This window comes from Chelonia mydas, chromosome 13 (assembly GCF_015237465.2).
Source record: "Chelonia mydas isolate rCheMyd1 chromosome 13, rCheMyd1.pri.v2, whole genome shotgun sequence".
NCBI lineage: Eukaryota > Metazoa > Chordata > Testudines > Cheloniidae > Chelonia > Chelonia mydas.
In genome coordinates this window covers 3,343,089-3,459,333 of record NC_051253.2, presented here as the reverse complement: position 1 = coordinate 3,459,333, position 116,245 = coordinate 3,343,089, and the positions used below count along the sequence as shown (strand labels likewise).

Sequence of the window (116,245 nt, the reverse complement as noted above, 5' to 3'; positions counted from 1 at the left end):
GTGGCTGTTCGGTAGCAGAAGTTGCGCAGCACTCTTCTCTCCCTGCAAGGAGATTTGCCGAATCAAAAGCCATCTCTCGAGCCTCTGTATGACCGCTGTGCTCGTGTTCGCGTATTGCTGAGTTCACTTCGCTCCTGGTCCATGGTGGTGGCTTTATTTTATTTTATTTTGTCCAAGGCATGAGAGAAATTTTAAGTCTTGAATTTGTTGAGGGGGAGATGATTGCTAGTGAGCTATAGATGGTCTAGTCTTCAGCACCCTCATGCAGAACAAAACAGCCCATAAACAAAACCCTGGGGAGGAAAATCTGCATGTGTGTACCAGGTAGTTTTGATCCAAAATGAGATTTGTTTACCTAAGAACGGCCATATTGGCTCAGACCAATGGTCCATTTAGCCCAGTATCCTGTGTCTGACTGGTCGGTGCCAGATGCTTCAGAGGGAATGAACAGAACAGGGCAATCATTGAGTGATGGCAGGAGAGAGATCACTAGATCATTACCTGTTAGGTTCACTCCCTCTGGGGCACCTGGCATTGGCCACTGTTGGTAGACAGGATACTGGGCTGGATGGACCTTTGATCTGACCCAGTCTGGCCATTCTTATGATCTAAGTCCAGCTTCTGGCAGTCGGAGATTTAGGGACATCCACACCATGAAGTTACATCACTGATTATCTTGCTTTGTGGGGGAAATCTGAAAATTCAGTTTTGGTTTGAAACAAACCAACTGGTTTTGGTTTGGGGATTTTTCAGTTGTTACTGGAAAAAATCCAGCCATTATCCACAAGACTGTATCCTATTCTGCAATCTGATCAGCCGCAGCCCCAGGCTCCTTGTGACTAGATCCGGGCCACACTCCTGGCTCCTCGTGAAATTGCCAAAGACCTCTGATATTTATCCGTTTCAGTAACGTACTGATTGCTTAAAGCAGGCAAAGCACGTGATCCAGAGTTGACTTTTTGATAGAAGCAGAAGATTCCATCTTGAGGGTAACTCATCCAGCAAAGGACAGAATAGTCGTAATTACTAAAATGCTTCATTTAATGAATACATTTTTTCCTGGCTTTAAATGTGAAACCATTCCTGCTTTCTGCCCAGGTTCTCTGAGAATGCCTGTCCTGCTCCGGTGCAAGTTCAGGGCAAGATCCTTAGAAGAGCTGAATTAGAGGTGCCACATCAGGTCTATCTTGTAAGCTGGGCTGTGCATGGAAGCACTCTGTAGTTCACATCTAAATAGAATTGTGCATGTAAAGGCCCTTTATTTTCACTCAGAAAGCGATGGTCCTAAGTTGCAGAGTTGACTGAGCTGAGCTAAATCTGCTTTTCCCCTTCCCCAAACCCCCGCCTGGGTGCTCTTTGGGTTTGTTACTGGAGAGCTGGCTGGCTCTGGGCCGGGGGTGCTATCATTTGTGGACATCAAAGATAGCAACAGCTCAGCTTATCAGATTCTTCTGGGGTAAGAAAATAGCAGTTGACCCCTTCTCAAGCTCTATCAAAGGGGGAAATGGGCAGACAACTTCTAAAGAGCTTTACCCCGAGAGAGGGAATGGAGATCTAGAGCAGCAAACATAAAGTCGCTTGGACAGAAGTCAGATTTGATCCCTTACACAGGGAGTCCTCCATTGCCCTGTGACTTTGGCAGGGCAGCGAGTGGAGGTGGTGCTTAGGGATCTGGCCCCAGGAGCCATTGATTAACTGCACTATGAGCGTGGATCTCACGCTACCTTGTGAAGGTGGGTAACCAGGGGCATGGCCCAGCAGAGGAGATTGGGGTGTGGAGAAGTTGGGTGACTTGCTCAAGGCCACGTGAGGAAGCAGTGGTACAGCTGAGCACACTGAATCAAGCTTTCCTGAATCCCAGCTTCCTTGCCCATCCACCAATTATCCCACGCCTGAGTCCCTGCATCAGACTGTCGTTCTGTGCCTCGCCTCTAGAAATTGTCACTATTTAGAGTGCCAGTGATTCAGAACTCGGGGGGGGGGTCGGGTCACACTTTATAACAGCGTCTGAGTCACCACCTCGCCTCTCAGCTCCTAACAGCGATAATGATCCTGTGAGCCCTGCTGCCCTCACCTGGAAAGGCTCTGGCCTGTCACTGACACCTGTCGCCGCCCCCCCGACGGCATGACCTGAACTGGGGGTAGAGGAAATTGAGTGGGGTTTTCTAAAGCATCTGTCGCCAGCTCCATCTTCCTCTGAGCCGGGTTAGCCTGAGCCTGCGGCAATGAACGCCACAGCGTGGCTCCAGCACCGCTCGGCTGCCCAGCACAGATTGGCCATAGTCCTGAAACTTCTCCCCAGGCTCCTATCCAGGCTCAGCGGCCGGGTGCATCCCGGTGCTGCTGTCGGATCCCAGAACGGCAGTGCCTTTTTCCTCCAGGCGCCTGGGTGCAAACGCTGCCGGCTGCTGCTCAGCGTTCCTTGCAGAGGGAGCGACTCTAGCTGGGGGCTGGAGGCACATATTAAAAAACAGGCTGCAGGTTTCTTGGCTTTAATTATTAACCAGCGCCTGGCAGTGCTGCGTTCCGCAGATCGGGCTGAGTGAAGGCCGCAGGTCCATGCGGGCTGAGCGAAGGCCGCGGGCGCGGGTCCGTGGGGGCTGAGTGAAGGCCGTCTGGCTGTAGAGGTGGAGTCTGGTTTCTGGCTTTTTGGGTGGGTTATTCTGAGACCAACTATGGCTCATTTTTAGCAGTGAAAGTGGAGTTTTGAGGTATTTTCCCGTAGGTTGCATCAAGCCCTGACATCCTGCCCTCAGTGAGGCACCCATGGACGCCCCAAACCCCACACATGGCCAGTTCTGGATAGCTCCTCGCTGTGCGTCCCCAGCCCAGCTTGTGTATGTGCGAAGTAAGGGATGAGTTTTCGGTCCGTGCCAGAGCCCACAGAGGAATCCACCTCCTGCTTTTCAGTCTACGTTTCCCCTTCCCTCCCTCCCTCCCTCTTTGGCCTGCCCCCCCTTTTATATAACGAATGCATGAGTCATTGGGTGGTGAATCTATCTAAATGGCACAAGTGTGACCTTTTGGTGCTGCACTCATGTTCTGCCTCCATTTATCATGGCTGTGAAAATACAGTAATCTGCCTCCTTATTTTCTATGGGGTTCGTAAGTGACCCCTCTGGCGCGCAGCCCCCATTCCTGTGCTACTTAGCAACAGTTGCCATACAGGCCAAGTGTAGCGACGTTAAGGAAGCGCTGGCCGGGCCATGTCTCTTAGCCCATTGGCCCTCGGATGGTTCATTTACACTCCTGGAGCCCAGGTGCCGGATGAAGGGCTTGAACAGGGAGCTGATGTCATGAGCAGAGCGGGGCAACGTCACCGCAGCTGGAAAGAACGGGCGTCCTATGTGGCTGTTCCCCTCGGGGGGCTGTGCTCAAAGGGAGAGTGTGGGGGTGATTTGGGGTGTGGGAGGAGAGGCTGATGCACTAGGGATACATGCAGTTCCCTTCAGTGATTGTTGTCTCCCCCAAATCCTGGTGTATCCCCAACACTGGGAGGTATGCATAGAGCGAATTTGGCCCTGGGCCTGGGGGTAAGTGAAGGAGCTCGGAGGCCAGAAGCTGCCCCCCTGCTGTTCTTCCCTGTGTGGCTCAGACAGCAGCTGCCAATCTCTCCACGCTGACCCTGCATCTCCGCTGTGGGAAAAGCCAGGTGCTCGATGCACCCCGGGTGGGTTGGACAGCAGTCCCGGCTCCCACCCAGCCACCTCTCCACAGAGCTTGTTCCTCCAGGCGTGAGGGGCTCTGTGTTCCCGTTCCAGAGTGCAGGGCCCTAGCGCTAGCAGGAGGAGGGCATCTATTTCTCTGCAACACCCACAAACAGCCCAGGTCGGATGACTCCTCCAGCACATCCCAGGGCCTTTGGCATGTCACGTCCATGGCTAGTGCACTGGGGCGTGGACCATTCGTGGGCCCCATCCTGCTGCCGGAGAAGCCAACAGGATTTTTTCTGTTGGCGTCAGTATGATCAGGCTTGAGCTCTGTGTCTGTGTGCAGGGCTGAGCACAGGGGTAGTGCCTAACAAGCAATCCTCCTAATTCTCTTGGGGGTACGAGTCCATCCCGGAAGGTGAGAGGAAGAGGCACCTGCAGAGTCTGGCCAGTTATCCCAAGCAGTGTCCTCACTGGAGGGTGGAAGCCGAGAGCGGGAAACTCAGTGTGCCCAAGGCCTCTTATTCTACTCTTGCTAAAGTAGGTCAGGGCGCTCAGCTGCCAGGAGAGAGATGAACAATGGCCAGCTGTCTGAACTCCATTGTTGTAGCTTTTTCCGGGGCTGGCCCTCTCTGAACAGACAGGGCCGGGTCCTGGCGACAGGATGCAGCCTGCAGGGACTGTGTGTGTTCCCATTTCTCTCAGCAGGGTTTGTGGAGGGAGCCCTGGCTGCATTCTGGCATGTGGCACGTAGATTCCCACACGCAACGTGACAGGCAGCAGCAAGGACCTGACCGAGGGACTCCTTCAAAGTAGGGATGGTTTTTAAAACCTGCTTTCTTTAGCGTGAAATAGAAATCTGTGTCCTGCCTGGCACTTCTTGCTCTTCTTCTCCCTTAGTTATTGTTCCAGGCCGCCGGGGTCACGTGGACACTGTCTGGTTAAAACAAATATATAATGGATACAAAAAATTCATTATGTTACAAACAGAACCTCTGATTAGTGAGACGCTGACATCAGATGCATTTGTCACTCCATGTACGCGGAGTGTTTACTTTTTGCTAAGTTTGGACAATAAATAAAAAGTGAGTCTATATTTTTTTTAAAAGCCCAGTAAGGGAAAAAGCCTGAAATGCATGGGATTGTCTTTATTACTACAGCTATTGTAATGCTGATAGATTACTGTCTGCTAGAGAGGCAGTGAGGGCTAGTGGATAGAGCAAGAGTCAAGGACTCAGGGTGGGTTCTAGTCCCAGCTCTGGTAGTGGCCTGCCAGATGACCTTGGACAAGCCATGTCACCCCTCTGTGCCTCAGTTTCCCCATCTGTGAAGCAAGGATGATACTGACCAACTTTGTAAAGTGCTTTGAGATCCCTGGATTAAAAGTTCTGTATGGCCCTGATCCTGTGAAGTCTTTGCAAGACCATGGTCGGTAAGAGCTGGGTATTATTACTGTTACCCAGCTGAGTATTTCTACTGGGGTCTGCATGGGTACAATGCTCATCTTGTGGGATCAAGTTACTGCCAGCTCAAAATGCTCAAAAATCCTGGGCCAAGCCCCCTAAAATAATGAGCTTTTTAAAACGAAGAACATTGGCTTTTGTGGAGTTTTGCCTGCTGGTTTTGAACCTTTAGGGGTCGCCCTTTCAAGCTTTTCTCTGCAGAAACAAGAGCTAGAACAGTCTTACTTTTTAAAAACTAAAATGAAAGCTGAGAGTCGCCCAGGACTCTCACTGAGGTGCTGGGATTTAAGAGAAAAACCAATTCTCTTACAACTCTATGGGGAGGGGGTGATGCTGTGGACTGGTAGCGTCACTGACTCCAGCGTGGCTACCCAGAGTGCGTAAAGCTGCACGTCTCTTGATGTCTTTGCAGAGTCGGGCCGGGGCCTAAGTGAGCTGCAGAGGTGGAGTGACCAGACATCCGAATATTAGGGACTTTGGCTCAGAGAGGCAACTATGCCCCCCCTTCCCCCCGAAAAAAGACATGCCTCTATTTTTCACACTTGCAATCTGGTCACCCTCTGTGGAGGCACGGCTAGTGAAAACCCTTGTGCAAACTGGCCGGTGTGTGAACAGCCCGCACTTTTCAAAGCCTCAGCACTCAGTCAAATCAAATTCAGTTACACCGCAGCTCTCAAAGGCCTTTCTCCTCAAGAGCAGCTATTTCCTTGCCCTGTTTTAGCTTCTTACACAAACTAGTTTTAGCTGTAAAGTTATCGGAACAACTTTGTATGTTTTGGGGGGGTGGGGGGGTTCTTTGGTCATAGGAGAAGTTCATTCCCCCCCCCCCCGAACCTTCTTCTCCAAAATGGCTCAACTGTTTCTTTCTTTCTGTTTTTTACCGGACCCCAAACCTGGGCAATTTCAGTCCAAAAGGTGCGAGTTTGGGAACGTTAAGAGCAACCCAGAAGAGGCAGTTGCAACCTTAACTGCGGCAGTCCCTTCCCTCTGGCTAGCACAGCTGCACTGTCAAAGCCCTGTGCCGATATTAACGAATGCATGAAAATAGCCTCTTCCCTGTAGCCGCCTTTAGCATTGCCAAGAATCTCAGAATGGTGAAAGACACAAACTCCTGGGTGAGGTTCTTCGGCCTGTGTTATGCCTGAAATCAAATGAGATCATCACGATAGTCTCTTCTGCTCTTAAAAATCTATGAAACAGAAAAATGTTCAAACACTTATTTAATTGACAGAAATCAATGCACCTGCATGAGCAGGAGAGCGGCTGGCGCGTGGGCTGAGCAGGAGACAGTCCCATCGCAGGCTGGAATGACGCTACCCCAACAAATGCCCCCAGCGGCGCGGCAACTGACAATACACTGGGCCAATGAGACACACGATACGGCACAGACGTGCGCTCCTTGGTTGTGCTGTAATCCACAGGGTGGGTCACTGTTGCCTAGCAGCTGTTCGGAGGCAGCTGTTATGAAGTAACCTTTCCCTGGGTGTTGCCTCGCCAAGTGTTGCTGTGGTTTCTAGCCAGGTTCACTTTCTGGCTCTCATGCCGCAGCAAGAGGCTGCAATGTTTGGGCTGCAGAGGAATGATGCAACCTGGACGATTTCCCTTTCACTTAACTCAAGCAGGGCAGGTGGGCTTCTGCAGCGCGTCCCCTTGAGTGTATCACTGCAGAAGCTGAGCCTCTCTGGAGTTTTACAAATCGAGCCAGGGGCTCAGCTCCTGACCTGTAGCAAGCCTCTCACCGTGGCCGGAAGCAGGGCGTGTGCCCGATGTAGTTTCAGGAGGCTGTGACATAACCGACCCGCTGCCTGGCAGTGCTCTAGGCCTTGTGCGCTGTGGGACTGGCAGGGCTGGAGATTCAGGAGCAAGCTTTGAGCCTGGCAGAGCTGGGTTTGAATGTGTCGGGGCAGCAGTAGCCGTGTGGCAGGCACAGCTGCTTCCGGCAGTATCAATTTCAGTGTCAGTTTTAATTTGAGCAATTAGGGGCTCAGGACCCATCGATAGCCCTAAAAAACCTCCCCTTCTCTTCCACTGGCGACAGATTGAGTCCCTGCATCCCGGGGGTCCTGCTTTGTTAAGGTCTTTTCCTCATTGTGCCGGGGTATCCCCTTTCCTCTGTGTGGCTTTTGGATATTTTTAATCCCCAGCAGTTTAACCTTTGCTACAACCACTGTCATAGCGAGCAGCACTGGCACAGGGCCAGGGGAATTCCTGCAGCATTTCCCTGTGGCTTCAGCCCTGCAGTTTGGGGGTTGGCGACACTCTGACCTTGCACCGGTTTTGCTCAAGTGTGATGATGAGAAACCTGTGCAGGTCTGTGCACGGACACGCTTATCTGGGCCAGCTAGGCCACTCTAAGCCAAGTTTAAACAGCGATAAAATTCTCCACACTTTTGAACGAATGAATCTGTCCGGGTTTCTCTCACTGCCAGCCTTGAAAACTGCCCTGGCATCTGGAAATCAAGCTGGGCCCTTTCTGGCCCAGCCAGAAGACCCTCAGGGGGACCCTGACTAAGAGCACTGTGGGTGGAGGAACACAGCCTCACCGGCCCTCCCGTCACCCCTGCAGCTAGCTACGGGTTACTCTCATAGAGGCCCAGGTTACAGCACGGGTGTTATGGAAAAAGCTTATCAGGGCTTCAGTGGCAGTGACGCTCTTCCGGGGCACTCCTTCCCACGGCTGCTGCTAAGAATAGCCTGCTCCCCATTTGTCCTCCCCGGCTGAGGTTCCCTCCTGCAGTGATGTCCCAGAGCCGGCAGGGCAGCATTCCACGGCCTTTGGAGAACTGACTCCCGGTGTCTAATACACACAGAGGGCATCAGGGTGACTTTGCACACAAGGGGTGGTCTTGCCAAACAACAAACAGGTCCCCACACCTCTGTTATTGCCCCCGATTTTGTGCCCAACATCAGAGCAGCAGAGAAAATCTGGGGGCAGTTATGGCCTGACAGTTGACCCTCGCTCCCTGACCCTTTCTGATTTATGCTGCGGTTTGCCCTATGCAAAAAATACTTATCAGCCTCTTTCCCCACTGTGTTCAAACTGAACACACCCTTTGTAACCAAGGAGGAAGCCGATCACAAGGGGGAAGCTCATTTAAATTCTGCTCAGACCAAATTTGCATTTAACCTGAGCATGAACCTTGTGTTCCCTTTCTATCTTTGAAATTCAGTGTGCGCCCAACACCCCTAGATGCCATAGAAATCCACAGCCCACCTCCCCTTTCACATCAGAGGGACCCAGATGAGCCATCGCAGTGAATATTTGTGAGGACTTCTAGGCGACAAGCACCATTACAAGAAAGTCTCACTAGCTACTGATGTTTCTTCTTGGTTTCAAAGGCCTCGTGGAATTACTACATTGGCTGTTACGCAGGCTGCTGTAGTGAAGGCATGTGATCGCTCCCTCAGTGGTGTCATACGCACGTGCCCATGTCCAAAGACAGAGGAGTGTCTAGCAGATAAGCACAGGCCTGAGCATCAGGAATCCTGGGTTCTGTTCCTGACTCTGCCACTGACTCATGCAGCCTGGAGTAACTCAGTTTTCCCATCTGTAGAATGGGCTGCCTGCAGTGGGGGTGGTGAGGATTAATTAACATTTGTGAAGTGCCACTTAATAAAGGGAGTTGGGTACAGCTGTATCCAATACCAGACCGGGGGCAGTTCTAATGCAAAGAGGGGAGAGCAACAAAAAACACCCCATTGCATTCTTGCATACACCCCCAATTGAACAAAACTACCCTGTCAGAGAATGAGTGTGCAATGGGGCGGTCAAACAGTTAAACCATTAGCTGTGCAACAGAAAATTAGGGTAACAGATCACTCCCCAATCAAACCCAAAGGTACCAGCTCTAGGCATTGTGCTGGAGCATAGCACTGCAAGAATAGCACCTGGAGACTGTGCCCATCAAAGGGAAAGCAAACGTGGTAGGAGACACCCTGGCCAGAAAAGAGAGCCCAGACCTGCGCCCACAGGCTAGCCACTGGCTAACCTACTGCATCAATGTCAGGGCAGAGGGGGGTCCCCTGAGCTTTGCAAACAACTCTGACCTCAGACTTGACAAACCCACTACACCAAACACGTCTTACAGGCTATTTAGCCCAAAAGAGTCACATGTAGCTACAGAAAGCTCAGAACATGTCAAGCGTCACAATCATTACAAGATGTATGTACAGGTAATATTTAAGGAGTAATGTATTTATATTGAAAGTGTGCTTTATAGACTGGGGGCTAGAAATTAGACCCAGGGGATAATGTGTCTCAGTGATGGCTCATTTGGGTAGAGTGGTGTTGTCACCCCGTCCTTTTTAGCTGGTGATGTAATGCATGGCTCAATTGTGTAGCCTTGTGCAATACAAGGATGTTCAATGGAAAAAAACACCAGATGCAACAGCAAACAAGTGAAACCACATGAAGGTGAAAAAGGAAACTCACAACAAGGCAGGGGTTCACCCTGGCTGTTTTTAGTATAACACAGAGGAGGGAGACACACTCTGTATCCATTCACTAAGGAAACCCTTTGGGGAGCAGGGCTGTTTTCATGGCCTTTTGGACACTGGTTCCTGGGAAGCCAGCCAGCTCAGCAACAAACTGACCTTTGTGGGGATGGGGGAAGGACTTATTTTATTAGCTAGGAAAGGGAACTATTAATAAGAGTAGGCCCAGGTTGGTATTTTGTTGTTTTGTATTGTAACCATTTGTTTCCACCAGGCTCTCTTGTTTCTAGTTAAAGCTTTATTCTTTCTTAAATCAACCTACGTTTGTTTTATGATAAATGCTCACAAGTGCTGTGTGCTATACAGGAATGGTGATTTAAGATAAACCTAGTCAACTGGGGTACACAGCACCTTTGGGAGCAGAGGGTCTGGGATTTCTGTGAGTAGTCAGTGTCAGGGGCTGGATATCACAGGGGGATGAGTCAAAGGGTCTTGAAGTCTGGGGTGCACGTATTGTTAACCAGCTAGGCATAGCCAGGACTGGCATAGCCCAGAGGAGAGGGAGTGGCTGATAGGCTGGTGGTGGTAGGAGCTGCCACCCAGCCAAGAACAAGCGAGTCTCCCGCACTCTGGAGGCAGAGTGACTCACAGTCCTGGGTACCCCGAGAACCGTCACAGTGTCATATCAATGCTGAGCATTTAGAATACTATGTAATAAATTAGTAGCCAGGGACACATTGTCCCTGACTGCAGGGCTTTGACACCATCAGGCTTCATGCTGGAAGTAGCGGTGATACTCCAGAGCACAGACGGAGCTCTTTAAAGCCAATGGAATCTGACATGCATTTCTCACCTTCAGCAACTGGGCGGTCAGGCAGCTCTGGTATCAACTGCTCCCTGGGTGTGTCTGTTTGTGTTGCTTTGTATCAACGTTACCAGGCCACACAACTTGCAGCCATGGCCCCAAATGCAGATTTGGGGCCATTGTATGTTCTGTTCTCATCAGGATGGCTAAGGTACTGATCACCATGCTGTCCCAGCCCTCGTGTCTTGTTGCTATCTGTGGTGCCCAGGCTGTGCGACGTGCTAGATGAAGCCGGGACGTCGTTGCCAGAGAAAACATGGCTCTCTGGGGGGAAATAAGACTTTGCAACAGCTTTAAAAATGTCCCAAATGGTCTCATTCAGATGCAAAGAATTTTCAACCAGTGCGCTGAAGCGTGGGAGCGATGGGTTGTGTATCATCAACCCCAGTGTAGAGCTGGGAGGTGACTTACTCAAGGCCACAGCATGCGTGTCAGAGCCAGGAGTCAGCCCTGGTCCCATGACCTGCATCCACAGCACTAGGCCACACTGCCTCCCTGAGGGGTGCCAATGACTGACCTAGACCTTGCAGATAGGCTAGGAGAAGCTGTTCCCCCAGACTAGTCCTGCCTTCCAGCTAGACCCTGAATCCTGGAGCCAATGGGCCATTTTAGTTCCTGTGACTTGTGTGATACAAACCGTCTGTGCTAGAAAAAGAGCCAGGATCGTGCCCCGTTGAAGCCATGCACCCAAGAGTCCGTGACTCCAGGTTTGCTGCACGGAGCAACCTGAGTCTCAGACCCACACATATTCCACGCATGCTCCTTGCTTCGGGCCTGGGTGATCCTCACACATTTTGCCAGCGTGGAGCAGGGACAGAGCTTGGCTTCCTCTTTCCTGCACCTGCCTGTTTCCTAGGCTGCTGAATTCCTCTCTGGTGACTATGTTGTCGTCAGCTGACGGGGTGACGCCCCTCCCAGGCAGGCGGCACCTGTGTTTTGCTTCTATTATAAAATCACAGACCTTTGGAAGACGAAGGCAGAGTGTGCTGGAGAAGAGAAACCTGCTCCAGAGCTGTTCGCCAGGTAAGGAGGGACACCCCTTCAACAAGGGAGGGGGAGGGATGCGCTCAGCTTCACCTGGCTCTCCCACCCCATTGCTCCTTCTTTGGGCTGTCGGTTTCCTTAGGGTTGGTAATCAAGCCCAGGTGTTTGCTGTGGGCTCAGGTTCAGCCCAGCTCTGCATTCAACTCCCCGGAGCAGTAAAGGTTGGTTGTCCCAGCTGGGGTTCTCCTCTCTGGGACGCTTGGCTGGGGGCTTGTCTGGCGGGTGCTGTATGGGATGCAGTCTGGTTTTTTCAACCAGGCTGAGACAAGGTGCTTTCACCTGCTGTAACTGAGCATGTTATAGGCACAGATTCTGCTCTCTGGTGGCAGCCCTTCCCTTGGGACCAGTGCGAGCCCCCAGTGCTCGTGTCACAACAGGATTAGGCTCAGAGGGCCAGATTGTCAAAAGGGAGCATCACCTGGGGTGCACAGTGGGAGCTCAGCGCCTTCAAAAAGCTGGCCTGAAGAGTCAGCCGGGGAGCTGCTGGGCGCCGAGCACGGGAACCTCTGGGCCCAGCCATGGGCGCTGAGCACGGAACCTCTGGGCCCAGCTGTGCGTGTGACGCACTGGAACATCGGGAGACGGGCCCTCAGCTGATGTAAATTGTCCTAGGTCCATGGACTCCAACTGAATTCTGACAATTTCCACATGTTGAGGAGTTTCAGAGTAGCAGCCGTGTTAGTCTGTATCTGCAAAAAGAACAGGAGGACTTGTGGCACCTTAGAGACTAACCAGTTTATTTGAGCATGAGCTTTCATGAGCTACAGAATGCATCCGATTAAGTGAGCTGTAGCTCACGAAAGCTTATGCTAAGGTGCCACAAGTCCTCCTTTTCATGTTGAGGAGGTGGCCCGAGCCCTTTGCCCCACAGTGTTAAATTGCTGAGGTCCCTGTGAGGCTTGTGTGAAGGGAGCTCTGTTCTTTTTGCTGGGAAATCACTCTGTTTGGCTTTGGGATCTGCTTCCCTTGATGGTTATCGCGCGTCCACAGCTGGTGGAATGGTGCTAGAACGAGGGGGATTTTTGTTCCTGGTACATTTTCCATCCACCCTGGAGTCATGTTGAGGGCCCAATCTGCTCCCACTGGAGTCACTCAGCAACTGACTTCACTGGACTCAGGCTTGATCCCGAAGTTTCTCCTCCAGGATTAGTGCCAGGGACGGGGAAGATGGTAACGTTAACGCAGCTCAGGCTGGAGTCTGTTTTCCAGATGCCCTCACTGGCTGGATCTGTGAGTGGAGTTAGTGAATTCCTGCTACTTCTGTGCTTTCCAGCTCTGAACTCCTGGGCACTTGAGTGTTTTTGGGTACTTCCATGTTCCAGAAGGGCTGAGGTTTAGCTGAGTGTGGGGCATCAGGACCCAGGGTGGTTGTTTTCTCTCTGGCCTCAGGTGTGTGCTGCTGTTCTGAGATCTTGGCCCTTTTCGTCAGTGGCCATTGTCATGGCATTTATTCCAGCAGTTCACGTCATTCGGGAGACCCTGATCTTTTGGGCTGTGTTTTCAGAGCCAGGGGCTGTTTCCCAGCATTCGACACGCCCTTGGAAGCAGGAGCCCTGCTAGTGGGGGGAAATAGTGACCCCTCCAGAACATGCTCTGTTCTGTTCTGACTAATCCCTGACTTGGGCAATCGCTGACCTGCAGAGCGGTAGCGGAACAGAAGGGCGGCTGATGTCACCATGTCAATAAAGTGGGCAGGGATAGCCTTTGCCTTTGCTATTAGATCAGCTGATAGTTTCTTAGGGACGTGGGTGGAAAAAACCAACCTCTGCATCACTGGGACATTGAAAACCAGGCTGGACAGCTCAACAAGGAAGAGTGTGACGGGCAGGGACTCAGGCTCAGAGCTGTATTTAGGTGAGTTCAATGGGAGTTGGGCACCTAGGATCTTGGCGTGAGTGCCCTAGCAGCTGGTTTTTGTTCTGTAGGATCAGAATGGGCAGAAGGCCAGATTCTTTCCAGGTGTACCCAGGAGAATCGCACGCATTTACACCCACTGAGAACTTGGCCCAGAATCTTTAGGAGAGGTTCAGGCCAGACTGCAAGAAGGGTAGAAAGTAAAGCTACACCGCAGAGTAAACCAGGAGTCTCATCTGTCTAACCCTCCGCGCCACCGCTCCCTGCCACCACTCTCCTTCCCTGGTTGGTTTCCCATCACTCCAGCTGCAGACAATGGCAGCTTTGCCTGAGGCCAGCCTGCAGGGTTACAGGCAGTGATGAGCTGCCAAAATCTTAAACCAGTTCCCTATAAAACGTTCTGATTTAAGGGACGTGCCCCAGTATGTATTTTTTGTACCCACAGGGTTACCAACCGTCCATATCTTCCCGGGAGGAATTTTTAAAATTTAAAAATTCCTCCCGGACAGCGATTTAAGAACCAAAAAGCCTGACCTGTCTGGGAAAATATAGGTGTGTGTTAACCCTGCCGAAAGCTCTTTGTTAAAAAGATGGGCCTGAGGTAGAAATGAGCTCCGTTTCCCATGTGTGGGGCCCCGCCACGCCCTGGGGGTGTGCTAGGGGGACCAGATGTCCTGATTTTATAGGGACAGTCCCAATTTTGGGTCTTTTTCTTATATAGGCTCCTATTACCCCGCACCCCCGTCCTGATTTTTCACACTTGCTGTCTGGTCACCCTAGGGTGTGCACATGTGGGTCCCAGCTGCTCCCTGCCCCCTCATTGAAGCAGGTGTGCAGGGTTACTGCCCTGGGAACTGCAGGGCACCAGTGGATGTGGGGCCAGCTGCAGACAGGGGCGTGGGGCAGGGCTAACTGGAGGCAGGGGGTGCGGGGCTGGCTGCAGGCAGGGCAGGGGATGCGGGGGTGGCTGGAGACAGGGGCTGGTGCAAGCAGGGCAGGGGGTGCGGGGGTGGCTGGAGACAGGGGCTGGCTGCAGTCAGGGGGTGCAGGGGCTGGCTGGAGACGGGGCTGGCTGCAGGCAGGGGATGCGGGGGTGGCTGGAGGCAGGGGCTGGCTGCCGGCAGGGGGTGCGGGGGTGGCTGGAGGCAGGGGCTGGCTGCCGGCAGGGGGTGCGGGGCTGGCTGCGGGCAAGGCAGGGGGTGCTGGGGTGGCTGTGGGCAAGGCAGGGGGTGCAGAGGTGGCTGGAGGCAGGCTGGCTGCAGCCAGGGGGTGCGGGGGTGGCTGGAGGCATAGGCTGGCTGCGGGCAGGGAGTGCGGGGCTAGCTGCGGGCAAGGCAGGGGGTGCTGGGGTGGCTGTGGGCAAGGGGTGCGGGGGTGGCTGCAGGCAGGGGCTGGCTGTGGGCAGGGGGTGCAGGGGTGGCTGGAGGCAGGGCAGGGGGTGCAGGGGTGGCTGCGGGCAGGGGGTGCGGGGGTGGCTGGAGGCAGGGGCTGGCTGCAGGCAGGGGTTGCAGGGGTGGCTGGAGGCAGGGGCTGGCTGCGGGCAGGGGGTGCGGGGGTGGCTGCGGGCAAGGCAGGGGGTGCAGGGGCTGGCTGCAGGCAGGGGGTGCAAGGGTGGCTGCACGCATGGGCTGGCTGCGGACAGGGGGTGCTGGGGTGGCTGCAGGCAGGGCAGGGGGTGCGGGGGTGGCTACAGGCAGGGGCTGGCTGCGGGCAGGGGGTGCGGGGCTAGCTGCGGGCAGGGCAGGAGGTGCTGGGGTGGCTGCGGGCAGGGGGTGGCTGCAGGGCAGGGGGTGCAGGGGGTGGCTGCAGGGCAGGGGGTGCAGGGGGTGGCTGCAGGGCAGGGGGTGCAGGGGGTGGCTGCAGGGCAGGGGGTGCAGGGGGTGGCTGCAGGCAGGGCAGGGGGTGGCTGGAGGCAGGGGGTGCAGGACGCTGCAGGCAGGGCAGGGGCTGGCTGGAGGCAGGGGGTGCGGGGGTGGCTGGAGGCAGGCAGGGCAGGGGCTGGCTGGAGGCGGGCAGGGCAGGGGCTGGCTGGAGGCGGGCAGGGCAGGGGCTGGCTGCGAGCAGGGGGTGCAGGGCTGGCTGCAGGCAGGGGCTGGCTGCGGGCAAGGGGTGCGGGGCTGGCTGCGGGCAGGGGGTGCGGGGCTGGCTGCGGGCAGGGCAGGGGGTGGCTGGAGACAGGGGCTGGCTGCGGGCAGGGGATGCAGGGGTGGCTGCAGGCAGGAGGTGCGGGGCTGGCTGCGGGCAGGGGGTGGCTGCAGGCAGGGGATGCAGGGGTGGCTGCAGGCAGGGGGTGCGGGGCTGGCTGCGGGCAGGGGCTGGCTGCAGGCAGGGCAGGGGGTGGCTGGAGGCAGGGGGTGGCTGCGGGCAGGGCAGGGGGTGGCTGCGGGCAGGGGGTGCGGGGCTGGCTACAGGCAGGGGCTGGCTGCAGGCAGGGCGTGCGGGGGTGGCTGGAGGCAGGGCAGCGGGTGGCTGCAGGCAGGGGGTGCGGGGCTGGCTGCGGGCAGGGGCTGGCTGCGGGCAGGGCAGGGGGTGGCTGCGGGCAGGGCAGGGGGTGGCTGCGGGCAGGGGCTGGCTGCAGGCAGGGCAGGGGGTGGCTGCGGGCAGGGGGTGCGGGGGTGGCTGGAGGCAGGGCAGGGGGTGGCTGGAGGCAGGGCAGGGGGTGGCTGCAAGCAGGGGGTGCGGGGCTGGCTGGAGGCAGGGGGTGGCTGCGGACAGGGCAGGGGCTGGCTGCGGGCAGGGGCTGGTTGCAGGGGGTGGCTGGAGGCAGGGTGGGGGGCGCTCACGGGCAGAGCGGCTCGGAGCAGCCCAGGCCCAGCAGAGCAGCCGGGGACCCACCCGGCAGCAGCGGGAGCCCCAGGGCCGGCGAGCAGCAGCTCCACGGCTCGTGCCCAGGCCCAGGCGGCAGCCCACGTGGCTCCCACAGCGCAGCGCCCCCGGCGGCCGGAGGAGGAATTACATCACTTCCCCGCCGGAGTCCGGGAAAGCCTCAGCGCCCCCTGCTGGGAAGCGGGTTAACAACCGGCTCCAGCTCCCGACTGGTTACGGGTTCGGGCCCCCGTCGGACTCGGGGAGATTCCTCCGCTGCTTTCCGTGCCATTGGGGTCTGGGCCCCTGTCTCGTGCCCTCTGTCAGTGTCACTGGGGGAGGTGGGGGTGGGAGCGTGGCACGGTAAAAAGCTGGTTGTCACTTGGTCCTTCGGGGAAAGCCGTCACAGCTCTACCCTGGGATTGACAAGAAGCCGGACAGAGAAAAACCCGCAGTTCTGCACCTCGTCGGGCTGGAGTCCCAGCACAGCAATCAACCCCAGGTTGCTGCTGTCATCTCAAGCCCCCTCCCACCAGTGGGGCTGCTGGCAGAGGTTGCTTCCACGGGCAGCGGACAGCAGTGCGTGCTTGGCCATCAGACCGAGTTTTAACAGGGCCATGTTAACTTAAACCCCGTGACCAGCGCCCACTCCAATGGACTCTCATGGATCTATGCCAATTGATACCATATCTATAAAACCAGCCACACCCAGTGTCCGGGCCTGTGCTACGAACAGTACCTACAACTGAGAGGGCTGGTCAGCCAGATTTTACTAGTCACACAGTTTGTGTCCTTTTTGCATCTCAGACAAGGGAAGTGACTAGTCAGTTTCACGTGTGCTGATGGTCCCTTTCGCCTTCTGACTCCCCTGCCTCCCTTGCCTTGTTCGCCCTGCTGAAACGTTTGGGTTGTGGAGTCTGCAGGGGAACTTTTTTGGAAGACCCAGGTCTTGCCAGGGAGGGCAAACTGGCAAATTTGATCTGAGAATTTTCCTTGGAGCAGGATGTGAATTTACCTGCAGCATCTTCCAACAGGTGGGTAAGGGGTGTGTGTGCGAGAGAGAGAGAGCCTGACTGTACCCTGGGTTTTGTGTGTGCATCTCTCTCTGTCTATGGAGGTCAGGGGCTGAGGCTGCGAACCGTATTGTCGTATCCTCCCCTGTGCTTCATTTGTAGGCTCCATTTCGGGCTCTCTCTCTCTCTCACACATGCAGAGGGACAGATGTGCTTGTACACACACACGTACACAGAGGGACATGTCATTTGGGCACAGAAAGACATTAAAACACCCAGTCATAAGCCCACTGGAGTGCCCTGCAGGCGAGGAGTTTTAAGGAGCTGTGCCAGCCTTTGCGGGTGGTGGAGGTGCCTAGGCGAGAGAGAAAAGGGATCCTATCACTTTAAGATGTTCTGGCATTAGGGCTCCTTCCCTTGATGTGCAGAAACCAATCATGTGATGCTGCAGAAACTTGGCCCGGACCCAAAGCTGTATCAGTTCCAGGCCTCACGTGACCAACCTGTTTGAATGGGATCTTTTCATGGGCAGTGCCTGCTGACACAGGCCTCCTGTGCTCTGAGCTCCCAGCGCTGGGGGTGGCTCACAGCTGCGGGGAAATTGGACCCCGGGGCAGGCGCCCGCCCCACTGCCTGTTTATTATGGGGGTATTAATGGCACAGAGGCAGGTATTCAGCCAGCAGGTCACACCAGCTAAAGCCACAGCACTTGGGTAGTTACTGGTAGGGGTTGGAAGCCAGCAAAACACAGAAAACAAATGTATGAGGCATGGCGCCAATCTTCTACAGCAGCTACCTCTTGGTGTGTAGCCCCCCCCCAACCCTCGGCCCCCCCCTCCGGCCAGGGCTGCAGTCATTCGAATGCAATGGCAGGCTGGTCTGGTGGTGTTGGTGTTGAACCAGGTGCTGTGGGTCTATTCCTGGCTCTGCCACAGACTTCCTGTGCAACCTTGGGCCAGGTCCGAGACCACAGTCTGCCTCAGTTTCCCCACCTGGCTATAAATAGCTTGTGGAACTGACTGGATATGTGATACATGTGCACCAAATGAGAGCGTCAAGCGGCAGGAGGGGACAATGCGGTTTTAATTGCACGGGGTGGTACGGGCACTGACGTTGACGTGACAAGGGAAGAATTTTAACCAGGCACAACTCAGCCTGACAAAAACCTTATTGCCCTGGCAATTTCCACTGAAACCCTGATGCCTTATGTGCTCCATGTGCAGAGTGTGTGTGCGTGTGTGCATCGCATGCTTGCGTTTGTGTGCCTGCGTGTGCGTGTGTGCACAGTCTCTGTTCTGTTGTGCCAATGTGCATCACGTGTGGGGGACTGGCCATGATGCCATGATCCTGTCCTAAGCTCATGCCCCCGCTGGGCTTTTTGCCCATGAAGCTGAGCGGGTTACAGGGGGATGATTGGGCTGATCTCTTTTGCTTTGGCTGCTTGGAGCAGAATTGTGCCCAGCTTGGCTAAGAGAACCCAGACAGAGCTCACGTTCCAAACTAGACACTTGGGCCAGGTGCCTCTTTCTTGCAGATTGGTGAACCTGGTCTGAATTATCCTTCCTGTGGCTGTAGCCCAGAGGGAGGTGAACCATAGTGGTTTGGACTCAGGTTTTGCTTTGAGCTGCTGGGTTCGTTTTGTGGTGTATTTGAAAACTGCTAGAATTGTAGGCTGTCATTTTAATTTGCATGGGGTTTCCTGGTCCTGCTTGCAAGCTAGGGGATGCTGTAGCAAAGTGTGCAGGAGAGAAAGAAACAGCTTAAAGCAAGACGGGGGGTGAGTTGTGCATCCCTGATTTGGGGAGCAGCCTGCTTTGTCTCTCTCTGGTTTTGGTTCTGCTACGTGAGGGTTCTGGAGTCTAAGAACAGAGCAATGTTACCTTGCAACTAGCAACACTCCAGTAAGAGTGTTTTATGTTTGATCTGACATCTTGGGCTGTGTGTCGTGAACATACCACATTGGAACCTGAAACTTGGGAACTGTGGGGCAGTACTTGCCCAGCCCCATGTAGACTGCCCTGCAGCGTCCTGACTCTGGACATTAGTGTAGCAGTGTGTGGAGCTTTGTGCCCTGAGAGGCTGGGCCTTTCCTTGCACTGGTACATCAGGCAGCTCGGAATAAGGTTTGACAATGAATTGGGGGTGGGGGGGAGGAATGTAACCTTTGCTCTCTGCTTCAGAGCATCCATCTCACTCTTGCCTTCACATGCTCACTTACAGGTGGTTCCTGTGGACGAAGCAGCCATGTCAACTCTGTACCCGTCACTGGAGGACATGAAGGTGGATCAAACCTTGCAGGTAAGAGGCTGGGTTTTGGGTCCAGTTGACACCGAGCTCAGCTGTTGGAGCAGCTTCTGCCAAGCCTCCAGTTTGGCCTGCCCATGTGGAGGGGTGGTGACGGTGTGCCCTGACGGCCTTGCGCCGAGTGATGCGCTATGTCCCTTTTCAAGCGAAGGCCTCGGACACTGAGTGAGCAGGGTCCCCACCTTGCCTGTGGTTTGGTTTCAGTGACCAGCTCAGCTTTGTCGCCCAGCACCCTGCCTTGAGAACGTGTTTCCCAGCCCATTACATGGTGCTGAAAGGGAAGGCGTGGATTCACTCCAGCCACTGACAGAGCGCAAGGACAATCCCAGCTCCCCAGGAGCTGGGGCGGTGGGGTGATAAAATGCGCCCACCCTTCCCGCTCTCCATGCCCACATAGTGAGGTCTGTCTTCTCTTCACAGGCTCAGGCGAATGCAGCCACCAGGGCTCTGGCTGGGGCTGCAGAGAAGTCAGAGCCAGCCAAGGCGACTGGTAAGTCCCAGCTGAGACTCAGCCTCTCGCCACGAGAGCTGGTTTCGAGGGACAGTCTTCTAGACCAGGAGTGGTTTCCATAGCAGCTCAGGGGGCAGGGGAAAGCAATTATGCCCCAGTGACCAAAGAGTCAATCTCAGCTGCACTCCCCTGCCAGGCCAAGCACAGTGAGGAGGGGCTGTGAATTGGCTGCTTGGGGTGACACAGCGGGGAGGGACCATCTGGGGGAAGGTCCGATCGTTGCCCTGAGGCTATAGGACAGGGGTGGCCAAACTTCCGAGCTGCCTATGACAATGCTCAGCCGTTCGAGAGCCAGGGCGCACCTGCCGGCGCTCAGAGCATCAGTCCTGCAGTGGGGCGAAGGGCTTCTGTCTTGCACGGTCGGGTGGTCTCGGGGTTGCAGGACGTGGGTAATTGCTGTTCGTCTCAAGGGAGGCACTCAAATCCTGTGGCAGGAGGACAGGGCCCCAGGGCGGTGCCTGGTCAGCTTAGCTCTCTGAATGGACAATGTTCTTCTCTCTTCCCCCCTCAGCCCCACCTGTTCTGTACCCAAACCTCAGGGAGCTTGGGGATTACATGGGGCTCTCGCTCTCCAGTGAAGAGGTCCAGAAGGACCTAGCCCTGGTCCCAGCAAGTGGCAACGTACGTATCGCTGTCTGGCCAGAGAATGTAACTGTGTCTGTCTGTCCCCCCGCTCGCACTACTTGCGTCCTAGGCCCCAGTAAGCTGTGTCCTTGTCCCCACCCCCACCCCGCCGGACACTCTGTAGCATCTCCTGCTAGGAGGGGAAGGAACCGGCAGGCCAGACGCAGGCAAAAATACTCTTGAAGAAGCAGATGGGTGCCTGAGGAGTGGCCCTGGGAGAGCCAGCCTGAGTCTTGCTTCCTGGCCGGCCCATAGATCTCTCGGGGATTAAGCTGATGCCGGGGATTGGGCTGTCCCTCATTTCTGGGGAATGTGCCGTATCCTTGTCTCCTTCGCCGCTTGGAATCCCGCCTTCCCACACTTTTGCCCCTGCCACCATTGCTGGGTCTTGAACTTGGCATCTGCAACATTCTGCAGCAGTTCTGGAGGAAAGAGCTTTGTCTGAGTCCTGGCCCAGTTGGGTGCAAGGGGCTGGGGGATGTGCATGGGGGGAGGGGGTCACGTCCCTTTTCTGCTGCCTGGCTCTGCTACCAGAGAGTCTCCCATCTCCCCCCACCCGTGGCCCCCCACTGCCCACTCCGGTGTTAGACACTTGTGAGGGACCAGCCCTGGTGCCAAATTCCGCCCCCCCCCCCCACTCTCATTCCACCCCATGGACCATCTGCCCTTGAGTCAACTCAGATTGTTCATGTGCCGGGTGGATTCTCCAGCAGGCAGGGGCCCTGGTCCCTTCCTCCCCGGGTGTGCTGGTCGCTCCACTGACGGGAAACAACCTCGGGCTGCGCAGGGCAGAGATCAGGCCGGGCCTGCGGGAGCTCCATCTCTGCAAGGACGAGCGTGGGAAGACTGGGCTCAAGCTGAAAAGCATCGACCAGGTGGGTTCTGAGGCCAGTGTGCGCCGCTCACCTTGGTTTCACTGGGGTCCCATCAGGCCTGGCTCCTGAGCGCCGGGGCTGGGACCTGCAGAGCAACCTCAGCGTTAATAAGAACCAAGACAAGGAGAAGAAGGACCCCTTTGTGATAGTGATCTGTTTGGTCTGAGGATGCACTTTGCTGTGCTCTGACCGTGAGATGGGATACCAGGAGACAAACTCCCTGGAGCCAGCCTGGTGCCAGGCTCGTACTGGCAGCGCCCACTGTGGTCCTTTAGCTCTGTCACAAACCCTCACATTGCAGCCCCAGGTCTTTCCAGCTGAGGGCTGGCCAGCGTCCCTTGCTGAGCTGCTCCACAGTCAGCTGGAGTGGTCACCGTTGAGCGATGCGAGCGTTGTCCCGGGCACGGGATGCCTGGTGCACCCAGCGCCGCCCACGTGACAGTCTGACTCCTCCTCATCCCGCAGGGGGTGTTTGTGCAGCTGGTTAAGGCCAACTCCCCGGCGTCCCTCGTCGGGCTGCGCTTCGGGGACCAGGTGCTGCAGATCAACGGGAAGGACTGCGCTGGCTGGAGCACGGACAAGGCCAACAGGGCCCTGAAAAAGGCCTCCCCGGAAAAAATCGTCGTGATCGTGCGAGACAGGTGCGTGGGGTGGGGGGGTGCGCTCGGCCTGCGTCCGGCTTTCTCAGCAGCGTGTCAGGTCCCGACTAACCGCCCGTGTCCTGCTGCCTCCCCCAGGCCCTTCCAGCGCACGGTGACAATGCACAAGGACAGCACGGGCCACGTGGGGTTCGTCATCAAGAAGGGGAAGATTGTTTCTCTCACCAAAGGCGGCTCTGCAGCCCGGAACGGCCTCCTCATCAACCACTACATCTGTGAGCTGAACGGGCAGAATGTCATCGGCCTGAAGGTAAAGGCCCCCGACGAGACGTGCCGGGAGGGGTGCGCGTGTGAGACTCCCTGAGCCAGGCCCCTGGCCAGGAAAGGGACCTGCTTGTGACCATCCCTCGCTCGGGGCCTGGTCCCACAGAGGGAGAATCCCGCTTCTCTGGGGCAGCCGTAGGAAGCCCCTTGCATCGGGCTATGGTGCCCTACAGCTGAAGATTTGTCTCTCTCCTGAGAAACGGGACTGAGTGGTCTGAGACGCTGCCACTGTGGGTTACTGATGCCTCCTCGCAAATTGCTGCTGTTGAAGTGTTTCCTGTGGAGATGGGTCAGACCAGACAAAGCAGCTGGGTACTGAGGAGTTTGCGGGGAAGATTTTCTAGAGCCACCCAGCCCCTTTCAGTGGGACTCGGGTCCCGAACGCCCCCTTGTGGCTTTGAAAATCTCCCCCAGACGGTGTCTTTGATTAAAAGAAAGAACTGGCAGTTGGAGGCTGAAGGAAGCTGATCTCTTGTTAAACGTAGCGGAACTGAAAATATAAACTGGAGTAGTTGGCTGCAGAACACACTCAGTGGCTGTTTTGGTCCCTCTTCCCAGGCCTCCCTTTTACTGGGGGCCCAGCGTGGCCCCAGCACGGGGGTGAAACAAAGTCTTTTTTCATGTCATGCAGTGAAGTTAACTGGTGTGATGTCAGCCTGAATAAGGGCTGGTTTGTGGGAGGTCCCTGCAGCTGCCCCTAGTGCGAGAGTCTTTTGGTTTTAAAGGCTGCCGGGTTAAAATTTTTTTTAAAAAATCAAGGCTGACGGGTTTTTTTTTTTACTAGCGAGGTTTGCACAGCAAATAGCCGCCCCGTGCATGCCTAACTCACACCTAGCAGGGAACTGACAGGCCTACGCTCTGGCCACGCTACATCTCCCTGGGCTGCTGCAGGAGCGCCCAGCGGAGTGGCAGGTGTGCGTTCGCTCGGCCTACGGGGGAGCCCTTGGCCTGTGCAGTAGCTGGGTCTGTGATATTGTGTTTCTCAACTCTTCCCCCCTCAAGGACAAACAAATCCTGGATATCCTGGCTACAGCTGGTAACGCTGTCACCATCACCATCATCCCCACAGTGATCTATGAGCACATGGTCAAACGGTAGGGACATTGGCTTCCCACACACACACAATGGCAAAGTGAGTGCCTCCTGGCCCGGCGTGTCCCAGCTGGAGGCATCTGTGAGACCTTCATAGCGTTCTGTTAGAATTTAGAGCCTGGGCTCCAGCCCGAACCTGACCCAGGCCAGCCACAGCCGTGCCCCGGGGCTTTTATTACAGTGTAGGCATGCCCTCAGTGCCGCTGCGCTGGTCCCGTTTGCGCACCGCGGATCAGCCTTCCTGACCCCACGGGGAGCCTCTGAGCTGAAATTAACACGTTTGTGAAGTGCTGGGTGCTTTCAGTCACCGGTGCTAGAGAAGGGTCTGGTTAATTACTTTAAATTTAACAAATTATGCCTTTCGTAGGTGCCAACAATCCCCCACAGCCTCTGCATGGTGCTTAGCACAATGGGGCCGCTGGCTGCCGCTGGCCTCTTGCATCTTTCCCTTTTCAATTAAAAGGGTCAGAACCCACGGTGCCAAGAACGCTCATGCAAAGTCCCAAGGCTCCCTCAGCAGGCTTTCTGCAGGCCCGTTCCTCCACCGTCCTCTGTACCTTGCGTGGTTAGAGTCGAGGCTGTTCGAGGGACCAGGTCATGCTCCTTTTCTGACAGCACTGGGCGCACTCTGTGCTACGTACATTGGTTTACCTAGTACAGTTTTTTTGGTGCTGTTCATGAAGTCAATTCCTGCCCTCTCCACCCCCCAAACATGTACGGCAGGTAGGCGCTGTCCAAGGGACGGAGGAGGTGTGCTAGGCAAAGATATTGGGCAGATCCTTGGCACAAACACTTCCTAACTGACCTTTTTTCCATCTACTAACTAGGCTGTCACCTGGGCAGATCAAGTCGTCCATGGACCACTCTCTTCCTGATGTTTAAAGCCAGGCACCTGGTCAGTGGGAGCTCAGAGAATCTTCCTTCCTTTTATTAAATGCAATATAACAAAGACTTCCTACAATGCCTGGGAAAACAGGTGCATCTCTACGGGGAATATTCTAGAGCAAAGACCAACTGTTTCCTTTAATCTTTTATTCATTCACCTGGACAGGCTTGAGCCTTGTTTTGTCCATCGATCGGCTGGAGTCCGAAGGAGTGTGGGGAGGTGGATGTGGGTAGAGATGCGGGTGTACACACACAGAAGAGAGGTGAGTGGTTGTGGGGGGCCTCCCTGGTGGAGGCCATGTGATGCAACTCTTTCAAGACCCCACACACAGAGAGCTATTTTAATAAACTAAATTAAAGATGTTCCTCTTTGCCTGTTCTCAAACCGAGGGAAGTGAGGGTAGTTTTAGGAGCTAATGAATCACTCAGTTGAGTGGCCATTGGCTCAGTGGCCACTCCAGCATCGAGTGTGCCCAAACCACTGTGCAATATTGCCCCAAAGTAGTTTACTATTGAAGGGTGAGCCCTGCGGCTGGATAGCAATGCATTCGCACTTGTTCCTCTTTGCACAAGTTGGGACGTGACAAACTGGGGTGGGGGGGAACCATGGGCATGAGTTCTTCCTCAGTTAAATCCCAGGCCAGCTTGAGGGAGGTGTTTGCAGAGCAGGTCAGATCAGAGGGGGTTTGTCCCATCACAGATTAAGGCGTAGAGGAGGTGAGAATGGGAAAGGCCTCAAGGCAGAAAGACAGGTGCATGTCAATACACCCAGGCTGCTACCCAAAGAGACGTAGTGGGGACTGGTGGACTGAAGTCCTAACACCCTGCAGCATAAACTCCCCAGTCCTGGCGCAGAACGCTGTACTCAACACTAGCAGAAGTTGTCTTATTCCTTTCTCCACGGTCCACGAGAGCCACCCCTGGCAAGGGATGTTGTGCTGGGCCTCTGCCATGCTGAGAATCAAGGAGTTAGACGAGAAGTGCCCTATCCCCTGTCTGCTTTATCAGCCTTCCTACTTCCCCAGCCCTCCCTGAGACACACACCACAGAAGGAAACGGGACCCCACCAATGCAGCTTGCCTGAAAGCCTCCGCTGAGCCCTCAAGCACAAGGCTCTCTGGGCGTTGCTGCTTCTCCATCCCTGGCTCGGGTTTGACTGCCCAGGCCTGAGAGCTCGTTAGTGCCCCAGGAGCAGAATGCACATTCTGGGTCCAGGCTTCAAGTCCGTGCAGCAGGGGCTAGGCCAGGGGTGGCCAGCCTAAACCTGAGAAGGAGCCAGAATTTACCAATGTACATTGCCGAAGAGCCGCAGTGATACGTCAGCAGCCCCCCGTCAGCTCCCCCTCCCCGCACCTCCCGCCCACCGGCAGCCCTGCCAATCAGCGCCTCCCCCTCCCTCCCCGCACCCCCCGATCCGCTGTTCCGTGGCGTGCAGGAGGCTCCGGGGCGGGGGGGCATGGCAGGCTCAGGGGAGGGGGCGGGAAGGGGTGGAGTGGGGGCAGGGCCTGTGCAGTGAGCACCCCCCGGCCCATGGGAAAGTTGGCGCCTGTAGCCCCAGCCCCGGAGCCGGTGCCTAGACAAGGAGCCGCACGTTAACTTCTGAGGAGCCGCATGGGGCTCCGGAGCCATGGGTTGGCCACCCCTGGGCTGGGCCCTCACCCTAGCAGTGTTTCGCCACTCAGAGGCGGGGACACTTTGAAAGGGGAACATCTGCGGAACGTGCGCTCCAGCCCAGCTCTCTCCAGAGCAGAAGCCTACGGCTGGCTACATGGAAACAGACACGGCAGAGACCCAATGCCATTTATTACATCCACCAACAGACAAAGATTACAGGCCCCTGGGAACAAAAAGTGGTTACAGCTTTTAAGTTCTGTATTTAAAAAATATATAGATTTCTCTTTCAAATATAACCCTACACTGATTTCTCGGCAGAGCTTTGGATCGTCTAACAGACATGTACACACATTCACAAATACATTGCACAAGAGCCTTAGATCCTAGTTCCAATTACAGCTGCCATTTTGACTGGATTTTGTCCATTTCTCCCCAAATGCTTTATATTACATTATCAAACCCAAGGCTCCTTCACTCCAGGCTCCCCCGCTGGCTACCATATTTTGAAAATCAGTAGCCCACTTTTACCCTGCAACAAGCGCTTGTCTCAAAGGGATATTGATTTGCGACAGTCCAGACATGCTGGACACAGGTTGTGAAAGTACGAGCATGTGGCATCATCAACACATGCAGCAACACCCCTCTGCCCCCCCCGCCCCCCACAACAAATGGGGGGGGGCACATGACCAAGGTAGCCAGCCACCTCTGGTAAAGTCTAAATAAAGCTGTTTGACAGTCTGACCAAAGGGCAAAAAACCCTGGGAGGTGTACCAATGTGATCAGCCCCAGATGATTGGACCCTGCCAGAAAACTCGCTTTAAACCATCACAAAATGAAACTATTAAAATAAATACTCCCTCGCCCAATGTGTGTGGAGGAGATGGCAGCGGGACCGGGGGTGGCTGTGGGGGGACGTAAAAGAAGAAACATTGTTCAAGTAATCGTCAAGGTAAACAAAACCTTTGCAGCCAGATTCAGAAACACGTGTGCAATTCTGTAAACAAAGTATACGTGCATAGTTATCACTGTGCATGCGTGTGTGTGTGAGTGTGTGTACACAAAAATGCACTCGCCATTCTGAAAGCCTGGCCCTTCGGGTCACTCACTTCACAGAGAAGACAGGGGCAAGGCCACCCAAACCCCAAGTTGACTTTATGCACTCTCAGGGCTGAACACTGCAGATAACCCCGAGCCGATTACCCGTCGGAGCGCTGGAGCGTACGCCAGCAGGCTTGCGCTGAACATCTAGATTGGCAGAGGAACTGGTTTGGATGAGGCCTCATTTTCTCTAGGCATTTGTCCCCAGCTGATCAATCTCGGCAGTGAAATTTGGCTTTTAAAGGGATTTCAGGAGGCCACTTGAAGATGTTTTCTGCCAGCCTAAGTTTTAGACAAGCTGCCTCCAGAGAACAGGGCTACGCGCTCCCTGTGCCCTGCATGGCCCTCTGCCTTCTCTGTTCTGTCCCCGCCACCACTGAAAACAAATCACCACGCCATGCCCGTTTCAGGCATCTCCAGCTGTCAGAATCAGCACTGAAAGCTCTGCGGCAATGGGCAGCCAGATGCCCGCCCACCCCTAGTGTAACCAAAACACTCTCACCCTGCACTCCTATCGGACATTCCAGTACTGAAGGGAGCCGCGGCTCCGGCCTGAGGAAACCCCAGCTGCTTCTCCCTGCCCCAGGACGAAGAGCTGGGATGGAAGCAGAGCAGCATCAAAGGACTCCGGGGCCTTGGCTCGTCCTTGTCTGAGTGTAACCCTAAACCCTGCACCTGCAGTGCAGATGTCAGCCTGTCTTTGAAACCTGCAGCCATTTGAGGTGTGCAGCAGAGAAATTTCCACAATGGAGCTTCTGTTTGCAAAAAGTGAACATGGTGCAAAGCACGGAATGAAAGATACAGAATTTAAGGAGTTCTCACCATGGGCAACCTGGGTACATATGCAACACTGCACAGAGATACAGTAGGTGGCTCTGGCTATGGAGATTCACATGAGGTATATCTGGCTTCTCTTGCTTGGCCACTGGGCCCTTACTGTCACATCTTCCAGGAGGCGAAAAGCTTTAGAACTGGGTCAGCAAAGCAGGACTTGAACCAACAGGTCCAAATCCCCAGGAGGGGACAAGGATAAGGGAGTGACGTTCACGTGGTTTCCAAAGTCAATTTGTAAGCAAGCATCTGTCCACTCTGTCCTCTGAGCCCATCCTCTGGGGGAAGGGATTCTGAGTCACTGACTCTGCCACTGGCAACGGGAGCAGACTTGGGCAACCCTCGTTGCTCCACCCTGCTCCTAGAAGGAGGGAAGCCACGTTCTGCACCTGCTCTCACACTGATTTAGACTAGACTCCTCTCTGCAAACCGGGAATTCAGTCCTCTCCCTGTTTATTCTGCAAAGCATGTTGGGAATAAGGACATCTATTCTAGAGAGGCACCTCCCCCATTCTAGCCCTTGTCCCCATCTCTCCTGCCCATGCCGTCTTGATTTCCCCTTTGTTCTCGACACGTTAAAATGAGTCTCTGCAAGCAACGTCACTTGAGAGCTACAGCCACTTCAACCATTAACCTGTGTCCCCAGAGCCCTGGGCAGGGTTTTACCCGCAGGGCGCCCCTCACGCTGACGGCAGGCATGGTGTTTTCCTCTTGGGACTCAGGAACAACTGTAAGAACAAGTACGATACAATAAAAGGCCAGCTGGGCAGCTAGCCTTTCAAATGACCCAGCCATGTCCCGAGGGAACAATAGAAGAGGACTAGTCAGGGGAGGAACGGTGTAGGGGGAAGGGATCCATCAGTCCAGGAAAGGGTTTGTAGTGCTCTTTCTCCCTAGATGAAGTGACCGTGGGTACATCTACACAGCAAAAAAGGGTCCCCTGGCAGCAAGTCTCAGAGTATAAGGTTAACGGACTCGGGCTTCTGCAGCAGGGTTCAAAACAGCAAGTTGGGGTTGTGCTGGAGTCTGGGCTCCGATACCTGGTGCGGGGAGGGTCTCACAGCCTGAGCAGGAATGCTGACACTGCAATATGTAGCCCTGCAGCGCGAGCCTGAGACAGCTGACCCGGGCTCTGAGCCTTGCTGCCGCAGGAGGTTGCGCTGTGTAGACGCACCCTGTACATACACATCTGTGCTACACAGACTTCACTTGTGGACAGTGCAGAATCCATCAGCTACATCGCCTGCCGGGCAAGTGTCCTTCAGCAGGAGGCTGGGGTGGCCCCCCCTCAACTCTGCGCTTCCAGAATTGGCCTTTTTTAATTCCTCAAACATCTCAGAAGCCAAAGCAAACCCAGAAGCTCATTTCCTCAGGCCCCTGGCAGGCCCCCTGGAAGTGCAGATTCCAGATACAGCAGATCAGAGGATGTCAAGGTGCATCCGATGAAGTGAGCTGTAGCTCCCGAAAGCTGCTGCTCAAATAAATTGGTGAGTCTCTAAGGTGCCACAAGTCCTCCGTTTCAAGTTGCCCATGTACTTCGAATAAATAAAACGAACGTTTCGTGTGTCTGGAATTTACAATCAGTGGTCAAATAAATTCTGGTCGTTTCGCAAAGTCGTACCTTGAAGCACGTGCAATGTGTTTGGCTGGTGGAAGAGGAGCGTTAGGGCTGGGAGCTGCGGCTGCTATCTCGCACGCTGCCAACGGAACGGCAGTTGATTTTCCGTAAGGAGTGCAGAGCGACCGTGCAGCACCCGCGGAGCAGCGAGCTGATATTGTATATGGGCTGGCCCTGCCTCCGCTGAGTACGGCACAGCCAGGCTACCGTGGGCACCGCCGGCACCACCACGGCCAACAGATCCACAAGGAAATGACGGCTCCAGTAGTGTTTCGGGGCTGCGGGCTCTTGGCTCAGCTCGGCAGCGTCTTCCTCCAGGGTGCAAACGACGCTCACCGACTGGCTAGTGCTCGAGGGCTGGTGCACAGCAGGGTTGTTGGTCACCAGACCCTGGCAGCCCTCTTGCCCCTCCGGAGTCTCTGGCCCATCTCCTGCAGTCACCACCACAGCGGAGTTGGGTTCAGTCGCCATCAAGTCCGTGGTCCCGGAGAAGTTCTGGGCCTGAGTCTCTGAGCTGGGCACTATGTCTTCCATTTCGGACACCCACACTGAAGTGGGGCTGCCCAGACTGCAAGCCTGGGACTTCATGACCTTTTCCAGGATAGTGTCCAGGTCCGGTTCGTAATGCACAAAGTCAGTTTGGATGGCCTGCTCCTGCATGCAGCTCGCCTGCACTCCAGCCTCCACGCTGCCTTGTGTGCCCAGAAGTTTCTCATAGGTGGAGCTGGTGGGAAGTCTGGAGCCCAGCGTGAAGGAGCTCTGTAGAGACCCCTCCTCTGTGCAGAACTCTACCCCTGATGAGAGCAGGCTGCTGTGCTCCAGCAAGTCCGTCCGGCTCAGCGAGTCATCTGCAGCCACGAAGCCACTGTCCCCCACCTCCTCAGCTGACAGGGTCTGTGAGTCCCCAGCGTTTCGGTCCCCTGCTGCCTGGTCACTCAGCTTGGTGTAGGTGGAGCTGCGGGTGAGCGACCGGGCTGGAGAGCCCCCCACTGACTCCCCAGCCCCTTCCTCCTTCACAGCCCCATTCTGTGCTATCTCCATGCTGTGCAGCAGTGTCTCCAGCTTCTTATTCTGGATGTTGATGTCCACAAAGTATTTCTGAAGGCCTTTGTCCTTCTCCATCAGGTTGTTCTTCACGGTGTCAATCACCTGCTTTAGCTGTTTGATCTCCTTCCGGGCCTCCTTGAGTGCCAGCTGGGCCTCCACACGGTGGCACTCTTCCTCGATCCAGTCCTCCTGCATCCTTGAGAGCTGGGTCTTCAGATCCTCAATCTCAGTATCCCTGCACCAGATAGACAGACAATCACCACCACTTCAACCGGAGGGGGCCGGCGTGACACGCCTGGAGGTCGGAATTTTGCATAGGTGTTGACAATCCACGCTAACAGTTTGGACGGTGCATTTCTGGGGTCACTCTCTGAGGGCAATTTATTGTCCAAACCCCCTAATCACCATCTTTCTCCTCTCACCTACGCAAGGACCCTCTATACAAGGAGAAGGGCAGAGAGGACTTATATGGGTAAAAACGGTCGTAAACCAAAACACAAAGTATTTTGGCACAAAGTTGTTCTGTGATTAGATTCTCCAATCCCAGGTTCCCTTGGGTAACAGCAGCACTGTGGAGGTGTGTGTGTTCAGTGGGGAAGGGGCTTAGAAAGCACATAGGGGCCTTGGGGATACTTTCTGAGGGAAGCAAAGTGCGGGGACAGCCAAATAGAAACCCTGTGACCATCTCTTACTGTGGTCCCTTCAGATGAGAATCTTCTTAGCTCTGCAGGTTTAAACTAGTGTAAATGGTGGATTCTCTGTAACTTGAAGTCTTTAAACCATGATTTAAGGCCTTCAGTACCTCTGCCAGAGGTTAGGGGTCTGTGACAGGAGTGGGTGGGCGAGGTTCTGTGGCCTGAGATGTGCAGGAGGTCAGACTAGATGATCACAATGGTCCCTGCTGACCTTAGACTCTATGAGTCTAGTTCACAACTCCATCCCTTTTCCTACACCACCAAGATATTAGGTATTGGGGGGACGAGGACGGGGGGATGTGGATTTGTATTCATATACAATGCTCAATAAATATACAGTATACAGGTAGAAATATAAGAACACCACAGTGTACTAATATCTGCTGCTCAAGAAAATCAGATCAGAGAGCAACTTGATGGAGAATGGGAGAGTCAAAAACCTGCCAGGTGAAAATCACGGTCTCTGCAATCTCCAAATTTGGCAACAAACTTAAAACTGATAAAAAGAAACACTTTGTTTTACACAACTCCTGACTAACCTGTGGAACTCACTGCCACAGGATGTTACTGACTGCTTAGTCAGATTAGCACAAGGATTAGACATTCATGTGGATAATGAGATCATCCACAGCTACACATTTTTATCCTATATACGGGATACAAACTCTCATGCTTCAGGGCACAAACCAACCACAAATTGCCTGCAGCTGGGAAGGCTGTTTCCCCTATGGTCATAGTTGTCCACTACATGGATTCTGGCGCCCCCCTCTGAAGCAGTGGATACTGGCCACTGTCAGAGACTAGACACTGATTTGGAGGTTCCTATGCATTCAGTTACAACCTTCCCATTTCCTCATCCCCACTGGTGTTGGGACCCTCCTGTTACCTGCTCATCTGCGTCAGCACTTACCTGTCCTGGAGTCTCTCTTGGGTGTCCTTCAGCCGGGCCTTCAGGTGTCTAATGCAGACCTCCTTCTGCTGGAGGGGGGTCAGGTACTGCTCAGGAGTGGGGGGCTTTATCCCATGGTTATCGCTGCACAGACTATACTTGATGGGCCGCCTAGGAAAACAGGACAGTCAACAGCCCCACCAAGCACTACAAGTAAAACAATCCCAACCACGTCAGTGCTGCTCCGCACAGAGCCGTTCCAACCTGGACCTCAGCTCAGCTCATTCCCTTGCCTTTGCTGGCAGGAATTCTAGCACAGCCAGGCACAGGGACACAGGCTGATAGGAGCCAGGAGTCTCAAAGGGAGAGAGGCGTTTCACCAAGTGGGGAACTTTAACCTTTTCCTCCCCACTTCTCAGATCTGAAGTACAAACCCCCTGGACTACACACCTTCCTGGACTCCTGTGAGACATCCCAGCGTGCGCTCAGCTGACCACACCTAGAGCACTCCAGGTCGGTACTGGAGAAAGGAGCCTGTCTGTGCGACTAACAGAAGACCCCCCTCACCCCCCAACACCCAGCAGTGTAAGAGCCCTGATATTCCTAAAGTGGGACACATGGTAAGACTATTAAGAACTGCTGAATATCACATATTTTCATTCAGAAATTAAAGCAGGTGTCCTCTGACCAGGCTCCTTTAGGACACCCCCCCGCCCCCCGGCCTAGGTAGACAGTATTTGTGCAGCAGCCCTGAGCTATGGTGGTGGTGATTATTACTAGAGCTTCATGGGGGTACAAAGCATCGTACGGACACACTGAAGACAGGCCCTTGCCCCCAAGCAGCCGACAGTCCCTCTGCTATCAGCAGACTGGGCGCTGGGGCATCTCCCAGGAGAGGGACTTCACTTTAGCCCTGGAAAATACAACCACCAGAAGCAAAAGAAAGGGTTCATTATAAAAAAAAGATGTTTATTACAGAAACATCGCCGGCCCTGGTTACTGACACATTCGAACGCTAACACTAAAGCTGGACCTATAAGAAGGGTAGATCCGTCGCAGAGCTCTGCTAGGAGAGAGGGGAACCCTGCAGACAGCAAACACCCTGACCTCTTTGAGCGAGCTCCCATGGCAATGCAAGATTCTTAGTGGTTTTCTAAAGAGAGCCCAAGGTGGGATCTCGCTCCTGGAATACGTCACCAGGAGCACGTTTCCAAGAGGCAGAGAGCTCTGGATTAGAACTTGCTTGAGGCAGTTGCTCATCGTGGCCACGAAGGGTCACCCAGAGGACTCTAAGGGGCGGGGTGAGTAGTCAGTCACGGGTTAGCTTTTTGCTCCTGCACTCCTATGTTCAAATCCTGGTGGCATCAGACGCGCAAATCAAGGCTGATGGCGGCCACCTGTCCACAGCACAAAGCCACTGGACAATGGGGCATGATTAGCAGCCGCTGCTCAAGAAGGCCAGGGCTGAACTAGAAGAGGGGGTTGCCTCTCAGGATGGAAATGTATTGACATGCCTGCATGGGTGCCTGGGACTGGAAAAACAGGGAGTGAACCATGGATGAGAGTTGTGGGTCACTGTCAGAGCTACGGGAGGAAGCCCAGTGCAGTGTCCAGCCGCAGACTCTAGCTAGTATCATTAGTCCATCGTTGTCCCAAACAGTGAATTCATTCAGAAATTCAAAGCAGAATATCTATCCTAACAGGGCACCCTTGGGCTGTGTGTGCCTCTGGAGAACCAAGGAGATTTGGGGGCCCATCTGCAAAGGGCTTCGATACAGCCCCCAACCCCAAACACACAAAACACAGCAGACAACGAGTCATATTCTCCGCTGGGGCTAATCAGCACAGCTTTAACTGGGGAGCAAAGCGTGGCAATGGGGGGACAGGAAAAGTAGAAATATCTTCTCAGCTGTTAAACCCCACTCCCTGTATCCCCTGGCCACAGCGCCGACGTTTACCCAGTCCTGACACTTCCTGTTGTATTGGCTGAGTCAAGCACGACAAGACACAAGTGACGCAGCAAGGCCCAGATCTGATGTGCAACACAAGAAGGGCGAAGAGGCACGCGACAAACCAAGCCAGCTGGGCACTGCGTCTGCAAAGTGTTCTTGCTACAGCACTGGAGAGCTGGTCCGTTAGCTGCAGCGCACGCAGGCGACATGTAAGCAAAGAATTGGTGCCAGGCAGGGAGCAGAGGGGCTCACAGTAGCTGTAATGCAGAGAGTGCGGTTTCTGAGCCGCTAAGTCCTTGTCAGCAAACTCGGAGGGGGCCATATGTTTACTTATAGCGAGAAGTTGGTCAGTTTCTCCATGATGAGCTTGGGCCATTCGCTGAGGAACCAGCGACTAGGTTTGGGAGTGGAGAAGAGGGATAGAAACGATCCATTACAGCCCTGGGACCAACTTAGCTGTCTGCAGCAGGTATCACAGCATTTCACGGCATCCCCAGGGGGAATTCTACTCCCAAGAGGGAAAGAAATGCAATGTGAGCTGTGTTTAATATTTGGGGCCATTTCACGTGCTCCATGCTCAACTGTCCTTTATCCCAGGGTAGAGTCAAAATTCTCCTCTTCCAACAAGTCCACCGGTCTCCTGCTTTCCAGTCCAACATCCTCCGGGCATCACAAAGGGACAATAACAACAACCTCTTGTGTGCATGGTGCCGTTCCTCCTGAAGGATCTCACGCTAGGTCACCAGGGCGTGGGGGAGGAGAGCAGACAAGTGGTGCACAGTGCTCTATGCAACACCGCGTGTGGTGGCGGGGAAGGCGACAAAGGAAAAGGGTGCTTGGAAATCAAGGTGATGGAAGGGAAAGAAAATGGAGCAGAGAGGGGGAAATTTTTGGACAAGGACACCAGGGCAAAACCTTCCTCTGACACGACCTACCGGCAGATTGGCCGTTCAAAACCCTCATCGCGCCACGCCTTGCCTTACTGCACATGCACAATTCCCGCAAGCGTCCTGCCGGGACGTCAACCTATGGGACTAAGGGATTTGTGGGGTTTCAAGCCCTTGGCTCAGACTCTAACGCTGCTCTTTGCCAGCAGAGCCAGTGACCAGGCAAGGGCTTTCAGACTCTGCGTAGCAGTCCACTTTAGAGGCTTCCACACACAAGACCCCCGTGGGGAAATCTCACTGAGCCACTGAAGGGCCCGGGTCCCTGTTCCATGTGCCCGGACGGCTAGTCAATGGAGCAGGTGGGCGAGGCTAGGCGGCCTCCCCGTGGCGCTCTGGACTGGTTACCTTGGGGTGGGGCTGCTGTCGCTGCCCTTGCAGGAGCCCGAGTTGCTGCTGCTGCTGAGCGAAGAGGTGCCGTAGGTGTCCCGCATGCTCACGGGGGGAGAGGGGCGCCTGGAGGCAGGAAGAAGAGGCTGTTTCTCAGTCGGAGTGGCAGGGGGCGCTGAAGACTTAAAGAACGAGGCCAAGCCACTCCGTCCATAAAACCCCCGGCTTCCAAACCACCACAGACACAAGGACACACAAGACAAAAGGACAAAACAAACAGCGGGGATCAAGATGGAACAGAGCAAGGCTGTCTCACAACGGTTACTGCGACAATAGCAAAGGGAGGGCCGAGGGGCGCTGCACACCGGGCGCTGCCCTCGTTCCCTGGGCCAGGCCCAGGGAGGCTGCGCCCCATCTCCCATGTCTACTGCCCATCGCAACCAAGAGCTCCTACCTCTCCTGAGCAGCCCTACAGAGGGCACTGCAGACGGGGGCTGGGCTAAAGGGCCCCAATCCACCCCATCTTACAGCCAGGGTCTTGCGCCCAAAGACAGCCATGGTGAATTTTGCCTTGGGTGCCATTTTGGTTTGGAGCCACTCTGCACTCTCCTCCCCCACCCCCGTTCTGTTATAACGAGAGCGCCTTGTCCCGTCACACCACAAGCCCAACACTCTCCTGAGCCTGCTGGAATCTCATTGGGTTTTATTTAGAGCGAAGTCAACCCTCCTACTCCCAAAACATCTGTCTGATGGGCCACCTCCGGGCTCCTCTTCTTCGACAGCATCATGTCGCACTCTGGAGGTACGGCTAGCAAGGCATTGACACAATCAATAGTGAAATAACCCCTGTCCGGGAAGGATGTGAACAATGAACAAACTCTGGTGTGAACAAGCATTTCTCCCCTGTTCTCTGATTGTACCCAGAGTACGGCAGCCTAGGGAACATTTCTTCAAAGAGCAAACCCCTTAAAGCCCCACACCCTCCACACCAGTGGCTGAGGACAAGTACTCTCCATCAACACCTGCCTTTGGCCCAAGAGAACTGAAGAGATAATCCCGACTTCACGCACTGCAATGCAGAGACAAAGGCCAGCGTGCATGCAGGAACGTGGGCCCTTGTGCCAGTGCTGTGCAGAAGACAAGGTATTTCAGCAGCTGCCAGAACAAATGCCCGACCCTGGAGTCTGGTCTGTACACAATGCTGCCGGTCCAGGTCCAGAAAATGACCTTGCTAGCTGCCCTTCTTAAATGAAAGCTCTTGGATCTACTCCTGCACTCTGGCTGCGCTAATGCATTTGGGAGGAGAGGGAAAATGGCCTCTAGATTGTATTTTTTATTGGCAAAGGCACTGCACGGATTCCATTGTCATCTACAATAATGGGTTGGACGTACTCACCTTCGAGAGCCAGTGGAGGACCGTCTGCTTCCCGGCAGGGACATAGCAATAGTGCTGCAGGTCCCGGCAGTGAGGATAATCGGCACGCCAGCTAAATAAAGAGAAAGATAGGAGGAAAGAGAGGGAGAGCTGGAAGTGTGGACGACGTCAACACTTGACGCCACTTGAGAGGCACCCCGACTGGAGGGCTGGAGTGTGGTTAGTAATCTGTCTGGGGCAAGGTCCAGCTTTTTCATTGTGTGTGTCCCGTACCTACTGCTCTGGGGCCTGATCCCTGCCTGGAGCCTGTCGGGTGCTACAGTAACACAAACAAATAATGGAAGCACTGTCGGATGCTTAGCCTCTCCAATACCCGGGGAAAGGCCAAGTCCCATCTGAGCAGAGCTCTGCTGAGTTACACCACATGAAGATTTGGTTCAACATGTTTTTTTTTTAAACTAACCATTCCTGTGCTCTGAATTATTCATCCTCCTTCAGTTCTATCCCCAGCCAGCTAATACTGTATACTCTGCTCTGTGCCTTCCATGCAAGGAACTCAAAACACTTTACACATATTAACCTCCGTTCCCCTGCACACATTTTACTCCTGTTTTACAGATGAGAAACTGAGGCCCAGAGAAGTGAAGCAACTTGCCTAAGGTTGCAGAGTGAGTCAGTCGCACAATTGGGAGTAGAAGTAACTCCCAGCTCTGGGCTTCAGCCAGACCTCTCTCTTCTGTCCGTACCAGAGGGCCTGGTCACGTGCATTCCTCAAGAGAGGTTATGTTCTCTTACTGTTTATTCCTCAATTAAATCAAAATCATCCATAGCACAAAGAAACCAGACGTGGAAATAGAGGATTCCAGGCAATGCAGCGTGAGCAGAGAATCTCGTGAAAAATCAAAAATCCTGGTTTTAATGCAAATAATGGGCCTGATCTAGAGCCCATCGAATCCAATTGGAATCTTTCCTTTGGATCAGGCCCCTGGGTGGGAATAAGAAACTGCGTGGGAAGAGAAATCTAGAAAATATGGGGTCAGCATTTAAATTCTCCTTTGATGATATTTTCTAGACCAGGGGTCTCCAACCTTTTTATACCCAAGATAACTTTTTGAATCTTAGGGCCACCCAGGATCTACCCTACCCCTTCCGCGAGGACCCACCCCTTTCCCTAAGCCCCACCCTGCTCACTCCATCCCCCCTTCTCTCCGTCACTCGCTCTTCCCCTCCCTCAGTCACTTTCACCGGGCTGGGGTAGGGGGTTGGGTTTCGGGAGGGGGTGTGGGCTCTGGGCAGGGGCCGAGGGGTTCGCAGTGTGGGAAGGGGCTCTGGGCTGAGCCTGGAGCAGGGGATTGGGGTGCAGGAGGGGGTGAGGGGAGGAAGCTGTGGAAGGGAGTTTGGGTGCAGGAGTGGGTTCTGGGCTGGGGCACAGTGTGAGGGTGCAGGAGGGGGTGCAGGGTGTGGGCTCTGGGAGGGAGCTCAGGGTGGGGCTTGGGGTACAGGAGGGGGTTTGGGGTGCAGGAGGGGTATGGGGTGCTGGCTCTGGGAGGGGGATCAGGGATGGGGGTTGGGGTGCAGCTTCCCATTGGGCAGCACTTACCTCTGGCGGTTCCCAGTCGGCGGTGGGCACAGCGAGGTTAAGGCAGGCTCCCTGCCTGCCCAGGAACCAACCCGCTACCAGAAGGGAGCAACGCGCCCCTTTGGCCCCTGGGGGATGCAGGGGGCACGTGGCTCTGCGCGCTGCCCCGCTCTGCAACACCGCCCCTGCAGCTCTCCTGGTCAATGGGAGCTGCGGAGGCGGTGCTTGCAGGCAGGAGCAGTGCGCAGAGGGAGACCCCTGCTTCCCCCCCCCCCCCCCCGGGCCACAGGGCTGTGCTGGCTGCTTCTGGGAGCGGCGTGGGGCTGGGGTAGGCAGGGAGCACAGCCCCGCTGCACCACCGGAGATCGTGATCGACTGGGAGATCCTCTCAAATCGACCAGTCAATCACAATCGACCGGTTGGTGACCACTGCTCTAGATTATAGCAGGCACAGCTGTAATGCTGCGGCGGATTCTCCATCCCTGGAAATTTTCAACTCAAGACCAGATGTTTTTCCTCTATTTCAAATAGGAATTAATTCAGGGAAGTTCTACAGCCTGTGTTATACAGGAGGTCAGACTAGATCAGTGGCTCTCAACCTTTCCAGACAACGGTATCCCTTTCAGGGGTCTGATTCGTCTTACGTACCCCCAAGTTTCACCTCACTTAAAAACTACTCGCTTACTCAACCAGACATAAAAATACAAGCGTCACAGCCACTAGTACTGAAAAAGTGCTGACTTTCTCACTTTTACCAGATAATTATAAAATCAATCCGTTGGAATATACAGATTGTACTTACATTTCCGTTTGTAGAGCAGTAGAAACAAGTCATTGTCTGTATGTCTGTAGTCTGTGTACTGACTTCGCTAGTGCCTTTTCTGTGGCCTGTTGCAGAAGTAGGCAATTTTCTAGATGAGTTGATGTACCCTTGGAGGAGCTCTGCGTACCCCAGGGGTACGTGTACCCTGGTTGAGAACCACTGGACTAGATGATCAGAGCCATCTCTTTTGGCCTTATATCTATGAATACAGTGTCTCTTTTATATGCCCTCATGTATTCTCACACTATCCAGCACACCATAAACCTATGGAAAATATGGCTGCTCTGTGCCCCTGTCAATGTGCTTTCTGGGGAGGGAGGTGCGTCTCCTCCTTTTGGCCCCCACCCAGGCCTCCTCTGCCCCACACATGAAGGGCAGCCGATACGAGTGGCAGTTTTACGTTGCCGTCCTTGGTGCTTTAAGTAGGACTTGACCAGTTTTGCCCCTGCATGGAAAACTCTGCCAGCATCCCTTAACTCATGCTCCTTGGGGGGCGGCAGGAAAGGAAGGGAGAGGGGATGACCAGGGATGGAGCCAATGGCTGTTGAAGGGCTCTCCAACATTCGCTGTAGCTCTCTTCCCTCCTTCTCTCTCCTCCCCAATCCCTTTTTTCTGGGCACATCAAATATGGCAAATTCTGCCTCGTGCCTCTGACTCAGTGCCATTCCCCACTGCCTCCCTGCCCCCCGCAACCCGCAGCCTCTGCACAGAGGGCTCCCAAACCAACAGCGCTGAAACGGTTAAAGAATCAAAAGCCCTGGCAATGGATAGACCCAGATGAATGCATTGACCTCCCGAGCTCCCTCATCAGCGACTTGGGCCGGGTACCGTGTCCTCAGCTCGGGCTGCACAGCATCGAGCGTGCTCTTGGGGCAGTACAGAACAAACAAAAACCTTGCAAGACATTTGACGTCTCCCTCGGGTCCTTGTGCTCCACCTCGAGAGCGGAAGCTCGGGGTGGCGGCAGCCGGGTGTGAAGGCAGGAGGCAGATGAGCCACGCTGGATCAAAGCTCCACCCTCAGGAGCGTAGGAGCCAGTGTCTGCCTCCCTGAGCCAGGCCGCTGCAGGGGCTTTGCAAATGCACCCCCAACCCCACCGCTGCCACTGCAGAGGCTCAGTGAGCGCCAAGTGCACTGACTGCAGCTTGGGCGAAAAGCAGTCGCTCCAGTGCTGCCAGGGAGTGCAGGAGGCAGCAGCCCCAGGAACATGGCAGAGGATTTCAGGCTGCAGGAGGTGGGCCACACTTCACCGGCTCTGGGCCGGGCTGCAGGAGAGCTGGGGGATAACACTGCAATAACCTGCTCTGAGCGCAGCACCGGGGTACAGAGAGGGAGAATGTGAATGGCAGCCGTGCGGCGAGAAATCCCTTCTTTCGCCAACCGTTTTAAGACCAGCTGGTGCCTGCGGAGAGCTGCATGTGCTAGACAAGTAGCTCCAGGCCAGCTGGTTCCTGGCTGAATTCCAGGGTGAGCCACAGAACTCCCTAGGAAGGACGGTCTTGTGCCTAAGGCAGTGAATGGAGACTCTAAAGAACCAGCATTATTTCCTGGCTCTGCCACAGATTCTCTGAATGCCCCATGGCAATTTGCTTGACCTCTCTCTGCCTCAAGTCCCCATATGGAAAATGGGGAGAATAATGCTTCCTCTCTGCTTGTCTAGTTAGTCCATAAGCTCCTTGGAACAGGGACTGTCTTACTGTGTGTCCAGACAGCAGCTAGCACACTATTCACAGCGGGGGCGAGGCACTACTGCAATATAAATAACTTAGCACCCTCTCTGCAGTGTAATGGGGCAAATGTCTCCTTGCAGCTGGTAGTTGCAAGGTATTGCCTCCACCTCCTGCTCTTACGTTTGTCCACGCGTTTGTCCACATGGAGACACTCTATTTAGTGGGTGACTAAAGAGTTTGTCTTTGGGGGAGATTTCCAAAGTCACCAATGGGATGTAGGCCCCAACCTGCTCCGGCTGCTTCTGAAACCCCCCTCATTAGCCCCTTGCTTCTGGTGGCGGTCAGCACCGGGCTTAATGCAATGCTTGGGCTGGTCAGTGACCAAGTGCTAAGTAGCAAGCTCATGCAGGGCTCTACCTTGACATATCACATCAGCTTCTGTTTCGGAGACACCCCCCAGGCCCACTCCATGGTTAGGTGGATACTCCATCTTCGTACACACCCACAGCACTTAAAAGTCCCCATACTGGTATTGCTAATAATACCTCCGAATATTGCAGCTGGATTGTTTTATTTTTTAAATAAGTCAAACTCAGCATTTCTCGTTTGTTACCTTGTATAGTTTGCTCAGTCTAGACAATGGCACGAACCGCTCCATTTCCCTGTCTGGTTCAGCAGCACTAGCTCAAGGCTGCCATGTTGGAGTTGCGAGGGCCAGAGCAGAGCATTGGGAGGCAAATGAACGTGGCTTTTTGATGTTTATATATATGACAATTTTAGTCTGGTAAAACTTTAATTTAAAAAAAGAAAAGAAAAAGGAAAGACAAAAGCTGGATTTCAGGCCAACCACTCCGCCCCTGCCTCTTCATGGCACCAGGGCCCAGAACTGCAGCCAAGGGTTTTGCTTCTACAGAAAGGCAACCCCTCCAGCTGGAAAGTGCTGTCTTACATTCACCAAGAATTCTACTAAATTCCATCCAGCTTCAAACATTCTTTGCTAAAACTGTGTCTCACCTGCACCGCCAATCCCTTGGCCAACTATGCCGTGAAATGCAAACGTGCTCACAAACCGCATGTTCGTTCTTTGTCTTACACAGACATCCAGGTCTGCTTTGGCAGGCTTTTCTCACAGCTGTTTTAACAAGTATATTTGATTTTAATCACCAGTAATAAACGGTCACTATCTTTGCTCTCAAGAAGTCAATTTGGCTATCTCAAGCTTCAATGTGCGGAAGGGCAGCCAGGGAAGGTCATAGAATCACAGAACTGGAAGGGACCTCGAGAGGTCATCTAGTCCAGTCCCCTGCCCTCATGGCAGGACTAAGTATTATCTAGACCATCCCTGACAGGCGTTTGTCCAACCTGCTCTTAAAAATCCCCAGTGATGGAGATTCCAAACCTCCCTAGGTAATTTATTCCAGTGCTTAACCACACTGACAGTTAGGATGTTTTTCCTAATGTCCAACCTAAACCTCCCTTGCTGCAATTTAAGCCCATTGCTTCTTGTTCTAGCCTCAGAGGTTAAGAAGAACAAATTTTCTCCCTTCTCCTTGTAACAACCTTTTATGTATTTGAAAACTGTTATCACGTCCCCTCTCAGTCTTCTCTTCTCCAGACTAAACAAACCCAGTTTTTTCAATTTTCCCTCATAGGTCATGTTTTCTAGACCTTGAATCATTTTTGTTGCTCTTCTCTGGACTTTCTCCAAATCTTTCCTGAAATGTGGCACCCAGAACTTGACACAATACTCCAGTTGAGGTGTAATCAGCATGGAGTAGAGCAGAAGAATTACTTCTCCTATCTTGCTTACAATTAGGCTTGAATACAGACTGGGAATGGATGGGTCATTACACAAAGTAAAACTATTTCCCCATGCTAATTCCCCCCCCCCCCACTGTTACTCACACCTTCTTGTCAACTGTTGGAAATGCGCCATCCTGATTATCACTACAAAAGGTTTTTTTCTGCTGCTGGTAATACCTCACCTGAGCTCATCACTCTCGTGATAGTGGGTATGGCAACACCCAGTTTTTCATGGTCTCTGTGTATATATATCTCTTCCTACTGTATTTTCCACTGCATGCATCCGATGAAGTGGGTTTTAGCCCGCGAAAGCTTATGCTCAAATAAATTTGTTAGTCTCTAAGGTGCCACAAGTCCTCCTGTTCTTTTTGCTGATACAGACTAACATGGCTACCCCTCTGAATACTCCTGCTAATACATCCCAGAATGATGTTCGGTTTTTTTGCAACAGTGTTACACTGTTGACTCATATTTAGCTTGTGTCCACTATGACCCCCAGATTCCTTTCCGCAGTATTCCTTCCTAGGCAGTCGTTTCCCACTTTGTGTGTGTGCAACTGATTGTTCCTTCCTAAGTGGAATCCTTTGCATTTGTCCTTATTGAATTTCACCCTGTTTACTTCAGACCATTTCTCCAGTTTGTCCAGATAGGCTAAAAAACAAAGTAGAGAATATAGCCTAGATTTCCATCGGATATATAGTTGTGGTAACTGTGCGTGAAAATGCACTAACGTATCAATTTGCACGCGCCATTATTGCCACTATGGAAATCTGGGTCCTTGTTTACAGTAAGGAGATCGTCCTTCCACAACAGCATCAGCAAACGCAAGATTAGCTAGTCAAATCGGAAAGGTAAGCAGGATACCAGCAGCAAAGAGTTCAGTTCTACGTACCCTGCCTCAGAGCACTTTGTCAAGAAGAGAGAGTAGACTCTACCCAGTACAAAGCGAATAAGAGTATAAAGGGCAGGCAGTTCTTCACTGGAGGCACAATACTTGTTCTGTGGAGAATCGGTGGAAGCATGGAAGCTTTGGTGGACTCCAGGGTTTCGCACTGTTACCTTTATTAGCCACTGGGGTGCTACATTAGGAGAAGCCCGTACACCTCCACGGAAGAATCTCTACCCTGCCCTCTTCATCCCCAGGCATTCAACTCCACTTGGAGCTCATACTCACTGGACACGCCTGGCATTTCTGACGGCAGCTTTAACGAAAGCTGCCTTATTATAGCTGTGGCGATGAGCCCAAGCATTGCGGGCAACACGCTCTACTGCGGCTGTTTATCTATTAGTCATTAGGAAAAGTACACAGAGAGGAAATGGAAAGTGCTCAAAGATAAATGACTGAATGCCCACATGCTCTGTATGCTTTCCAGCAATAAAATACACCAGCTGGCACTGGGGATGGCCAAGAAAATGCAGAAGAGTAATCAAAGGCAGGAGAGAGAGAGGTGCTTCTGGGAGATCTAAAAGCATCTGGGGCAGGAGAGGATGGGCAGGATTTCAGCGCAAAATGGGAAGGCCAAAGCAGAGACGTGAGGAAGCATAAAAAGGGAAGGTGAAAAAGACATTTAATCTAACTAAGATGTCACTGCATCAAGCAACAGTGGGGTCAGGGGTTATTTACATCACCTAGAAAAGAGAGAGGGACATTGCTAACAATTAAGTGAGCAATTCAGTGATGAAGAGTGCAGGGTAAGGCAGGTACCAGTAACAGATCTGTCTTAGCCAGGAGGAAAGACAAAACACTGAAGCAAACCAGGATTGTGTCAATTATCCAAAAAAACACCAGGAGAGACAAACAAATTAGCAGGCATGAAGAGCCCCATCAAACCAGCACGGGATGGGTTCCATGGAATCACAGCTGAGAAAGTGACCAAGGGAATGGGGAGGAACATTTCAGAGATTACATATGTAACAGAAAAGCTCATGTCAACAGTTTGAATGAAATCCTGGCTCCATGGAAATCCATCAGAGTTTTGCAATTGACTTAGATGGAAACAGGATTGCAACCTTTGTATCCAGACAATGGAAATGAATGCATAAAAAATGAAGTATGTATAGCAAGCTGGTTTCTGTTTAAGGGTATGTCTATACCATAGCTGCTGCATCTGTGCCACTGTAAAGCCATAGTGTAGACGCTTCCTACATCGACAGAAGGGGTTCTTCCATCAATGTAGTTAACCCACCTTTCTGAGAGGTGGTAGCTAGGTCAACCGAAGAATTCTTCCATTGACCTTCTTGTGTCTCCACAGGGGGTTAGGTCGACCTAACCATCGCACTCAGGGCGTGAACATTTTTCACAGCCCTGAATGGCGTAACAAGGCCAATCTAATATTTAAGTGTAGACCAGGCCAAGCGTACGCCCTGGAGCTGACATTGCAATCTCTTGGCTCTCCTCTTAATTAGAGGGCAAGGTTATGGCTCATTTATTGCAACAAAGGGAGAGATCAGCCTTGCTGGTCAGGACAGAGCAATACAGACCAACAGCCATCAGATCCACCTGCTGACATAATTACACAATGGCATTTCTAGTCCTCCTGCGTGCAGAGTACAGGTGTCGTTCATACATTCGTGCAGCACTGTCTCGCTGAACCTGCGGCGAGGATGCCACCGCACCAAACGAGGTGTGAACTTCATCCATTCATCTTGAGGTGACTGTTCCATTTCAATTTGTTAAAGATCACGCTTTCCCATCCGGTCGATTGGCTCTTGCTTGCAAGCTGGATTCTGTGATGTCCTGAATAAGATCAAAAGCAGGTGAAATAGTTTCCTCCTCCCAGTTAGTTTTGGCAGCAGTTTGGGGACCAAGGACTAGGAGGAATGCTTTGCAGTACTCAAGCAGTGGAATCTAAGGCTTCGTCTACACCTAGAATCGGCAAAGCTATCTTGGTGGGGGTGTGAACAAAAAAAACCCCAAACACACCCCCCTGTCCAACACAGCAGTGCCAACAAACCCTCAGTGTAGACACAGCTATGCCAGGAAAAGACTCTCACACCTACAGAAAAGACCTTTTGTACCTGTTGTTCTTCGAGATGTGTTGCTCATGTCCATTCCAGTAGGTCCAGTCCTCTTCCAACACTTCCCAGACCGGAGAGTCCACCAACAGCGGACTCGATGGACCCCCCCTTCGAGGCCAGAGTTGACTGTGCCAGAACTGACGGACCAGCCTTCTAGTGTCCCAACATGGGACGCACCATGCCGGAGACCTGTCCGCTCTTCTTGGTGGGGGTGCGGCCCTTTTCCACCTTCTTCTTCTTTTTATGTGGCACCAGGGATTGTGATCAGTGTCACACCGATGAGCCGGCCTTCCACACAGGGGAATGGTGCCGAGTAAGGACTTACTCAGGGCCGAGGCCGGTGTGCTGTGCACTGAGGCTGCCGGTGCCGGCTCTTGAGCTGGAGAGCAGACTCCATCCAGAGGAGCTTCATGCGATCATCTCTCTCCTGCTTAGTTCTGGGCTTGAAGCCTCTGCAGATGGTACACTTGTCTTGCAAGTGACCCTCTTCCAAGCACTTCAGACAAGCGGTGTGCGGATCCCCTCTGGGCATAGGCTTACCACACCTATCGCACGGCTTGAACGCCTGGAGCCACGGCATGCCCCGGTGACGGGGAAAAATATTGGGGGGGAGGGACCCCCCAACTTAAATGTACTAACAAACTAACTAACTAAGATGAAGAATAACAACTATATACAGGGAAAACCACTAGGAAGCACTTGCTAAAGCAAGAGATCATTTGCTCCAACGACCATCACTGGCGGCAAGAAGGAACTGAGCAGGCGGTGGGTCAGCAGGGACCTGTATACACCACCACAAAGGCGCCACTCCAGAGGGTTCCCCAGCCGACCTGACGGGTACCGCTAGGGGAAAAACCTTCTGATGATTGTGCACGCAGAGTGCGCGCACACACCTATTGGAATGGACCTGAGCAATCACTCGAAGAAGAACTCTTTCTGTCCGCGTGCGTCTGCCTCTACACTATGGGTCTATGCCGGCCCAGCTTTACAGTATAGACATAGCCTAACAGAAGAAACATGGCAGACTTGAGAGAATTCGATCAGTTCGTAAGTGAACTGATCCTCATATCTTCATGTCATTCGTCATCAGCCTGTTCAGTCAGTAGGGAAGGAGGGATTACAGCAAAGAGTTTGAAAAGCTTTTAACATGCATAAGAACGCCTAATCTGTGAGCACAACTTCTGAAACGGGGCATGCGAGCTCAGCATGCCAAATGTGGATCTGAAAATGCAGATTTTGAAAACCTGACCCTCCCCTGTTCACAGGCCACTTACCATCAGCAACCCTGGTTAGCAAAGCTAGTGTCCAGAAGCACGTTTTCCAAAAGGGAGTGACTCTGCTGGCACCTGAATACCCCGACACCCTCCAAAGATGCATCTAGCATAAGAATCACAAAGTGGGGCTATACGGGGGTTTAGTACCAGATGGAATAAGGCCTCATGGAATGTTGTAACAAAGAGTCCTAAAATAGAGCTGGAAAGTAGTCAGATAATTTTTTTCTTTCTTCATTGCTCTGGGTGTTATCCTACAAGTCACCGTTTGCCCTAAAACACAGCTGTCTGGGGAGGGGATAGATCCTTTGACTCTGCCACAGGGCCCGATTAACCGTCTTCTACCCTACAACTGGTATGTCACGAATTTCACCTCTCATGTCCAAACTGCCAAGCCCCAGCTCCCCCCACTTCCTGTTTGTTGCATTTACTGGAGAAAGGACACCCTGCCTTCAGCCACGGCCCCTGGACTTTGGCAGCCTAGCTGTCATTGAAATCCAGCGCCCTGCCAGCCCCCAGTCCCTTCTTCTCAAGGCAGCAGCTACCAGCACCACATAAAAATCCACGTTGGCCTCTAGGTTGCTATAACCCAGCTGAAAGGGTTCTCACAGCAACTGGGATGGGGTTTAAAGGATCGGAGAGCATCTGACGCTGCTGCAGATAGACAACAAACAGCATCCCCTGCGCTACCATTGGGCTGATGTGTTCCAACACCAGGTGCAAGAGCCAGTGGGTTCGTATCCCCCAACCTCCAAAATATTCCTAAGACTCGGTGCTATTCAGAAAGTCAGTGGGATAGTCCACCAAAGTCCATGGATACTTGGCTGCAGGGGCTATCTGGGCAGTCCTACAGTTCTGAATTGCCAGCCAGAGCCTCACTCCAAGCCCCTGCCTTTGGTCCTGCTTGGCAGAGATGCCAGGGAGTGCAGAAGAATGCAAAGTTCCCCAACTGCAGTCACCTGGCCCACATGTGGAAACTGGCACTGCCAGCCCCAAGAGCAGGGAGCAACAGCGCTTCAGACAGGTTGGTGTGTGAGTGTATGAAAATGGAGATGGGCAGGGATGTCATGACCTGAGGGGATTACAGGCAGCCAGGGGGCAGCCAGCTCCTGTCGGGATCATGGTTATGTAGAGGGAATTGGATGGCCCGGCCCCCAAGTTATTTTGCATACCCCCACCCCACTAAACTGTAGGACCACCACAGTTGGGTTTATGAACAGGTTAGACAAACCCCTGTCAGGAATGGTCTAGTTATTACGTAGTCCTGCCTTGAGCACAGGGGACTGGACTAGATGCTCTCTCGAGTCCCTTCCAGTCCTACACTTCTATGATGCTAGGAAGTACTTTTGGGAATTTGCTCTGGTACAATCAGGTTCCATTGCCAGCCGTCAAACGCAGCAGAAAAGCATCAAACCGGAGAGAAGCTGTCGGTTCTAAGTGTAACATACTAGCTAAGTGTGTCACACCCTCTTCGAGTGACTGGTCCATGAGAATAACAAACTACCATTGCTGCCACCTGATGGAGTTGCTCCTTTTGCTCAAGTGCTAGGGCCTGTGTGCTGGTGCTGAAGCCTCAGGTTCAAACCATGCAGACAGTTGCTGGTGGTGATTGTTATGCAGGCAAGACCAAAAACACACAGGGTCAATCATTGTGTGGCTACAACTCATTTGCCACTTAACAACCCACTGTGAGGTGGTCACCAAGAGAGTATCCGACGGCTCCTTATCCTTTCACTTGTGACAGAAGTTGCTGTTGTTTAATGCAGCAGATCATTTGGGAAACTCATGAACATCTCACCATGAATAAACTGAAATGGACCTGAAAAAGAGAGAGCTTCTCAGTTGTATTAAACAGTGACCATACTTTGCTTGTTAGGCTTGGAACTGGTTTAGAAATCTCTGGAGTAGGGTCCCCACACAGCCAATGCTGCGAGAGATGCCATTATTCAGCAGCATCGTGGCCACCGGCAGGAGTCTAAAATGCCAAGTACAGTTTAAGTCCTTCCTTAACCTGGGCACATCAGTGACGGTCTACACCTGCTGAAAGGTCTTCATTCTGCAGTAATGTTCGGCAGTCACCACAGTACAGACAGTACAGAGTAAGGCAGGGGTTCTCAAACTTCATTGCACCGCAACCCCCTTCTGACAACAAAAATTACTACACGACCCCAGGACGGGGGATTGAAGCCTGAGCTCACCCAAGCCCAGCTGCCCCAGGTCGGGGGGCGAAAGCCAAAGCCCAAGGGCTTCAGCCCTAGGCTGGAGGCATGTAACTGGCCAACCAGGACTAAAGCTCTCGGGCTTTGGCTTTGGCCCCGGGCGGTGGGGCTTGGTCTTCAGTCCCAGGCCCCAGCAAGTCTAACACCAGCCCTGGCAACCCCATTAAAATGGGGTTGCGACCCACTTTGGTCCACTTGAGAACCGCTGGAATAAAGCAGAGCCAGAATGTGCCCAATCTCGTGTGCAGGGAGGCATGCAAGATGAGACCATCTACACCAGGCAAGGCACTGGGTTTTATGAAGAAGTATTTAAACTATGTTTGTAATCCCAGTTTGCTGGCAGGTGTTGGCAACTTCCTGAGACTCCCTACGCAGTCCAGGGTGATCTCATTCCAGATGGCAGTGGGAGGGCCGGCCATTTCCCAACTCAGAGAGAGAGAGACTTGCACAATTTCTATGGAATTCATCTTAGCAGACCCCTCCCCATCCTTAGATCATTTCGCCCTATAGACTCCCAAACAAGCTGGATGTAAATTATGCAGCAAGTCCCCTGGATTGTGTGGGACTCTGGTATGGCAGACTGAAATTCTAGGCCAGCTTCGTTTCAGTTTAAAAATGGAGATTATATTGAACTAAACATGAAAATTAATATTACAGTCAGAACACTGGCCTAGGTTTATTCTGATATTCAATTCTTCACCTGGTTGCTGTAGTCACTGTTAGACTGCAAGAACTGAGCAGCTGGCTCAGTCATTCCAAGCTCTCTAGTCTGCTGCACGATAGCCGCGTGTACCGGCGAAGCCCTAAGGTTCAGCCCTGTGTACCAATGTAAGACTTGTAGCTGGGAGTCAAACTGCAAACTTCCATACTTCGAAGTATACTTCCAAAATCCAGAAGAGCAGATTCTCCAGTACATCATGTAACAGCAAATTAGCACATTGTCTCTGGGAGGGCTAGGGATACTATCATTCCAGTCTCAAAAAAGATCCTCTCTGAGCCTCTTACTGGGTTCTAAATTAGCTATAACTTCACAAAAAGAACTGCTATCATTGTGGACAGCTTGGAGGAGACCTCTGTGCTCCGTGTGAGGCAGGGCTCATGAAAGACAACCAGATGTTAGAAGGAAAAGGGGATGAGATGGAGAGCAATATTATGCCATTTTATAAATCAATGCTTTGCCTGACCTCAAATACTCTGCTCCCTACACCGCATCTCAAAGAGGATCTAACAGAAATATAGAAGGCTCTGAAATGGGCAACGAGAATGACATGGAAGAACGTGCATACGAACAGAGATGGAAAAGATCCGGGCTGAAATTCTCTGCTGTGCTTCTGAGAGGTACAGCACAGAAATGGCAGCAAAGGGGGAGGGAAGGCTAAGATGGCTTTAAGACATCGTTATATCCTTTTAAACCGGGACTGCCTGGGGGGCTGGACAGGACCCCGGTGTAACGTAGACAGTCCTGGGGGCCTTAGTTGTGGCAGCCTCCCAGAGCTCTGCTATGGACTGCAGCTATGCTCAGAAACTCTGCAGTGCTGCATGCTGCAGCCCTGCCCGCAGCACACCTCCGACACCAGGGCCTGCAAGGGGTTAGTTGGATGGCAGCCTTCCACCCTCACCCACATATGAGGCTTTAGGGCCTTTCCATGGAGCATCAAGGAGCCAGAGTGGGTGAGGATCTCACCCTAGAACCATTTTCTAATGAACAAGAAGGGACATAAGTCAGAACAGATCACTCCCCAGTGCCAAATTCTTCATAGTTTAATTAGTTGGTTCTTTATTTTTATGTTATTGGTTTTTACTAGGGCTTTGAATGATGTGGAAAGGGTCCTTGGTTCCAATGTGCTGGAATTGAAGACACAATAATGAATGGCCTAGAGAAGGTAGATCAGCACTTCTATTCATAACACAATAAGAGGAGGAGTGGGGAATATTCAATACAATCGAAAAGGAGCACATTTAACATTAATTAAAGGAAATGCCTGTTCTATGCAACACAATCAGCTTGTGGAACTCATTGCCTCAGAACTTAGCAAGAGCCAAAAAAAAAAGACCCGGGCATTTCTATAGATAATGGAACCTCCAGACTTACATGATGAAAGTTAAACAGGAACAAGAGTTTAGAAATGGGAATTAACCCGCAGGGTCCGGGGCATAAGCCAGCCTCGGACTGATGGGAGTCTGGGCAAGTTTATTCCTAAGGCAAATTTCTCCAGGGTTTCCTGCACTTTCTGCTGACGAATCCAGTGCTGGTGGCCACTGTCAGAGTCTGGGTACTGGACTCACTTCTTTGAGCTGCCTATGTTCCTGTGCTCACCCACTGATACTTTTACCTTCAAACCGCTCATCTGTTCCTTCCCCTTGAAATGCCTCAAGTACCTCCCTCCTCACTCCCGCTGAAGATATCTGGCTCACACCGATCCTTGCTACCTTCTCCAGGGGCCTAATCCTGCCAGGTGCTGGACACCCTGGACTGCCGTTGAATGCAGAATCGCCACTTCAGTGGACGACTCTGTTCCACTTCAAGCAATGGAGCTTTAAACAGCACGGGATGGCCAGTCCCATCAAGGACTGGAAGCGAAGAAAAAACGGCACTTGAAGTGATCAGTCAGGAGCCTTTTGCTCTATCTTGTGATTCCAGCAATCACAGTCTGGTGCTTTGCAGGCATACCACAGCTACGGCTATTTCTGGCATTTTATAGGGACAAAATATATAATCAAGGAGACTGATTCAAAAGGCAGTCCTCACTGGAGTCAAAGTGCTAAGACCATCACATACGATCTTATGTTACTGCCTAGCCGAGATAAAGATTTGAGTGTTTATATTACAGTGGAACACAGTGTATTGCACCGCATTAAAATGTATATTGGAATAAGTTTGCCATCCACCCAGGGAGGGACGCCAGCTCAGCCACCCTTTCTGTGCCAAGCAGACACACATTTTCAGGTGTCTCCCACACTGGAATTCTGAGCGAATCAGTGGATGCTGCCGAGGTACTGTGCTGGCTCCAGAACAAGGCCAGTAGAAGTCTAACGCTGCAGCCTAGTTGAGGCCTTACATTCCACCACCACGCTTACGGGCACACGATCCTGCTAGGTGCTGGATGCCCTCACCTCCCACCAACTACAAAGGAAGTTGAGGCCCTCAGCACCATCGAAGCTCAGGCAGGCAGAAAGCTGCCACCTAAAAAGGAGCCAAGCACTAGTAGCTGTGTGAGACGGGAATCTGAAGCTTACTGAAAGGGAAGAACAGGGTCTACCCTGTAAAAGAATTAAACCCTTCAGTTTGGGGTCTCTTCTCTGCAGAGATATAGACCAGATCCTCAGCTGGGGTCAACTGGCATATATTCCACAACGACAACAGAGCTATGCTCGTTTGTGCCAGCTGACGATCTACCAATAATGCCGAGAGACCATCTTGTACCTATTGGCTCTGCCAGGAGCTGGACGGCCCCTTTGGAGAGGACAGGGCCTGGTTACCGTATAGAAAAGTGACCAGAGAAAGTAAAGGTTGGATAGTTCCCAAGACGATATGAAAATGCACCAGAATTCTTTGATAGGACCCTGGCACGTTCACACTCCTGGGATGTGGCACCTGGAGCAGTGGAACGGCCTAGCGGCGGTGCCTGTTGAAGCGCTCGTGTCCCCGGGCGACTCTGAAAGTTCGGAGGGTGAGGCGGCGAAAGGGTGGCCTGGCACTCCCACTCCCTCAGTTCCTTCCAACGGAGACAGCAGACGGACCAGGAACTTCACGGGGTAATTGGAGCAGGATCCATCAGATTGTTCCAAGAGTGGGAACGTGCAGAGGCCACGCAGAGGAGACTTGTTTCAGAACATTAACTCTGATACTGAAATGCATGGCCACCTTCTTTTCCTCACGCAGTGCCGCTATTGTGTCGGATTTAGGATTGTTTTCCCTGTCATTGCTCCTTTTGTTATATTTTACATAATCTGATCTAATGCTGACCTTTTCCAGTTTCTAACAGAATGGCCTCGCCTCATGTTTGGGGGCTGTGTTGAGGCTTTATCCCTCCTTTTGGAGGGTTCAGAGCAAAGTTCTAAATAGCGGTTTACATACATCCCAACTGAGATCGCCCTGGGAGCAGAGCTCAGCAAGCTACAACTCTGTTTCAATATGGCTGTTGCTAACAGTGTTCTAAGGACTCTCCTGACTGATGGGGACAATCTTTTCCCCCTGAGAACTGTGCTCACTCAGCCTGGTTGCAGACTCTGCTATGCGCCCACTCACACAGGGCTTTAAACAGAGTTTGAGAACTATCTTTAAGCAGGGTTTAAACTTGGCTGTGTCTGAATTTAGATTCTAAACAGAGTTTGATCTGTCAGTAGAGAGGGGGCCAGTTCAGTTATAATCGGGCTAATCTACTAGGCTCTAGCCCAGGAAAGCACATTCCTCTCAAAGGTAAAGGGTTTATTTGTACTAATCTAATGTCTGCCCTTTGCAGCCTTTACTCTTAATTTAATGGGAATTATAGCCATTTTGGAGCAAGATTTTAACTGACTGGCAATGAATAAATAAAAAATAAAAACAAAAATGCCAGGAACTGGATGGTAAGTTCGGCTTCTGTCCCAAAAGTTAATTTGCGCCCTCTTTCCCCATATACTTCTTCTGCAAATCCCCAATCCTGCCTCAGGATATGCTAACATGAATCCCTGCACCTGTGGCATCCCACTAAAGTTGGATACACTCTGCGTGGGTGCATGGGTCTGTGCTAGAGGATCCTGATTCAGAACCAGGGCCCTGCTTTTAGAAAGCAAACAAAAAATGACATACTTCACACTTCGGTGTGAGCCTCAACCCAGCCTCCAATCCTGTGGGCATAATTCTGTGTCGGCAAATAACTCTGGGCATATATGTCCGATTTTAGACAGCTAACCATCTGATTTGCGGGTACAATCAGGTAAATGTCTCAATGCTTTCATCTGCAACCACAGAACTGGAGGCCATTTCTGGAAAAACAACAACAGGCCCTAAAGGTCACTGACAAACCCCAGGAAATCCTGTGGAAAGGCTGTCTTGGCACTCCAGTGCAGCCACACAGCCTGACTCTGATAAAAACCCAAAGCGACTGCAAAGCCACGACACAATGGGGCTGAAGGAAGAACAGAAAGACTATCTGAACTCAGAATTTCCTTGGTTTCCTCGTCACACATCACTCCAGTAGCATCAAGAACGCATTTCTGATATAAACATATTTAATAAACAGCAGCAATTACCACAAAATGGAGGATTTACATTTAAGCTCCTAGACCCTGCTTTTCACTGCACTATTGGGAGATCTCACAAGTACCAGTGTCACTTCCACATCCCGCAAAGTAGCTAATGGGATTTACCCAGCGTTCTGCAACTCCAAAGGGTTAAAAATACAGGCACACAGTGAAGGCAGATCCGAACCTTAGTTTTGAAATGGCTAACAAGATGCTGAGGTGCACTTTAAAGAGGCCTCACTGCACTATTCTATATTAGGCCTTTTTTTGTTTCGTGTTAAAAAAAAAAACCACAAACAAAACATAAACCTGATACGTGGGAAGATGTTCTAAGTTCAGAAAGATCATTATAAATATTTCAATCAGTTATTTTTTTCCCAGGGGTGGGAGGAAGGAAGGCAAAGAATACAAGGTGTTTATGTTAGGGTCACATTGAACATAGTGGCAGATTGAGACAGGCTCTTTGGAGCAATGGGATCCAGCCGCCCCCATAAACTGGAACCACATAGATTCCATGATCTGTGATCAGTGGCATGGGAGCAGCTGCTCAGCCTGGAGACCTGATGGCCTCTGTCCCGAATGAACTTGCACGTGCTACATTCCACTCCTCCTGCCAAAGGGTAACTCCAAGCACTAAGCACTGATCAGCAAATTGCAGCAAAAACACCTGGGGGGTCTTCTGAAGCCACTGGTCTCTCTGGTGCCCAAGTATGGAGGTGACTGTAGGAAGAACCTTGTAATTTTTGTGGGTGTAGGACTCCAACCGTCTGAATCCCACCTGTTTGCAACGGAGCAGCCAACTGCCCCATAACACTGATGGACTTAAGTTGTGATCTTACTGTTACAATCCAGCGGGGCAGTGTTTGTCTCAGATTTGTTACTTAATAATAAATATGCAATGGAGGGAAAGAAAGAGAAATTCCTGCCTTTGTTAAATGCTTCACCATTTGAACCCCAGGTCTTGGGGACAATACTAGCTTTGTTACAGCTTTGAAATCCAAAGCTTTATTGATCGTATTTAAACATATGTGGATTTGAATCATCTCATGCAGAATACAGAATATTGGCCCTGCTTACCCAGAATCCTTTCCCCTTCATTATCCACCCCGTCCCCAAACTGCTACATGGGGTGAAGTGATGGATTTGAAGTGCATCCAGGGACCTTGCAGCCAGACCTGCTTTGCTTCATTGGCAAGGAATAGGCTTGGGTAATGCACAGACAGGTGTGCAAACACTGTCAAAAGCAGATTCACGTTTCCACCCAAAATTTGTTTCCCTGCAGAGCTTGCAGTTTTCCACTGGGCCAACATCAATTTATTTCTGTGTTTCAACCCAAGCACATAAGCCATCATGGCTCCATTCTGTTTACTTCCTTGACTGCTGTGCTCTAGCCTTACCTACAAAGGTCAGCAGGAAAACACCCCATTCTGGGAGTGGAAATGCTTATTTACCAATGCTACAGAGTAGGGAGTATACACGCAAAGATATTCTGGGCCAAATTTTCAAAAGAGCTTCATCTCAGCCTTTACATTTGAGCCCACGTCATTTGCAGATACAAAGTAACAATTTTGACAGCTAGCTGGTTTGTGGGAATTACGGGCATCTTCAATGGATTTGATTAATAGATTATAAAGCCAGAAGGGAGCACTGTGCTCACCTGGTCTGACCTCCTGTATAGCACAGGCCACAGGACTCCCCTGAAATAAATTCCAGTTTGAACTAGAGCTGGGGCATACGCAAGAATTTAAATTTCACTGCTTTTGGAGCGTCACATTCTGTGCTCCCGCTGAGGCCCTGGGGCCAGAGGAACTCACTGTCCCCTGCCCCAGCCCTGGGGCCAGAAGAGTTTTGTGTTCCCACCCCACATTGATTATTGTGGGGTCCAGGGCCCTGCTTGCCCCCACTTGTTCATACCCCTGAACTAGAGCAGATCCTTCAGAAAAATATCTGATCTTGATTTATGGAGAATCCCCCACCACCCGTGTTAAATTGTTCCAGTGGTTACTTCCCCTCGCTGTGGAATGTTTGTGCTTTACTTATGCATGACTGGACATGCACAATTGCAGTCGTGGACTGATTTTCAGATGTGCTAAGCACTTGTAAGGCCATTGAAAGCCAGCGAGGGCTCTGTGGGTAAGTTTACACTGCAGCTGGGAGTGAGCCTCGTTAGACTCGTGCTAACTGGGCTCAAGCTAGCATGCTAACGTTATAGCTTGGCTGCAGCTCAGGCTCTCAAGCCCACTCAACCCCCTGCATCTGAGCTCGGGTGGCTAGCCCGAGTCTCTGCCAGAGCCACAAAGGTAGCTCCAGCCCAGCGAGCGTGAGTCTGCATACCCAGGCTGGCAGGCTCGCCCTCCCCTGCAGTGTAGACTTATCCTGTGTTCCCAGCATCTCTGACAGTGAGGCCCAGGGAGGCTGTTGGAGCCTTTGGCTCCCCCCAGCAAACACAGTGCTTATCCTTTTACATTTTTAAAAGCTTCTTATCTTAGAGATGGGATGATGGTTTTTAAAGACACAGAATCTGAAGGAAATTTCCTAGGCAAAGTATAACAATTTTATAATGGGGCAAATCGAAGGTTTACCTTGCTTCCTGCTCCTTCAGATGAAGCATCTGCCCCACTCTAGGATCATTTGATCCTGTGGGCTCTGAGGTTTTTGGTGGTTTCCAGGGGACATTTAGAAGTGGCTAGGGAAAACCTGGTACTTTAGACTAACATGCACATTCAAGATTTGTGCTTTAAGGAGCCACTGCAGCAGCAGAAAGGGATTTCTCTGAGAGCTGCTATTACACATGTAACTGGAAACCTTTTCTTTTTTTGGCTCACCACTAAATGCTGAGTTTTCACCAAAGATCCTATTGAAAAGAGAAACCTGTTAGACAAGAATACATTATTGTGTTAAGTAGCCAATCCGTTTTTCAAACTGATATTAAGGCGGACAAAGGACGCTGGTATTCCCAGGAGGAAGGGATCATCAGAGGGTAACCCTTTCCCTTCGTGTACAATGGGAAAACTTCCCCATGTGTCTTCAAGAATAGCTTGAGCAACATACGGCAAGATTCTAAAGCTGGCCACAATTGACACAGTCCCTGTTGTGCAGAAGGGTTCAGTTCATCAGCTTTTCCCAGTTCCACGGGGGTTCACTTGCTGTCAACTTTACATTGTGCCTCATCCAATCTGCCGGGGGGCTGGAGCAATGGTTATAGTGGGGGTGCTGAGAGCCACTGAACCGAACTGTAAACCCTGCATATAACGGAAACCTCTTCAAGCCCGGTGTGCGGCAGCCCCCTTAGTTCCAGCACCTGGGCCAATTCGCAGAGTATGTGGCACTCTGTTAAAAACACAGTCTCTTCAAGAAGCCCTGTTTGACGCAGAGTCACCTAGTCACGGGCAGAGGCTGGGGTGGGAGTGGAATTCTGTGGCAGATACTTAGGGACCAGTGGGGATAAGAGCAGGAGTAGATTAAAGGCAGGATCCCTGGGATCTAGGCCCCATGTTCCTAGGTGAGGCCCGGATAGACCAGTGAGTCAGAGAAGCAGCAACCCTGCAGAGCACAGCTGATTACAGAGGGCAAAGCGAGTTGGCCTGCTTGGGGGAGCACCCAGGGGTCGAAGAGACAATTCCACAGGGCGAGGGAGAATGAGGCGTGAAGAGAAATTCACTTCTCAATGTGGAAGAAAGAAGCGAAATGTTGGTATAACCAGCTCCCCTCCAACCTCAGTCCACCCTGAGCCAGGAGACGCTGTTTACAAAGGGCCAGCCCAAGGTCTATGGCCCACTGAAGTCCCATTTGAGCTTTACAGGGAGGCCTTTGGGGCTGAAGTGGGGTTTCTGTGGTGGTGGAGACCTTATGCTGGCCCTCTAAAGCATGGGCAGAGCCGTTGCTTTCTTTTGAGGACAAGACGCAGACGCTTAAAGATCAAAGAGACCTAAAAAAGGTTGGAAAAAATGGTTTAACCCGCCGGAGCAAGGTCATTACTTCAGATATGCCTGACCTAGAGACAGGGGCAGAGTGCTATTTTACAGGGATGAGACATGCACAGCAGGGGATTCTTGCGGGAGAATCTGCCTTCACTGACCTTGAGGGGGAAGAGATAAGCAAGGAGCACACTCCTCAATCACCCCCTGTCCTGCCAGCGTCCCCTTTGAGATGCGGCATAAATCATGAAACAACAACCCCACGGCTGCACAACAAGGCCCCGGGGGCGGTGCTGCCGGAGAGGCATCTGGCGTGGCCCCTGGAAGACGCAGGTTGGGTGTGTGCCTGACCCAAAGTGGCATATCCTCTCCTTCGCCCCAGGGTGCGATCCAGAACAACAAGCAGCCTGCCAGCCGCCGCGCCAGCCTGCTCAGCCGCCTGCGCTGCGTTGCGTTTGCAGAGGGTTTTGTGCCGGTCACACGCATCATCATTAAGTTCCACTTATGGGGAGGCCAGAGCCAATGCAGCCTCGCCCCGTATCTCCACTCCAGTCTCCGGGGCATTTCCCCAGCCCCTGGCTTTCCTCCCCTCCAGCCGACACTCTGCCCTCCTCCCCCAGGGTGATGCAGCGCTTTTTGTGCGCATCTCCGGTGCCTTGCGCTCACCTGAGTTTGCTCAGCGGGGCCCAGCGGATCTTCTCGGCAATTCCTCCGGGGGGGGGGGGGGCTGGGGGGTGCAGCACCACTGCGGTACTGCAGCAGGCAGCCGGCTAGCTCAGCAACCTAGCAGCAGGGAACACAGAGGCAAGGGTAACCCCTCAGAGCCAGCCCCCCAGGCCCTGCCCCTCCCAAACCTCAGCCCCGGCCGGGAGGGATGGGCAGTTTCCTGCACCTATTCCGGGCGCACAGACAGACACCCCCCCCCCCCCCAGCTCACAGCGGGGCGACCTGCAGGAGCTGTCCACCCCCGCCCATCCCCTCCCAGCCTAATCCCCGGCAAAGCACCGTCCATTTCCCGTGCCGGCCGGGGGAATGGGAGCTGCCTCCATCACCTGCTTCCGCGGCCATGCTGCTGCCTCGCCGGGATGCTCCTGCGCGGCCGGCGGGGCGCTGGGGCTGGGGCCGCGGGGAGGGATGCTCACGGATGGGAGGCAGCGCCTGCCTTCGCTCACATGCTGCGGCGTAGCTGCCGCTCGCCTCTTAAAGAGACAGCGGGCACTGGGCAGCGGCAAGGGTGTCCCCGCCCCGGCGGGCTTTTCCTGCCCCCGTAATGGGCGGTTTTTGCAAAGTTTACAGCAGACCTCCCCCCACCCCCTTCTCCCAGCGATCAGTGGGTCCAAAGCGCTCGAGCCAGGCGCGTTAGGGGGCTCTTTCCTTGAATTACTAAATCCGCCCCACTCCGGCATGATGGGCCACGCTCATTCCTGGTACCACTCCGGGCGTCAGTGCCGTGAGGCCAGGACACGCCTACGGACACATCTCATCTAACCGCATTCAGTTACCTGCCTGGTTTCTCAGTCCCGCTGTAATTCACACCACCTCACTGTGTTCCGTGTCAAGGGGGAGGGGTAGTGTTAATAAACTGCAGCAGGAGTGAAAGGACAAGAAACTCCATGAATCGCCCAATGGCTTGCACAGCGTGTGAAGGCTGCCACAAAACAAAGAAGAAGGGGAAAAAAACCACAGGAAATGTCACACAAGCAATAATAGTTTCTATAGAAACATGCATCCCATCCAGACAGATTTCCCCAAAGCACTTTACAGTCTCTAGGACAGATTCTGATCTCAGGCACCATTCGTGTAAATCTGGCGTAACTCCAGTGCAGGCGATAGTTACTCCAAATTGACAGCACTGTAATCGGTCAGAATTTGGCCCTTCTTCACACCAAAATATGTAATTCTAATTGGAAATCAATACACATGGCTTCATTCTCCTCTCACACTGGCTAAATGAGGAGTAACTGGAACAAAGTCAATAGAAATGTATTGATGTAAAATTGATGGAGAAGAGAGGAGAATCAGACCCAGAAGAGTCAAACAGGGAGATACAGTGACAGTTCATTCGATGGCAGGTGTTTAAGGTATTTGGGATTCTATTTTGTATTTCCTGACTATTCAATCTGTTTGTGACTAGATACTGTGGAAAATCTGTAAAGTGCTTTGAGAGACTTTTGGATGAAAGATGCTGTCGTTTTAGTCTATAAAGTCCTAATCCTGCAAAGACCTGTGTACATACTTAACTTTGTGCAGTATTTGTCCAGCATGTGCAAAAATCACAGCTCAATACACACAAACGGCTCACTCACACAGGACAGAAATGCAGCCAATCTCTGGGCTGCAATTTACAAAATATATAGCTACAAACACTAACAAACATTAACTAACAAAATAAAAGTTTATCCTTAGTAATGGAAACACACACATTTATGTGTGTACAGCTTCTTAAGAGTCTCTGGATGTCCCCTCAATACATAAGGAAAACATTTAATGGGAAACATCCATTCAGACTCTTAATCCATATTGACACTCAAGGCAGAGATTCCCTTGTGCAACATATCTTGATACAGGTTTCAGAGTAGCAGCCGTGTCAGTCTGTATCTGCAAAAAGAACAGGAGGACTTGTGGCACCTTAGAAACAAACAAATGTATTAGAGCATAAGCTTTCGTGGGCTACAGCTCACTTCATCGGATGCATAGAATGGAACATACAGTAAGAAGATCTATATATACATACAGATAAGTTGGAAGTTGCCATACAAACTGTGAAAGGCTAATTAGTTAAGATGAGCTATTATCAGCAGGAGAAAAAAACTTTTGTCGTGATAATCAAGATGGCCCATTTAGACAGTTGACAAGAAGGCGTGAGGATACTTAACTAGGGAAATAGATTTACTCTTGCTGGTCATACTACGACTCATACATTTTCTTTGATATCTATTTAATATAACTTCTGCTACATTATTTAAAATACAAACATCTAGATTAAATAAACCAAACTCATGGCTCAAATATATATACTCAGCTAACCACAGCTTTATCTGTCTGTATTTGCAAACCGCATTCGTAAAATTCCTAACTTCTCTTTTTATATTTAGTCTGATATAATTTGTAAGCACACGATATTGTTTATTATAGTATTTTTTTCTTGTAAGGTTTTTATTTGATCCAACTGAAGGATACACATTGTGTTCAATTTATCTCTCGCTCTCCTGCCTACACTTCTCTTATTCATCCCTGCTTGCCTTCTCAGATCTTCTTCTAAACCATTTTTGTTATATCCTGCTCCTACTCTTGTTTCCATGCCTTCTTCCATACTGCAAGCCCCTTACTCTTAGCCCTGGTCTACACTACAGGGTTAGGTCGAATTTAGCTGCGTAAGGTCAATTTTAAAATGAACACGTCTACACAACCAACCCCGTTCTGTCGACCTAAAAAGCTCTTAAAATCGACTTCTGTACTCCTCCCCGGCGAGGGGAGTAGCGCTAAAATTGACCTTGCTGGGTCGAATTTGGGATAGTGCAGACGCAATTTGACGGTATTGGCCTCCGGGAGCTATCCCAGAGTGCTCCAATGTGACTGCTCTGGACAGCACTTTGAACTCCGATGCACTAGCCAGGTACACAGGGAAAGCCCCGTGAAATTTTGAATTTCATTTCCTGTTTGGTCAGCGTGGTGAGCTCAGCAGCACAGGTGACCATGCAGTCCCACAAGAATCACAAACGAGCTCCAGCATGGACTGAAAGAGAGACACTGGATCTGATTGCTGTATGGGGAGAAGAATCTGTGAAGGCCGAACTCCAATCAAAAAGAAGAAATGCTAATATATATGCCAGAATCGCACAGGGCATGGTGGAGAGAGGCTACAACATGGACACACAGCAGTGCCGCATGAAAGTGAAGGGCCTCAGGTAAGCCTACCAAAAGACAAAGGAGGCAAATGGTCGCTCCGGGTCAGAGCCCCATACATGCTGCTTCTATGATCAGCGACATGGCATTCTAGGGTGGAACCCTACCATTACCCCACCACTGTCCATGGACACCTGCAAGGGGGGAGTCTCATGCAACAGGGAGGAGGATTTTGTGGAGGAGGAGGAGGAGGAGAATGTGCAGCAGGCAAGCGGTGAATCCGTTCTCCCCGACAGCCAGGACCTTTTCATCACCCTGGAGCCAATACCCTCCCAAGACGGGATCCCCGACCCTGAAACCGGAGAAGGCAGCTCTGGTGAGTGCACATTTGTAACGACAGTACAGGGTTTAAAAGCAATTTAGTGTTTAATGTTTGATTTGCCCTGAAGAATTGGGATGCATTCATGGCCAGTACAGCTACTGGAAAAGTCTGTTAAGGTGTCTGGGGATGGAGTGGGAATCCTTCAGGGACATCTCCATGAAGCTCTCCAGGAGGTATTCTGAAAGCCTTTGCAGAAGATTTCTGGGGAGGGCTGCCTTATTTTGTCCTCCATGGTAGGACACTTTGCCACGCTGAGCCAGTAGCAAGTAGTCTGGAATCATTGCAGCACAAAGCATGGCAGCGAATGGTCCTGGGTTTTGATTGCATTCAAGCAACATTCAGTCTTTATCTTTCTGTGTTAGACCCAGGAAAGTGATATCATTCATGGTCACCTGGTTGAAATAGGGGAATTTTTGTAAGAGAACAGTAAAAGGACCCCGTTCACGCAGGGTTGTTTGCGCTTGGCTAAAAGGAAAAGGAGTATTTGTGGCACCTTAGAGACTAACAAATTTATTTGAGCATAAGCTTTCGTGAGCTACAGCTCACTTCATCGGGATCATCCTGGAGAATAGCCGTGTGGCAGGGGGAGGGGTGAAGGGACCATCCCAGAGAATAGCCACGTGGTGGGGTGGGAGGAGGTGGGTGCTGCACATCCACCCGAAAACTGCAGCCCCTCCTTTAAATGTGAAACCCAACTGGCATGGCTTGCTACGGGAAAGGATGGCAATGCAGTTTGAAACCATTCCCACATGTTATGAAGGCATAAGAAGCCAACCCTGCATACCAAAAGGCTTACCATGGCTGCCTGGAAACTGAATTCTGTTGCCCAGCCATTTGTGATGTGTCACCATACTGGCAGGTGCTCAATATAAAAGGCAAAATGCGACCTTGTACCTAAAGCACATGTGCTGTCTGCTGTGAATTGCTTGATTCACTGTGAAAGAGTCTCCCTTTTGTTCTCAGAAATCTATCATCTTAAATTTTACTCTCCCTTTTTATCTCCCCCCAGGTGCAAATGTCTCTGTGCTCCCCCTGTCATCTCCATCCCTGAGGTTATCGCAGATTAGAAGGCGAAAAAAAACGCACTCGCGATGACATTTTTTACGAGCTCATGCAGTCCTCCTGCACTGATAGAGCACAGCTTAATGCATGGAGGCATTCAGTGGCAGAGGCCAGGAAAGTATTAAGTGAGCACGAAGAGCAGAGGCAGGAGGCGATGCTGAGGCTAATGGGGGAGCAAACGGACATGATGAAGCATCTGTTGGAACTACAGGAAAGCCACAAGAGCACAGACCCCCACTGCATGCATTGTATAACCACCTGCCCTCCTCCCCAAGTTCCATATCCTCCTCACCCAGACACCCAAGAACGCGGGGGCAGGAGGCTCCGGGCACCCAGCCACTCCACTCCAGAGGATGGCCCAAGCAACAGAAGGCTGTCATTCAAACAGTTTTGATTTGTAGTGTGGCTACAATAAGCAATGTGGCCTTGTCCTTCCCTCCTCCCGCACCCCAACCCACCCAGGGTACCTTGTCAGTTATCTCACTTTTTTTTTTAATTAATAAAGAAAGAATGTATGATTTCAAAACAGCAGTTACTTTATTTCCTTTGCCAGCTGTGATCGAGGGCGGGAGGGTGGTTGGCTTACAGAGAATTAAAATCAACAAAGAGGGCGGGTTTGCAGCAAGGAGAAACACACACAACTGTCACACCGTAGCCTGGCCAATCATGAAACTGGTTTTTAAAGCCTCTCTGATGCGCAGCGCACCTAGCTGTGCTCTTCTAATATCCTGGTGTCTAGCTGCTCAAAATTGGCTGCCAGGCGATTTGCCTCAACCTCCCACCCTACCATAAACGTCTCCCTCACTCTCACAGATATTATGGAGCACACAGCAAGCAGCAATAACAATGGGAATGTTAGTTGCGCTGAGGTCTAGCCTAGTCAGCAAACAGCACCAGCAAGCTTTTAAACATCCACAGGCTAATTCTACCACCATTCTGCACTTGCTCAGCCTATAGCTGAACTGCTCCTTACTACTGTCCAAGCTGCCTGTGTACAGCTTCATGAGCCATGGGAGCAAGGGGTGGGCTGGGTCCCCAAGCATAACTATTGGCATTTCAATATCCCCAACAGTAATTTTCTGGTCTGGGAAGTAAGTCCCTTCTTGCTACTGCTCAAACAGACCGGAGTTCCTAAAGATGCAAGCGTCATGCACCTTTCCCGGCCATCCCACGTTCATGTCAGCGAAATGTCCCTTGTGATCCACCAGTGCTTGCAGCACCATTGAGAAGTACCCCTTGCGGTTTACGTACTGGTTGGCAAGGTGGTCCAGTCCCAAGATAGGGATATGTGTTCTGTCTATCACCGCACCACAGTTAGGGAACCCCACTGCAGCAAAGCCATCCAGGATGACCTGCATATTTCCCAGAGTCACTATCCTTGATAGCAGAACATCAGTGATTGCATTGGCTACTTGGATCACAGCAGTCCCCACAGTAGACTTGCCCACTCCAAATTGATTCCCAACTGACTGGTAGCAGTCAGGCGTTGCAAGCTTCCACAGGGCTATCGCCACTCACTTCTCAACTGTCAGGGCAGCTCTCATCTCTTGGTATTCCTGAGCTTCAGGGCGGGGGAAAGCAACTCGCAAAGTTCCAGGAAAGTGGCCTTACTCATGCGAAAGTTTCGCAGCCACTGTGAATCATCCCATACCTGCAACACTATGCGGTCCCACCAGTCTGTGCTTGTTTGCCAGGCCCAGAATCAGCGTTCCACTGTATCAACCAGCCCCACTGCCACCATGATGTCCCAATTGCCACAGCCCATGCTTTCAGAAACGACTGTGTCCATGTCCTCATCACAATTGCCCTCGTGCTGGCGTCCCTTAGCCTGGTTCTGCACATACTCCAGGATAATGCGTGAGGTATTTACAATGCTCACAACAGCAGCGGTGAGCTGAGCAGGCTCCATGCTTGCCGTGGTATGGCGTCTGCATGGGTAACCCAGGAAAAAAGGCGTGAAACGATTGTCTGCCGTTGCTTTCACAGACGGAGGGAGGGGCGACTGATGACATGCACCCAAAACCACCCTCAACAATGTTTTTTCCCCATCAGGCATTGGGAGATTAACCCAGAATTCCAATGGGCAGCGGAGACTGCAGGAACTGTGGGATAGCTACCCACAGTGCACCACTCCATAAGTCGATGCTTGCCACGGTATTGAGGACACACTTTGCCGACTTAATGCGCTTAGTGGGGACATACACAATCGACTGTATAAAATCGATTTCTAAAAATCGACTTCTATAAAATTGACCTAATTTCATAGTGTAGACATACCCTTAGACACATGCAAACTAAATAATCCCTTTCCTCCTTCAAATCCCTCTTCAAAACACACCTCATTCTGCGGAAGTCTTTCAAACAGTGACCTTTGCAAGGTTCCTAAACCAGCTACAGATCTTGATCTTCAAGTGGAGGAGTCAAAATCTCCAGCATTGAAATCTGGGTCCTATTGAAGATTTCCACAAGGGAGAGATGACCTCTTCTCCCATGAAAGACTTGAGGGACAGCAGTATGCTTCCTATAGACACTACAGAGTCTGGTGACTTAAAAATACCTAAAAAAGAAAAGGAGTACTTGTGGCACCTTAGAGACTAACAAATTTATTTGAGCATAAGCTTTCGTGAGCTACAGCTCACTTCATCAGATGCATGCAGTGGAAAATACCTGCAACACACTGAAAGTTGGGAGTGCCAGTTTTTCTGGACAACTGAACTTTTCCGTACTGAATCGGAGCTCAAAGGAGTTTGTACAGTCCACAGCAGAAGCCAGAACCGTGAAAGCAGAACAAATAATCTGCTCCAATAATTGTATCCCTAGAGTGCAAAAAGAGAGCTAGGGAAGGTGAGAATGTCCATATCTTCCATCCACAAATGACTGGAGTGCAGCAGAACTCTCTCTAGCTAAGGAAGAGGCAGGGATAGTCATCCCTGCAAGAGAGCGGCATCCGGGTCACCATTACAATGTACCAACCAGTACTGTAGACTGTATTTCTGCTGTTTCATCTTCCTATTCACTGTTGTGTCCTTCTGTATTTGTATTATTGTAGCACCTAGGATCTGCAGTCGTGTCTTCTCATGCTCCTCAGGTACTGCAGTTATTTTCATGTTCAGACCCTTCTCCCCCTGCTCTCCATCTCCTGCATCACTGGCATTCATTTTTCTCCACCTGAGTCTCTCATGCAACAATTTTCCTCTGGCTGCACCATACACGGCAGGTCTTTCCTGTTGCCTTCCTTGTATCATACCCTAACATGTCACTTCCTCTACTCTGCACTTGAAAAACAGCTATTAAACAGGGTAGCAGGGATTTATGAAGGCACTACCACAAGGCAGTTGCAGATGTAAAATATGCAGTTAGTTTCCCCGCCCCCCCCCCCCCCCCCAAGTACAGAAGAATATAACATAAGAATGGCCACACTAGGTCAGACCAATGGTCCATCTAGCCCAGTGTCCTGTCTGCCAACAGTGGCCAAAGCCAGGTGTTTCAGAGGGAATGAACAGAACAGGCAATCATTGAATCCATCCACTGACATCCACTCCCAGCTTCTGGCAGTCAGCTAGCATAAAAGTTAGCATAAAAGTTTACTTGAGGAGTGACAAATGATAGAGTCAGTAACTACTCCCTTAAATAGTTAGACGTGGTCTCAGGAAGTCCTTGAAAACTACCTTTCTGACAAGGAAGCCATTTCCAAAAAATTCCTTTCATAACATCTTAGAGCCTATTTCTCACAAGTTTTCACTTCTGGTTTACAACTACATTTCCTAGAATGCCCCTCATTTGAGCCTTCCTGATTCATATGCAAGATGGCTCTTAATGACTCAATGGGGAGACAGCAAGCTCTGGTGGGTAAGGCCTGGGGCTGGAAGTCAGAGACACTTTTTTATTGCTGCCTTGGTCATAGGCCTGCTCCCAAGGTAACAGTTGCTAGATTTTGAAAAACAAACTCCCTTTTTCTCCACAAATTGGTGCTCAGACTCCTAAATAAAAGTGTCTGGCCAGCCCTCAAAGAAAAGAAAAATATAAGCCATTCATAATTACAGTCCCAGGCCAGTCTAAATTTGGATGAGATTTCTCCTGCACATGTCATCAATGGAAAATGTTCTGCTTCTATAGAGAAAGACTTAGGTCTTTTAGTTCTGCCTGGTAGGGTCTCTTTCTTCACAGAAGGCAACCTGTCAAATTGATAGCCCTGGAATAACTGCAAGGACTCCTTGTTTAATTTGTACCTTAATAGGTTATCTCAAACTGGGCAACAACAAGCAAGCAAACAGCATTTAAGTAATAATTAATGGTTAATTCTACTAACTCTTACTCATGTGAGTAGTCTAACTGAATCAATGGGAAGGGCTCCTCTTATGCAGGATTGGGCCCCGATTCCACAAACAAGTAACTTTTTACACGTCAATGGTGAGCAACATTTGTTTGGGCCCTGACGAGGGCATCCAAACTGACAAATGTGTGGAAATTCAGAAATTCAAAACGAAAATTAACACCACTTATTTAACGTTTTTGGGGAAGGGGCAGTCCTAGGACTTAAACCAATGGCAAACCAATCTTTTTTCCAGTTTCCATAAATAGTATTTGCCCCCATCTTTTAGACAGTAGAAAAAATTGTGGCTGATATATTAAAATCCCCTCCATTTTTTCTAACCAGAATTGTGGACATACCCTTAATGCTAGCATCCAGATAAACAACCTGCCTGTCTTCAGTGATCCTTTCCAAAATACTGGATCCACCCATTGCCCTGCATATAAATAGCAATGTTTCCTATAACCAGCAATGTTTCCAATGGAGTATTAAGGACCCAGTCCTGAAACTATATTCACACATGCTCAGGAGTCTTCTTGCTCGTTATGGGATCAGAGCTCAAGTTTGTACTCAATCCATTAATTGAATTAATATTTTTTTTAATCACACTGCATGCATTTTTCTGTATGGATAGTATATGGTACACAGTGAAGCATTACTAACTACTGTATGATCCTTGACTTATCAGGCAGAGGTTCATTTTGCTTTGAAGACAGCAATGAAGCCTTCGATTGAAGTCAAATTATTCCTTATAAGAACGGCCGTACTCAGTCAGATCAATGGTCTATCTAGCCCAGTAACGTGTCTTCTGACAGTGGCCAATGACAGGTATTTCAGAGGGAATGAAGAGAACAGTGAATCATCAAGTGATCCATCCCCTGTTGTCCACTCCCAGCTTCTGGCAGTCAGAGGCTTAGGGACACCCAGAACATGCGGTTGCATCCCTGACCATCTTGGACCTATAGCAATTAATGGATCTATCCTCCATGAACGTATCTAATTCTTTTTTGAACCCCATTATATTTTTGGCCTTCACTAGATCCCCTGGCAATGAGTTCCACAGGTTGATTGTGGATTGTGTGACGAAATGCTCAAGTTTGTTTGTTTTAAACCTGCTGCCTACTAATTTCATGGGGTGATCCTGATTCTTATGTGAAGGAGTAAATAACACTTCCTTATTCACTTTCTCCACTCCATTCATGATTTATAGCCCTCTATCATATTCCCCCTTTAGTCATCTCTTTTCCAAGCTAAAAAGTCCCAATCTTTTTAATTTCTCCTCACGTGGAAGCTGTTCCATACCCTTAATAATTTTTGTTGACCTTCTCTGTACCATTTCCAATTCTAATACATATTTTTTGAGATGGGGTAACCAGAACTGCATGCAGCATTCAAGGTGTGGGAGTACCCTGGATTTATACAGTGGCATTATGATATTTTCTGTCCTAATGGTTCCTAACATTCTGATAGCTTTTTTGACTTCCGCTGCACATTGAGTGGATGTTTTTAGAGAACTATCCACAATGACTCCAAGATCTCTTTCTTGAGTGGCAAAAGCTAATTTGGATCCCATCATTTTGTATATGTAGTTGAGATTATGTTTTCCAATGTGAATTACTTTGCATTTATCAACAATGAATTTCATCTGCCATGTTGTTGCCCAGTCACTCGATTTTGTGAGATCCCTTTGTAACTCTTTTCAGTCAGCTTTGGACTTAAATACCTTGAGCAATTTTATATCATCTGCAAATTTTACTACCTCACTGTTTACCCCTTTTTCCAGATCATTTATAAGTGTAAGTGAAAAAAAATGGTCACTTACCCTATTGTAGCTGTGGATCTTTGATATATGTTGCTCACATATATTCCACTTCTGGCATGCACGTGTCCCATGTGCGCAAGATCAGAATCTTTTTGAATAGCAATGTCCACTGGGGCTGCACCTGCACTCTGCATGCCCTCCAGCGCCCTGTGGAGCAGTCTCAACTGTGGTGTAGCACCTTCATTAAAACCGAACACAGTTGATACAGGACTCTGTAGTAGTGGGGGAAAGGAAAGAGAGTTGTGGAATATATTGTGGACAACAGATCTAGGAAAACTACAGGTAGAGTAGCCAACCATTCGTTCTTCTTCAGAGTGATTGTCAACACGTATTCCACTTCTGGTGACACACAAGCAGTGAGCTCAAGGCCTGGATGTGGGTGCTCGGACTCTGTTGAAACAATGACTGTAAAACAGCTTTGCCAAAGCAGGCATTGGATCTGGAGTCCTCAGCTAAGGGACAGTGCTGGGTGAAGGTGAGCACTGAACTACAGGGAGCTGATCTGTAAGTCTCTGAGACTGGACTGCCCCTTTGCAAAGCTGTCGAGGCTGCTTGAGCTCTGGTGGAACAAACCTTGATCTCCGTAGGGGGGTCCAAGTGAGCTATTGCAGAGAAAGTTGTAATGCAGACCAAAGCCCATTTAGAAAACTTTTGTGTGGATACAAACTGACCTTTCATTTTGTTGGCAATGGCCAGAAATAGTCTAGGAGAATTTCTGAATGGTCTCAGTCTGTCCGAAAGGTAAAAGATAGTCCTGACTGCATCCAAGGTATGGAGTTTTGCTTCACCTTGAGTGGTATAAAGTGTGGGAAAGAAAACTGGCAAGTGGATCACTAGATTCAAATGAAATTAAGAGACAACCTTAAGCAAGAATTTTGGGTGGGGGCCTTAGTGTCACATTGTCCTTACAGAACACTCTAGACGGGGTTCCTGCCATACAGGCTTGGATCTCTCCTATTCTTCTGGATGAGGTTACAGCCACTAGGAGGGTGATCTTCATAGACAGGTGGTATAATGAACAGCATGCCAAGTGTTCAAAGGGAGGACTCATTAACCCCAATAATATAATTATGAGGTTCCAGAAAGGCTGAACCTCGACAATTGGTGAAACCTAACAACTGCTGGGTGTGAGAAGATCGAGTGACCGTGTATGAGAGGATGATAAGCAGAAATAGCTGCCAAAAGACTCTTATGGAGCTGATGGAGAGTCCTGAACACTTTAGGGCTAGCAAGTAAACTAGAATAGTGGTTACTGCAGTCTCTAATGGAGGTAAGGGCATCTGGATTGCCCAGACAGAGAATTGCTTCAATTTTTCCCCATAAGTTGCTTTAGTGGGGTCCTTTCTACTACAAGCCAGAATACCCTGGATGTTCTTGGAAGAGGATCTGTCTGTGGTTGTTAACCAGCCAGCATCCAGACTGTGAGGTACACTGTTGTGGGTCTGAGTCTAGAATATGGCTCTCTGTTTCCATTATTATATCATGTTGAGCTGGAAGTGTGATCAGAGCCTGTATTGATGGACTTGATGAGCCTACCAAAACTGTTTGGGCCATATTGGGGCTATCATTATGATTAAGGCTGCATCCTGTCTGAGCTACCTCAGGACCGTATGGTATTAGTTGAATGGGTGGGTAAGCATACATGGAGGGGAATATAATTAGTCTAACTATAACACCAGTTACAACTAACAAATAAGTAGGGAAAGCACTGCACCAGGAATGGGACACTGCAGGAGTTCCAGCTTGCTGTTCTGGGCAGTAAGAAGAAACTGAAGGGCAGTTGTGGCTACTCTTCCCTTTATACCTTTGGCTGTGGGGCACCGGAGGGCGTGCAGTGTGCAGGCACAGCCCCAACAGACATTGCTATTCCAAAAGGTTATGGTCTCAGGCGCTTGCACACCAGAAATGGAATACAGGTGGCCAATCACTCAAAGAAGAACTGAGAGATTCTGTCAGGTGGAAATCTATCTATGGCTCTGATCCTGCAGTTGACAGTCCACGGATGCACTGCTGTGCCCCATTTAAATCAACAGGACTCTATGTGGGCACAAAGGTGCACCTGCAGTCGCAGGACTAAGGCCTATATTTATACATCAAAAACTAAGAAAGCAATTCTTGAATTGAAATACAACATTAAAGTACAGTCCTGCTTTGAAAAGCAATGGTAAAAAGGAAAATATCTATTAGAATTGGAATTGCGAGATTCCATGTTTATTGTGTCTCAAAGACTCTATAACCAAATGTGCTCACTTTAAAAAATATTTTTTTTAAATGCCAGCCCTGTAAACGTCATCTGGGCTCTGGCTTCTTTCCTTCTTACGCATCATTCTCAGTAATGAAAGATCTTGCAAAAATCATAACTTTGGTAACATCTCTGCAGCCCACATGCCTTTAAATTATGCCTCACTATACATGTGCAATGGAGCTAAGGAGCTGATCCAAATCCCCTTTGGATCAAGCTCTAAAACTCCGTTCTTTTGCAATGCCCCATAAACAATTTAAAAAAACAAACAAATCTAGGAGTTAGCCCCTCCTCTGAATTTTCCACTGTAGCCTGTCTCCTCTATATCTATCTTTTAGCTTGTAAGCCCACTGGGACCAGGTCTATCTTTATGTCTGGTACAGTGTCAAGCATGTCCTCACTGTTAAACAAAGAATAAGTCTTCCTCAACTTGAAATACACCTTAATATGTGGTGAATCAAACAGGGATCCCCAGAATTCTATCCAGGAGGCAGAAGCCCAACTGGGAGAAGGAAGGAGCAGAACTGGAGTCCTTGGGATGTACACTTGAGTTTACAGTGTTTATTTTAATTTCTCAAATGCCCTTGTCTGAAGTTCAAGGTGCCTGTACAAATATAAAATACATACAGTGCAATCTGCTAGATAAGTGCCAAACCAGCTCTGCTATTCCCTGTTTTCAGCTTCTTCCAGTCATTCTGGACATCTGTAACTTACAATTTTTCTGAGTTGCACACCAAATCCTAGGAGCAAGCATATCAGCACTTTCAATAACAGTGGTAATAAACTCACTTTTTCATTAAAGCTACACAAAAATCAGATAATTATGGGGAGAATAGGAACCTTTAGCATTCTGTCTTACATTTAAACTGCTGACAGTTAAAAAGAGACATTTTCTCCAGGATATTTCCCAAAAATGGATCACTGTTAGGGCTGCCCTACAAATCAAGTGTAAACGCTATTTTTTTAACTGTATAATTTTCCAGGCAGCCAGGGAGATGCTAAATCAAGTAAGCAAATCCTGGCTCCAGTATGTGTCTGTTGGTTTTGACACTTTACAGCTGATACCAACAAGATAAGAAGATGTCTGCTTTTGCTTTTTACTGATTTAATCTCAATGGTTTGCACACAAAATACATCAACATTTTGTTAAAAAAATTTAGTGTACATTACCGTCTCACATTTCAGTATATTTAAGATAACTAATTTCTCAATGCAGAAAACACCAATTTACAACATTGAAATAAAAGTGATAGAACATCCTAGGAGAAAAGGAAGGAAATGATATAATAATGCACTGAGTTAGTTACAAATAAATTTAACAAAGAATTTTAAACATCAACAAATAATTTAAAAAGAAGTAATCTTTAAGAAAAATACTGAGCAGTATTTCATAGTTTAACATGTCTTCCTGATGTTATATGAATATTTTGGGTCTGGAGTAACTTCTCTACAAAGACCCAAAGAACCAGCAGAGTAACAGAAAATGGAACTATTAGTTTTCTAGAGTAAGAGACATGGTCAGCAGTGTTTGAAAATCTATTGCGAGAGCTTAAAAAATAAAGTTGAAACTCTCCTTGTATGGAAGTTATAATTTTAAAATGGACTCTAATGTTTCTGATAAAGACCACTTAAAGGATCACTGTTATCACAAAGTAGCAAAATATTGTTTATTGCTGTTATCCAATAAAAATAAAGTTAAAAATAAATACACATGACTTTCAGTTATGAAATAAACAGACAGTACCATGGTTTGTGAGTTCTATATAAGTTTTCAGAGATGTACACAAGTTGAATATTTGCATTAGTTAGTAGGATTTCATGGACCATTATATATGGACATTTGTATGTGACTTATATAACCTTAGAATGCTATAGGAAATAGTCAAATCTATTCATGGACCCTATGACGTCTGGACTGAATATTTAATTGGTCTTTTTTGAAAAATAACCTAGTGCAAAAGAGTTTGGCTTAACAATTTTTAAAAACAGTGTTTGTCGTAACTCTAGACAGGTTTTATAGAACTTTCACAGAGATTTTTAAAAGAAATTTAATATTCAATACAAAATTCGCTTGAGTTGAATGCTTATTTTTAGCTTTTCTCCATTAACAAAATATTGAACTATTGATAATATTAAACAAAATATTTTTTAAAAACCTAAATAAACATCTTCTCCATGAATAACCACGAAATATATATCACACCTACGCAAGGTTAGCTATTACATAATCCAGAGAGGAGGTGCAAGGATGAAAAAGGGGGAACTATTTGTCAGTTCCTCATGGTTTGATGAGACCTTCAACTCCCTCCTCTGGAAAAAAGAATTTTTGAAAAATTCAGAGCACAATTTTTAATCGGTCTCTGAATCGTATGTATAGATAATGCTAGCTCTCAGATAATATGGAACTTTGGACCCACAGTTGCTATAATATCAGCATAAGGAGCACACTGAGTAAGCTTAATAGCCAGCTGTTTCTTTAGAACAAGGAAGCTGTAAAACTTGGCTGAAACTTGTTTCCGGTCATCGTTCTTACAGAGCTTCAAAAAACTGACAGAACTCACTCCTGATTTGTTGATGTACTGTATAGAAAAAGAAATTGAAAAATATAGTTAGGTCAGTTTAACTGCTAATAAAACTAGATCCCATGGTGTTGGAACCAAGGTACTGATTTTACAAACATTTTTGCACAGGAGTAAATATTTACAGGACCGAGGCCTTAAGATGGTTTCTTATCTGTATATTTTAATGTATGTAATTTTCCTAAAGTTCTTCACAAATTTTACGGTGTTGCCAACTCTTGCAATTTTATCACAAATCTCACAACAGTTTGTGTTTTCTTAACCCCCCCCCCCCCCACTTCTGGAATCAAGAGATTGCATGGGAATCTAAGCTTTCATTTAAAAAAAAAATTCTAGCCTTTGTGGTTATGCAGAAAAGCTTGAAAAGATAAAGCAAGTGCATCCTAACAGGGCCAAAAAGCAAAAGGCAAACAAAATGAACCTAACATTTATTTAAAAATCTCATCATTTTGTGGGGTCTGAGTCATGGTTTTTGGATGGTTGGAGTTGGCAATACTGTTGATGATACAAGATGAAATGTATCCCATAAAAATCTACTTAGGCCTTGATCCTGCAAAACGTTACATGTATATTTACAGTATAAGTTATTCATTCCATTTAATTCAATGGGACTACTCAGATCCATAAAAACAATCACATGTGTAAGGCTTTGCAGAACTGCCGGTCCTTATATTATAATTTACTGTGGCTTTTGCTATCTTCCCTTCTAAGTACAGCAAATACCATTAAAAATACAGTAAAGTCTATCACAACTTGGTAAACAATTGTGTGATTTTTGTAAATGGCTATGTGTATGACTATGTAAATATACACACATGTATCACACCGGATATGTGTGTGTGTGTGTGTGTGTACACACACACACACAAACTATGTTAAAAGAAGATTATTAAGGTTGCAAAATCAAGCACTCCAAAGTTAGGAAATGCTCGAATTAAGTTTGCTTGTACCCCCCTTGTATGTTTGCATTTTGATACATTCTTTAATTGTATGATCACTTACTATTTTTTTCCACAGAATCCCTGCCTCATTCAGTGCACAGAATAGTCTATGCTCAATTAATGCACACCTATTCAATATTTTGTTTTCTCCTAATTGTTCAATGTGTGGCCCATGCCTTATTTACCACACATTATTCAAACCTTGTTCTGAAGAGAGAATTATTAATTTTCTCATGGGTTTTTCTATAGTACTCATCACTATAGCATCTGAATGCTTCACAGACATTAGATAATTAAATTTCGCAACACCTCTGTGAGATGAAGAGTTATTACTATCCTCATTTTACAGATTGGGAACTGACGCAGAGAGATTAAGATAAAAAGTATCCACTAACCGTGGGTGCTCATTTTTGAGACACTAAGGACCTCAGATTTTTCAGAGTATTTAGTATTATATAGCACTGTTCAAAGCAGAACTCCTATTGACCTCATTTGCAGCCCTGAGACCCCAGAGTCTCAAGCTAAGCACCCAGAAGGTGAGGAACACCCAAGGAATGACCACCTATGAAATATGTGGTTTAAGTGACTCATCTAGCATCACACGGGAACTCTGTGGCAGAGGTAGGGACAGAATCCAATTCTCCAGGACAACATTCAACTGTCCTAATTACAAGACCATCCTTCTCTTCCTGCCATAATCTTCCTGCCTCATTCATTGCACACTTTCCAACTTCAGCAACAAATGAAGCAAGGATCCTGCAGACAGCAGTCTCCTTTATTACAAAATCCTGATTAACCACCATAGCAGATCCATCCTGTGCACTGAACGAGACAGAGGTCCTGTGGAAAAACCTGTATGTGACTATGCAGTGGCAGACTGTATCATAACGCAGGCATGCAAGCAGGCCGAATCAAAGTTGCACAGGCAGTTTTAATTCTGGCATTTCCTAGCTTTTGACTTTGCAGGTTAATAATGTTCTCTTCATGTAGTTTTCTCTGTGTGCACTTGCCCAGGTTTAAAAAAAAAGCAAAACTTAAAAACAAGAAATTCCATCACGCGGCATCATATTGACACCCATATGGGTCATCAGCAGGGTTGGAATCTTCAGTGCCACTGCATCAACCCCTACCACATGAGCTAAGGGAGTCACTGATAGTAACAGCAGGATGTCATCCTCTATGTGGATCAGCGCTAGCACGGTTTAAGACACTTTGCCAGTAGGTTTCACAGATACTCAAAACAGAGATTTAAATGGTGAGACTCAGAAATCCTGGGTTCCATTACAGGCCCTGGAAGAGAGTGTGTTCTAGTGGGCACACTTTTTGCCCATTCCCCAAAAGTTTGACCCCTTCTCTCCTGTCCCCTCCCCTCCCATTCCCCACCTCCCCCGCCAGTCCCACTACCCTTGGCCAGCTACTGTCAGACCTCCCCACACTGCCTGGCTCCTTGTCCATGACCCACCCAAATTCCGACTCCTCATCTGAACTAGCCCCCTTTCCCCTCTGGCCCCCTATTGACTGCCCCCAGTCCACATTCCCTGTCCCTGATGGGTCTAAATGCTAATCTCCTGCCCTGGGCTCCATATACAATCTCTTTCCCCTGGCTCATAGTTCCAGTCTCTTTTCCCAGCCAGTCCCAGTCTCCTCTAAAGTCAGACTACAAGATCTAATGGTCCCTTCTGGGATTAAAATCTGAAGGTTACTTACATGTAACCGGAGTTCTTCCAAATTACTTTGCAAATTCACATGCATGGGTATTGCACTGCCTGGTGGTGCCTAAAGGTAGACCTTCTCTAAGCAGTGCCCAGAACACGTGCACTCCCCTATCATTCCCCCGCCCCCAGTGTTTTTGAACATTCTGAGAGTGAGGCTTTATAATGGGGTCTTGCCCCCTGTACCGCTTCAGTTCCTTCCACTGCTAACCCAGAGAAACCATAATAAGACTCTGAGAAAGAGGGGATGGTGGGTGGGAGCTGTGAATATGCAGTTATCTCACAGAACTCTTGTTACAAGGAAGTAACCTTCATTTCTTCTTCGAGTGGTTCTGCATATTCCCAATTATGTGCAGTGCTGAAAACCAGGAGGTTGGAACAGAGTCCTAATTAAATAATGACTGAAGCACTGACTCCAGGAGTGGCGGAAGCTCTCTCAAACGGGGGGTGGGGGTAGGGGAAGGGGAAGCGGGCACCAGCACCCGAACCATGACCCCGCCTCCCACTCCGCCTCTTCTCCCAAGGCCACCGTATGAAGGTTCAATATGAATGCCATGCAATCCACCAGGTCGTAGAACTGAAAAGTATCCTCAGAAGAGGAAGAAGCAGAAAGCACACTCACATGCTCATCAGCTGACATGAGCTCATCAGGTGACATCGATGTCAGTATCCATTTGTTCTTGTTCAAAAAGAGGAGCTCTCTCTTCATCTTTCTTTTCAGATAGTGTATCAGGCACCATTGCCTGAGCTGCCAATGGATCTGGTGCAACCAGATCCAATGATTGCTGAGACACTGGATCCTTATCAGATGAAACATCACCTCTCCATCCATAAGGAGATGATTCAGAAATTCCTGCAGTGCAATGCAACATGGAGACTAGGACTGCCAGTCTCTCCAACAGCTGGGATCTGGAAACACACCATAGGAGGAGAAGCAAAGGAGTGAGGGAATCCAGGCTGAGGAGGCATGAACTGGCCTCTGAATGAGGACACTACCTCAGAACCACTTTGGATCATACCAGAGACAACAATGGAACCAGAAGGCAAAGAGAAATAAAAGGTGGGAAAGATCTGCCAGAGGATCTTGCAGGAGTCTTAGGAAGAGGATGCACTGATAGATGTGGAGAAAGACAATCTCCTCTGCTCTTCTCTTTCCAGGTGCAGAAGACATCGACCATGGAATGGATGACACCCGTTTCTTCTTCATCGTCCTCTGACTCTCATTTGGTTCTGAGAAGTGATGAGAAGCAAGAAGGTGCACATCAGACAGCACTGTAAAAGTCCTCTTCAGGTCTGAGGACAGTCTCTGAACTGAAGCAGAGGATGGAGCCTGTCTCACAAATTTAAGTACCAGATCCAAGTTTGAAGTTGAATCCAGAACCAACCAGGGTTTCAGAGTCAGAACCACAAATGCCATGTCAGAGTTGGATGGAGCCGATAAAACTGACGTACAGAATCTGGCATTGTTAACACTGGCTGTCTTCTCCCTCGTCTTCTTCCTCAGAACAGCTAAGGCTGGAGCCGATCATGTGGCTCCAGGATCTTCAGCAGGAAGACGGCCTTTTAACACGCGTGGTGCTTTCGAAGCCTTGACAGCTTTAACAGAAGGATCTGGAGACCGAACTATTGAAGATCCCAATGTCCTGGGAACCTTTAGGCAGCTTAGTCTTGCTGGAGGAAGCCTCAGGAGCTGAAACTGATCTCTTAGGCTTCAGATCCGATGACCATCTGGAACCAGAGGATTTAGCAGCTAAAGCCTCCATAAGCAGAAGCACCTGCAGTCTATTCTACCTGTCTTTGCATGCTCTGAGCATGAAAGCCCAGCAAATGGAACACCCAGAAGGAGAATTACCTTCAACCCAGCACTTCAGACATCTAATGTGGTCATCCAATGCCAGGAAGACAGCTGAGCACAAAGCACATCTCTTAAATCCCAGATTCTTCTTCTTCTTCTACTGTTCCACAATATCATGAAACCAAACCTACCAACTCTCCTTAACTATCTACACTTATTACTTAACTACACTGCACACTGAGAACAACAACAACTGAAACTATCAAAGGCACTATCAAAGGAGGAAAACCCCTGGATCTGAATGGCCTGGAACGGTTCACTTCTGTCTGCTGCAGCAATTGGAAGGAACTGAGGTGGCGGAGTGCAGTGCCCCCTTATATAGTCTTGCCCTCAGAACATTCAAAAGCATTGAGGGGAAGGGTGGGGTGAGGGTGTGAGAACATGCGCTCTAATAGGCAGTGCTTGGAGAAGGTTCTACTGTTAGGTGCCACAATACTCATAAGTGGGAATATGCAGGGCCATTTGAAGAACTATTAATTCTTTACCCCAATCTCTCAGATCCAGTCTCCCCACAGCCATCTCCCAGGCCTGGTCCCATCCCTCTGTTTCCCATTCCTCCCAGGCTCCCCCACCAACTGCCTGGCCCAGTCATCTGCCCCCACTACCAGATCTGGCTTATGTCCCCTGTACATTCAAATCAGACAGCTGCCTCCTCAGTGGTGCCTGGGTGCCAGCATGGGGGTGGGGGAGAGAAGGAGGGCATCAAGAGCACAGGAGAGCCAGTCTCCCTGCTCTTACTTCTGATGCCTAGCCCACAGCAGTCTAGACCTGTAGTTTTAGGGAAGTCCTGCTCAGTCTTGGGCTGGAGAATGCCAGATTCTGTATGAACCTTCTGAGTTTTTAGCTGTGAAGCTCTACTAAGCAGTTGTTGCAATTGTTCAAAGACTTACAATTTGGCTGAATTTGGGCAGATTTTCACAGGGAAGGCAAACAGCACATCCCTGACATAAAGGCAAAATCCTCTGCCAAATTTCAAGATCTTGCTGCAAAGCATATGGACACAAGAGCTTCTTAAAATAAAGGTCATCAGAATTTTTTTAATATGGGCAAAACAATGTACATTTCCCTAACATCATTCTGAGAAATGTCTGAATCATTTGGGCTGAAATTTTCCACAAAATTTAGCCTGATGCAGACACCCAGCATGTAAAACTTTAGCTTGAACAGTTTGGCAAAATTTGGCAAAGTTATGAGCAACTGAAAATACAGGTCTTACAATGGGAAGTGTCGGGCAACCTTAATAATAGTCAGTGCTACCAGACCCACCAATAATAAAATCATGGTCCAGTGTTAAAGCAAACTTCAGAGTGAGAAATCAACTACTCCAAAGTTAAAAAATTTGAAAAATTCCAAAAATTGGGCAGGATTTGCCACTATACAAAGCATTCTGAAGCCTGAGAGTATCCATGTCAACACACAATAAAACATGGTTGTATCACACATGAAACTCTTTCAGAGACTAGTAGCACATGTAATGTATCAACAAATAGCAAGTGGTTGTACACTCTGAAACCTGTCATCATATTTTATGGTTCAATCCAAGTCAATAACTGATTTAAAAAGCATCTAATGGCTAAATCCAACATCATACCCGTAAAGTGTTCAATATTGGAAGAGTTCTTTTGCTCCACCTTCTTTCTTCACTGTCTTGATCATTCCTCACCATATCCTGTATAGGAGATTAATACAAGCATTAGATGTAACTTATAAAAATCACATGCCAAAATGTTAAAAATGGGACAAGTATTTTAGCTCATTCATTTAAATTTCAACACTTATTTACATCCCTACCTGGGGTAAACTTCACTTTTTAAGGCTGCAATTTTTTTTATGTGACCCGTGTATTATCTATTTTGACAATGCCTAACCACATCAGAGATGTAATTAAGTGTGAAACTGGGTATTTTGGTAGTTGTGTAGGAGACAGTTGGGGCTTTTGGCACCTGTGGAGTACTAGGCTGTAAGGAATTGTAAAAACATTAGCTAGATATTGCTACTCAGATGGGCTCAAATCTTGTTTAACAGCATTTTACTTACTATGCGAGCTGCCACACTGTCTTCAGTGGGGTTACTTGCAAAGTAAGGTGCTTATCAGTGTGAATAAGAGTATCAGAACCTTTTAAATATTTTGCTACTGTTCATGTGCCAATCTGGCATTTAAAATGTTATCTTTGTATTTTGGAGTTAATGCCCTATTAAGATGAATGGGGCACTTCACACCACTCATAGCTACTGTTTCAGGCTGCCTGCAGACTCAGGTTTAAACTTGGTGCAAGTTTTTAGGATTTTCTTCACAACCATTAAGGTCGGAAACACTTTTTTAAATGAAAGCTTACATTTTGCAGCAAGGAGTTGATTTAAGGCAAATTCTACAATGCTTAAATGGTGGAATTCACGGGGCCTTGATTACCAAACCACGTTTTCATATTTATGCAAATTTTGACACCCACAGGAAAAACCTGACAAACATGAATTCTACATTTTTAAAATAAATAACTTCTGTATTAATTTTTATTTGAAATTGTGGAAGGATATTGTTTTACTGGCTTCATCCTCTCCATACAGAAAGGAGTATGTACTACCAGTCTTTAATATCTCAGTATTTTTACAGTAACTAATTTTCCCACCCCATGGGCAAGGCACAGACTTGTGTTCTGCAAGAGTGATTGCAATGCCTCCACAATCTCCAATGGAGAGTCGCAACTACCAGATTCATAGTCAGTGTGTATGCACAGACTCCGCCCCAGCTTGTTCCCAACCTTCACCTGCACCAAACTGTTCAGAGTCTCCCTCTGTGGTGCACAAAGGATATAGAGGTCCCTCTATGTGACAGCAACATTACACCCTTCTACAGTGCACTACAGCAATTGCTTAAAAAAAAGAGCAGAACGTATTGTAGGACCCACCATATTGCTATAAAAATATAAACTCTACATTACAGCAAAAACCTCAGATTAAAACAAACAAAACAAAGACATTTTCTAGTTTTGCTTAGGACAGTAAAGGACTTTATAATGTCCAGGCTGATGTTACTAAATATGAGGGAGATCTAAAATTCTATCCTTGATAAAAATGGACATACCATGTATCTTTTCCAGCACACATAAATAATAATTAGGTTCAATTTATAAGTAGTTTATAAAGAGTTAATAAGTGAAAAGATATTTTAATAAATGGTTTATAAATTGGTATAGCATCCAACAAGTTTGCTTATAAACATGGTTTATAACCATCTATAAGACATTTTACTAATGTATTTAAAAACATCTATAACACAAGCTACTCATGTCTGTAACATACTTATAACATCTATTAATTATTTACTAACTCTCTGTAAATGGAAACTTAATATAAAGCGTGGCTAATAAATACATGCATTGGTTCTTTTACATTTATTGAAGGTGCTTACTATAGCCTCATCAATTTTATTAGCGTCCTCATTTCTGCCATTCTGTAATGCCAACACAAATGAATCATCAGTAATAGTTCTCTCAGTTTCTGTATGAGCTGACTCTTGCAGGTAACTTGACTCTTCTATTATCAACATCTCTATATTAACAAGAAAACAAAGTTTAAAATGAAATCACATTGAATCTCAAAAATCAACCACCATTAACACCTAACGATCATGGAGGATAAGAATCGAAATGAGTGCTGAGCAGAGGAGCTACGTACCCAAGGGTACTTTGGGACAAAAAGCTAGTGGAAGAGTTTTCTTGGAAACATTTAAAGACCGACCTTTCACTTGCAGGAAAATTTTACAAAATAAATGACTGGTTAAGAAGCAGACTTATTTACCATGGAATAAACACTGTTTTCCACTGCAAGTATAGTTCTCTCAACACATCCTACAGTGAAATTCGGCAAGTGACAATATCGCATTCTACTCAATGTAAAGTATAATGCTGGTTGTCACATTCTCAAATTAACAAAGGAGGAGGAATAAATAAGAAAAGGGACCAATTGCAGCATTGGAATAAAAGGTGCAATTTCTGTTGTTTTCTCTGCACTCATTTATGCCAGGACTGAAATTGATCTAAGGTATACTAGTGCCAAAAAGAGGCAGGATGGCTGTATGTGCTGAGAGAGCTAGTCTATGGCCTGTAACACTTCTGTCCACGCTTCCTTTTGCTTGTTTGGTTATTATGGGTAAGCATACTTAGCAAGCAGCCACCATACAGAGGTGGATTAATGTGTATGTGATACAGGCTGGGTATGACGTGCTGTTTATTCACTACCATTGGGCAAACATTAAAGTATGCCTATACATTTTTATAATTATGCCATGAGGCTGCTCAAAATGAACAGGGTGAATCTGGGTCTGAAAATCTTTTTAAACAGAGACAGAGTACACTTCTAAGTACTGAGGAAGAATAATTGTGGATAAAGGGGTATCCTAATCTATTCCTCTAACTAACTTCTTGACAACATTACCGATTGTTTTCTCTAGATGAATTGAAAACCAAAATTGGGTGGAACACCTGTAATAAAGAGTTTCCAGAAGAAACATGTCTCCTTCTGGATGTTCCACAAAGTCTCAGTCATCCAGAATAGAATAGACCTAAATACCTGTTTTGGGACAGTGGGCTATTATTGATCAATCTCAGAATAAAATGAAAGCCTTTTTTGGTTTCAGTGGTCTCCCAGATAAAGAGACCCTCACAAATCTAACACACCACAGGGAGAAAAACAAGTCTGCTAACAAATGTACTATGCCTCTTATTCTTAAGCATTTTTTAAACAGGGCATTGAAGTATTTACAAAAGCAAAATATGTATTTCTGCTTTATAATTAATTAGGGTTGTCAAGCGATTAAAAATTAATTGCAATTAATCGCACTGTTAAACAATAATAGATTACCATTTATTTAAATTTTTTGGATGTTTTCTAGATTTTCAAGTATACTGATTTCAATTATAACACAGAATACAAAGTGTACAGTGCTCACTTTATATTTATTTTTTATTACAAATATCTGCACTGTAAAAAACAAAAGAAATAGTATATTTCTGTTCACCTAATATAAGTACGGTAGTGAAATCTCTTTATCATGAAAGTTGAACTTACAAATGTAGAATTATGTACAAAAAAACTGCATTCAAAAATAAAACAATGTAAAACTTTAGCGTCTACAAGTCCACTCGGTCCTACTTCAACCAATTGCTCAGACAAGTTTGTTTACTTTTGCAGGCGATAATGATGCCCGCTTGTTTACAACATCACCTGAAAGTGAGAACAGGCGTTTGCATGGCACTGTTGTAACTGGCGTTGCAAGATATTTACGTGCCAGATGTGCTAAAGATTCATATGTCCCTTCGTGCTTCCACCACCATTCCAGAGGACATGCATCCATGCTGATGACGGGTTCTGCTCAATAACAATCCAAAGCAGAGTGGACCGATGCATGTTCATTTTCATCATCTGAGTCAGATGCCACCTGTAGAAGGTTGATTTTCCTTTTTGATGATTTGGGTTCTGTAGTTTCCACATTGAAATGTTGCTCTTTTAAGACTTCTGAAAGCATACGCCACACCCTGTCCCTCTCAGATTTTGGAAGGCACTTCAGAGTCTTAAACCCTGGGTTGAGTGCTGTAACTATTTTTAGAAATCTCACATTGGTACCTTCTTTGCATTTTGTCAAATCTGCAGTAACAGTGTTCATAAATCAAACAACATGTGCTGGGTCATCATCTGAGACTGCTATAACATGAAATATATGGCAGAATGAGGGTAAAATAGGACAGGAGACATACAATTCTCCCCCAAGGAGTTCAGTCATAAATTTAATTAATGCACTGTTTTTTAAATGAACATCATCAGCAATGGAAGAATGTCCTCCAGATTGGTGGCTGAAGCCTGAAGGGGCATAAGAATTTTTAGCATATCTGGCACGTAAATACCTTGCAATGCCGGCTACAAAAGTGCCAGGCGAATGCCTGCTCTCACTTTCAGGTGACATTGTAAATAAGAAGCAGGCAGCAGTATCTCCCATAAATGGATGTAAGCAGAGTCAGGATGAGCTCCACCCTGACATCTGGTGGTGAGGTGTGGCAAGTTGTGGAAAAGAACTTCAGGGGCTGATCTCATTTGCATAGGCACACCCACCCCACCTAGAATGAGGCCATAGCTGCCCAAATGGTCACTTTGGCTGCTGTGGGATCCCCAGTGTCTCTGTTATTGGGGCAGGAAGAATAAATTGTTATTACCCTGATTATGGGAACTGTGCTTGGAACTGTACTGGGCCTTTTGTTATGATGGAGGGACTCGCCATCAACTAAGTAGCACTCGCTAGGCAAGGGACATGGGTTCCAAAACTCTGTGAATTGAGAGAGGCTGGGGACAAGTATTTATACTTGGTGGCATGGGCCCCCTGGTGAGGGCCTTACATGCTAATTGCACTTCCTCCTCTCTCCACTGTGGAATATCAAGAGCTAATGTTGATTCCATTAGGAGTCTAGTTACAGGCTGCTGAGCTGAATTCACTTTGGGCTAATGGTGCACCAGCGCTAAGGCTCCCCTACTACAAGCTGAAATCACAAAAGAACTAAAAATTGACTAAGAGCTAAAATCACTGAGTGTTGTGTTAAGTAGTGGGGAAACCTGAAGATATATTGTGGAGCAGTTTGCGGGACGGCTGGAGCGGCTTGGGGACCAGCTGGTGGAGCAGTTCATGGGGACCAGCTGGTGGAGCAGTTCATGGGACGGTGGGGGCTGCTTGTGGGACGCGGAGCAGTTTGTGGACTGGCTGGTGGAGCGGAGCGAAGCCCTATGGAGCTGTGGGGCAGTCAGCTTCAGATCATGTAAGGTGCCCCTTACCTCTTCCCCCCCCCACCCCATTCTCCACCCAGGTTGGGAGGTAAAACTCTGCAGATAAACTTTCGAACTCTGGGGCTGTCCTGACCAGGGACAGAGAATTTTGCGCCATTGGACTTTTGGGACTTTGGGTGACTTTGGGTTGCTGGACTCAAGAACCCAAGGGAAAGGACATGCCCCAGTTTGCTTGGGGTGGGTTTTTGCTCATGGGTTGTGTTATGAATCCTGTTCGTGGTGTTTCCCCAACATAATGCCACATTGTTTCTCTCTGTTATTAAAAGGCTTTTTGCTACACTCAGACTCTGTGCTTGCGAGAGGGGAAGTATTGCCTCTTGGAGGTGCCCAGCGGGGGTGGTATATATTTGTCCCAGGTCACTGGGTGGGGGCTCGAGCCGGTTTTGCATTGTGTTATTGGAATAGAACCCCTAGATACTGAACCCGGCCCTTGTTGCTGCCAACTCTGATGGGCAGAAGGGTTGCATGTAAACAAACTTAAAGTTTGTCTTAGTGATTGGCTGAACAAGAAGTAGGACTGAGTAAACTTGTAGGCTCTAAAGTTTTACATTGTTTTGTTTTTCAGTGCAGTTATGTAACAAAAAAAATCTACATTTGTAAGTTACAATTTCACAATAGAGATTGCTCTACAGTACTTGTATGAGGTGAATTGAAAAATACTTTTTTTTATCATTTTTACAATACAAATATTTGTAATAAAAACTAATATAAAGTGAGTACTGTATACTTTGTATTCTGTGTTGTAATTGAAATCAATATGTTTGAAAATGTAGAAGAACATCCAAGAATATTTAATAAATTTCAATTGGTATTCTATTGTTTAACAGTGTGATTAATCGTGATTACTTTTTTTAATCACAGTTAATTTTTTGAGTTAATCAAGTGAGTTAACTGCGGTTAATCGACAACCCTATAACTAATATAAATGGTTAAGTGAGTAACCAGTTTTCTTAAGCTTTCTTGCCTTTCTGGTTTGTGCAGTGATGCACATTGAATGTTTTGTGTCTGAAACACTAAATAAAATGTGTGAGTTTAAAACAAAATATTTTCTGGTGGTTAAATAATAAAATCAGTAGAGACAAGCAGAATTATAAAAATCTCACCTATAGTCTCTCTCTCTTGTCTTGTTTCTTCAGCTTCAGACTCTGTCTGTATACCTTTTCTTCCAGTTTTAAAGCCATGATACTTAAAGCAATTTGAAAACAACTGTAAAAACAAAGATTTGTTTCTTTTTTATATTTCTAGAATTTAACTTCAGATTAATAACTAGCAACAAAACATAGCAGAAAATACAAGGAAATGATGGACAGTTACTGTATATTAATTGCTTTAATTCCGAATTTAGAGACACTGACTCAGACCCTGTTAACCAATTTTGCAGAGATTCTCTAAATCGGGGTTCCCAAACTTCATTGCACCATGACCCCCTTCTGACAACAAAAATTGCTACATGACCCTAGGAAGGGGGACCGAAGCCTGAGCCCGCCCGAGCCCTGCCCCTTTGATTAGGGGGGTAGGGTGAGGCCTAAAGCCAAAGTCTGAGGGTTTCAGCCCCAGACAGGAGGCCTGTAACCTGAGCCCAACTGCCCAGGGCTGAAGCCTTCAGGCTTTGGTCCCAGACAGTGGCGATTGGGCTTCAGCCCCTGGCCCCAGCAAGTCTAAGCCAGCCTGGCAACACCATTAAAACGGGATCACGACTCACTTTAGGGTCCCGAGCCACCATTTGAGAACAATTGTTCTAAGTGAGAAAGTGGCAAAGCTAACACTGGACTGGCTCATCTCTCCCTACCAACCCCCTCACCACGCCAATAATGAAACCCACTGGAGAGGGATAATGGAAAGAAAAATCTGTGAGGTTATTCACATGGGAGTTTCTCTCATACAGTTGTGGGGGGATGATTTGTCTCCATGTGGAACAGGGTGTGGCTCTGTCCCTAAACCTTGCAGATCTGAGGGATCTGTATGGATCCAAAGGATTAACAAGAGGTTAGGGCCATCTGCATGGACACCTGTGCCTAAACACCTGCTCTTGCACTCCAGTGTCCTCTTCCAGAAGCTCCCCTGGAACACTCTTATAGGGAGGGGTGACCCACTAAAGAGGTGCCCCATATAAAAGGTAATACAGCCTACATAATCTCTGTGGGTCCAGTAGGGGGACTCTATGTGCTTCCTTTTGCATTACTCCCACCCAAGTTGGGCTCTCCCAGCAGTCTTCACCCCATCATGGACCCTGAACCAACAGAAGGTTGTCTGGAAGGTCCCTGAAATCATGGGAGAGGGAGCAGGGAACAGTGCCACAAAGCAACTGATACCTCCCTCCTGTGGAAAAGAGGTGAGGATCCATGCCTGGAAGGTTCTTCCATGCATGATTTGACCTATTTTTCCAGCCAACATCCTTCAGTATAATAAGAAGACAGTGTTCAAGAGATTCTTGTCTTGCAACATGCTAAGAGATGTAGACATGGCTGGATACAGAGATAAGTTTTAGGTCAATGGCACACTAGTAAGTATGTTATTATCAAAAAAGATGTAGTACAGTGTCTTATTGCAATTAACAAATGAAGGTTTTTACTTAAAATTAAAAACATAGGTTAAGATTTTGAAAGCAGTGCAGGGGATTTTGCTACACAAAGACATGTATCTAAATCCCCTGCACTGCTTTGAAAATATTAATAATTATATTTCATGCAAATAGCCTCATTGGTTTCAATTGCCTTCCCCTAAAATAGTTAATAAAAGGGAAAATTAAAAACATTTCAAATAAAAATATAAAAACAGGTATACCACAGGCTTCTGGTTTAAACATACACACTGTTGTTCAGGATTCACAACATACTTCTTCCTTCTGCTTTGCTTCAACATTTATCTGACAGAAGTATTCTTGTGATAATGTTCTATTCCAATTACTTTATTCCCATTATACTGAAAGACTGAAGTCTTTTGTCTAACAGTCGATGGAGCAAGATAGTGACAGCTGTTCACTGTACCATTATTGAATAGCTGAATTCTGATTGGCTTAGAGAAATGACTTGTGTGCTTCAGATAAGAGCTTAAAGTACAGTTTTGTTTTTTTTAAAGTATGTTCTATTTGTAACCAGATGAAGTTTTATTTTAAATCAATAAACAAGTAGCCACCACCAGTGATCTGATTAGCTGGCACTATTTCCATTTGGTGCAACTGAAAACATGTTTCAGAAACTAAAATGAATGAAATGACAATTTCAGTAAAACTGGACATGTCTACAGATATTTAAAACAATTTTAACACCATTTCTCTGTAAGACCTCTTGCCTTATAAGACTGTTATAATGTTCTTTCTAACATAAGGCTCTTACTACAACAGTACAGTGTCAGGTCAAGTCACACATTTTTCCTCAAGCTGATCTTATTTGGCTCTACAAATTTAAAGGTTAGTAATTTTTTTTCTTGGAATTCATTGTTCAAAACTAGGACTTCCTAGAATATAATTCCTGCTCAATTAGATTATATTAATAAAACAATAATCATAATACATTTGTATTTACTTGGTAGCCTGAAGACCTCAGAACACTTAAACAAAAAACAAACAAAAAAGCACTTTGAAAACTACGGGTGGAAAGCACTATATAATATTTTTATTACTATTATAACAAACAATCATTGCAGAAGGTCAATATGGTCTAGGACTAATTACAGAGCAATAAATCAGAAAAATAATAATGTACCAGTGTGCAATCAACAAAGTGCCTATATGTGAAATCACAAACATACGCTCATATTTCTATGCCCTCTTGTACTGGTTCTTGGAATTTTGAAGATTAAGGGCCTGAATTCTAGAGATGGCAGACTTTTCTGTAGAAGCAAATACCAGTAGATACAAATATAGTCATCAGATGTCCAATTACCTGAATTTCTGTACAATTAGATAATTCAATTGTTAATATTTTCACCTGCAGTTTATTGGACACACAGTTACTTGGGCACACAAAATTAAACCTGAAAAATTGCAGACCATCTCTGATAATCAGGTCCTAAATATGCAACAATCCCATTACTTATATGGTAATGTTGTAATAGCATACAAAGGCATAAACCTTTACCATTTGTAGCTCAGCATTAATCAAAGGCTGTGTAGTACGGGACAGAAGTTTATCCACTCCTCCTGACTTCTTCCATATCATCAACTTTCTTGTGGGGGGTGCAAGATCCAACATAGTAAGAGTATCCATGCTGTTGCTAAGCTGTTTGTAAATAGTACTGCTGCTGAGCTCCTTCACTACATCAACAAGCAACTTCCTCTTTCTTTTAAAGCTCCTTCTCCCTATGACAACTAAGCATAAGAAACATTCACAAACATGGACGTTTATCTACTTTTCTGATGGACGCTTATCTATTACTGTACTAGGGTGCTGGGTATCACAGGACACAGCTGAAGTAAACTATGCTATTCAAGTTGAATTCTTTTTTCCATATTTTCATTGTTCAACATGTTGGTGTCAACATCTGAACAAGAGCTCTCCCTTCCTCATAGTTCTGATGACAGCATATACTGTACCAAGAGCGTGGAATGGGGAGGGGCTGGCTTGTGATCTTCTTAAAGCAAAGATTTGGATATTAGGCCATCCTGACATTGCTGACCTTCCCTTTGTGGGCCATTTCCCCCACTTTACTTCCAGTCCTCAACTCTCTTCGTAAAACATTCTTGTAGCAACTTAGAGGGCATTTTGTTTATTGCATGTGTTCTGGTAACACTCCTTAAGAGGCTAAAAGTATTGCCTTCATCTCCCACACCCTCACATCCTGAGGTCAATCTTTAAGCTAAAAAAAAACAGTGTCAATACAGCAACCACCAGCCAAACAATAAGGACATTTTGACTACAGTTTAGAACATTTTCCTCTAATTTCTTGTTGAATTATGAATATATACGAACAAGTTCTGATGCTTTAAAACTTAAGCATTAATATAATAGTTGGAATAAAAAGGACAGGCTGGAAATAGTTTAGAAAAAAGTAGAGTGAACTGGAGAATTACATTGACAATGAGGGGACCATTTCACCAAAAGTTTTCAGAAAGACAGCCTCTTCATTTTTTTGGGAATTCTGCACACTCTCAAGTTCAAATACCTCTAAGTGCAGGAAGATTTATGAATATTGTACTGAAAAAGCTGTAAAGTAATGGTTTATTTAAGTAAGAGGATATGATTAAGTGTGTGAGAGAGAGAAATATACCTCAAAAGCTTGTACCTTCCACCAACAGAAGTTGGTCCAATAAAAATATTATCTCACCTCCCCTCTCTCTCAGGTATTGTAAAGGCAGTTTACTCTACTGAGAAGATAGCAAGGCAAAGAATCACTAACATCCATAAAAAATAGTATTTTAGAATTAATGTCTGTTTTTGTCAGTTTTAACCCTTTAAGAGGTTGAATGAGGAGAATAGGCACCAACACACGGAGACACACATATATGCATCTCAATAGTCATTTGGCAGGAAAATTGGAAAATGTTAGCATTCTAAGGTTTAGTTTCAATATGAATGGTGTGGGTGTTTATTTCATAACATTCTTTTCCATTGTATCATTTTATGTATTTGATAACACCCACAAATGTACCACATGAGTTGGCCAGTGGATGAAACAAATTACACTTTCATTTCTTATATCTCCAAGGACTGATGATATCTCTTCAAGACTTCCAATTTTAATCTTCTTGAATTAACTGACTTTGAACACCTGTTAATCACAGTAATGAGGAAATTTTTTCCTTTTTCAATATCTTAGGGAAATCTTTATGTTTAAGTAAAATTAAGACCATGAAAAAAAGCATTAAAAGGTTGGAAATCTGAAGATAAGACTGTCATTCTATGCATAAAGAATTGTTGATGTTCCAGAGAAAACTGTTAAAATTCATTTCTATACTGAATGTTTTCCAACCTTAGGGTGGAATTTTCAAAAGCATATAAGGGAATTAGGAGCACACATTCAATTGAATTTTAAATCAGACCTAGTTTCTGAGGAATATTTATGAACATGCAACACAGAGATAACAATTCATCTGAGAAATTAAAGTGTGACTTGACCCTAAAAAGTGACCATAATAATAGCATGACTTCCAAAACAAACCAGATCAATTTATAAGTAAAAAGATGTTTTTTCTGACTGCAAACCCTGAAAATTCATCCTGGAATCTGAAAGTCAATGTTGGTTCTTTCTGGCCACAACTCACAAACAAAGATTCTGCAACTGGAATTGAGTTAACAATTCTGTTGATGGTATATAAGCCAGAATTGAATACAGTTCACTCTCCTACAGCAGTATTGGTTTTGTATTGCTAACAGGAGTGAAAAGTAATAAAACTTATTTTAGTAAGTGGAGAAGACTGTGAATACACATTGGGAGTGGATCAGCTGAGTAAGAAAATGCCCTTTTTCCATAGTCACTTTTCAGAACAGAACTGAACTTTGACAGCAGGAACAGATGAAATGTACGTAAATAAAAATAATCTCTGATACAAATATCCTTAGCAATAATGAATGAGGAGAGTAAAGCAAGTCATATTACTAGAATAATTTTATATAAAATGCTTTTCAGGGTTTTCCATGCAGCAGGAATTGTAATCTTTGCATGCACCTAACAGGAAACTGATTGAACTCTGACCTGTAGCATCAACAGGGTCAAGTGTAAATCCTTCTTTTTCATTTGTCAACAGTGTAGTTTCACTCATCTGGTGGTTTTCTTCTGGATGCACAGAACCTACATAGCTGGAATTCACTGTAAAATACACATCCCACAATCCAATACAAATAATTTAATTAATTCATTTGGTATCAAAACACAAATATTAGAGTTAGAAAAATGAGGGTAAGTCTTAAGCTACAACTGAATTTTTTTTCTCCCTGAAACTAGCTTCTAAAACAATACTTTAATACAAATATTTTGCACTTCTGCAGTTTCTTTCATCATAGGAACATAGGACTAGAAGAGACCTCCTGGGTCATCAATTCTAGTCCCCCTCTATCACAGGTATCCCCATCAGGTAAACCCATACATAAATTTATCACGCTCCATCTTAAATCTAGATATTTTTTTTCCCCCGGTACACCTACTGGAAGGCTGTTTCAGAACCTCACTCATCTGATGGTTAGAAACCTGCTTCTGATTTTCTGCCTAAATTTATTCATAGCCAGCTTATGCCCATTTGCTCTTGTGCCAGCACTGTCCTTTAGCTTAAATAGCTTTTCTTCTTTCCTTGTGTTTACCCTCTTGACGTATTTATAAAGAGCAATCATATCCCCTCTCATCCAAGGAGCTGATATCAAACTAAACCTCACAACATCCTATGAGAGAGAAAAAAGGTATAATGTAAAAACATGTTTCTATCAATGTCGAGTTACGGACAAAGAATTCCAAGAATTAATTATACCTGAAAGGGGAAGAACGTATATAAGAAAAAAGGAAAACAGAACCCAAGACAGCAACGAAGCAAAGGATATGATTCTGATCACATAATGCCTGCATAACACTAGTATTATACATTAACAAATAAGTGAAGTGCTGATTTAGGTAATCAGAAGGAACAGAAACACTACAGACTCACCCACTACATTATCATCAGGAAGCTCCTGTGACAAAGGAACTTCTTCCTCCATGTCAAGAATGTCATAAATTAGGCTATTTTGCTCAGTCCTCAGCAGATTTTCTTGAAAATAAAATGCATAATTTTAATCATTCTAAGCTTTAGTGGTAATAAAACAAATGACCCAGCCAAATGTTACTATTTAAATATTAGTCTTGCGTTTAAAGCAAGAGACCGACTTAAACAAGTCTGAAGATTTAGAATTAAAGCTTTCTTAATACAAAACAATGTGTATAAAGGAGAGAATTAGACTTAATTTTGAATTTTCTGCCTTTCACCTGTGAAAGTATCATCTTTAATGTTGTTTAAAAAGTTTTTTTATATATAACTTCCTTATTCTAAAAAACAAACAAAGGCCCAAACGTGTTCTAGCTTATACACAGCAGTAATCACCAAAAGCTAAATAAGTACATTTCAAAATTAAAACTAATCTGCACATTATCATATTTTACAATACCCTATGGTATATCTACTACATTAATACAAATGTAAATTTACATCTCAATTTAAAAAGCTATTAAGTCAGTCAACAGGGTAGACATATATAAAAATGTTTTAAAATAGCATTATTTATGCAATAGGCCAGCAGAATCCATTATAATGAATTATTTAGAAGGAATTATATAGAGTTCAATCCTGCAAGATGGTGTGCATCTCCTGCGAAATCAATGGGAGCTGAGGGTGTTTGGCTAATAAGAAGAGGTGTGCAGCACCCTGCCAATGAGGCCCCAGTGCTTACAGAGAGTGCTTTATAATTAGTAAAATTATATGTGAAAATGTCAAAATTGATTAACTCATATTACAAATTTAATCACTTACAAGACAGCTGTTTGCAAACAAACTATTTTGAGATAAATAAGCAGAAAACAACACCATACTTTGGTAAAATGTCTATTATTTTATATTTTTACACGTCTTGCAAAATCATAATGAAAATTTAACAGACCACGCACGAAGTTACTTAGCTGCTCTTGCTATTATGAGGAGGACAAAATTAAAAAAAAGTTTATGATATTTTACTTCTTGTCAAAAAAAAATATTTGGTTTAAGTTGGCATCTATGTTTCTGCATCTATGTTTCTCCCCTGAAAGTTAAAAACAATCATTTTTTTCTTCTTCCAGCAGTTTAAAAAAAATGTACATACCAACTTTTATCCAAGTTTTTTTTTATAGTTTCATTATTAACCCTTAAAATAAGGGGTTTGTATGTAAATTCTAAGACCACTAATTATAGCTGTTTACAGTGCTGGTCCTTCAAAACGGCAGGCATAATGACACACTTGACTTGCCATTAATTTCCAAATATTTCTTTTGAGAAAAGTATTTTGTTGTAGTACAACAGGAAAGGCTGTAGTTCTAAAACGTTTTTGCTTGGATATAGATGCAAAAAACACAAGCGGAGGAAAATGGACTGAAACCAGTTTTAAGCATAAATTTCAAATGATGATTTACTTGTGATGTTTTATTATGGAAGCACCACTTGCAGTGATATAGTAAAGCCAGAGCTGAGTTTTGCACTTAAAGCAGCGATTCAAGCACTTTGTTACGTATGAAGATACAGCATATCCTTCCCAAAACTGCTGTACTTACTCTTTGGGAACATAATTAATTTTCTCAGAATCTACAAGTAAATTGTTAATTAGATTAAGTTAAAATTAATTTAAAAAGAGATCCTCTAAAAATATGGTATACAATGTAGGGCTCTTTAATTGTCCTGAATGATCTTAATAACAGAATAATACAAATGATTCAGACTTTATTTAGAGTTAAAACTCACTCCATAGACTACATCTGAAGACTTTATTTTTTAGGATTAATGGTAATTTCTCCCTGTTTATTCTTTATAGCTGAACACTTCTCCTCAGCAAGGGGATAACAAATAACATTCATTACAATGAATTCTGTCTAGAACTGTCCTCTTTCATAATGGCTGCCATCCCATTTTTCTCAAGAAGACTCTGGACATAACTTAAGACATAACTTGTCCACAGTTAGGTGATCATTTTGAGAAGGTCACCTATTTCCCATTGTTCTCAGTGGGAGTGTGACCATACAGTGCTCTTAACAAAAAAGATGGGTGGCTTCACTCTTCCTGGGAACAGTGGAAAGTAGCGGTCATTTTTAAATGGGGTACATTAACTGAGGGAAGACATGGCCTCAGTCCTGAGTTGAAACCATTTTGAAAATGGGCAATTCTATGTAAGTTTCACTGAAGAAGATTCTTATGTACAAGTTCGTGCTGATGGAGAGACTTTCACTGGTAAAAAAAGTGACAAAAAGTGACAATTAATGCTAAACATTTGTTTTCAAAAGTAAACTGTTGCACCACATCTACTAAACAGAGAGGACAGAATGGGGAACCAGGGGTATAGTGCAGGAGAGGATCAGTGGGGAAGGGGAAAACTGGTTTGTGTGCACACATATGCATGTGCTGGGAAATGTGGGGTGAAGGAGAGAGGGCCAAGCAGGTGACACAATGAGGTGAAATAAAGAAAAAAACCTAATGTGTTTTAAAATATCACTTTAATCGAATCTGGAACCAAAACCACTAAAATGCCTTAATCAAAATCAAATGGTTATTGCTTGGTGTCACGAAAGGGCAAAGTTAAGACTGTCTGAATGCCCTAATTGTGCATTTCCATACCTTAACGTGTTTGAATTTCTTTTAAGTTTAACTTAACTCTCAATTTCCTGGTTTTATAATGCCTGATTGTGGGAGAATTGCACATTCCCGAAATATATTTTACCCTAAATTGCTGATATTTACTCTCACCCTTAATTTCATTTTAACGGAGTTTTGGTCTGGGATTATATAAATGAGCTCAGTTTATTATTAAGTAGTGAAAAACTAAAAGTGCAAAAGGAAACACACAGTAAGTTTCAGAAAAAATGTTTTCAAATGCAAGTTCTATTTTTATTTACATTGTGTGTAGGGTTTTTACAGTAAAAATACTTTAGATAGAATTGATTGGACTGTGTTCATCTATGACAAACCATACCAATCATATCCCCCGGGACATCTTCATCTCCAAAACCATCGAGTTTGAATCCATGTGTGTCGTCACGTAGTATAGATTTGTCTCCAGAGAGGCTCACTGAGCTCTGATCAAGCAAGAGACTATTAGTACTCATTAATATGCCATCATTGAAGAAGCTATGTCCTCTTAGTATTTCGGTCTCCTCACCTAAACAAACATATATAATTACTGATAACTCCTTCTGTCAATACAGATGAAATACATATATGTCAATTTCCTCAGAATTTCAGAAAATTCTCAAAATGAGATTGCATTACAGAACAAACAATTTAAGCTAGTTCAGTAAAAACACAAAATATATTAGGCTATGTCTACATTGCACACCTTACAGTGGCACAGCTGTGCTGCTGTAAGGTACGCAGTGTAGCCACCCTTTGTTGGCAAGAGAGAGCTCTCCTGCAGACAAAATAAAACCACCCCCAACAAGTCATGTGTGTGTGTTTTTTTCACACCCCTGACCAACTTTACCAACGAAAATGCAGTGTAGACTTAGCCTTCGGCTTGATTCTCCTTTACATTAAGGCCTCTTTACATTCCTCTAGCAGAAGAGTGCTTGTGTTAGCTGTTCAAGTGTGATCAGCGATCGGGCTTTAATCTGTATTCTCTGATGGGCCAGCCAACTCAAGTGAGAGATTTTTGTCTGTGGACGGGACTTGGGTTGGGGTTGGGTAAGAAGTCAAGTTAACTCTGCAGTTAATACAAGCCTAAATTGCATATATTATGTTTCCACTCACTTAAAGGGGCGGCAGCATAAACAAGAATTGTGCCCATTAGGTTTTAAGGCACTTATTGCTCATTTCAAAGCCCACTTTAACCAACAGGTGCATTTTCATGGACTTCAGTGGTCTTTGGATCAAGCCCAAAGAGAATAAGTAGACTCAGCAATTACAACAAGCAAACAATCCTTCATATGAGTAAAAAGAAGCTTTATGAGCTTGCATACAGTAATTAAATCTTAAAGTGTAATTTTATAAATCATTATCAATGTAAATGCATTTGCTTATGAAGTACAAATCTAATAAATTAGAAAAAATGGCGGTAAATATTCTTACAAATTTTTCAAATTCTAATTTATCAGCTGTTCTCACCAAAATTCCCATCACTGGAAAGCATAGTCCTTCTATAATCTTCTGGAAGTGTGATGTCTTCAGGTCTGCTCTGATTCAAAGTAAAGTGTTCAGCAACATCAATGGCACTAATGAAAAATGTAAAGATATAAAAAACAACATGAATTGACATTGGCCATGTTGCTGCATGGCAAAAAGCTTGTAACCAGAGGGTCCTCAAGCCTCATATGTTTTTCTTTAAAGACAAAAAGCAATAAATTGCTACTTTTTAAGACTCCAAAACACTCCAGCTGATGTCAACTCTTATTCAGGGAGAAAGGCAATTTCCCAGGTAGCCAGAGCCCAAACCACTTAGGGCTTTACTGTTTAAAACTGACACTTCTCATTGCATCTAGAAGGTAAAAGGAAGACAGCATAGCTACTGGAAAACAGATGCTATATATTCCCTACATTTGATACCTCGAAGCAAGCAGGCAGCTGCCTTCTGTACATGCTGAAGCTTCTAGGTAATCTTCAAAGAAGTTTGCACAACCCATTAAATAATCTAGTCATGAAGTCACAGAGGTACAAGGACTGTGGTAAGGTCCACACTAGAGAGAAAAGCATTTAGGGTAGTGGTTCTCAAAGCCAGTCCACCGCTTGTTCAGGGAAAGCCCCTGCCGGGCCGGACCGGTTTGTTTACCTGCCGCATCAGCAGGTTTGGCCGATCACAGCTCCTAGTGGCCGCGGTTCGCCGCTCCAGGATTACCAATGGGGGCTGCAGAAAGCGGCGCGGGCCAAGGGACGTGCTGGCCGCCCTTCCCGCAGCCCCTATTGGCCTGGAGCGGCGAACTGTGGCCAGTGGGAGCCGCTATCGGCCGAACCTGCGGACGCGGCAGGTAAACAAACCGGTCCGGCCCGGCAGGGGCTTTCCCTGAACAAGCGGCAGACTGGCTTTGAGAACCACTGATTTAGAGTATATCTTCACTACCAACGTTAAAGCACTGCCGCGGCAGAGCTTTAATGTGGCTGTGTAGTCATGGCACCAACACTGGGAGTGCTGTAAAAAACCCACCCCCACGAGGGGAGTAGCTCCCAGGGCTGGTGCACTGTCTATACTGCCACTTTACAACGCTGAAACTTGCTTTTATTCCCACCCCCCTGTGCAAGAAAGTTTCAGCGCTGTAAAGTGGCAGTGTAGACAAGGCCTTAGCCTAATGCACTTAGACAGAGGAGCTCCTGGCTATTAAAACTACCTCCTACTCCAGGAGCAATTTGTAATCAAGATATACCCCATGACTGCAAACCTGCTTGACAGGGGAAAACATCGTCCCTATCATGTTCTACAAAAACCTATTTTTGCCTACCAACCACACCTTCATGTTGTCCAACTTCAGCTTCTATCAGTTTTTTTACATACAAGTCCCATTTTCTGCCAGATACAATGTCACATAATGGACTCCTCAATATAGCATATCATCTGTAAATTAAACCCTATAAACTCTTTAATTAATTTGAAAAAGGGAGCTCCATCATTGTTCCTCACACAGTGGCACATTTTACTACTTGATTCGACTGAAAACGATTATGTATTATTATGTGTAAGCTACAGGTTTTCTGAAATTAGATTTATAACAAAAAATAGCAAAGACTTTCAGATCCAAAATAACTATATTTATTGAGATGTAAAGGGAAAATGTCTGAGAAGGTGCACTATGCTTTGGCTCTGACCCCACTAAAGTCCATCAGAAACAAATGTTTTAGTTGCCAGATCTTAATAACTTCTGAAGTGTCAATATGCTGCCTCCCATTGCCTACCAAACCTCAGGGAGCAAAAGACCAGAATTTTAAATTCAGTTTTAGATCATAGCAGTGAAGGATTGCTATGCCATGGATCCAGGCTACTCTGTTCTTACAACAGAATGAAATTTAGGCTACTTGGGCTGCCTCCTCTGGAGCACAGCAGTTCAACTTTTCTGTCTCTAGTATTCATTCAAATAAATTAAATGAAAAACTTCTAAAGCCTAAACTGAAACAACTACTTCATTGAAAAGGACTGTGTTCATAAAATGGGATTGGAAGAACTATACCAATACATAATTCCATGGCTTAGAATATGGAAGAATCAGGTTATCAAATTCAAATAACTGGAATAACTGTACCACCTGCATGCTGAGTATGGGTCAGATAATAAGCAAGAACATACAGTTTTACCTCTGACAAAATGAGGCCAGACAAAATATAAAAAAAAGCTGAGAAATATTTACTTCAAGTCAGGTAGCTGTGTGTCAAAATCAGGAAATTCTTCAGGCAATGTAATGGAATTATAAGCAGCTTCAAAGCTCTCTTCTGGAAGATCAACAAGTCCTAAAAGAAAAGCAAAACATAACAAAATAAGCAGTGATAAGGAGTCATGTTCTCACAAGTGTTTACAAAAACTTATGTTTACAAACACGAAAGCTTATGCCCAAATAAATTTGTTAGTCTCTAAGGTGCCACAAGGACTCCTCGTTGTTTTTACAATAAGACTGTTAATCTATCAAGGAGTTCTGTTGCCATCATAAACTAAGTTTACCATTGTTACTAGGACCCAAAAATGGAATTTAATCTTTAATTTATGTACATTTCAGAGGCATACTATTTATTGGCATACATACAAATGTATGGTGCCATTGAAAAATGCTAGAGGTTCTGAAATGCTGTCAATCTGCTGGAACTACTAACTAGTAGCTGTTTAAAGACCATGGAAAATTTTGGCCACTAACAACCATTAAGGCAAGGTATACACTAGGAAATTAGGTTGACATAACTACATTGCTATGGGGTATGACAAATCCACACCCCGAGCTACACAGTGAAACTGACCTAGTCCCCTCCATAGACAACGCTAAGTCAACAGGAGAATTCTCCCGTTGACATAGCTATCACCTCGCAGGGAGGTGGAGTACCTACACCGATGGGAGAAGCGTCTCCCATTGGCATAGGTAAGGTCTTCACTGAAGCACTGCAGCTGTGTCACTGCAGTGGTTTATGTGACGGGATCCCCGGGGCGTAGCCTGGGACTCTGGGACCGCTGTGTCCCCTTAACTCTCCAGCCTGGGCTGTCTCTCTCAATGCTTTGCTAGTGACAAGAAGCAAACCCCTCCAGGTGCTGTTATAACTCAACACAACTGCATGTGGAGCCCCACACCCAGCTAGAGTGCATGAATGCTCCCAGAGCCACTCATGAATCACACAGAGAAAGCACCAGCCAAATCCCCCCCAGCTCCCAGCCTTGTAATTCAGGAACATACCATTTTGCACTGCTCAAGACCCATGGGGCCACTCTGTTCTGTTTTATACCCATCCCTTAGTCCAGTGGTTTTAAAACTTTTTTTCTGGAGACCCAGTTGAAGAAAATTGTTGATGCCCACGACCCAACGGAGCTGGAGATGAGGGGTTTGGGATGTGGGAGGGGCTCAGGCTAGGGCACTCGGTTGGGGTGCGAGTGTGAGGGCTGCAAGGTTGGGCCGGGAATGAGGGATTCACTTTGTGGGAGGGGGCTCTTGCCGAGTCAGGGGGTTGGGATGCAGGAGGGGGTCAGGGCTCTGGTCTGGGGGTGCAGGCTCTGGGGTGGGGCCGGGGATGAGGGGTTTGGGGTGCAGGAAGGGGCTCTGGGCTTGGGGGAGCTCAGGGCTGAGGCAGGTGATTAGGGTGCAGGGTTGGGGCCCGGGCTTATCTCAGGTGGCTCCCGGTCAGCAGCACATCAGGAGTGCTAAGGCAGGAGGCTTCCTGATGGTCCTGGCACCGTGGACTGCGCTGTGCCCTGGCAGCAGCCAGCAGCAGGTCCAGCTCCTAGGCAGAGGTGAGCAAGTGGCTCCGTGCAGCTCTCACCCACAGGCAGTGCCCCACCAGCTCCTAATGGCTGGGAACAGGCCAATGGGAGTGCAGAGCTGGTGCTTGGGGTGGGGGCAGCGCACGGAGCCCCATGGCTCCCCTGCCTAGGAGCCTCACCTGCTACTGGCAGCTTCCGGGGCGCAGCACGATGTCAGAACAGGTAGGGACTAGCCTGCCTTAGCCAGGCAGTACCACCGACGAGACTTTTAATGGCCCAGTCAGCGGTGCTCACCAAAGCTGCCATGACCCTTACATTCCGCTATCCCGTACTGGGTCATGACCCACAGGTTGAAAACCACTTCCTTAGTCCATGTGCTTGGAGAACATAAGTCCAGGCATGTATGGCGGTCATTGCTGAGTCAAGGCAAGGCTGGTTGAGCAATTCTCCTGGTGTGGCCTTGTTCAAATGAGTAATTGAATTGTAATTCCCTTGCTGGACAATGGCTGTTGGTTGTTTGATACCCACTCAGGCGTTGGTTAGCAACCTTGTCCTTGACTCTAGACAATTCCCCAATTCACAGCATATTTTAGTAACAACCATACAATACAGTCTCATTACTTCATATGCACTAATGATATATATATTTAGATAGAACAATGGCTTTCAGCAGATCATAACCTTTCCCTGGATACATCACATGGCATGCTTTATGTGAAATATCACAGTTATATATAAATGATGAATATGTGGGTTACAGGGCACTCCCGCTAGGTATATAGTGTCACAGTTTAAGTGTATACCTGCCCTAGACCATAAAAAGGTTAAATGACTTGACATAGGTCATATAATTACTTAATGGTACATTTGGGAATAGAGCCAAAGTTCCTCTGTTCATAGCACTCTGCTCTAAGCATGAGACAATACTACCTCCCTATTAGGTTCCCATAATAAAAGGAAACTTAAACAGATAGTCCATTTTAAATGAATTTGGTGGTCTCCATCCTGGTAGATCACAAAAGCACTAACAGAATTGGCTCTAACTGCCAGTGTCAGCAGAGAATTTGGTGGCCTCATTAGAAAGGACAAGGAATGAATTGACAAATGCAGACAGAATTATCCTTTAATTCCTGGAGATGGTTCCTCCAAGGCCACAAAGGAGCCAAAAAGATCAAATTACATTCAAAATAACCATTAATTCTTTTTGTTAAGCATCAGGAAGTCCAACTTGTGTTGAAATCAATAATGTATATCTGACTGGAATATCCCAAATGAAATTTAAAGATAAGAAGCTGTAAAGCAGTGGTCCTCAAAGCCGGTCTGCCGCTTGTCCAGGGAAAGCTCCTGGCGGGCCGGACCGGTTTGTTTACCTGTCGTGTCTGCAGGTTCGGCCGATCGCGGCTCCCACTGACCATGGTTTGCCGCTCCAGGCCAATGGGGGCTGCAGGAAGGGCGGCAGCATGTCCCTTGGCCCGCGCCACTTTCTGCAGCCCCCATTGGCCTGGAGCGGCGAACCGCAGCCAGTGGGAGCTGCGATCGGCCGAAGCTGCTGACACGGCAGGTAAACAAACCGGTCTGGCGCGCCAGGGGCTTTCCCTGAACAAGCGGCAGACTGGCTTTGAAAACCACTGCTGTAAATGACATGGACAGACAAATGCAGAATTCGGTACATACCTGGACGAAAGGCCATCTTCATTTTCACTAAAGCTTCACTGCAGTCTGCCAAAAGGTATTTTGCCTTCCTATGATAGATTCGCACCACTCCCAAAAGCAAGTGTCCTGAGGTGCGCAGAGCAATGTTAACCTTTAATGATTTTTTTAAATGGTTCAAGTATTAATATTTGTGGCAAAATCATTAAGACAAAATGATAGTATAGTTACTATACAAAGCAAAAGGTATACTAGTGAAGTCTTCGAACAATTTCTTTATGTGCTAGCTAAGTATAGAAAAAGAGCTCAATTAAACAATAAAACAACATGGTATGTGTCGTTCTGAGATATTCAGGCTAACACAGAGTTGGAGATCAAGAGCTATTGTCACTTAAAAGAAGACAATTCCTGGTGGATAGGGTACTGGACTAGGACTCAGAAGACTTTGGTTCTGTTCCTGGCTCTGCCACACTTGCTATGTGACCTCAGGCAACTCACTTCACCTCTGTGTTCTGTCTCCCCCACCCACACTTTATCTGTCTTGTCTATTTAGATTGCAAGCTTTTCAAGACATGGACTAGCCCTTACTATGCATTTGTACAGTGCCTTGAACTGGGGCCACAATCTTGGCTGGAGTTTCTAAGAAGAATTTTTGAACAAATGCACCATGAAACCAGGGTTGCTGGAACAATTTTTATAGTGGAGGTGCTGAGAGCCATTGAACCGAACTGTAAACCCTGTATATAATGGAAACCACTTCAAGCTGGGGGGGTGAGTAGCGCCCCCAGCACCCCTAGTTCTGGCACCTATACATGAAAAACCAATGATATACCTGAGATACATCAATTATATTTTCACCCTCTGGAAAGACAACTTAAACTCCTGCATAGATTTCCACCATAACTTCAACAACCACCATGTATCCATTAAACTCTCTCTGGAACACTCCCACACTAGCATCAACTTTCTCAACACCATGATCAGCTTCAACAATGAAACCCTATAGACAACGATATACAAGAAAGCTACAGGTCACCATATCTACCTTCATAGATCTAGTAAGCATTCCAAACACACCAAGAAATTCGTTATCGACAGTCAGGCACTCAGATACCACAGAATATGCACCAAGGAGAAAGTCCAGGATATACACTTTAACACACTCGAAAACATCTTCACCAAAGAAGGACATTCCATCAGAGACGCAGACCACATCATGGAATGGGCCACCCAAATATACCTGCTCCAATACAGAAGTAAAGCCCTCTCCGACCGCACACCCCTACCTCAGCACACTGGAACTCATATCGGATATCATCAAACAACTACAACTCATACTTGATGGGGATCCCACCCTGAAAGAAATCTTTCCTGAATCCCTTCTTCTGGCCTTCAAACAACACCCCACCTCTCCAAGCTCATCATCAGAAAGCAAGCTCCACACAGATCAGGACCCAGCAACTCAATGCGGCACCAGACACAGCCAGAGCAACAGATGCAAAACCTGCAGACATATCTACACTGCTACAATGATCAACACCCCTGCAACTCACCTTTCAAGATTCATGGATCCCACACAAACCCTTCACAACATATGATGTACCTCACCGGTGCACTAAATGCCCTAATAACAACGATGTGGGTGAAACGAGATAATCACTCTGCTCTCAAAATAACTCTCACAGGAAAATGATAAAAGACAACACCACCACATCACCTCTGAGCAAACACTTTTCACTAAGTGATCACTACATATCTGACCTCTCAGTCCTTGTCCTCAAAGGAAACCTGTACAACACCTTCAAAACATGAGCTTGGGAGATTAAAGGCATAACTTTGAAAGCCGCTAAAAAGCCGCTAAAAATCATGAGAACAGAGAGACTGAATTTATTGCTTATTACAATAATCTATGCTATTAACCGCGCCCCCCCCCCCCACCAGCTGCCTTCCCCCTCTTCCATTTCCCCACTTCACCTCGAAGGGTCATAAGAACATAAGAATGACCATACTGGGTCAGACCAAAGGTCCATCCAGCCCAGTATCCTGTCTACCGACAGTGGTCAATGCCAGATGCCCCAGAGGGAGTGAACTTAACAGGTAATGATCAAGTGATCTCTCTCGTCATCCATCTCCACCCTCTGACAAACAGAGGCTAGGGACACCATTCCGTAACCATCCTGGCTAATAGCCATTAATGGACATAACCTCTATGAATTTATCCAGTTCTCTTTTAAACCCTGTTATGGTCCTAGCTTTCACAACCTCCTCAGGCAAGGAGTTCCACAGGTTGACTGTGTGCTGAGTGAAGAACTTCCTTTTATTTGTTTTAAACCTGCTACCCATTAATTTCATTTGGTGGACCCTAGTTCTTATATTATGGGAACAAGTAAATACATTTTCCTTATTCACTTTCTCCACACCACTCATGGTTTTATAGACCTCTATCATATCCCCCCTTAGTCTCCTCTTTTCCAAGCTGAAAAGTCCTAGCCTCTTTAATCTCTCCTCATATGGGACCCGTTCCAAACCCCTAATCATTTTAGTTGCCCTTTTCTGAACCTTTTTTAATGCCAGTTTTATCTTTTTTGAGATGAGGCGACCACATCTGTATGCAGTATTCAAGTTGTGGGCATACCATGGATTTATATAAGGGCAATAAGATATTCTCTGTCTTCTTCTCTATCCCTTTTTTAATAATTCCTAACATCCTGTTTGCTTTTTTGACTGCCGCTGCACACCGCGTGGACGTCTTCAGAGAACTATCCACAATGACTCCAAGATCTCCAAGGTTCCTTGATATATGTTAAGTATTTATGCTAAACAATCCGTTCCACATTTTATTTAGCTGTGGCACTCTGAGTACCTTTCCCACACCTGAAGAAGAGCTCTGGGTAAACTGGGCTTGGCTCCCGCACCAACAGAAGTTGGTCCAATAAAAGATATTACCTCACCTACCTTGTCTCTCTGACGTCAAATATGGACCTTTACACTATTTGTTGATGTATTCTTTTTCAAAAAAAAAAAAAAAAAAGGATCTACCTTTCTACCAACTGGTCTTAAACATCTCAGTCAGTTACATACCTTTGGTGAAATGATCTTTTCAATGGTAGTCTCCAAATTGCATTCAAATATGTGAGTTTTTGTGAGCTTCTTCTCCCAGTGAGCGGCGAGCCATATTTTGGCCAATGGCCCACGCTTGTTCATAAACAAATGCATATAGAACATTTTGCCTATACTCGGTAGCTGAATTCACGTGAACTAGGGAAAAACATAAGAATTAATCTTAAAAACTAGAATGCACAATTTTAATGGAGATTAAAGAAAACTGACTTTAATGTTCATTATAAGATAAAGGGATAAAATACTTCAGATTGGATTTTCAGGCAGTTTAGGTCTGCAAAATGTTTGTGTAATTAATCCTATTGTGTGCAGAAATTGCATGACTACGCATGAAAATGTGCCTGTGCATAATAGTGGTAACTACACAATTACACATGATTTTTGGGCCCCTAGACTCTCTAAAAATCTAGATCTTTCAGTAAATTATTAGAAGCCATCTGCTGGTTACAGCCACATACACCTCTTATTTTGATAGGGACATATGTCGGATAATCTGTATAAAGTAAAGTGACAAACTGTAAGCCATGCTGAACATTTCTGTTGTCAGAAATCAAAGAGCAGGTGTTTTTTGAGCGGAATGCTTATATTAAAAAGTACTTGGCTCAGTAGTAGAGAAGAAAAGGGAATAGGAAAAAAGCAGGGGAAATGGAGAAAAAGTAGGAGAATTAAAAGGAAATCGATATTGAAAAGAAAAAAGGGCATGAGGTACACCCGACTACAGAAGATACTCTCTTTTGTAGCACTAGCTTATAAAGGCAAGAAAGGACCGTTTCTAGCTTCTGGGTAAAGGCAGGAATAATGTTACTTACTTTTCTTTGTACTTTTCTTTGAGATCTACAGACAAAACGTGCTATAAAATATATAAGTATTATTATCTCGTTACCCGTACAGAGTCAAGAAGCAGCCATTGGCTGTCTCCCACCACATAGAGGGTAAAAAGAGGCTGCCATATTCATTACAATCCCTGCTGAAGAAAGGAGCCACTGCCTCTGAAGTACAGTGAGCCACAGTAGATGGCATTCTAGGGCATGGACTTCCCAAAATGCATTTTAATAAAATATTGCCATGGTCTTCAGAAAAGGAAGGAGGAGTAAAGGGAATACTATAGATCTGCTGAAACAGAAAGTACAAGCATTTACTTTTCAGATCCTCTTCCAAATACCCTTCCTCTACTTCCTTCTTGTGAATAGCCACCCATTGTTCCTCTCTTTCACTTTTCACCAATCTACTTTTTTTTACTTTGCACATATCGAAAAACTTTGTCAGTATTATTCATTCTGTAAAGTGGCTTTGTAATGTGTATGACAGAAACTATAAAAAGTTTCTTTAAAGTCTTGAGGGAGAGGGAAGGAATTGTAGAGAGCAGCTAAGGTGTCATAGTCCTTTCCACTCCCCATGGATAAGTGTTGAAGTATTGTTTCATAGCAGGTGGAAGCTCATGAGGGGAGCCAAGTGTGTGTGTGTACTGGATAGTTATGACAGTTGGATGGAGGCTTTATCTTTGCTAATGGGACAATTTTGAGTTAAGAAGCAGCTTTTCATGAAAGAATGGATGAGAGGAAGAATTTAGGGCTGCAAGGGTTTTCATTTGTGGGGGATAAGACTGGAAATTGGGAAGGTTTCACTACCATGGGGATTCAATTTATAGGAAGATAAGCAGATTCCAGCTAGGGGTGTGGAATATTGCAAAAGCAGACTGGAATGGAACAGAAAGTTTCTGGCCTTCCATCCCCTCTTTCCAATCACCACCAACTAGCCGTCCAGCCTCTTGCCCTCCTCCTCCGAGTGTGCCACAACCCATGAAACTGTGCACACCAGAGGGTGCAAAGCAACTGAGACTTGGAACACCCATCTCATTAGCACACACACAACTCAATGTGGAAGTTCTTGAACCACTGCAGAAGGGTCTAAATTTGTTGGTGCACGGAAGAGAATGTTTTCAAAACATGTGCTGCCCACCTAAGCTTTGTTTAGTTTGCCAGAATAGAGAATGAGTGTGAGGGGGGTTTGGGGAGATAAAGAAGCGGGGGGTAGCTGGAGAGAGGAAATAAAGTTGGATAGTGGGAAAATGTGTAGGGGCAAGGGCTAGGGGAGAAGCTATGAACGAGGCATGTGGAGAAAGCAGGTTGTAAACCATGTACGTGCAGTGGAGAATGAAGTGAAAGAAGGGGTATGTGGGGATGAGAGCTGTGTTATATGGCATGTAGGGGAAAGGGGTATAGGATGAGGGGGAATCAGGGATACGTGGGGATGGGCACAGGGAGAAGGTGCAGGAGAGATGTGGGTCAGGGGATGATGGATTATGTGCAAGAGGAGGGTGGTAGAGGGAATGAGAGGGGTACATGGGAAGAAGACAGAAGGGGCAGGGTATGATAGGGCATGGGGGTACAGAGTGAGGGGGAAGATAAGGCATATATAAGAGGAGGAGTGTATGGTATGATAGGTAGAGGCAATATAGGGCATGAGGGGGCATATATGGAGTAGGGATATGATAGGACACACCACATAGACTGTGTGTGGTGGTGTATGGGGTGAGGGCAGGGGTGATATAGGGCATTGGAGTACATGGTGGGATGGTATGTGTGGGTGTATGGGGTAAGGTGGTACAAGGCATAGGGAATGCAGGTTAGGGGGGTATGTGGTACTCCTGAGGGCATTCTGTGCCAAAAAATTAAAAATTCTGTGCACAATATTTTAAAATTCTGCAAGTTTCATTTGTCAATAAACAAATGTAGAGGCTCCAGCATGGCAGCGGGGAGCACAGGCCACGGGCTGCACGAAGGTGGGAGATCACCCTGCAGCCTCCCTACCCCTGACCAAGCACAAGGCCTGGGCCTGCCCCAGAAACACCCTGGGGTCCTGCCCCTCTGAGCCAGGTGCACTAGGTGTAGGGCAGGCAGGCTCAACAAGGCAGGATCCAAGTGTGAAGGGGCATAGTGTGGAGGGATCCAGGTGTGGGGTGAGAGGGTTCTGTGTGGGACAACATGGGTGCAGGCAGCTCAGTGGGGGGACCTAGGTGTCGGGGGATCTGGATGCACAGAGGTTCATGGTGGGGGGGGGGGGGGAGTTCCAGGAACAGAGGCAATGGGACTCTGCAGGGGCTTCCAGGTGAAGATGCTCAGAGGGGGGGGGTCTGGGTGCTTGGGGAGTGGGGCTTGGTGGGGTGGGGGTCTGGGTGCAGGTACTTGGGGGTCAGTGGCATGGGGGTCTGGATGTGGAGGCTCAGGGTGGTGTAGGTGCATCAGGGTGGGGGTTTGAGTGCAGTGAGCTCACTGGAGCATGGCCTGGGTGCAGGGGTTGGAGTCCGGAAGCTAAGGGGCCGGGTGCAGGGGGGGCTCCAGATGCAGGGGTTGAAGTTGAGTAGGATGGGGTTCGAGTATGGAAAGCTAGTGGGGGTTCTGGATGTACCGGGTTAGGCTTCATAGGGGTGTCTGGGTATGGGAGGTTCGGATGCATGGGGGTTGGCTGGATGAGGGAGCAGCTCCCTGTACAGTGACCCCACCCTCCCCGAGCTGAGGAGCAATGTAGGCAGGAAGCAGGGGAGGCGGCTGATCTTCCCGCAGCTGGGGGAGGTTCTGACACAACCCCAGCAACTCCTTGCAGAGGAAGAGGAAGTCCCATCCTCTACTGCCTCCACCCCAGATGGGACTAGCAGCTGATCCCGGTTCATGTTAGGAGCCATTGGCTGGGGTGTCCCCAGCCCCATTGTGATTTACCTCTCCGCCGGCTGCCTGAAACGATGTACCCACACTGCTAGGGAGTGGTACGTGACTGCTCTTGCAGCTTCCCTTTGCTTCCCTGTCAGAAAGTCATTTTTCTGCAGGGAAGCAAAGAAATCTGTGGGGGACATGAATTCTGTGCACATGCAGTGGTGCAGAATTCCCCCAGGAGTAATGTGGGGAGTACAGGTATATGGAGTGAGGGTGATACAGGGCATAGGGGTGCAGGTTGTATGGAGAGGGGATGCTGGGTGGGGGGTACGCAGGGATGTGTGGGGTGTAGGGCATGGGGTATACATGGGGGTGGAAGGTAGGTGTGTCAGGGTGGGTATGAGGTGATGGGGTGGAGGACATGGGGTGTATATGAGGATGCAGGGTGGGGGTAGTGAGGTGAGGGGGTGTGGGGTGCAGAGCAGGGGTGAGGGTGATGGAGGTCCTGGGAGTGCAGGGTGGGGTACATGGGGTGTATATGGAGGGGGATGGAGGTGCAGGGTGGGTACATGGGGTGAGGGGGACGGTGGTGGAGGGCATAGGGTATATACGGGGATGCAGGGTGGGGTACATGGGGTGAGAGGATAGCGGGCATGGGGAGTGTGTGGGGGTGCAGGGTGGCGTACATGGGGTGAGGGGGATGAATGGCACAGGGAGTACATGGGGATGGAGGGATGTGGGGTGAGGGGGGTGCAGAGGGCACAGGGAGTACATGGGGGTGCAGGGGGATGCAGGGCACGGGGAGTACATGGGGGTGCAGGATGGGGGATGTGGGGTGAGGGGTACATGGGGTGAGGGGGGTGCAGAGGGCATGGGGAGTGTGTGGGGCTGCAGGGTGGGGGATATGGGGTGCAGGGGTGAGGGAGGTGCAGAGGGCACGGGGAGTGTGTGGGGCTGCAGGGTGGGGGATAGGGGGTGCAGGGGTGAGGGGATGCAGGGCACGGGCAGTACATGGGGGTGCAGGGTGGGGGATGGGGGGTGTAGAGAGCATGGGGAGCACATGGGGGTGCAGGGGTGACGGGGGTGCCGAGGGCACGGGGAGTACATGGGGGTGCAGGGTGGGGGATGTGGGGTGAAGGGTACATGGGGTGAAGGGGGTGCAGAGGGCACGGGGACTGTGGGGGGGTGCACGGTGGGGGATGTGGGGTGCAGGGGTGAGGGGGATGCAGGGCACAGGGAGAATGGGGGGTGCAGGCGTGAGGGGGTGCAGGGGGCATGGGGAGCATGGGCGTGCAGGGTGGGGGATGCAGGGGTGAGGGGGGTGCAGAGGGCACGGGGAGTGGGGGGGTGCAGGGTGGGGGATGGGGGGTGCAGGGGTGACGGGGGTGCCGAGGGCACGGGGAGTACATGGGGGTGCAGGGTGGGGGATGTGGGGTGAGGGGTACATGGGGTGAGGGGGGTGCAGAGGGCACAGGGAGTGTGGGGGGGCTGCAGGGTGGGGGATGTGGGGTGCAGGGGTGAGGGGGGTGCAGAGGGCACGGGGAGTGTGGGGGGTGCAGGGGTGAGGGAGGTGTGGGGGGGTGGGGGTGCAGAGGGCACAGGGAGTGTGGGGGGGTGCAGGGGTGGGGGATGCAGGGCACGGGGAGTACATGGGGGTGGAGGGATGTGGGGTGAGGGAGGTGCAGAGGGCACGGGGAGTGTGGGGGGTGCAGGGTGGGGGGTGCAGGGGTGAGGGAGGTGTGGGGGGGGTGGGGGATGGGGGTGCAGAGGGCACGGGGAGTGTGTGGGGGGGTGCAGGGGTGGGGGATGCAGGGCACGGGGAGTACATGGGGGTGGAGGGATGTGGGGTGAGGGGGGTGCAGAGGGCATGGGGAGTGTGGGGGGTGCAGGGGTGACGGGGGTGGGGGATGGGGGTGCAGAGGGCACGGGGAGTGTGGGGGGGCTGCAGGGTGGGGGATGTGGGGTGCAGGGGTGAGGGGGGTGCAGAGGGCACGGGGAGTGTGGGGGGTGCAGGGGTGAGGGGGGGTGGGGGTGCAGAGGGCACAGGGAGTGTGGGGGGGTGCAGGGGTGGGGGATGCAGGGCACGGGGAGTACATGGGGGTGGAGGGATGTGGGGTGAGGGAGGTGCAGAGGGCACGGGGAGTGTGGGGGGTGCAGGGTGGGGGGTGCAGGGGTGACGGAGGTGTGGGGGGTGGGGGATGGGGGTGCAGAGGGCACGGGGAGTGTGGGGGGGTGCAGGGGTGGGGGATGCAGGGCACGGGGAGTACATGGGGGTGGAGGGATGTGGGGTGAGGGGGGTGCAGAGGGCACGGGGAGTGTGGGGGGTGAGGAAGGTGTGGGGGGGTGGGGGATGGGGGTGCAGAGGGCACAGGGACTGTGGGGGGTGCAGGGGTGAGGGGGGTGTGGGGGATGGGGGTGCAGAAGGCACGGGGAGTGAGGGGGGTGCAGGGGTGAGGGGGGTGTGGGGGATGGGGGTGCAGAGGGCACGGGGAGTGTGGGGGGTGCAGGGGTGAGGGGGGTGTGGGGGATGGGGGTGCAGAGGGCACGGAGTGTGGGGGGGTGCAGGGGTGGGGGATGCAGGGCACGGGGAGTACATGGGGGTGGAGGGATGTGGGGTGAGGGGGGTGCAGAGGGCACGGGGAGTGTGGGGGGTGAGGGAGGTGTGGGGGGGTGGGGGATGGGGGTGCAGAGGGCACAGGGACTGTGGGGGGTGCAGGGGTGACGGAGGTGTGGGGGGTGGGGGATGGGGGTGCAGAGGGCACGGGGAGTGTGGGGGGTGCAGGGGTGAGGGGGGTGTGGGGGATGGGGGTGCAGAGGGCACGGGGAGTGTGGGGGGGTGCAGGGGTGGGGGATGCAGGGCACGGGGAGTACATGGGGGTGGAGGGATGTGGGGTGAGGGGGGTGCAGAGGGCACGGGGAGTGTGGGGGGGTGGGGGATGGGGGTGCAGAGGGCACGGGGACTGTGGGGGGTGCAGGGGTGAGGGGGATGGGGGTGCAGAAGGCACGGGTGAGGGGGGTGCAGAGGGCACGAGGAGCACATGGGGGCGCTGCTGGGCAGGGGGGCGCTCGGGCAGTCAGAGGCCTGCGGGGGACACCGTACACTCAGGGCCGCGGCCGCCGCCCCACCCGAACCCAGGGGGCCGAGTCAGTCGAGCCCCTCCCGGCTCGGCCGCAGCCCGCACTTCGCCCCTCAGCTCAACCGCCGCCGCCGCTCCGACTCCCGCGCCCTGCGCACGCGCAACGGTGGCGCGAGGAGCCAACCGCCAGTGGCGCGCGGGGGGGGGGGCCGCTGCGAAGACCGCGAGTGAGCGCGTGCGGCGGCGGCGGCGAAGGGGCTCGCGCTCCGCAGCCTGGGCCCGAGCGGCGGCTCGCGCGCTGAAGCCGGGCTGCAAGAGCCAGTGGGCGCGGGCGTGCCCCCTGGGCAGCGGGGCTGCCGGTGTGGGGAAATGCCCCTTTGTTGCTGGTGTGAGCCTTACGGCACGTTATTGTTTAGGTGCCCAGCTGCCTTTGTTGCTGTGTATTTGAGTCTGCCAGAAAAATAAACAACCAAAAAACTGTAAACAGCGGGAACTGTGTGTGTGTGTGTGTTGTGCCATATGTGTAATACCCACGTGCAGCTGGACACATGGACAAACGTACGGTTTGTTATACCTGCCACTGACTCGATGGGTAAACACCAGTAAGCCACGTCCCTTCCTGCCTTCGCTTCCCCAGCCGTGCACTCAGCCAGTACCTAACCTCCATGGTAAAGCACTTTGAGATCCCGAGGAAAGGCGTGATATTAGTGCAAAGTGCTATTGTTAATTAGTATTCTATTTATTATCAAGAGCTTTTTGTGGGCTCAGGCCCAGATCCTGCAATCGCTGGCACACATGCTTAACTTTAGCCACAGGATGTTAGGAAACTGGGGGGTTTTTTGGCAATATGTTTGGTTAGGCTGTCTTGGGTTTTGAAACTATCTTTAAAAGAAAAACAAACAGACTACATCACTGACAACATTTAACACAAACACCCGCTTTTATCCATGGCCCTAGGCTTGGTTCAAAATGAACTAAAAGCAGCCTTCACCTCTAGGAAAAGGGATTGAATTTTATTGAAATTCACCTTGCCTATCAGTGAAGAAATGTGTTCGCTAGATTGGCTAATCCAATTTACAGTGGTTGCCCTTTAAAATCCTTCATTACCTGCTCACATTGAAATTAATGGCAAATCTCCAGTTTACTTTAATGGCAAGAGACAAACGAGTATATTCACCAGTCTGAAACGTGTACTGATCAAGCTACTCTCTACTCTGCTACGTGCTTTGTTCAGTGGGATGTCTGAGTGCCTAAGCTAACATTCATAGGACACAATAAACTCACCTCAATTAATAAAAATAGGTGTAATGGTTTATTAATTACACAGCACCGATCACCATCACACCTAGAAAAAACAATGAGGAGCCCTTGTGACACCTTAGAGACTAACAAATTTATTTGAGCATAAGCTTTTGTGGGCTAAAACCCACTTCATCGGATACATGGAGTGGAAAATACAGTAGGGAGGTATAAATACACAGCATATGAAAAGATGGGAGTTGCCTTACCAAGTGGGGAGTCAGTGCTAACAAGCCAATTCAATTAAGGTGGAAGTGGGCTGGTCTCAACAGTTGACAAAAAGGGGAGGAAATCACTTTTGTAGTGCTAATGAGGCCAGTGTAATCAAGGTGGCCCCAGGGGTGAAAGTAAGTTAGAGGATTTACCAGTAGGCAGAGTCCTGAGCAGGGGGCGTGGCCTCAACCAGAAGAGGCAGGGCCTTAAATCCCGGGGCCATTTAAATCTTGATTTAAAGGGCCCAGGCTCCAGCTGCAGTAGTGGCGGCTGGGAGCCCGGGGCCCTTTAAATCACCCCTGAGCTACCAGCTGCAGAGGCAGCTGGGAGCCCCGAGGCTTGGGGGCAATTTAAAGGGCCCAGAGCTCTAGCTGCTGCTACCACAGCGGAGCCCCAGGCCCTTTAAATCACTGAGGAGCCCTGGGGGCTCCTGTCCGCCATCGCTGCTCTGGGCTCTGGCAGAGCTTTAAAGGGCTGGGGCTCTGCTGTGGTAGCAACTGCTGGAGCCCCGAGCCCTTTAAATCCCCGCCTGAGCCTTGCTGCCGGGGCTCTGGGATAGTGGTGGCCGGGCTCCATTGGGGATTTAAAGGGCGCTGGGGCTGCAGCCGCCATTACCACCCCGGCCCTTTAAATGCCCGCTGGAGCCCCACCACGCTACCCCAGGGCTTTGGCAGCAGGGCTCCGGCAGGGATTTAAAGGGCTGGGGCAGTAGCGGTGGCTGGAGCTCCGGGACTCTTTAAATCCCTGCCAGAGCCCCCCCCCCACCCCTACCCCAGGGCTTTGGCAGCAGGGCTCCGGCAGGGATTTAAAGGGCTTGGACAGTAGCGGTGGCTGGAGCTCCGGGGCTCATTAAATCCCCACCAGAGCCCCCCCACCCCTACCCCAGGGCTTGGGCAGCAGGGCTCAGGCGGGGGTTTAAAGGGCTTGGGGCTCCAGCCGCCACTACCGCCCCGGCCCTTTAAATCCCCTCCGGAGCCCCACCGCTGCTACCCCAGGGCTTCGGTAGCAGGGCTCAGGTGGGGATTTAAAGGGCCCCGGAGGGTAGTGGTGGCTGGAGCTCTGGGGCCCTTTAAATCCCTGCCAGAGCCCCAACGTCGCTACCCCATGGCTTCGGTAGCAGGGCTCAGGCGGGGATTTAAAGGGCCCCGGGAGGGTAGTGGTGGCTGGAGCTCTGGGGCCCTTTAAATCCCTGCCAGAGCCCCAACGCCGCTACCCCAGGGCTCGGGCAGCAGGGCTCAGGCTGGGATTTAAAGGGCCCCGGGGGGGTGGGGGGGTAGTGGCAGCTGGAGCTCCGGGGCCCTTTAAATCCCCGCCAGAGCCCTGCTGCCGCTACCCCAGGGCTTGGGCAGCAGGGCTCAGGCGGGGGTTTAAAGGGCTTGGGGCTCCAGCCGCCACTACTGCCCCGGCCCTTTAAATCCCCTCCGGAGCCCCACCGCTGCTACCCCAGGGCTTCGGTAGCAGGGCTCAGGTGGGGATTTAAAGGGCCCCGGAGGGTAGTGGTGGCTGGAGCTCTGGGGCCCTTTAAATCCCTGCCAGAGCCCCAACGTCGCTACCCCATGGCTTCGGTAGCAGGGCTCAGGCGGGGATTTAAAGGGCCCCGGGAGGGTAGCGGTGGCTGGAGCTCCGGGGCTCATTAAATCCCCACCAGAGCCCCCCCACCCCTACCCCAGGGCTTGGGCAGCAGGGCTCAGGCGGGGGTTTAAAGGGCTTGGGGCTCCAGCCGCCACTACCGCCCCGGCCCTTTAAATCCCCTCCGGAGCCCCACCGCTGCTACCCCAGGGCTTCGGTAGCAGGGCTCAGGTGGGGATTTAAAGGGCCCCGGAGGGTAGTGGTGGCTGGAGCTCTGGGGCCCTTTAAATCCCTGCCAGAGCCCCAACGTCGCTAC

The 116,245-nt window shown here is 48.6% G+C and overlaps 3 protein-coding genes across 9 annotated transcripts; 1 reads left to right on the top strand and 2 right to left on the bottom strand.

The window, feature by feature from the left end:
• The first annotated feature begins 11,308 nt into the window (after window positions 1-11,308).
• Window positions 11,309-24,881, top strand: SDCBP2 (syndecan binding protein 2). Of its 3 annotated transcripts, none has more exons than XM_043527561.1 (9): window positions 11,309-11,435; window positions 19,349-19,426; window positions 19,853-19,922; window positions 20,455-20,564; window positions 21,281-21,442; window positions 21,908-22,083; window positions 22,180-22,351; window positions 23,368-23,459; window positions 24,285-24,881. In XM_043527561.1, the coding sequence occupies exons 2-9, from the start codon at window positions 19,373-19,375 to the stop codon at window positions 24,337-24,339; spliced, it is 891 nt and encodes a 296-aa protein (XP_043383496.1). In that variant the 5' UTR covers window positions 11,309-11,435; window positions 19,349-19,372; the 3' UTR covers window positions 24,340-24,881. The 3 variants fall into 3 exon arrangements, with proteins under 3 accessions (XP_043383496.1, XP_037772015.1, XP_043383495.1); XM_037916087.2 differs by having other exon boundaries at window positions 21,278-21,442; XM_043527560.1 differs by lacking the exon at window positions 11,309-11,435 and adding an exon at window positions 13,225-13,310 and having other exon boundaries at window positions 21,278-21,442.
• A 1,636-nt stretch (window positions 24,882-26,517) lies between these two features.
• SNPH (syntaphilin) lies at window positions 26,518-59,485 on the bottom strand. 5 transcript variants are annotated; one of them, XM_037877119.2, is made up of 6 exons: window positions 59,314-59,485; window positions 58,928-59,044; window positions 36,757-36,847; window positions 35,379-35,486; window positions 32,156-32,305; window positions 26,518-30,785 (listed from the first exon to the last, which is right to left on the bottom strand). In XM_037877119.2, exons 3-6 carry the CDS (start codon window positions 36,798-36,800, stop codon window positions 29,549-29,551), a joined length of 1,539 nt encoding a protein of 512 aa, XP_037733047.1. In that variant the 5' UTR covers window positions 36,801-36,847; window positions 58,928-59,044; window positions 59,314-59,485; the 3' UTR covers window positions 26,518-29,548. The 5 variants fall into 5 exon arrangements, with proteins under 5 accessions (XP_037733047.1, XP_043383486.1, XP_037733046.1 ...); XM_043527551.1 differs by having other exon boundaries at window positions 35,379-35,585; window positions 59,314-59,472; XM_037877118.2 differs by lacking the exons at window positions 58,928-59,044; window positions 59,314-59,485 and having other exon boundaries at window positions 36,757-37,922.
• A 14,623-nt stretch (window positions 59,486-74,108) lies between these two features.
• RAD21L1 (RAD21 cohesin complex component like 1) lies at window positions 74,109-114,550 on the bottom strand. The gene is made up of 13 exons (XM_027824973.3): window positions 114,513-114,550; window positions 106,083-106,259; window positions 103,026-103,155; window positions 99,805-99,904; window positions 97,580-97,686; window positions 96,453-96,638; window positions 93,416-93,517; window positions 92,476-92,589; window positions 89,922-90,151; window positions 86,946-87,048; window positions 82,424-82,563; window positions 80,606-80,683; window positions 74,109-74,506 (listed from the first exon to the last, which is right to left on the bottom strand). Exons 2-13 carry the CDS (start codon window positions 106,224-106,226, stop codon window positions 74,318-74,320), a joined length of 1,623 nt encoding a protein of 540 aa, XP_027680774.2. The 5' UTR covers window positions 106,227-106,259; window positions 114,513-114,550; the 3' UTR covers window positions 74,109-74,317.
• Window positions 114,551-116,245: the final 1,695 nt, after the last annotated feature.

What these genes read in the sequence shown, in the direction of transcription:
- SDCBP2 (XM_037916087.2), top strand. Translation starts at nt 19,373, where the DNA reads ATGTCAACTCTGTACCCGTCACTGGAGGACATGAAGGTGGATCAAACC. An exon ending in AGAGCCAGCCAAGGCGACTG is followed by an intron (nt 19,923 to 20,454) that starts GTAAGTCCCAGC and finishes TTCCCCCCTCAG; the next exon opens with CCCCACCTGTTCTGTACCCA. An exon ending in AGAATGTCATCGGCCTGAAG is followed by an intron (nt 22,352 to 23,367) that starts GTAAAGGCCCCC and finishes TCCCCCCTCAAG; the next exon opens with GACAAACAAATCCTGGATAT.
- RAD21L1 (XM_027824973.3), bottom strand. Translation starts at nt 106,226, where the DNA reads ATGTTCTATATGCATTTGTTTATGAACAAGCGTGGGCCATTGGCCAAA. An exon ending in TCCTGATGATAATGTAGTGG is followed by an intron (nt 92,590 to 93,415) that starts GTGAGTCTGTAG and finishes TGTATTTTACAG; the next exon opens with TGAATTCCAGCTATGTAGGT. An exon ending in TGACCCTGTTGATGCTACAG is followed by an intron (nt 90,152 to 92,475) that starts GTCAGAGTTCAA and finishes TCTTATGCTTAG; the next exon opens with TTGTCATAGGGAGAAGGAGC.
- SNPH (XM_043527549.1), bottom strand. Translation starts at nt 37,130, where the DNA reads ATGGGACTTGGCCTTTCCCCGGGTATTGGAGAGGCTAAGCATCCGACA. An exon ending in GACAGCAGCCCCACCCCAAG is followed by an intron (nt 32,306 to 35,378) that starts GTAACCAGTCCA and finishes CTGTTTTCCTAG; the next exon opens with GCGGCCCATCAAGTATAGTC. An exon ending in CAAGAGAGACTCCAGGACAG is followed by an intron (nt 30,786 to 32,155) that starts GTAAGTGCTGAC and finishes TATCTGGTGCAG; the next exon opens with GGATACTGAGATTGAGGATC.